The sequence below is a fragment of the Panicum virgatum genome, chromosome 3N (genome assembly GCF_016808335.1).
Source record: "Panicum virgatum strain AP13 chromosome 3N, P.virgatum_v5, whole genome shotgun sequence".
NCBI lineage: Eukaryota > Viridiplantae > Streptophyta > Magnoliopsida > Poales > Poaceae > Panicum > Panicum virgatum.
Genome location: NC_053147.1, coordinates 58,952,235 through 59,074,130, shown reverse-complemented (window position 1 = coordinate 59,074,130; position 121,896 = coordinate 58,952,235). Strand labels below are relative to the sequence as shown.

General features: G+C 47.6%; 11 protein-coding genes, 2 long non-coding RNA genes and 2 pseudogenes across 18 annotated transcripts; 8 read left to right on the top strand and 7 right to left on the bottom strand.

Annotated features, from left to right (window-relative positions):
* Positions 1-999: 999 nt before the first annotated feature.
* LOC120663551 lies at positions 1,000-1,994 on the bottom strand. The gene is made up of 2 exons (XR_005670534.1): positions 1,652-1,994; positions 1,000-1,571 (listed from the first exon to the last, which is right to left on the bottom strand). It is a non-coding gene; the product is annotated as an uncharacterized LOC120663551 (long non-coding RNA).
* Positions 1,995-3,367: 1,373 nt separating this feature from the next.
* On the bottom strand, positions 3,368-7,353 carry LOC120666379 (E3 ubiquitin-protein ligase MIEL1-like). The gene is made up of 12 exons (XM_039946216.1): positions 7,147-7,353; positions 6,822-6,909; positions 5,975-6,019; positions 5,855-5,887; positions 5,685-5,762; positions 5,558-5,601; positions 5,437-5,477; positions 4,919-5,001; positions 4,737-4,828; positions 4,556-4,625; positions 4,213-4,251; positions 3,368-3,868 (listed from the first exon to the last, which is right to left on the bottom strand). Exons 1-12 carry the CDS (start codon positions 7,245-7,247, stop codon positions 3,701-3,703), a joined length of 882 nt encoding a protein of 293 aa, XP_039802150.1. The 5' UTR covers positions 7,248-7,353; the 3' UTR covers positions 3,368-3,700.
* A 1,742-nt stretch (positions 7,354-9,095) lies between these two features.
* On the bottom strand, positions 9,096-13,626 carry LOC120666378 (conserved oligomeric Golgi complex subunit 8-like). Its single transcript, XM_039946215.1, has 12 exons — positions 13,416-13,626; positions 13,154-13,306; positions 12,185-12,333; positions 11,952-12,029; positions 11,781-11,874; positions 11,503-11,577; positions 10,941-11,237; positions 10,770-10,837; positions 10,626-10,680; positions 10,314-10,452; positions 9,996-10,180; positions 9,096-9,811 (listed from the first exon to the last, which is right to left on the bottom strand). The coding sequence occupies exons 1-12, from the start codon at positions 13,557-13,559 to the stop codon at positions 9,449-9,451; spliced, it is 1,800 nt and encodes a 599-aa protein (XP_039802149.1). The 5' UTR covers positions 13,560-13,626; the 3' UTR covers positions 9,096-9,448.
* A 187-nt stretch (positions 13,627-13,813) lies between these two features.
* Positions 13,814-15,901, top strand: LOC120666380 (rRNA-processing protein FYV7-like). The gene is made up of 3 exons (XM_039946217.1): positions 13,814-14,075; positions 15,033-15,139; positions 15,330-15,901. Exons 1-3 carry the CDS (start codon positions 13,865-13,867, stop codon positions 15,609-15,611), a joined length of 600 nt encoding a protein of 199 aa, XP_039802151.1. The 5' UTR covers positions 13,814-13,864; the 3' UTR covers positions 15,612-15,901.
* A 7,059-nt stretch (positions 15,902-22,960) lies between these two features.
* Positions 22,961-24,073, bottom strand: LOC120667947 (mucin-19-like). Its single transcript, XM_039947919.1, has 3 exons — positions 23,880-24,073; positions 23,546-23,797; positions 22,961-23,501 (listed from the first exon to the last, which is right to left on the bottom strand). The coding sequence occupies exons 1-3, from the start codon at positions 24,071-24,073 to the stop codon at positions 22,961-22,963; spliced, it is 987 nt and encodes a 328-aa protein (XP_039803853.1).
* Positions 24,074-26,112: 2,039 nt separating this feature from the next.
* On the top strand, positions 26,113-26,902 carry LOC120667946 (annotated as a pseudogene).
* Positions 26,903-29,633: 2,731 nt separating this feature from the next.
* On the top strand, positions 29,634-30,342 carry LOC120667945 (annotated as a pseudogene).
* Positions 30,343-31,282: 940 nt separating this feature from the next.
* On the bottom strand, positions 31,283-55,638 carry LOC120666377. 6 transcript variants are annotated; one of them, XM_039946210.1, is made up of 14 exons: positions 55,202-55,541; positions 54,063-54,140; positions 44,275-44,363; positions 43,280-43,366; positions 42,465-42,511; positions 42,322-42,379; positions 39,009-39,119; positions 38,722-38,838; positions 38,222-38,281; positions 32,358-32,575; positions 32,086-32,263; positions 31,758-31,833; positions 31,547-31,665; positions 31,283-31,457 (listed from the first exon to the last, which is right to left on the bottom strand). In XM_039946210.1, exons 3-12 carry the CDS (start codon positions 44,348-44,350, stop codon positions 31,769-31,771), a joined length of 1,017 nt encoding a protein of 338 aa, XP_039802144.1. In that variant the 5' UTR covers positions 44,351-44,363; positions 54,063-54,140; positions 55,202-55,541; the 3' UTR covers positions 31,283-31,457; positions 31,547-31,665; positions 31,758-31,768. The 6 variants fall into 6 exon arrangements, with proteins under 6 accessions (XP_039802144.1, XP_039802145.1, XP_039802143.1 ...); XM_039946211.1 differs by lacking the exon at positions 54,063-54,140 and having other exon boundaries at positions 31,547-31,686; positions 55,202-55,638; XM_039946209.1 differs by lacking the exon at positions 54,063-54,140 and having other exon boundaries at positions 55,202-55,638.
* LOC120667944 lies at positions 51,180-53,076 on the top strand. Its single transcript, XM_039947918.1, has 3 exons — positions 51,180-52,209; positions 52,309-52,427; positions 52,522-53,076. The coding sequence occupies exons 1-3, from the start codon at positions 51,180-51,182 to the stop codon at positions 53,074-53,076; spliced, it is 1,704 nt and encodes a 567-aa protein (XP_039803852.1).
* A 113-nt stretch (positions 55,639-55,751) lies between the features above and the next one.
* On the top strand, positions 55,752-58,397 carry LOC120666376 (probable 2,3-bisphosphoglycerate-independent phosphoglycerate mutase). The gene is made up of 5 exons (XM_039946208.1): positions 55,752-56,098; positions 56,592-56,737; positions 56,835-57,111; positions 57,305-57,577; positions 57,659-58,397. Exons 1-5 carry the CDS (start codon positions 55,781-55,783, stop codon positions 58,136-58,138), a joined length of 1,494 nt encoding a protein of 497 aa, XP_039802142.1. The 5' UTR covers positions 55,752-55,780; the 3' UTR covers positions 58,139-58,397.
* Positions 58,398-58,751: 354 nt separating this feature from the next.
* LOC120666375 (protein RTF1 homolog) lies at positions 58,752-61,370 on the bottom strand. The gene is made up of 2 exons (XM_039946207.1): positions 61,177-61,370; positions 58,752-61,014 (listed from the first exon to the last, which is right to left on the bottom strand). Exon 2 carries the CDS (start codon positions 60,983-60,985, stop codon positions 59,030-59,032), a length of 1,956 nt encoding a protein of 651 aa, XP_039802141.1. The 5' UTR covers positions 60,986-61,014; positions 61,177-61,370; the 3' UTR covers positions 58,752-59,029.
* Positions 61,371-62,489: 1,119 nt separating this feature from the next.
* Positions 62,490-69,018, top strand: LOC120663549. The gene is made up of 2 exons (XR_005670533.1): positions 62,490-62,800; positions 68,609-69,018. It is a non-coding gene; the product is annotated as an uncharacterized LOC120663549 (long non-coding RNA).
* Positions 69,019-70,828: 1,810 nt separating this feature from the next.
* On the top strand, positions 70,829-74,385 carry LOC120666374 (acyl carrier protein 1, chloroplastic-like). The gene is made up of 4 exons (XM_039946206.1): positions 70,829-71,058; positions 73,267-73,356; positions 73,745-73,867; positions 73,946-74,385. The coding sequence occupies exons 1-4, from the start codon at positions 71,002-71,004 to the stop codon at positions 74,072-74,074; spliced, it is 399 nt and encodes a 132-aa protein (XP_039802140.1). The 5' UTR covers positions 70,829-71,001; the 3' UTR covers positions 74,075-74,385.
* Positions 74,386-74,768: 383 nt separating this feature from the next.
* LOC120666373 lies at positions 74,769-76,067 on the top strand. Its single transcript, XM_039946205.1, has 2 exons — positions 74,769-75,069; positions 75,601-76,067. The coding sequence occupies exons 1-2, from the start codon at positions 74,812-74,814 to the stop codon at positions 75,889-75,891; spliced, it is 549 nt and encodes a 182-aa protein (XP_039802139.1). The 5' UTR covers positions 74,769-74,811; the 3' UTR covers positions 75,892-76,067.
* A 27,514-nt stretch (positions 76,068-103,581) lies between these two features.
* LOC120663546 lies at positions 103,582-104,650 on the bottom strand. The gene is made up of 2 exons (XM_039942402.1): positions 104,204-104,650; positions 103,582-104,110 (listed from the first exon to the last, which is right to left on the bottom strand). The coding sequence occupies exons 1-2, from the start codon at positions 104,393-104,395 to the stop codon at positions 103,925-103,927; spliced, it is 378 nt and encodes a 125-aa protein (XP_039798336.1). The 5' UTR covers positions 104,396-104,650; the 3' UTR covers positions 103,582-103,924.
* Between the last annotated feature and the right edge of the window lie 17,246 nt (positions 104,651-121,896).

Sequence of the window (121,896 nt, the reverse complement as noted above, 5' to 3'; positions counted from 1 at the left end):
CATCAAGTTGATGGACTGATCTCAGAAGATAAAATGGAACAAAAAAGAATCAGACAATCTGTTCTTACCATTTCCGGGAGCACCATTATACATGGTGTGCACTACGTTTTGTCACTGGCAAGCTGAATCGAGTGCATCAGTTACCTCTAAAATGTTTGTGATGATCAGTTCCTCCTAAAGTTCTGTGTTAGAATGAGTAGTAGTATACAACAAATGGTACTAATAGATAATTAAAGTTTCTATGAAATAGAAAAAATTATAATAATGGCCAAAATCTTCTGGGCCTATATCATTATATAGGCCATGTAGACACCTAAAATGTTACTCCTACCTTTTTGTAAAAATCGCCGCTATCTAATCTATCACCTAATTGTAAGGTAACCCACCTGATCTCGTTACATTTCGCATTTCATCTCATGATTCTCGAAAACATATGACTAATTTTAACTTTCGATAACATCTGATGCCTAGCAAAAAAGATGGAACGATAGCTCAAAATACCTTCCTCTTATCAGGATCACTCTCTGGTAACCACCAGGATTCTAACATAACTGGCCTCGGATTTTCGCTGAAGTTACTGCTGGGATTTGATCCCTAGGTTGTGATACCTCAGATATCTTCACATTTGACAAATGACATGTGAATTAAAGAGTGCTAGAGAACGTACAGCGGTAGTGCAGGCTGGATTGCGATGGCTGGAATCCTTAGCTGCAAGGGATAATGTACCGGCCGGACGTGACTGCATGTACAGATGCCCAATCTGCTGGCATTTGAACATAATTGGAATATCAAAATCTGCTGTGTACTGATTTTATTCTCTATATAAAACATGAAATCAATTTCACCAGGAAACTATACAAGGCAGAATTGTTCTCTTTATACATATCTCTGTTACGCAAGTGGGGCTGGCAAGCTACCATCAAGCTAATAAACAATAGTCAAGGCATGTTTGGAATATTAGGATTTTTAAGAATTTTCCGTGTTTAAAATGGGCTTACATTTGAAACTTTTTTATCTTTAGATTAATCAGCATATAGTATACAGATATATGGTTACACACAGCCTTGCGTACACTAGAATTCATATTGGTACAGTAAATTTGTATAGTGAAGTTCCTGCATTCTCCATCCGTCAAAGCATGCAGTGCCTACCTCAGCCTGAAAAATACCACAGATGCCATTGCTCCATGCACACCCATACAGTAATTGCGTCTGTCGTAGCAAGAATGGTGCCGACAACGACCGGCAATACCTGAATGGTACGGCCACTACTTTGTCATACGACACATGGAACCAATTCCAACTGGCTGATTGAACCGGTTTCGAACGAACCAGGGATCAATCCCCTCAGCCGGTTTCAGAATAGCATCCATAATAGCCAGCCGGCCCTCACCACCTCACTGACCAGCCTTATCTGTGGCACAGAATCCGGCCAACTTGCCCTTGGCTTTTCTCAGTAGATTGAGCTGCCGCTGCTTTGTAAACTAGCCTGACCTTATCAGATGTGCGGCGTTGCGATGCCACGATCCGACGCTGCGATCTTTGCTTTTCATATCCTTGCTGCATCCTTCCCTACAAAAACACTTCTGTGAGCTAAAGCTAGGATGGTTAGAGCAAAAGATGCTGTAGCCTGTAGCACAGTTGCTATCTACCTGTATGATGCTCCAGGCATCTGAAGAAAGTGAGATATATATTATCTGATCTTTTCTCTAGTTATTTCCCGACTTAGTTTTTGTACATGATGCAAACATCCAGCACAAGCATGGAAGATTGCATATTTAGATAGAGATATTCTTATCCCTTATATCTGCCCTGATAGTTCCCACCTGGAAAAGAAATGAAGATGAGAGAAAAAGCTAGTGTTCTGTAGAGCAATCTCCATTGCTCCAGAACCCTTTGATTCTTTTTGGTGTTTGCTTAGTTCTTGACTCTTCAACTTTACAAGAGGCATTCAGCAAGGATGTTAGCATTCGCGGCTCCTGCAACAAGGATGTTAGTTTACCTTTTGACAGATTTAGCACTATCTTGTGGGGGGGGGGGGGGGTCGTTTCTACACACTTAGCACAACTCACAAGAGCACCTACGCTCTTCTGAGCCCCGATATTGGTACTCGCCTCAATCAACTCCTCCTCTAGCAGAGACTTGGGAGCTTACCTCCCTCTCTCGCCTCACTTGTACCCCCTACTACAGGCACCCCCCGTGCAAGACAGTACAGTGCATTCGCGCACCCCTTTGCTGGACGTACGGCCCCGCGGCCAAAACCAGGATAAACACGTGCGTTACTGTGTCGCCTCTTGCATCAACATTTGAGACTAGAGACACGCAGCATCATCACTAGTTGGTACCAGGCCATCGGGTCAGGACACCGACAAAAGGCGTTGAGGCGTGGTGGCGCTGGATTCACGGAGTTGGAGGTGACCTCTTGGGTGATCTTAGCGGCGTTTCCGACGCAGCATGGAGGTCTCGTTCTTCCCAGCGCCCGGCCGCTTTAGCAGTTTCATGTGGTTCGCGATGGGTGGATTTGGGGGCCCCGGATGCAGATCTGACGTCGGCTTGGCCTCCAGTGGTGACTCCTCTCCGGCGGTTGCGCCTTCGGCTTTGGTGTTGGAAGGGCTAGCTCCGGACTTTGCAACTATTTCTGGTGATGACATCTTCAATTTCTCCTTTGTTTTTCATATAGACCAAGAGACATGAGTCACCTTGGCTTCATTCGCGGATTCTCTTACTCGAAGACGGATTTCATCTGCACTTTGTTCCGGTGGATTATGCACGGGTACCCAGTGGCTACTTTGCAGCATGGTATCTCAGGTTACGAGTTCAGATGGTCTACCGGACTTGGAGTTCGTGGCCGTTTGAAGTGGGTCAAGTCTAGTCTATATGGAAGCATTGGCCTGGTAAGAAGGGGGAAGCAACACGGTGTGACTTTGTTGTGGTGGTACTTGTTACTAATTCACCCGTTCCGAGAAGAAATTCTTAGGTCTGACCTTAATTGGTTGAACCTGACAGTGACCTTGTTGAAGGCATTGTTTGGATTAAGATGAATTACTCCCTCAGGTGAAAACTTTTGTTCTGGCCTTAATTGGTTGGGTCACTGCAATGTCGGCACGTGCACGTGTCATTTCCTCGTTGGAGGCGTTGTCTCGGGAGCCTACTCCATAATCCAAGAGCTGCTTTGGTTTGCGAAACGGATAAAGGTGAAGTCGCTTGTAGTTTGCTGCGGCATGATTCTTAGGTCATGACGTTCTCTTTTTTTGTTTCTTTTTCATAGGTTGTGTGCATCTTAATTATGTAGAGGTCGGGATGAATCTTATATAATTGTATCATCTTGATGTAATCATCTAAGATCAATAAAGCTTTCCTTTTCTATAAAAAAAAGTTCTTACTACCATAGGGTTACAGTCGGATATTGATAACATGCTGGGTTTCACTTCCACCCCAGAGTCTGATACAATGGCGGCGTTCAGGAGACGGACATGTTCATCTAGGTACAACAGGCACAAATGCGGTTGCTGGGAGTTCCGACAACAGATGTGGATTCAAGGAATGAATTGAATCTTGACAGAATGAGGGCAAAGGCGTCATGGAGACTTGACGATTCGAAGGCAGGGACGCCGCGCGCCATGAAACAATGTTCTTTCTTCTACTGCATGGTCCTGGCATTGCTTTCATCTGCCAGGTGTGGTCCAGGCGTGAAGAATTCACTACAGGTTGTTGTCGGACGAGTCTGTTGTCAGCGAGCTGCTTCCGGATGAATCTGCGGGCTGTGATGTCGATCGGGTGTTGTACGAGTTGCAGTGGCTGCACTTGTGACCAATCACATGGAAGTTCACCTCTGAGACCTTGTTGCAGTCGTTGCAGAGCACCCAAATCTGGCCAAGTTTTTAGCACAAGGAGAAAAGGCACTACTCAGATAAAAACGCATTTGCATGACAAATTGTTCAGTTCTCGTCGCTTCAAAAGATTCACCAAAACAAGAACAGAAAGAACATACAGGAGGAATGCTTAGCTAGCTGATTTGTCAGTAATGCAAGGCTGCATAAAATTATCCTAGGTAGGTACGAGTGCTATAAATGAAGGGTGCTCTGAATTATATAGCAATAATCAACTTATACGCTTATTATCCATGGGTGAATGCCGTAGCTAAGACAGCTATGATTTTATAAGCAGGTTAATAGTTGGAGTGCGTAGCTGAGTGAAAATAAATGAAGAATACCTTGTAACGATATACAGGAGGCATGATTGTTGCTTCAATCTACAAAAAATAACAAGGAACAGACCATCAGTCATTCAGCAAGTACAAAAGGACAAGCAGAATATAGCTTCCCAGAACATCAAACTTGCGCTGTGACTAAATTTTTTATCCAACCAACAAATACGAATACTATTTTACTGTATCATCTATCATCTCATATGAAAGGAATGTTTCATAAAAGAAGAGGGTTTTGTTTTTGTACAGCCCTGTGCCCAATGAACACACATCCTAGCTTCTGAAGTTACTACCAATATTTGTTTTGACTGCCAGTTTACAAGCTGTTTTCAGTAGGAAAAAGAAATACCTCTTGATCCAACATCTCCCAGTGACTTGTCATGTCAAGAGCTGTTTTCGAGCATATTGGACAAGTGTATCTGTAGCATTTAAAGGCCGACACAAATTACCATAAACACCACCGCCTCAGAGAAGTTCCAAAGAATCATAATGAAGCATGCCTCCAAATTAATACAGGTGTAGGGTTTTACTTGTTATGTTCCACCATATCCGAAAAGCATTCCATGTGCATCGTGTGTCCACAGTTAAGCACTCTTGTTCCTTGTAACGAATCAAATAGATACTGCAGAGGAAGTTTCAGTTATAAATTCTAGTTTGTTCCAAAAAAGTGCAAAGCTAGTTTATTCCAGAAACAGAAAATTATCGATCTTACCTCATAACAGATTGGGCAATTCTGTCTCATTGAGTTTTCCACACACTGATGATTATCACGCAGTGCAACAGAATAGCAAGACCCTGTTCGTTGTAGAAATGAGAAGAGTAAGAAATACAAATTTAAGCATTGACACAAAGATTACCCAAATGTAGGTTAATCAGTGAATTTATAACTTTAAAAGTTGTGCAGTTTCTTCGATGCCATTTTTTATAACCCTAGATGGCGGTCTCAACAATTTTATATTGGTATAATCTGCACACTTCACCATGGGTAATGGATCATTTTCATTAAAGAAAAGAAATAACAGAGTCCCCACTTGCATTTTTCTTCAGTATTTAGTTTATATCAAACAATGTACTGCTATCTAAACAAGGAAATAACTAGTCCGCTAAAAGTAATGGCACTCTATCATGCCAGTTACTCAAGGAGTGCATTATTTAGCATGGTACTGATTGCATATGGAAGAACATTCAACTAAAAAACTATATAATCAAATTGGTTCAAGCAAAGCATACCACACTTCACACAATGAAAGAAATTATCCTTGCCACCAACCCTAGTTGAATTGAGTAGACACAGGGTCAGAACTTTGCTTAATTATATGACTGATCGAAGGCTTTTTTTGTGCTTGCTCACCTGCAGATGCCACAATCGTTGCAATGGTACACCAATTTCTCTGTCTGTACCATAACAAGTGAAGAAAAATGCATTGGTTGGTAGGAACGATACAAGTACAACAACAGAAAACGAACTTAGAACTTACATCATCATCATAAAATTTGCATATATCACAGAAGTACTCTCCCATATTGACTCCACAGCTTACACACACTTGTGACGCCTGAACAATAAGCAAAGTTTCAGTACAAGCATAACAACATCTTCACGAGGTGCGAGTACTCCAAGATATTTTCGCAACAATTTAAGTCGTACCGGCTGTTCAGTATCACAGAGTAGACAAACTACCTGCAAGAATGAAGGAAATCAATCTTCCATAGTTTCTGATTCTACTAAAATTGTTTGTAGAAACTATAAAGGGCATGAGAGGTGTACTTTTTCAATATCTTGGCGACATATTGCATGTCGATCTCCTGAAGCCTACACAGAAGAATGTGCCATCAACAAGTTGGTCCAAGCAACATTCTCATTAGACGCTCTTTGCACAGTACCAAAACCAGGTAGTTAATTTTCTTCATAAAACCAATATGTGCCATTGTTCTCCAAATTAGTTTTAATTTAATCTATTAAGAATGGTAACATTTTTGGATTTATCGCAAGAACAGTTCTTGTTCTTTCATGTTATATAAATTCTATAGTCCAAGAAATAAGCGCCACTGAATTCTACACATTGACTTTTTTTTACGGGTTTCTACACATTGACTTATCTTGCTTAAGATTCAACCCAACAGGGAAATGAAGACATCAAGACATAAGACTGACCAGCATATAGCTAAACTACCAATCCAGTAATAGGCTTGTCACATTGTCACAGAAAACAGAGAACTATGCATAAATTTCCCCCCTTGGTTGAAACAGAAGGACATGGCAGTGCACTAGCAAATCGGTTAGCACGTCGAAGTCTAGACAAGTAGCCTGCTTTACTGTTAGACAGGGATGAACACAACTGAGATCTAAGACCAAACATAAGCGTACAGAAACTACCAATTCAATTTCAACCCATCAGGTTCTCACGAGCCACTAAGAAGTATGCCTAAATGTTCCACTTGGCGCCCGTACAAGTAGATGACGGGAGTGCACTAGCTACTCGATTTGAACAACCAAGGCGCCTGTGCAGATAAGTTCCCTGCTTTACTGCTCTGCATGAACGCCATAGCAGCACAACAGTGGTCCCCGGGGGGGGGGGGGGGGGGGGGGGGGTTAACAGAGAGCACGAGCTCACCGTGGCCTCGTTGTGACAGTGGCGGCAGGGGAACACCTGCTTGCAGCACGGCGCCACGATCTTACACCTCCGCCGGTAATGCTCGCACCTGCAGAAACAGCACAAATTTCCTCCCCGTGAGAACAAGCTCAGCGAAACGAACCAGACACGGATCGAAGAAGACCCAATCCACCGAGCAGAATCGGACAGGCCACGCAGAGCCGAGCGATTCGACCCCGAGAGTAGCAAATCTAGGTTCCGTCAGGGGCAAGGAAATGGAAGAGGGAGGAAGACGAAGGGCGAAGCTAATCGAGGCGCCCGCCCGCCCGCTCGCTCGCTCGCTCACCCGTGCTCCATCTTGCCCACGTCGCGGCGGTCGACCTCCCCGTCGCAGGCCGCGTCGACCTCGGCGGCGTCGTTGTCGCCAGGGAAGTGCGCTCCCCCCATCCCCGGCGGCGGCGGCGGCGGTGGTCGGTGGGGACGGGGAGGTGCCGGCCGTGCGGGTGGCAGATGTGTAAATAGCGAGGGCGAGCAGGGGGCTCCGTGTAAAACGGCGCGATAGGGGAGGTGTAGGAGCACGTACGGCGCCTGATTTTTCCTCGCGTTTTATTGGTCCGGACGACGGTAGAGGAAAGGGTCGTCTCGACCAGGGTTAAGGTATCCGACCGGTGACCGGTAACCGCCGGCCTCCGGTTCCGGTATACCGGTCCGGTTTGGCCGGTTACCGGTCGGAACCGGTGGAATTCAAATTTGAATTCAAACTTCCCCGTTCAACCGGTTCCTACCGGTATACCGGTCGGTTAGACCGGTATACCGGCCGGTTTGGCCGGTATACCGGTCGGTTTGGATGATAACCGGCCGGTTTGACTGGTAACCGGTCAAATTCAAATTTTTTTCTTTTTTTGTTTAAATTCAAATGCCCACAAAGTATACTAAATAAATGTTTGTACAACATATTTTAGTCTAAATGAACCCTCCAACTCTTTTTTATACTACTTTTACATTATATTTGTATACTTTCGTATGCACATTTTTTTTATTTAACTTATAAATTCCGCAAACCATACTAAATAAACGAATTTTTGAGAAAATTTGACACCATTAGATTCTTTGCACCTTGAAATATTTTTAGGAATTTTTTGGGAATTTTTTATTTTTTTGAATTTAAATTTAAATTTTGAATTTGGACCGGTTTCATACCGGACCGAACCGGAACCGGTCCGGACCGGTTTGACCGGTAACCGGTCAAACCGGACCGGTTACCGACGGTTCGGTTAACCCTGGTCTCGACTCGCGAGCTGGGCCCACCGCTTTTAATCACCAACTGTACCTTGGTCTACTACTCTCATATGTTCGCTGCTAACCTTGGTTTTAAAACATGTATGACACTGTTTATTTTTTTAAACACGGCCATTACCTAAAATCTAGTGCTTGGCTTTGTTAAATTTTAATGTAATTTTTCTTTTGACTTGTTACTTATTAATTATTGTTATTCTTTAATTAAATCAGATATAAGATGCAGTAGGGTGTATTTTCAAAAAAATAAGTAGCTCATTTGTTAAGTAAGAAAATTTGCCCATCATAGCTTTTATATTTTTATAACATATCAACCTTTTATATTTAATTGACCATTTGGAGATGATATGGCTAGATTTGTGTAAAACAATTGTGTGTTTACACTATTTTATAAAAAAAAACTAGTCCAGTATGTATATTATTTTATTTTAAAAATGTAAAGATGCCTGAAACCATTATTTTCTTCTTTCCTTCAATTTGTGTACGAGTCGGTGGAACAAGTAACCAGAAAACTATGATCGTCATACAACCACATTTTGCCATCAATACATGATCAAGACTGGATGTAGAACTTAGAATTATGAAGAAAACACAATTTTGTCAAAGTGTTGTCTTGTAGACCCTTTCTCCCAAAAAGAAAAAAGGTTTTGGCAGACCTCCCTTCCAATCCTCCATGCCTTTGATGAGAGGTACCATTGCATACACTGTTTGCCGTTAAATGTTGGTGCCGTGACATGAAGGGTACCCGATAGGATAAGGCGATGAGATGCGCAATGGCATGGGCCGCACGCAAATGCATGCCACCGCCCGTGGCGCGTCTTTTATCAATCCTTTCCTTCGTCATCCGCCTGCTGTTCTTTATTTCATTGACACTTTGCTTGCACTCGTCTCCAGCTTCTCTCACCTTTTTTTTCTCCCTGTTCAATCTACAGCTGGTTATTAGATAGAAAACAAAAGGTCAGCTCTATCTATCCATGCTCTCTCCAAGAATGGATTCCATATGACTGAGCTCTTCAATTTGAACAAAATGTGTAGTCAACAATGCAACCAACACAGTTTGTATTATCACATTATTGTCCAGGTTGGAACACTCTACCAGATCTAGGTATGGACTAACAAGTAACAGAGAACGGCTAAGGATTTGAGTGTGTTGTACAAATCAAGATACAAATATCTGCTGATGAGAAGCTTGTATACATTGTAGAACTGAGAGCAGAAAATACTGAGCGGAACTCCACGAATGTAACTTTGCGGCGGTATCCTCTCTGGTTGAAGATAACAAGGCCTTGATGAAGGGCTTCAACAGATTCCAAGAACAGAGATCCAAGCTACTTGCTTGACGGCGGACTGGTTCACGCATCATCCTGATCCGCAGAGGCTGGGGCTGCAGCATCACTGTTGACCTCAGGGCCCGGTCCATCAGCCGGGAGCCCATTATCGGTGACGGCTGACCCAGCGCTCTCAATGGACTGCTTTCGGTCGATGCCTCCCGACTGCCCTCGTTCAATGCTCCCCGACTGCTTCCTGCCAATGCCTCCCGACTGCTTCCTGTCTATGCCTCCTGACTGCCTTCTATCAATGCTGGAACTGTTTGATCTCGCAGGTACAATCAGTAGCTGGCTGACAGCGCTGAATGTGCTCTGGCACTCTGTGATCAGAGTTGCTGCGTTCGGGTAGCATCGGCCAAAACATGCAGCACAGTAAGGGTGTACGACCTGACATGAAAAATTAAGATGTGAACCTTTGATACGTCTAAAGAGAAATATTTACTGGGTACAGTTTAGACTTGATGGGTTTAAGACTTTTCAGCTGTTCAGTTTCATTTCATGTGTATTGTAACACGTCTTATTCTATTGCCAGATTCAAAACTGTTGCTCTATCATAGAAAACTTGACACACCTCGATAAATGCCTGACAGAGTGAAAGGAACAGAGCGGACTCATTCCCACGCAGCATTCGCATGGCGTTGTATCTAACTAGGGAGTCAGAGACTGCCTGTAATCCCTTCACCACCTCCTGAGCAAGGACATGTTTCAAGCTCAATGGCGCACATGGTCTCAGCTCATTCATTGCTGCTGAAACACCTGCACACAAGAATATTAAGAACATTAACATATCAACTTGTACTTGTACACACCAGTAACCAAAGATATGCTAGATTAGAGGCAACACATGGTGATGTAGAAACGAAAATTAAGTGTGATGTAGGAGAATTACCATTAACAAACACTGCAAGAGGTGGATGCTCCATTAAAACAGAAGGTGGAGTCACATCATCAGAAGTCTCATCCACAACTCCATTTGCTACGAAGCCAACAGATGGCATCGGAACCCAACGGTGTGAATCCAAAACCACCTAGCATGGTACAAGGTATTACAGTTGCAGTCAGATATTATACTAATAGATGCAGAGTCCAAAGAACTTCAAAGTTAGTTCAAAAGCAAAAACAGCATAGTGAATTCAGTTCAAATCTAGAACTGAACAGTATTTCATTTCAACATATATAAGGTTGCAGAAAAATGCTTTACCTGGAAATTTTCTACCGCCGTACTCATATTCTTTGAGAATAAATTTAGAACCACACTGCAAAAAACAGATAACACCATCAATAATAAAGCCCCTTTACAATCTTCACTCTTCATAAAAAAAATTCTGATGTAAATACCAATTACTTTTCAAAGATTGGTGGAAGTAAGCCACGGAAATCCAACCCAACTAAGCCAAGACCCATTGCACAATACTGCAACATGAAAGTGTTTCAAATTTATCAATGATACATATATCACTGCTAATCTTGTATAAAACAATAATCCAGAGAAAAGGGATCGGAAGCCAGTTCTTACCATGCATTGATCAAGAATGTTGGACAGAGACCCACCTTCAGTTATGTTTGGTAACATAACTTGAAGAGTTGTGAGGTGATTACTAACTTGTTGCATTACCCAGCTGAAAAGCAGCCCACCATCATAGTTCTCCTCATTTCCAGATTTATCATTGTTAAATATTGCTCGGTATTGATTAACAACATCAAACAAATGTACCCTGTGGCAAGTCACCATGCCTTTCAGGTAATCATAAACATTCCTCTGGTCCAGATCTTCAAGAATCCCAGACAGCAATGCTTCCCTGCACCTCAAGAACTAGAGATTATATCAGCATTAGAATATGAAGATGAACATGCTCAAATCATTTCCAGAAAATTGACCGCATAATATATGAAAGAAATCAGAGAAATAAATTTCTGCATTATTAAATTGTGAAACTCATGAATATTACTATAACATAAATATGTGTGGCCACGTGCTGACCCACACAATCCCATCGTTATGAATTGAGCAAGAAAGCAAAATGTCTCTTATAAAGCCTAATCATACAATGAAAATTATATGAAAATACTCAGAATACCTGTAATCGCAATTCTGATTCACTGAAAACTCCAATTCGACGCAAATGTGCTACAATACGAAGGCACTCAGGTAACTGTAGAAAATAAAATGAGTGTTAGATACATATGCGCTCTCAAGATGAATAAATCAAACAATTTGGGGTGAGAAGAAAGTATTGAAGATAACAAAGAAATACGATACATGCATAATATAATCTCTAGAATGATCAACTTCCCATATGATTTGTGTTCAATGCAACATAATCATTAATAATTTTTATTACACCAGCATCTTCACCTGAATATTTGACCGAAGTTTCTGGAGAAGCTGTGAAATTAGTGACTGTATTGTCTTCTTGACTTCAGCAGCTAATCCTTGGATAACAGGTAAACTTCAATTGGAACAGTGAATGGTTAATATAGCAGCAAATGTCAGTTGCTGCGGAAGGAGTTATGTTACAAAACTTACTCAGGGTGCAACTTTGAAATTTTGTTTACAAAAGCTTCTAGATCAAGTGCCTCATCATAGTTCCCATTCCGTATGCACCTACGAGCATTACCTTACAAATTTTCATGCATGATTCAGCAACAATAACAGCTGAAACTACGCATACTAGAAAATCAAATGATATTATTAACACCGACAACTCAAACATTCAGTAAACAACCAAGGTAAATGGTAAGAAAAAAGAAGTTACATACGTGTCCATCAGTTGTGGGATTTCAAGCAAGTCAAGCAAGGTACTATGGTTGGCTAGTAATGTTTGATTAAGCTTCCTCTCTTCCAAAATTTTCTGTGCTGACTTGACAAACTCAGTGCAGCCAGATGTTAAATTTGGTATCTCCTCTATCTACAATGGTGCACAAACAGCATGGTCAAACATTTCACATCATACTTTCAATGTAGCATGAATCAAACAATGATATAATGCTAGCATACCACATAGAAAGAGACAGAAGAAAATTTGGCATCTCCTTTATCTTCAATCAAGATGACTCACACAGTTACCAATGTTATTGAGAAACCTTGTTTCATCGTATAAACAGACTCTGAGGTTTTCACTGGCTAACAAATACTACACGTCTAACAAAAATTTCTGTCATGGATACAACCTATAAATCTGTATTTAATTTTTCCATGAAGTGCATTTGAACCTAATTTTGACAATACCATGTGTGCAGGTCATCTATTCAAACTGTTTAAAGGGTTCCTACCTGGTATACCAGTGATGTGTGCAAATTATGCAACGGTTCACCCAAGCCTCTCAAATACATTTGATCTTTATTTCTAGTCAGTGCTAATGCTGATTCATGTTTTGACATATGTACATTTGATCTTTATTTTTTAGTCAGTATCAATACATTGAAAGCAATTTTTTTGGTCCAAGTTCCAGTTAAGAATGACTGCACAGCAGAATTTCATTTCCGCTTGTGATACTACATCTACATGATCTCTTGGGCACAGCAATGACAAGATCAGGTGATCAGCTTGCTACCACCAAAAAGCAGCAGGGTTTAATCACTGCACCAGCATTAACTGAATTTTGCACTTGCTTGCTCAAGATCTACTTACTGATCATCATAGCACAACATCTTGCGATGCGAAGGGGCACGCAGTACAAGCAATGAAGCAAAGGGTGCTAGGAGCATGGAGGGAGCGGCCAGCATTACCAGGGCTTCGAGGTGGCTGTCGAACCCCTCGAGCTGCGCGCGGACGAAGGAGAGCGCCTCGGACGCCGCGATGAAGGCGGCGTAGTTCTCCACCGCCACCTCCTGCATCTGCCGCCGCACCCGCTCCGCGTCGACCCGCAGCAGCTCCGGCTCCTGCCCATCGCCCACCAAACCGACGAATACGTCACGGGGTCACCACCACCGCCCCCATCAGGGCGGCCGCGCGGAGGAGGGTCGGCGAGGCGAGGCGCCGCGGGCGTACCTTGTCGAGGCGCTCGATGGAGAAGGAGAGGAGCTCGGAGACGTAGGGCTGGTAGGCCGCGCCCGCGAGCGGGAGCGCGGAGGCCGCGGTGCCGTCCATGTCGGCGGCGGGGGCGTGGCGGTGGCCCGCGTCGAGGAGGTCCATGGCGGGTGAGATCTGGAGAGAGAGAAAAGGGGGGGAGCAGTGGGAGGGAGAACTGGAGAAGAAGGGGGCGGTGGTTTTAGCAGCCAAGCCCTTCGGGTTTTGTTTCCGTTACTCTTTGGTCCCTGATTTCCAGCCCAAAACGCACAGAGCCAAAAGGCCAAACGTTTGGCCCCAAAAGCCCAAGGACGACCCACTTCTCCAGCCCAAAAGGCCCAGTATCTGGCAAGAAACCAACCAGTGGGAAGCCCGACGGCCGAGGCCAACAGCTCGCCTAGGGTTTCTTCGAATCTTTGCGTTGCGCGAAGATGAAGCGGTCGCCGCCAGGGGAGACGTTGGCCGGCGAGGGAGGAAGCGGCGGGTTCGGGAAGGGGAAGGGGAAAGGGAGGTGGGGTGGCGGGAGCCGGAGGCGGAGACGGAACGAGCATCGGCTGGGCGTCGGCGGCGGCGGGGCGCTCTCCCTCGCGGCGTTCGCCAGCGCCAAGTCCCGGAACACCGGCTACAACCCGGCCCTCATCAGTGAGTACCGCCTCCGCCGCCGAATTGTAGCTCCCGAGGGTTCGAGGGCGTGGTTTGGGTGGGATTAGCACGTGGCGCCTTGCTCTGTCGGCACTACGGTGTCGCTTGGTTGACGCGCTGCTGTGGGCAGTTGCGGTAGGATTTTGTGGGGGAATTAAATTGTTTTAGTTGGCGTACTGTGTTTGTTACGCAGGAATCTTAGCTTTGTTCGCTTGGAGCACTTCGATCGGGGCCGGTTCTTTATTTGCTGATAGTTAATCATTTAATCTGCTCACACTTAGCATGAGGTTGATTGAATTCACGACGAGGAATTGGACTATTTCCCCTGAGGTTTGGATTGAACTGTGAATGATTCTAGGGGTCTAGCCGTCTACACAATCTTTCCCCTTGGAAGTATCATGATGTGGGATCTAGTTTCGTGTACTCAACTATCCCAATTAATCAAAATGGATGCTTCATTGTTTTTAAATTGTGAAACGAGTCGGGTCTCTGAGAATTCTCTTTAAAAATGCTGTATGCCTGGAACAATAATAGTGCACCTGAAGTCAGTACTCAGTATCTCATGCCCCTGTGTTCTTTGTTATGTTTTTCTTTACCAGTCTATTTCCTAGACCCACAATTGTCCCTTGGTGTACCACGGGCGTAAAATGCATGCTAGTCCTGCTATTGGGAATTTGAATTAACTTCATTCAGTGCTCATATACCTTCACATTGCGAAAATTGTGTGCATTACTTGTGAGGGGTCTAATGATGCAGAGCATGTAGCCTGCCTAAGCATGCTTCCTCGGTTTGATGGACAGTGGACTGGAGGTTAGGGGTAGAAATGTCATGTAATTAATTGATATACTTGTTTCCAAAAGCTCTATGTCAAATTATTTTGAATTATTTTGGATGTCTGCTGGTATTATTGTAATTTGATTCTAATTATATTGATGAAGTCATTGCTCTGATACGCAGAGAAGAAGAAAGAGTTCTACAATAATGCTAAGTTAATTAGCAAGTACAAAAGGACAAAGAAGCAACAAAGTCAGTCAAACAACCCTCCAGAATTTCCAATACGTGAGGTAATTTAACCCTCTTTGAAACTAAGTCTGCTTTCAGTGATAGAAATTAAACCAGTGGATAATATTTTGGGGCTGAAGTTATGATGTATTTTGTTATCCATTCACTTTCTTTTACTATGAAAATAAGCACAATTGTTCTGGTTGTTCGGAGTGCATAACTCAACTCATTTTATTTTATTTCAATTTTCAGGATAGGGGTGATAATGCACAAAATGTGCCAAAGCTGCATCATAAAGGGAATAAGCGCACTGCACAAAGCTTGAAGGAGGAATATGAGAAAAAGCGTGCAGAGGATGAGAAGGCTAAGAAGGAGCGGGATGCGATCATTCAGGCAAAGAGGGAACAACAGGAGAAGTCTGAGGTGAAGCGGAGAGAACTGAGGGAGAAGATGTTCAAGAAGACAAGATCTGGTCAACCTGTGATGAAATACCGGATTGAGCATCTCTTGGAGACTGCGCTACAAAGCAAGTGACACGATATTGGTTATCACCATCACTGCTGTCCGCCCAGGACCTAAGCATGCATTGCAGACAAATTTTGTAGTTCTGTTCAACTATCAGTTAAGATTAATCTACTTTTGTTGATTTGTTGTATATATCTTTTCTAGCAATCTTCGGATTTGATCACATCACTCTGTTTTTCCCATCTATGGTACTGTGCGCTTCAATTTTGCAAATGATGTAAGATGACCAGGGAAGACCTGACTGCTCAGAAACAATTGGATCCATAAGCCATGTGATTCCATTAGCTATTAATTTGATATTGTGTTGAGCAAATTTAGTACAGTATGTTTCTGGCTCTGCTAATGTCCCACAGCTTTCTTTGTTAGGGAAGTATAAATCCAACTACCATTTCTTCAGAATATGGCCTAACCACCATCCAGATCAAGGAGATCATCAGAAATTCAGAATTTAGCCATTGACATGTTTGCATAATGGATCATAGTGGTAGTAGTATAATCCTGCCTATTGTTGAGCAACTAGTGGATGGAGGTTGGGTGATCATGCTGAAGTGTATGTCCACAGAACTGTCCGGGCCAGCAGAGTCAGGATTCTGCACTCTGCACAGTTCCTGGCAAGCAATCCGATGCGCGTCCATCCATCTTTCCATCATGGGAGGCGGCAGCTCCGGCGAGGTGGGCGCGTCGGCAGCGATCAGCCTCGTGCTGCGCATCGCGACGGTGGGGCCGTCGCTGGCCTCGGCGATCATGACGGCCGCCTCGACGCGGTGTGTACCGGGACGACGGCAGTGCCGCCGGCACCGTCTCCTACGGCGGCGACTACTCCTTCAAGCAAGCGTCTCTCCCATCGGTGCGTGACGTCGCCGCGTCCGTGTCCATCACAGTGTGCAGAGAAGACGAGGGTGGTAGAAAGGAGAAGGAAGAAGAGGTAGAGAAATGTAAGGTTGAGTTGATCGTGACGGAGAAGGCGAAGGAGAAGGATGACAAGGAGGCAGAGAAGAATGAGAACGAAGTAGAGAAGGGCCGCATCTGCACACTGGTCAGTATGCCTCCGGTGATGCCGCCCATAGTGACCATTCACCAAGTTCCCAGGTGACGGGATCGAGGAACGGGGAACGGGAACGGCACAAAGCTCCTGGAATGGCGTTCCCGGAACCTTCCTATCCTGGTGACTATGATCAAGCGGCCGTGCCATGCCATGATGGAGATGTGCATATCCGATCCATTGAGCTTTGTGTGAAATGCATATATGTTTGGCGGCAAACCTTGTAAGAAATCAAGAGTACCTGCAGAGGTCTTTTTAAAACCGATCGATGTTCGTCAATCTTCAAGTTAATTATTTACTTTTGTGCTCTTATGCATGGGGCTAATTTTAAGTTTGCAATCCGAAGAAGTTACTGTTCAAAAAATTCTGAAGAAGTTTTATTAGTAGCACGTTGCAAGAAAATTGAGTGAGGAGAGCCTCCAAAGGTGAGGTTTAGCTTTTCCGATTTTAAAAGTTCACCACGACCTGTGAAACAGTATACGGACGCCAACTAAACTTAAGCCAAGCAAGACATGATATTTGTCAAAAAAAATTATTATTTCGTTCGTGCAAAATAGGATCCATCATAAGGCATGTAATAACATCCTGAATATCGCAATATATGCAAGATGTATACCGAAGTCACAAAAGTAAAACGGGGTCGGCCAGCAACAAACATACTTAATTAGCTTCCAACGAATAACAAATAACACAATCACCATAGCAAAAGGTAAAACATTGAACATAGTGGCTTCTAGCCTCGTCACCCATAAATAGCAGTAGTTAAGGATCTAAATAGCAGTAGTGAAGGATCTGAACGGGCGACAAGAGGGTTAATGGAAGCCTTTAAATAAAAAAAATTCAATGAGAGCAAAGCTCTATACCTCCGAATTCAGGCCCCGTTTGGCGCTCGGGAGGAGCTTCAGCTTCGTACTACAGTACCGCGGCACTGTGCGGCAGTGTAGCACGAAGCCGGAACGAGAGCCGCGCGTGCAAAATGAACTAGCACAGTAGTGAAGCCGGAGAAGTCAGGAAATCGAGGCTTCATCTGTTTCACTACAGTAGTGGTACAGTAGATCTACAGTACCTGTAGCCGAAGCCTCTGGAGCGGTGCCAAACGGGGCCTCAATCTGACACGCCTCTATTCTAACCGTCACGGTGACACAAGACAACTCATGATGAGCTCACCCTAGGAACGGTTAGGAAAATCTGGACGTAAAGCGGAAACGAAGATTAACCAAAATGCTAATAGTTTTGGCATAAAGTGGAAGCAACCGAGAAGCACAAACCTGAGCAAAAGCTACCACGAAAGCTTTAATTAACCAAGCAAGCATGAGATGGTTTAACAATGATTAGCACTTCTTAAAAACAAGTGGAAGGAAAGTTTATCCAAAAAACCAATCAAGAGACTCACCAAAAGATAAGAACAAATAGCTATAAAAGAGCCCTCTTAATTAAGCATGCAAAGACTAGCAATAATAACTAATTAACCTAAGTCAACTAAGTATGCAAGCGTTGATCAAAATTAGCAAGAACTAATTAACCTAAGTCAACTAAGTATGCCAGCGTTAATCAATAATAATTCACAAGAAGCACACAATTCAAATAACTTTTAGGGTAAAATCGTCTAAATAATTTTTTGGAGCATCGGACGGACCTGGCGCCTTCACGACTTCGCTTCGCCTCGATGCAAGCTTTGCGATGGTGCCACGTATCCTCCGACTCTAGTCGCCATCCGGTTCTGACTCCCAAACCGATAAACCCACTGACGCTCGATTTTAAGGTCCAAACATGCAAACATGCCCCCTCCGATGTTGACGCGCATCTGGCCTCTGCCAAGCTTTGACACATTCAAATATTTCGCGCTCCCGCCGCACAGGCAACCTACTCTAGCTTGCCATCGCATTCCTGCTTGACTTGACCGACGCCGTCTTCATCACCGTCTCGCCCTTTGTGTACTCTTGCTCTGATCGTGCACCATGTAGATCGCCCATTACTCCATCCGGACTTCTTGGGTCCCTCGGCACCAAGCCTCCACTTGTCCTTCACCACCACATGATGCATCGGCGTCAAGCCTCTTGCTTGCCCGTAATCATGTATGGTCTGTCGCACGCAAGCTGGAGCTCACTCTTCAGCACATGCCGTCGATCGTTACATCGCATCCTGCACTTGCACATCACGAGCTAAGAGATACATCAAATCCACGTAACGTTGTCAATTACTCATCTTGCAAAGGTGACCGCCATTGATTCTCAAGTACATAAAAACCTGCATATATGTGATGGGTGAAGATCGCCTTAGGCTTTTTAGGTTATTCCGAGATAGGAGGGATCAAAGGGGATTGAGAGGGATTAGATCATCAACTGACTTGTAGGGGATCTAGTCCCCCTTGATCCCTCTTAGCTAGGGATTAACTAAAATGGCATTAGGGCATCTCCAACCCGCAGACGGCGGCCGTATGCAAGTTTAGGAAATCTGGAATACAAAAAGTTAAATAGACAACTCCTCCAAACCACAGACAGTAGCTGTCTATTTAATTATTTAATGCTTTAGATGCAGCAAATGATCAATTGTGAACAACATCTCTATATACTTTGTGTTGCTACATGCTTCATCTCATACATCTTTGTATACTATACATACTAGTATATGATTAAAAATTCTAAAAAATAAATAAACAAAACACCCTCAACCTTATCTCTTCAGGCTTCCAATTACCACTCCGTCTCAAACCTCTTGCTGTCTCATCCCTCCGCTCTCTATCTCATGGCGCCGCTCTCTCTCTCTCTGCATCTCATGGAGGCCAACGCGGGGAGGCAGCACGCGGCCGGCGTTGGGGAGGCAGCTCGTCGGGCGCATGCGCTGCGGCCGGGGGGAGGCAGCTCGACGGGCGCGGGGACGGCCGAAGCAGAGAGGCAGCTCGGCGCGGGAGGCAGGCGGCCGGCGCGGGCAAGGTGACCCGTTGCGGGCGCGGCGGCGGCTCCGCGGCCGATGGCCAGATCCGCCCAGGCAAGGCTCGACGGTCACATGGAGGAATGCCGACGGATGAGCGGCACTCGCCATCGATCGTTTTCCTCCCGCGCTCTCCTGGAAACCGCAGGGTGGAGCACCGGACCGCTGCTGTCGCCGAGCCATCCTCCAACGGGGCTCAGAAGTCGTCTGCTCATGTGAGAGAACGTGCCCGTTCCGTCGCCTGGCGAGACGACGACGCAGCCGTCTACTCGGGCGACCGAGGGCTCATCTGCAAAATTGTCCTCAAACCAACAGCAAACCGACGAGCGTTGGAGCTGCCCTTAGGTGGCGGGCATTGCGTCGGTCATAAGAGATGGGTCAAATATAACTCATAAAAGGTTGATATTTAATTCCATGGTTGCTAAATTAAAAGGTTGCTAATTTCATCAGAGATGTACTCCTCTTCCGCTTCCATGATTGCTAATTTCTGCGTAGATGCTTAAGGTTGGTGACGAATACATTTTTTAACTGTTTGGCGGCCCACATCATCAATAATCTGGGAATCTCAATTGTTTGCCCTGTGCTGATTGGTTAACGTTGTGCCTACTACTCAACTAGCCAATTAGCAAATTATGAATTAATTAGGCTCATTAGATTCGTCTCGTGAATTAGCACTCAGCTGTCAAAAAACATTTATAAACAGATTTTATTTGATACTTCAAAATAGTAAAAAAAATTTTGATGTGATAGGGACTTAAAAAAAGTCTGTGGAAACAAATAAGGCCTAAAAGAAAATGTTGGCGTCGTTATACAGATGGAATCTTGAAAATGAACACATATTTTAGTACTGTTGGTGAGATAGATGCTTAAGGTTGGTACACGACAGTGGCGGACCCAGGAATTGAAATTAGGGTAGTCCTAGCGAAAAAATTTCAAAATGCAATCCGGTATGATAGCATAGCAGTTTGGCAACAATAAGATATATAACAATCAAACTTACAATAACATAAGTAAAAAGGTCCCTTAATACATTCAATTCAACAAATCAGTGGGGAAGGAGAAGCAATCTTCTTTGCTTTCGCTTCATGTTTATGATAAAGAAGAGCAATGCTTCCATTCTTCATGGCTCAAGTGCAATGTTTATGAAAAAATTGAGCAATATTTCCATTAAGTGAGATTGAGATGAAATTGTGAATTGATGAAATCAAATCGCTTCATGTTTCTGAAAAAATAAACTTACCAGTGAGTGAGGTTAGGGGAGGACCGGAGGAAGCCGCGCGGGACGGGCCGCCGGACCCGGACAGCGGGAGGCGACGGTGCGCCGGCCATGCCTTGCGCTGTTGCGCCCCTGCTGCGGCGCGAGGCGCACGGCCGTGTGCCCAGGCACGGTGCTGGCGGGATGCGGGACGAGGGAGGCGGCGGGCGCGTGCTCGCCGGGGCGCAGTGCCAGGCGGCCGGCGGCGGGAGGTCTAGCGCCGTCGCGCTGGGTAGCGTACGTCGCCGGGATGCGGGACCGGGCGGACGGTGGGCGGCGGCTGGAGGCGTCAGGCGCGGGTGGCGGCGGCGCTTTGCGTCGGGGTCGCGGGGAGGGGAAAGGGAGTGTGGGAGCCAAGGATTTGGGCTGAGGGAGGTGGACTGATGGAGAGGTGATGAGTTAATGGGCTGAGTGAGCTGTTGGACCAAATTTGGACTCTGTTTTGAAGATCTAAAAAGTTTTTGGGCCAAAATTTTGTGTAGTCCTGGGCCTACTCTGACTACCCATTGGGTCCGCCACTGGTACACAATTGTTTTTTTAGAGAAAATTTGGTACGCGATTGTTTGATCAAATGTCTTGGAATCTCTAGCTGCATGCCATTCTCACCATTCGATCCCGCCATCGATCTGGCGAGCCATGGGCGGCGACGGCCGCAGCTCCGGCGAGCGGGGGCGTGGGAGGCGCTCAGCCTCGTGTTCCGCATCGCGACGGTGGGGCTGTCGCTGGCATCGGCGATCATGGCCGCCGCCTCGTCGCAGTGCGTGTCCACCTGGGACGACGACGGCAGCGCTGCCGCCGGCACCGCCTCCTACGGCGACTACGGCTCCTTCAAGTAAGTTGGTTCGCCGCCGTCGTTTCTTCTCACGCGCACGACCGCCGAGGCACAGCGCTGAATCGCCGGCGGGTGGCGCGGCCGCGCAGGTACTCGGCGCTCGCGGAGCTCCTGTCGGCGGCGCTGCAGGGCGCGGCGATCTTCCTGGAGGTGGTGGGGAAGGAGAGGTGGGCCGGCGCCGTGGAGCTCATCGACAAGCTGGTGCTGGCGCTCACGTCCACGTCCGCGCCGCTGCTGCTCTTCGCCGACGACATCACCTCCTGCGGCGGACCGCGGCGCCGCGGCGGCGGGACTCGCCGGCGCCCCAGAGGTTTGGACGACATGCTCCGGCTGGCGGCGTATGTCAGCCTCGGACCGGTGGCGCTGACCGCCGCCAACGAAGTCGTGAAGAAACTCAGACGGCATAAGAAGGTCGAAGTCCCGCCGCCACCTCCGCCACCGCCACCGCCTCCGCCGCCGCCACCACCTCCTCCACCGCCGCCACCACCTCCACCACCGCCACCGCCTCCGCCGCCGCCGTGCTGGTGCTCGTGTTCCACGGTGACGATGCCGTGGTGCTGCGAGAACCACGACCCGTGCAGCTGAAAAGGAATTCGATTGCGCCAAAGTACATGCATGTGCCAAAGGAATTCTGATGAAAAACAGTACGGACTCCATGCTGCTCATGGAGGTCCTGCTGCAGAGCTTGAGTTGCCTGCTGTGCTGAATGTTTGACAACCACATGAATGTCCATCCTTTTTTTAAAAAAAAATCAGCGCATCGAGGAAAAGTATTGTTGATTGTTCAGTTTCTTTCTGGGATGGGCACACAGTTTTAACCTTGATTTTTGTTTGACCAACTGTAGCTATTATATGCTCCATTTTTTGTGGGTATTATTAGAACACCAGAATGCATCTGCAGATTATGTACCTTGTTTTGTTCTTTTATTTGGAAGAGATAAAACAGAAAGGCCTGATGACCAACTTGAGGTCATGTAAGAATGCGGGCGAACAGGCTGTAATTTTTTTCTTGGAAGTGATAGTAGGTGCTAATATGGAACTCACATGGTGTCAGTCAGTCTTCTGTTCTGGGCTTCTTGCATTCAACAAACCGCGTGCTACGTATGTTATTGCAGTGCTTCATAAACAGGTACTCGATCTGTCATCTGTGAAAGCCTCGGACAACTTGGCGATACAAAACCGTGCTATGCTATGCTCAAGAATGCTCTTGGTCGCTCCCTCGTCTCCATCAGTCCATCTTATCAGTTATCACCACTTGATGCATCGATAATAAGCAGCAAAGCACTGATGATCTTATTATTAAGCTCTGAATATATAGGAACTTAACGTGAAGACGAAAGGCGGCAAAACAACAGCATCACTACTAACATCACAATCACAACAAATGGTGTTGGCGTGCGATCGCACCCGCCGTCGCAGCCGCAACTGCATGGCCGTGGCGGATGAGGAGGTGGCGGCGGCGGCCGTGGAGTGGGACTGGGTGGAAGCGGCGGCAGCCAGGGACAGGGAGAAGCAGGTGGTGACGGCCGTGGAGTGGGTGGTGACGGCGGTGGCAGGCACTGGACAGGAGGTGCTGGTGGTGGCGGCGGCGGGGAAGAAGGCGCTGGCTGGACAGGAGGTGATGGTGGTGGCGGCGGGGAAGAAGGCGGCGGCGGCGGCCTTGGTGATGGCTGTGGAGCAGGAGGCGTTGGAGGCGAAGGTGTTGGTGGCCGGACTGGTGGGAGAGGAGGCTGCGGCGGCGGCGGCGGCGAGGGACGACGAGGCGTTGGTGGTGGCGGTGCCCGTCGAGGGGGTGGTGACGGCGACGGCGACGCCGGCGACCGCTTCAGTTTCTTCACGACTTCGTTGCCCGCGACCAAGACCACCGTGGAGAGGTTGGCGTACGACGCCAGCTCAAGCCTGTTTGCGCCGAAGCTCACGCGCTGTCGCCGGCGACTCCCGCCGCCGCCACGGGGCGGCCCGCAGGAGGCGATGTCGTCGGCGGCGAGCAGCAGCGGCGCGGCCGTCGACGTGAGCGCCAGCACGACCTTGTCGACGAGCTCCACGGCCTTGGCCCACCGCCCCTTCCCGACCACCTCCAGGAAGATCGCCACGCCCTGGAGCGCCGCCGACAGCAGGTTGGCCAGCGCCGCGTACCTGCACACATACACGATGAGCCCTTCGAGTTCGATCTGCCTCCAGTGGGAGCTCGCGCGGCGCGGCCATGGCCGGAGCTTACCGGAATGAGCCGAGGTCGCTGTACGAGACTGCGCCGGCAGCGAGGCCGCCGCCGCCGTCCGGCCGGGACGCGCACTGCTTCGAGGTGGCCGTCATGACGGCCGACGCCAGCGAGAGGCACACCTTGGCGATGCGGAACACGGTGCTGGCCGCCTCCCACGCACCCCGGTCGCCGGAGCTCGCGCCGCCGGCCATGGTGTGGAAGTGGAAGAACTGTGGATGATGAACGGGCACCAGAGGGCGGATCGGAGGTCAACTGGTCGAGCAGGTGAACCCCCATCAACGATTATAAGTGTGCAAATATATGTGTTCACCCACCTTAAGCATCTCAACTGTAAACATATGTGCTCTGACTAGTCTTCTACTTTTCTTGCTGTAGTTAAGCTTATCTTGTGAACAATGTAGTTGGGCACTTGTGATCTTTTGTATTTTACAAGCATAATAATCAAAGATACAACCCACAGGTCACACCACACCACAGCACAGGTCAGATGACAAGTTTCTGAATTCTGAACACTGCTTGACAAACTGGACAGGAGCTGTGTTGATAGCATGCAGCATGCCTGAAAAACAAAATGTGTTCCTACCTTGTTTTCGTTTTCTTGCGTAGTAGCAAAGGGGAGCCAACTATAATTGGTTGTGATAATCGAAAGGAACCGTTTCGTACGAAACCTTGTTGGTTTTCCCAACAAGATCTCTGCACAAATCTGATCGGAGTGGAAGAAGAGGAAATCGAGAGCAGAGCTGCAGGGCGGATAGCAAGGGGAAGAAGAGGAACAGGGACAGAGGTAGGAGAAGCATGTTGGGTTCTGTTCAATCGATCCCGGCTTTCTGACTCTGATATTGGCATGTTGCTCTCCAAACCTCTAGTGAGACCAACCTCTACCTCTAGGGAAAGAGGTAGGAGAAGCATGTTGATTTTACTTCAAAAAAAAAAAGCATGTTGATGACACTGACGAACCCAGTGAAGACTCAAATTATATCTTCGAAATATATGTAATTTGTTTTCTTTTTTCATTCCCAAATTTATATTCTGTCTCCAATACACATCAGAGTTATGTATCATTTCAATAGAGTAGAATAAATAAAGTTTTACAAGGCCGGAGTCTATCAAAACCTTACAACTTCCGAAAGATGAACATCATTGGGACTACAACTACAACACTTAATTATGGTTTCTTCCAACGACATTCTGATTGATGCAGCTTTCAAGTTGTTTCAGTATGAAAATATGAATCAAGTCATCAACCATACCGTCAAACGAAGTCGTTTTAGTTTTGTTGGAAGTTAAACTTGGCTAACTTGGGCTAAGTTTTTTTTTAAAAAAAATTGCATCAATATATACAACTTTAAGACTATAAATGCAGCACTAAATATGTCTTGTTAATGCGTTTATTTGGTATTATTATGTTAATCATTTTTCTAATCTATTTCAAACAAGGACTAAATCTAAGCACCAAACTCTCAAAAGAGAGTACTATATATATATATATATATATATATATATATATATATATATATATATATATATATATATATATATATATATATATATATATCCAAACGATCTGGTTAATGAGACAGCATAAATGTGGCATGTGCCATTAGCACTGGCCTGCTAGGCGGCTCGCCGGCCAGGCCGCACCGTCCAGCCCAAGGTAGCTTTCCCAGGTTCCAACCAAACAAGCCCCACAATGGTGAGCATACTAAACAGTTTTTTTTTAAAAAATAATTATAGTACTAAGACTATCTCCAAAAAAGAGACCCAAACCTAAAAATGGGTGCGGCACAGTGTTTTTGGGAGGCAAAACACCCTCCAACAGGCGACGCAAACGAGCAACCCATTTTGGGTCTGAGCCGACCCGCGACGCATGTTTGCGTCCTCCGTCCGTCCTTTTGCGTCTCCGCATAGCCGAGTCGGGCCCACTGGAAGGGGATAGCCGGAGCTGCGCGCGCGTTTTGCGTCGTGGCTATTGGAGACCGGAGATTTTGCGTTGCGTGACCTCTCTCCTGCCCGCGACACAAACACACGAATGGGTCTCGTATTTGGGTTGGCTTGTTGGAGACAGTCTAATAAACACAAAAAAGAGCTTCTGCAGTTGCAGTTGCAGCTCTTCCGGTTTCCATTTCAGGCTAACCGCCACCAACCAAAAGCTGCCACCAACCTCTCCCTCCCTCTCCTCCTCGCAGTGCGCAGGTCACGTGCGCGCTGCTCGCCTGACTGGCACCCATGGCCATGGCAACCCAGCGCAGCCGCCGCTAGCCTGCTGCTGCTTCTCTCTCGAGACAAAGGCCAAAGCTTTCTTCGCAAACCGAGGCCGACCGAGAGAGGAAGACCCGACCCTCCGATGGCGGCGGCGCCGGCAGGAGGACTCCCGCTGGAGCTGTCTCTGGACACCGTGGCCGCGCCCCCGGCGGCGACGGCGGCCGAGTCCGCGGTTGAGCGGCGGCGGCGGCGGGTCAGGGACGTCCAGCGCAGGCGCCGGGCTAGGGTGTCCGCGCTCTACGCCGAGCTGGACGCGATGCTCCCCAGCCTCCCCACCTCTCGGGTGAGTGAACAACTCGGTGCTCTCGGTTTCCCGGCGATGCCGGGGCGGCACGCCGCGCCCTATGGCGGCGGCTTTAATTTGTGATTTTTTTCCCCTGGCCATGGATGGCGGCGGTCGCGGCGCGCAGCGGGCGACCCAGGAGAAGATCGTGGACGCGGCGGTGGCGCGGGTGAAGGCGCTGGAGGACACGGCGGCCGCGCTGGAATCGTGCCGCGGCGCGCCCCGCTCCGGGCGCGAGGTGGCCCTGTCCCGCGGGACCGTGACCGTCTCGGCGCGGCTGCCGGCGCCGGAGCCCGCTGGCGCGCTGCGGCGCGTGGTCGAGGCGTTCGAGCGGCGCGGGGCGAGGGTCCTGGTGGCCACGATGGCGCGCCACGGCGGCGGAGAAGGCGGCGCCGTGGTCGTCACAGTCACCGCGGCCGCCGCGGCGCCGGAGGTCGTGGAGATGATCAGGGCTGACATCGCCAGCATCAACTGATGCCATCCTCGCACCGGTGAACTTCATGGGGCTGTCGGCAAATGCCCCCCTTTTTTTGTAAGAAGATAAAGATTCAAATTTTTGTAGATGAACGACGAACAGAGCAGAGCAGAAGAAACGTTGATCAAGCAGTTTGATTCACATCTTTTGCTACCAAAATGACTAGAAACCCTGCACGGCTTTTATGAACAGTGTGATATTCATTCATTTTACAACGTTATTTTTGTGTCGTTCATGTTGAAACTTAAGCGTGATTTGTTCTTTTGATGCGAAAAAGGAATTGGGAATTTAAGCCGGAGGAGTCTCCCTTGTGTTCTGTTCACTTGAAACTTCACAAAATCTAGCAATATTTCTCTTTTCATGAATCATCTTGGTTCTTTACCCTGTTCCAGCTTAGCATTTCTCTTGGGGCCCACTTCTTTTTCTTTTAGGAAGAAAACAATCTTTTGCAAAGACACCTCTGATTACGAAAAACATAGCTCTGCAAGGAGTCCCCTGATCTAGCATAACTTTCTATTGAAGATGGCCATCAGGTCAATCTTTTTGCAGCAAAGAGGAAAGAAAAATCTGCAGAAAGAGATTTACCAAAATGACATGTAACTACTTAGGAGTAGATCAAACGTTCCCAAAAAGATTCAGACAAAAAATACAGTACACAAGCAATAGTTAGAAATAAATGTAACTAGAACATACTTTGATCAACTACAGGTGGAGTACTACAGCAAGGTGCGAGTACTACGAGTATCTGAAACCAACCTGCAATCCGTGGCTGGAGCATTCCAGCGTGGTGGCAGTTACACGTGGGAGTTGGGAGCCAAGGTGGAGCAATATGGCTCACGGTAAATGCGGTCTTTGCCTTGCCCGTCGCTGCCGTCAGGGCTTCGCCATGGGCCACTCTTGCGCGAAGTAGTCGCCGTGTGCCAGGGAGACTTCGCTCTCAAAATCTGGTAGTGACCGGCATAATAATGAACACTAGATCGCAAACCCAAACCTAGACTTTGAAAGTTTATGGACCTAAATAAGACCTGGGAAAATATTGAGGCCAATGCATTTCATTCAATCATATTCATTTCTAAGGTCTCCTATATTTTGTATCATCTTGCTACAAATAAATTGGCTCCCTTTTTTTATGGCATTGGCTCCCTTTTCTCGGCAATGAACTAGATATGCAGAGTTTATTTTATTTGGGATCTACCCAAGTTACAAGGAAAGTATATAGAAGCACAGAGCATACAATTCCAATAAAACAAAAGACAAGGTGCAACAAGTCATTCTATATGAACTAACAAACAGCTCAAATCCATTCAAATCAGGCTCAGTAAGTAGTGATCAAATTCGGAGCATATAACAGCCTAGAATTTTGCAACCTCATGCATCACACATCACAAGTGACACGTCACATTCATATGCTGCTGTGCGTTTACCCCATTTTCACTTCCAAATTTATTTTCCTTTGGTGAGAGGACACAATCATGGGGCTAGTAAACTGAGTTGTCGTTATAGAAAATTTTCTGCAGAAACGAAGATAGGTTTTGATCCCTTTTTCTTCTTAATACAATCAAATATTGATCAATGTCAAGGAACTACACCGATAGTACAAGGATGATTTTTAGTATTTCAGTCCTTTGTACTCATTAATTATCACGTATATTATTATATATCCAAGCTCCCAGCCGTTTACAAGCAGCACAACCTATCAAAAAGGCAACAAAGGCACAGTGCAAAAGAAAGGCAAGATTCAAAAGCAGCTTCTCCTTTCTCTGTCAGCAGCAGCCAGCAGCAGAGCTCATCTGAACCTGACAAGCAAGCTCAGCTGATCACTCAGCAGAGGAGAATCTCATGCATGGATGCTCCTCCTCCACAAGAAACAAATTTCACAAACCGGGGCACAGCATTAAAGACGCCCAAACAAATTTCACAATGCAAGAAAGTAAGAAACATTTTGCCATACCCAGGGTTCCACATCAGGATTTAAAACATGATCTCCCAAACCGCATTGCACAGCTATGCTCTCCTCAACAGCCAAAAAAAAAAAACTCCCAAACACCATTATAGAGATGCCTCCTGCCTCTAGTGGTCAAACAGATTTCATGAGAAATTTTTTTTCAAAGAAATTGTTTTCATGCCCACAGTTCCACAGGATTTAAAACATGATCTCCCAAACCCCATTCTACTGCTATTTTCTCAACAGAAAAGTTGTGTGCATTCTGAACCAAGCAGCCTTTTTATTTTTTGAAAATACAGACTTTTTTTTATGAAACCTGAACCAAGCAGCTTTCCTCCTTGTCCCCTTGTGAAGGAAAACCCTGTGCTTGACCGCTTTCCCGAAGCAGGCCGTTCCTCCGGTCTCCCTCCTCTGCGGCCGCCTTCTACAGGCCGCCTGCAGCTTCCATTCCCGGCTACCCACCACCAACCCAAAGCTGCCGCAACACTTTGGTCGATCACATGGCCACTGCCCACTGCACCCCCCCCCCCCCCCCCGACACGCCGCCATGTCATGCCAAGGCCACCAGACAGCAGCAGCACCCCGCGTCTTCTTCCTCCTCCCCTCCTCAAGACAAGATCAAACGCGCCCGCCCGCCCTGCAGAAGCAGAAGCAGAAGCAGAAGCCCGTGGCGCTAGCACAGAGGGAGGGAGACGCACGCACTGCTCGTCGGCCATGGCTGGAGGAGGGTTGCTGCCGCTGGACCTGTCGCTGGCCACCGCGGGGGCGGGGGCGTCGGCGTCGGCGTCGGCGGGCGAGCGGCGGGCGGGGCCGCGCGGGCACCGGCGCACCGTGTCGGCGCTCTTCGGGGAGCTGGGCGCGATGCTCCCCAGCGACCTGCTCCCCAACCGGGTGAGTGCGAGCCCGCGCTCCTGCTCGGTTCTTGGCAACGCCGGCGCGCCGTCGTGGCGCAAGGCGAGTTTTTTTTTCCTTTCTTGTTTGACGTTCTTGGCGATCCATGGCGGCCGCGTGCGTGTGCAGCCGGCGAGCCGGGAGGAGATCGTGGACGCGGCGACGAAGCAGGTGAAGGTGCTGGAGGAGACGGCGGCCGTGCTGGAGACGTACCGCGCGGTGCGGGGCGCTGGCGCCGGCGCCGCGCCGCGACCCGAGGTGGCCGTGGCCGTCGGGACCGTGTGCTTCTGCGCGCGGCTGCCGGCGCCGAGGCCCCGTTCCCTGACGCGCGTGCTGGAGGCGTTCCACCGGCGCGGGGTGGAGGTGCTGGTGGCCACGGTGGCGCGCCACGGCCATGGTCAGGGCGGCGCTGCCGTGGTCACGGTCACCGCGGCCGCCGGAGGTGCTGGAGCTGATCAGGGCGGACATCGCCGGCATCAACTGATGATCACCGGGAGTTTCTTTTTGGCGTCTCTTGCTACTCCCTCTCCCTGTTGCTTGCAGCTTGCTACCTCATCGAATGGTCTCCTGGTGTTGTTTTTGGAGCACAAAATTAGGGCTTCTTAGCACCGATTAGCTAGATAGGAGAGGTGATCACTGATCAGTGCTGGAACTAACCGATTAGCTAGATAGGAGAGGTGATCACTGATCAGTGCTGGAACTAAGTAGCTTGATGAACATTGTCCTGCAACTCCCATTCGATCCGAGAAACAAGAGGATGCCTCTGTTGCCAGTCATCAGGGTTGTAGGAAACATGGACGGGTTTTTCCTTTTCATTTCCTTTGAAACATTTTATTTGCGTTTCAAACTTGACAAGACGCTTCCTGTCCAGTGTCGACACAACACTCGAAGAAGCCACGCTAAACATGAAGATCAGGATTATTAGGGGAGAAGAAACAGCAATCCATATCCACTACATTTCTTTTTGTCTTTTTTGCCGCATCACATTTTAAATTGTTGTTAATTTGGTGTTGGAGAATTATAGGGAATGAAGAAAATCCAGAGACTTCCTCCTGCTTTTTTAGCTCTGGCCGACAAATTTGAGAGGATGAGATACGTTGCTTAAGCAGGAATTAGAGTTTGGGGCCACGAAGAAATGCAAAACATCGCTCAATAAACTTGCACAGCAGGGACGCTGAAAAAGTAAAACCTAGCAACCGGTGATCTCTCGACAAACCCAGCAACCAGCATCGGACTAGACTAGCCATTGGCTCATTGCCCCGGGCAGGCAGTCCTTGCCGTAGAGAACCAGAAGCCGTAGTCACGTTGCTCTGGCCACCGACGACCATATCCCCGTCATAAATGATAGCAGAAAGAACGACACTGACACTGACACTGACAAGCAGGGGTGTTCAAAACCTGTTTGAGCCAAACTGGCGACATTGCTAGCAACGCGAGGATTCCATTGCCCACTAGCAAGCATCATCCGCCAGCAGCAGTAAGCAATCCATTCCCACTAATAAGGTTTTGGAATAATCTGAATTGAACTAAGTGTAGAGGAAGAATCAAACTCAAATTCGGTGAGGAAAGGGTTATATTGAAATGTTCATCAGGTTCACAATCTTCTGTAGCAAGGGCGGCACGGAGAAGAGAAGGCCTTTGAGGCCATATTTACAGGTAATTCCATCATCAGTGCTAGAACTAGAGTTAGTTAGCTTCTTGTACCAAGAACCGACGAACCTGAGTGGAACATGTAAAACAAGGTTAAAAAGGTAAATTTCGCATGATGGCATTATATTTTGTCATGAATTCCAGAGATCTTGACTCACCAAAATGATCCCGAATCCAGACCATCCAATCCAAAACAATCCTGATGATAACCAATTTCATTTGAAAAGGAACAAAGAGACTGTTCATTAGTGATACTACCACTAGACCAATAAATTACCTGCAAATCAATCAGCATAAGCTAATTATATTGAGTGAGGAATTGTGTTATAAGATTGAAATTGTAGGTGAGAAAATCCTACGGTGGAGTACCTATCAATGGGTTACTCTACTGAGGACTTGATCACATGAACACGTCCATTAGGTTGCTGCTGCGCCTTCTTGCTTCCTAGAGAACAAATTGCACAATTAGTAGTTAGATAATAATGCTATACATTACCTTTATGTCACAAGGTTTCAAGGCATCACATGAGATTATGGTGCAGGAGCCTTTTATAAAAGTGCAGTCTCAGTTACTACTTGCAATTCCTTTCGACAGGTATATATGACTAACACAACACACTTATCATTTAACAAATAACAAAAAGAATGAGAAGTCACTTGCTACATGAATGAAAAGACTAAAAGATCACGTTCCAACCTTTGTTTCTCGAATGGGGAACAGCAGCTTTGTTGCATCTAGATCGTGAACCTTCATTGCTAAATGCAGATGCTTGTGTATCTGCTCTCTCAGTTTTTGTTACTAGTGAGTGGTTAGGCCTGCTTGCTGATAATTGCTGAGGAATTCCTGAGCACAGTTCAGATGTGCTTGCAAGAAGCTGATAAGAAGAAACATAGTAGAAATGTAGAATGCATCATCAGTAAGAGAACATGTCAAAATATCCTGTTGATGCTTACAGGTTGGCATCAAACCTGTGTCTGAGGAACAAGGTTCTTCTGAGAACCAAGTAATGCTGACTTGCCACATGGTGGAAACTGTGACACCAATCCATTCTGCTGTGACAAGTTTGGAGTTGTGTGGCTGCTCAAATGCTCCACACATGATTCGCGATAAAGCTGACCAAGCTCCAATCGAAGACGGTAGTTGCCCTGTGAATGATACATTTTTGTTGCAAGAGGAACTGGTGCATCTGATATAAATTAAATGAGAAAATCAAAACACTATCTGATCAGAGGCTACTGCACAATGAAAATTGAACAAAATAATATTATTCTCAAGTCAATACGACAGTTGGGAAATTGGACAAACATCCAAATTTGAGTTCGGGCCATCTGGTTACTCCTACAGAGTTGTGCAACTGACTTTCAGCAAACCTTAACTTGGTAGGCAAAAAATGAAAATCTGGAAAAGCCCCCCATTTCTCTTGTTACTGACTTTACTGCTATCAACCTAACATGGAATGTACTAGAAGATAGAGCTATGCGGGTAATGTTTTCAATGTGAACATCTTTTCTTTCTCAGTTCTCAGAGCTGCATTTTATTTCACTAAGAAGAGAGAAAACAATACAGAGGAGGTCAGAAGGATTCCCCCCCAAACACACACGTACTTTCTTGAAGAGAAGCTACATAAACGCCCACACAAAAAGTTTTATACAACCAGATCACCTAACAAAAGGACACACAAAAAGTTTTATACAACCAGATCACCTAACAAAAGGACTAAATGGGCGAAGAACCACACAGGTCCAGCTAGGTACCATATGCTACTCTCAGTAGCCACTGTATGTAGGGTCACCAAAACATTTGGACTAGCAGCATCGAACACAATCATTCCGTTGCTTCCGAAGTACCCAGGCTTCTAGAATAAACAAGGAGTGTAAGACCCTGGTGCAACTTAGTAAGGATGAAGGGTTCTAGTTCTCTTCATTCCATGATCAGTTAATGATGGAGAGAATAATAGCTTGTATTCCTCCAAACTCTAGAAGGGTGGGATATATAGATCCTATACATGGGCCTCTGTACATGGGCTCACATATACACCAACACCCCCCCACAGTCTGAACTACCAGCACAGCGGTGTTAAGACTGGACAAAAAGAAAGCCAACCCCCCAAGTCTGAACAACCGGCGCAACGGTGTTCAAGACTGGACAAGAAGATAGTACAAAGGATAAATACCCCCGCGCAGCCACAACTAGCCACCTGCTACGTTGAGGCTGGAGCGAAACTCCGAGAAAGTCGAGGAGGGTAGTCCCTTGTGAAGATGTCGGCAAACTGGGAGGTGGTCGGGACATGAAGTACCCGAACATCGCCGATGGCGACCCTGTCGCGCACAAAGTGTACGATCTCCACATGCTTCGTTCGCTGATGCTGGACGGGGTTGGTGGAGAGATACACGGCGATGACGTTGTCGCAGTAGACGAGCGTGCTCTTGGCGAGCTCCTGCTCGCCAAGAGCTGTCGTAGCCAGGACGACTCCGCCACGCCGTTAGCGACAGCCCGGTACTCCGCCTCGGCACTGGAGCGGGAAACAACCGGCTGCCGCTTGGACAACCAGGAGACCAGGTTGCCGCCCAGAAAGACGACGTAGCAGGAAGTGGAGCGACGAGTGTCCGGACAGCTAGCCCAGTCAGCGTCGGTGTAGACCACCAGCTCAGCAGAGGACGAGCAGTGAAGCACCAGGCCGACTGGCCGAGGTCCACAGTGCCACGGACGTAGCGGAGGAGACGCTTCAGCGCAGCAAGGTGTGACTCCCAGGGATCATACATATGGAGACAGACCTGCTGAACAGCGTAGGTGAGGTCCGGCCTGGTGAAGGTGAGGTACTGCAAAACGCCGGCCAGACTCTGGTAGGCAGTAGGATCAGCCACCGGATCACCCAGATCAGCAGACAGCTTCGCCTGAGTGACGCCCAAGAAGTGGAGTTGACCCAGATCCTTCATAGCAAACTCCTGCTACAGAGAGGAGATGACACTCTGAAGCAACTGCTGACCGGAGGCTGTGAGCACAATATCATCGACATAGAGCAACAGATATGCAGCCTCACCCCCACGGCGGTAGATGAAGAGAGACGTGTCAAACTTCTCGGTGAACCCCAATGTCAGCAAGAACGTGACGAACCGGGAGTACCAAGCCCGAGGAGCCTGCTTCAGGCCATAGAGAGACTTGTTGAGCCGACAGACCATATCCAGACGACTCTGAGTCCACAAATTCCGCTGGCTGAGAGCAGTAGACAGTCTCTGACAGAGTGCCGTAAAGAAATGCATTCTTCATGTCCAGCTGGTGCACAGACCAAGAACACGAGAGCGCAAGCGAGAGGACCGTGCGCACAGTAGCATGCTTCACCACTGGACTGAAGGTCTCATCATAGTCCACACCAAGCCGCTGAGTGAACCCCCGGAGAACCCAGCGAGCCTTGTAGCGCTCCAGTGTGCCATCAGCCCGACGCTTATGCGTCCAGATCCACTTGCCAGTTACCACATTGCAACCAGACAGACGCGGCACGAGATCCCACGTCTGGTTGGCAAGAAGAGCCGCGTACTCCTCTTCCATCGCGCGACGGCAGTGAGGATCCGCCAAGGCGTTACGGACAGAGGAGGGTACCGGAGAGACCCGCGGCTCTCCCTCGGTGACGGAGAGAGTCACGGCCTGAGACGCCATCCGCCGAGTCACCATGGGATGAATATGCCGAGGATCCCGATGGATGAATGGCGGATGGTACACCGCCGGCTCGGCTCGAGAGGGAGCCGGAGGCGGCGCTGGTGTCGGCGCCGAACGACGCCAGTACACCTGCACCGGCTGAGCGTACCGCGGCGGCGCCGGCGGCGGCGCCGGTGGCGGCGCCGGACGACGCCGGTACACCTGCACCGGCTGAGCGTACCGCGCAAGTGCAGGGGAAGGCACCGGGGCCGCGCGTGGCGCAGCAGGAGACACCGGGTCCGCGCGCGGCACGACCGGGGGTCCGGGGGACACGCGTAAAGCGACCGCGGGCACCGGGGCCGCGCTCGGCGCAGCAGGGATCACCGGAAGCAGTGTCGGTGTACCGGTAAAACCTGCAGGGAAAGGACAGACAGGTAACGGTGGCTGAACCACCGGGTCAGTCGAAAACATGGACTTCAACTCGGGGTCAGAAGAAGGTGTCGGGAGATCAGAACGCGGCGAGAGGTGAGGTCAAAGCATCGGTACCCCTTGTGCTCAGGGGAGTACCCAAGGAACACACAATGAGTCGAGCGGGGCGCCAGCTTGTGAGAAGCGGTGGCGGAGGTGTTAGAGTAACACGCACACTCGAAGACCCGAAGGTGGTCGTAGCGAGGAGGTGTACCGAAAAGAACGTGGTGTGGAGTGGGAGCAGGAGAAGCAGTGGACGGAAGACGGTTAAACAAGTAGGTGGCGGTGTGGAGACTCCTCCCAGAAGCGTGGGGGCAGAGAGGACTGGATCAAAAGGGTGCGCACGACGTCGTTCGTCGTGCGAATCATCCGCTCAGCCTTGCCGTTCTGAGAAGAGGTGTACGGACAAGACATACGCAGCTAAACACCCCGAGAGAGGAAGAAGGAACGGGAGGTGGAGTTGTCGAACTCACGCCCGTTGTCGCACTGGACGGCCTTAACGGTGAGGCCGAACTGAGTGGACACCCAGGCAAAGAAGTGGAGGAGGGTGGGGAAGGTCTCAGACTTGGCGCGCAAAGGAAAAGTCCAAGAGTAGTGTGAGAAATCATCGACCACCACCAGATAGTATCTATAGCCAGAAAGGCTAAGAACAAGAGAAGTCCACAGGTCACAGTGAACAAGATCAAAGGCATGCGACGCATGCGAAGAAGAAAAAAGGAGTCGAACATGACGACTAAGCTGGCACGCATGGCAGAGGTGCTCAGCAGGAGCCCTAGTACCAGAAACATCGGTACTACGACTGAGCTGAGCCAGAACGTCGCGGCCAGGGTGACCAAGACGGCGGTGCCAAGTGGTGGACGACGGCGTCGCGGCAAAAGCGGCAGACGAAGAAGAAGGCTAAAGTGGTGCAGCGGAAGACGGAAGGCGAAGGGTGTAAAGGGGCCCGTGCTGTCACACCGGAGGAGCGTCCGCCGGGAGGCCGAATCCTTTACAGTGAGACCAGAAGAATCAAATTCGATGGAACAAGAATTGTCAGCAGTAAACTGACGACTGGAAAGAAGGTTATAAACCATCTGAGGAGCAACAAGGACATTGGGAAGACGAAAAAAACAAGGAGCAGAACTCACGGTGGTGACAGGAAGGCAAGACCCATCACCAACCATGATGGAAGAAGGACAAGAGGGGTGTGGGGGTCGGACAGAAGAGAGGATACCGGCATCAGGGGTGGTGTGGAAGGAGGCACCCGAGTCGGCGATCCACTCGGTGCTAACCGGCGGCGTCTGCCCTATGGCGCTGAAGGACTGCGCCAGTGCGGCCTGGTCCCACCCCCCAGGCCAGGTCGGCTGCTGGCTGGGCTGAGCGGGCGGGGTCCAGACCGGCGCGACTGCGGGGGGGGGGGGGGGGGGGCATACCGAACGTAGGCCACGCGGGCGTGGGCGCGGGCACGCGCGCCATGGCCAACGTGGCCATCGCGGGCGCAGGCAGGGGCGGCACAGCAGGCGCGGGCATCGCGGCCGCGAGGGAGCCCCGCGCGGCTTGGACGGCGAGCGCGACGGCGGCCTGCGCAGCGTACGCGGCGGCGAGGGAGGCGGCGGCCCGCGCGGCGTGCTTGGCGTGCGCCCGCGCGGCCTGGGCGAGCTTGGCCTCGATGAGCGTGGCCTCGAGGTCCCGCAGCATCTGCTGCGCGTGCTCGTAGGCCTTGAGGTGCGAGTCGGCGCCGCGCTGGTCGTCGACCGCGGCGGGGCGCACGGCGGCGGCGGCGCCAGGCACGCCCGCGCCCTGGGCTGCGGCAACAGCGGCGGCGGCCCGGGCGGCGGTGGCAGCAGGGGAGGTGCTAGTGCTGCGAGCGCCCAGGGCAGCAGCCAGCTGGGGAGGCGGCGCCCTGCTAGTGCTGCTGCGGCTCAGGGCAGCAGCCAGCAGGGGCGGCGGCGCCCTGCTGGTGCTGCTGCTACAGCTGGGAGACTGCCACGAGGGCAGAGGGCCCCAGGGCGGCGGATCTCGCGGCGGCAGCGGCGGCCCCGGCCTCGGATCCGCGCCCAACGGCCCCCAGGGCGGCGGATCTCGCGGCGGTGGCGGCAGCACCGGCTGGCGCAGCGCCAGCGGCCACGGCCCCCGCGCGCGCCAGCAGGGGCGGCGGTGGCCGGGGGCTGGGCGGGCCAAAGCAGGGGCCAGGAGGGCGGCGCGGAGGAAGAGGGAGGTTGGAGGAAGAGAGGGAAGGGAAGGAGGAGAGAGGGGGTGGCGCCGGCGGCCGGCGGCCAGCCATGGCGGCGGCGGCGGCGGCTGGGAAGAGGAGAGGAAGAAGAGACCTAAGCTAGTGATACCATGATGAAGAGAATAATAACTTGTATTCCTCCAAACCCTAAAAGAGTGGGATATATAGATCCTATACATGGGCCTCTAGATGGGCCTCTATACATGGGCTCACATATACACCAAGTTAACAAGAGGGATGACAATGGAAGATAACTTACCCGCAAAATTGTTTTTGCTTACAGCAAAACCCACCCACGCACCCAGCCCAAATCTAATTCCACATGATAATCATGCAGCTAAGAAGAGAAAGGAACTAAGTCTGTTGGATGGGCATCAATTCAGGAAAGAAGAATGTAAATCATTACTCCATAGCATGGCTACTTGTCTGTGCATGAAAAACAGAAGGAGAAGATAACATGCAGCCTGACAACCTCTAGGAGGAAGCAAAGCATACAGAGAACTGAGAAACAATAAATACCTTTGAGGTGACTTTTAGGCACATTGATAGCAGATGCATTATGAACCAATGTCTTCAGCCCTACAAAGCAAAAAAGCATGTAAAAAAACTCTATCAAAACAAACAAACCCAAAAGTAAGAAATACTGTTATCAACTGGAACACTCATTTTAGGCAAAGAAAAGGCCACACACTATTGTTTCAATCAAAACATATGCAAGAGTCAACGCATTGGTTTCATATGTAGTAGTCCTGGTCATATGACTGATCATTACATGCAAAAGAAAATGAACCGACAAACTTATATCCTTACTTCCTTGGACATCACAAGCTAATATCGACACACACAACTTCTTCATGGTTATAGTGGCTATAAGCCTATAACTAACAATGTCATTCAAACACTAGCCATAAATATCAAATGTCCCCAGAGAAAATTTGGCAAAAAGGAAAGCATAAGGATAAAAATGTCACCAAATTCATAGCAACATTCACTAAGAAAGTAGCACAAACTTTGATCACCTGTGGAACTTATAGGTTGTAGTTTACTGACATGCCCATTGTCCAACTCGAAAGTATTGGCACCGTTCTTGCTTTCAGGTTGAGATTTTGCTTTCACTTTTATGTGTACCTTTTGATCTTTCATATGTCAAGGCAGCAAAACTTTTGAAGATACACAACTTATAGACTCCAATTAATGAAGGAAGTTTATGGAGAGTACTCCACATGGAGAACACAAATAGCAGTATGTAAGCATTAACAGTAAACTAAACAAGAACAAGCAAGCTGCCTCATAAACAATAGGATACTTCCATTACTTATCACTTTTATTTTTCTGCCCTTCTTTGGGGGCTTTGTAGGACTGGCATGATCAATACCCATTGCGTCATTTGTATTTACCTTCCCTGAACTACATCGCTCTGCACAATGAAAACAAATGTCTCAATGAAAAGGCCAAAAATAATGAATACTTCTGATCACAAATTTACTGATACCATTTCAATGCAAGGTTGTATATTCATCCATCAAATTTTTCGAAGGTGGGCTACACATTTTATGATAGGATTCATCTTAAACAGTTGGTAGTAATAAAATAAGTAATGAAAAGGTTTATATTTAAAAAAACCAAATAAGGGATTTGAGTACAATTCATTTTGATCAAGATTACTGGCCAGTGCAGAAACTGATGGTTTAAATGGCAATGCCACTAGCTTTTTTAAGCAGGTGTATCAAAATTGTAAGCAAGATAAACTAGTCAATTATTAAGTCAAACGATGTAAATGTTTAAAAATTAGGACTTCTTTTCGCACATATAAATGGCAAAGTGTATAATTTATGTGTTGAAAAATCTTGATCAGCGGCCTCAGGTAGGCCTTAGTGAGAGTACCAAAATACAGTTCTGAGAAGATCTAGATAGCATGATTAGTACCGTGCCTACCAGTGAGAAACTCTTCATAGGAGATCTCAATGGCCATGTGGGTGCGACTAATGTAGGGTTCGAGTGAGTGCACGTGGGTTTTGGGTATGGTAGCAGGAGTCAAGAGGGGGAGGATGTGTTGAACTTCGCGTTAGCCTACGACTTGTTGATAGTGAATACCGTGTTTAAGAAGAGGGAATCCCATCTTGTGACGTTTCGTAGTGGACAACACTCGAGCCAGATCGACTTTATCCTTGCTATGAGGGAGGATAGACGTGATTGCTTAGATTGTAAGGTGATACCTGGGGAGTGTGTTGTCCCTCAACACAAGCTTGTGGTGGCGGACTTTCGTCTTCGGGTACGTGTCCACCGGGACAAACGTGCCAAAATTGCGAGAACAAAGTGGTGGAAGCTTAGAGGGGAAGCGGCACAAGCGCTTAAGGAAAGGATGCTAGGTGAGGGGCCTTGGGAAGAAGAAGACGCAGATGACATGTGGCTAAAGATGACAACATGTGTTCGGAAGGTGACCTCAGAGGTGTTTGGCGTGAGTAGGGGAGACAAACAGGAGGGGAAAGACACCTGGTGGTGGAATGACGAGGTGCAAAGGGCTATTAAGGAGAAGGAGTGTTTCAAGCGCCTCCACCTTGACAAGAGTGCAGCCAACATCGAGGGCTATAAATTAGCGAAGAGGGTTGCAAAGCGAGCTGTGAATGTAGCAAATGGTAAGGTGTATGATGACATGTATCAGCGGCTAGGCACGAAAGAAGGGGAGAAGGACATTTATAAGATGGCTAGGATCTGCGAGCGGAAGACAAGGGACATCAACCAAATCAAATGCATTAAGGATGTGACAGATCGACTGCTAGTGAAGAATGAGGAGATCATGGATAGATGGAGAGAGTACTTCGACAAGTTGTTTAATGGGGAGAGTGAGGGCCCTACCCTTGAGTTAGATGACTCTTTTGACGATACCAACAGACGTTTTGTGAGGAGAATTCAGAAGGTAGAGATCGGGGAGGCTTTGAAAAGGATGAAGGAAGGTAAAGCGATGAGCCCTGATGGTATCCCCATTGAGGTGTGGAGATGCCTAGGAGATAAAGCAATAGTATGGTTAACTAAGCTTTTTAATCTCATTTTTCGGTCAAACAAGATGCCAGAAGAATGGAGGAGAAGTATATTAGTACCTATCTTCAAAAACAAGTGCGATGTTCAAAGTTGTACTAACTACCGTGGGATTAAGCTGATGAGCCATACGATGAAGTTTTGGGAGAGGGTTATCGAGCATCGGCTAAGAAGAGTGACAAGTGTGACCCAAAATCAATTTGGGTTCATGCTTGGAAGGTCAACCATGGAGGCGATTTTCTTAATACGACAATTAATGGAGAGATATAGGGAACAGAAGAAGGATTTGCACATGGTCTTCATTGACCTTGAGAAGGCATATAACAAAGTACCGAGAAATGTCATGTGGTGAGCCTTGGAGAAGCACAAAATCCCAACTAAGTACATTACCCTCATTAAGGATATGTACAAGGATGCGACGACGTTTGTCCGGACATGTGATGGCAACACCACTGACTTTCCTATTAACATAGGCCTACACCAGGGGTCAGCTTGAGCCCTTATTTATTTGCTTTAGTGATGGATGAGGTCACGGATATACAAGGTGAGATCCCTTGGTGTATGCTCTTTGCTGATGATGTGGTGCTAGTTGACGAGAGTAGGGTAGGGGTTAATAGAAAGTTAGAGCTGTGGAGACGCACGTTAGAGTCGAAAGGGTTCAGACTTAGTAGGACCAAGACCGAGTACATGATGTGCGATTTCAGCGCGACTAGGCATGATGGGGGAGACGTTAGTCTAGATGCGCAAGTGGTGGTCCAGAAGGATACTTTTCGGTATTTAGGATTGGTGCTACAAAAGGATGGCGACATTGATGAAGATCTTAGGCATAGAATTTCAGCTGGCTGGTTAAAATGACGGCAAGCTTCTGGCATCTTTTGTGACAAGAGGGTGCCACAAAAGCTAAAAGACAAATTCTATAGGACAGCAATTCGTCCGGCGATGTTATACGGTGCTGAATGTTAGCCTACAAAAAGGCGACATGTCCAGCAACTGAGTGTAGCAAAGATGCGGATGTTGCGGTGGTTTTGCGGGCACACAAGGAGGGATAGAGTCCGGAACGAAGTTATTCGGGATAGAGTCGGGGTGGCACCAATTGAGGAGAAACTTATCCAGCATCGGCTGAGATGGTTTGGACATGTCCAACGAAAGCCTCCTGAGGCGCCGGTGCGTAATGTGGTTCTTGAGCGGGTCGATAATGTAAAGAAGGGTAGAGATAGACCTAAACTGACGTGAGATGAGTCGGTTAAGAGAGACCTTAAGGATTGGAATATCTCTAAAGAGATAGCTTTGGATAGGAGCGCTTGGAGACTAGCTATCAATGTGCCTGAACCTTGACTTATTTCTTTCGGGTTTCATCTCTAGCCTACCCCAACTTGCTTGGGAAAAAAAAGCTATGTTGTTGTTGTTGTTGCCATATTATGAGTTTGAATTAGTGGATTAAAAATTCACAGCCTGGTTGACAGAAGACAAGTGATGGGTTACACAAACTTGACAAGATTTGTTACACCTAAAATATGAGCAGACTAAACTTAAGTAGAAGTAGTTACCCCTACATAATGTTAAAGCAAAATTGTTAATAGCACCTGTATGAACTGCATATTGGCTAGCCTTGACTGGCTTCTTGCAAGTACTACAGCAGACCTTCAATAAAAGATAAAAGTTTTCGATCCAGTGGATCAACCATAGGCAAAAAGGGAAAGCATACAGGTAAATTCATCAAAGTTACCAGGTCCAAAGGATCAGCCATAGGTTTTGATCCAAATATATGCATATCTGCACAAATTTATTGGTTAGGTTAATAAACTAAGTTGTGGCATAAACATGTAAGTTTTACATGTGAGCTACAAATACCTCGTATACTAGAACCATTTGTCGTAAAACACAACAAAGTATATGTTGAGGGAATGGCCCAGCCCATGCAGCAATAGGGCTCATGTAAAGGCTGCCCAAGGATCTATTTATGAATATTGTACCCAATGCCCTCCTCTATATATAAGGGGGCTCACTTGAGCACTCCTCACCTGCTCTCTTCTTTTGTGTGCCCCCATCCCTCTCATTTTTACCCTTCATAGTTCACACCACCCTTCTCTCTTTTCTCTGTTTGCAGGAGTAAAATCCCCAGTAGTATATTGGGGGAATAGCCCAGCCCATGAGATTAATGGGCCTCATGTAGCGGCCCAGGGACCTATTTGTAAATATTGTACCCACCAGGGGGCCGGGGCTAAATTGCCGCCCCCCTCCCATCCTATATATAGCTGGCCCAAGGGGTCAAATGGGGACTCTCTCCCCCATGAGCATTTTTTCACTCTCACTTGCTCTGGTTTCCCTCTCTCTCTCTGCTGTTTGGTGGAGTCTTCTCCCCAACAGTATACATAGCAGGCAATATAAACGCATATGGTGGCCGCAAAATATCAAGCTAAAAAAACACATATGAGCCAGAAGCTGGAAGCACTAAAAAATCTACATGTGCCACCTGATAGAGGTAACCCTTAGTACTAGAGACTCGAGAAAATAACTGAAATATCAGCAAGGGGAGCTCACCGTTTTCATCCAGTAAATTTGGTTCGTGTGCATCAAACAGTTGCTTTTGCAGGACCTGTGCAGCATTCATCTCATGGATCACATCATCTGCCATAGTAACAGAACGGACTCTTTTCATTCTCAAATACACAACATACATGGATTGCTGCCAGTCCCTATGTTTAATACATTTATTCATTCAAGAGAGACAAAAAGAAATGCAAGGAACAGAAGATGGAATGGACAATAATCAAAAGATCAACCATAAACTAGCTGTGACTGTGAACACATACCAAAAACCACACCATTTTTGGTTTGCAAGTACATGAGATATCTGAATTGTTTTAGCTAGCATAAAACAAGACAATCCACAAACAAACATTCATACTGCACAATACAAAACATGATTTAAAAATTTTGCAAATCAAACCGATAATCCAAACTGAGTAAGAACTTATGGACCAATGCTATTTCTGCTCCAGAACATAAGACAAGCGTGCCTTACTGAAAAAAAATGTGCAGCCCAGCATTGAGCCATTGAGTTAAATATAATCAAGTTCAGTTACAATTTAAACTGTCCTTGGAATCCATAGAAGATTTTGTATATGAATAGTACTTCATTTTTTATGGTCTGTTCTATCATTTTTTTCCTCTAGAATTTGATGTTCTCCCTTCCTCTTTGCTACGAATCAGTCAAGTTGAAATTTTTTTAAATAAGGAGGAAAAACACAAGTTGCGCAAATTTCAAGTAAAATATAAGACATGGTGCACCATTATATCCGAACTAATCATGAATTATTTTATTAGTGGACCGCACAAACCAATAACATCAAGCAACTGCATGAGAACAGTACACTTCATAAATACTAATCCAATTTCCAACCAAACTATGCAATATAAGTTTCTCTTCATTTTATTCTGGACACAGGCCTCAGCCTTTCTATTGAAGTATTGTCGATGAAGTTGACAAGCTAATTAGAAAGCCAAAATAAGCTAAAATATTAGCAATACTTTACCTGGTGCTGTGTGATTTTCCATCATTACAAGCTTCAGCACAGAAGCCATTTTAAAATGCCCCGGCATGCAAACCATTTTGAAATGCAACCTACAATCCAGCCACATTTGTTACATGCCAGAACTGCCATATAATTCAAACAGGTACAGTAGTTGGATCTAAGTGACATAGGGGAGCACATTATCAAGCCTAACTGTTACCATATAACACAAACGAAAATTATATAGCCACCCAAGTACTTTCTGAACTTAAAATTCCTGGAAAGTAAACAAAAAAAATCTTTATCCATATAGCAATATTATTATAGCCAAAGTCAACTGCACCTCACTTTTTGGTTCTATATTGAGAGGATCCTCTCGTTTTGACTAATGACTACTGAGAGCAAATTTATCTAAAACCGAAATAAATAGGAGTATAGTACCTTATGTTCTGTGGAAAGAAAGATGGATCATGTAAAAGAATGATAGGCTAACAATGTTTTTGCCGCCCAAATTCAAGTGGCAAGCCACGGCAGGTCAAAAGGTAGAGCTACTACTACTATAATGAAAAAGAAAGGGAGCAAGCTAGAGCATGGTGATTATCTGACAAATCTTCCCCTAATCGCTTTGCTCTTGCTTGATTTCCTCAACTCCAATCTTGGTCCTCAACTCTGTGAGTCGAACGCGCCCAAGTGGCTTGGTGAGGATGTCACCGAGCTGTCGAGCAGTCTCGACATGCTCGATCTTGATCTGTCCACCATCGACGCAGTCACGGATGTAGTGGAACTTGGTGTCGATGTGCTTGCTCCGGTCGTGGTGGACGGGGTTCTTGGCAAGGGCAATGGCGGACTGGTTGTCCATCATCAGGAAGGGTGCCCGAGCGTCTTCTCCGGTGAGCTCTGCCAGCAGCCTTCCCAGCCAAACTCCCTGGCAACATGCCGTCGCCGCCGCAATGTACTCTGCCTCGCAAGTGCTTAGCGCGACGACCTTCTGCTTCGTCGATTGCCAGGAGATCGGGCACGCGCCAAGGAAGAAGAGCACGCCAGTCGTGCTCCGCCGTCCATCAACGTCGCCCGCCATGTCGCTGTCGCTGAAACCGATCAGCTCCACCTCTCCCCTGCTCCTCCTTGGGTAGATGAGCCCGTAGCCGCGCGTCCCCGCCACATAGCGGAGCAGATGCTTGACCGCGGCGAGGTGATCCTCCCGCGGTTCCGCCATGAACCGGCTCACGTACCCTACGGCGAACCCAATGTCCGGCCGCGTGTGTGTGAGGTAACGTAGCCCGCCGACGATGCTTCGGTAGCTCGTGGCGTCCACCAAGGGGGCAGTGCTGTCCTTTGACAGCTTGATCTTCTCCTCCATGGGCGTTTGGCACGCCCTGCACTCGCCCATCCCGCTCCGCTCCAGCAGCTTCTTGGCGTAGGAGCTCTGGCGGAGCGTGATGGCGTCCCTCCCCTGCTCCACCTCGATCCCAAGATAGTAGGTGAGCAGGCCGAGGTCAGACATGCGGAACATCGCCTTCATCTTCTTCTTGAACGCGTCGATGTCACGCTGCTCTGTGCCGGTGACGATGAGGTCGTCGACGTACACGCCGACGATTACCAGTCCGCCCTTCGACCGGTGCGTGTAGAGGGCGTGCTCGGTGGCGCACTTGGTGTAGCCGAGCGTGGTGAGGCTGGCGTCGAGCTTGATGTTCCATGCGCGCGGCGCCTGACGCAGCCCGTACAAGGCCTTGCGCAGGCGGAGCACCCTGTGCTCCTCGCCGGTGACGACAAATCCCGGCGGCTGCTGCACGTACACTTCCTCGGCGAGTTCCCCGTTGAGGAACGCCGATTTCACGTCCAGATGATGGACCTCCCAGCTCCTTGACGCCGCCAGCGCCAGTAGTAGGCGCACAGACTCCATGCGCGCCACCGGCGCAAAGACTTCTTCGAAGTCGATGCCCTCGCGCTGCACGAATCCTTTGGCCACGAGCCGCGCCTTGTGCCGCACCACCTCGCCGCGCTCGTTCTTCTTCACCTTGAACACCCACTTCAATCCGATCGGCCGGCATCCGATCGGCGGGTCCACAAGTTCCCACGTGTGGTTCTCCTCCACTGCTGCCATCTCCTCCAGCATCGCCACCCGCCAGCAAGCCTCCTGCTCTGCTGTGGCGAAGCTCGGTGGCTCCTCTGCGCTGCCCAGGTGCAGCTCGAGATCGTCCAGCACCCGGGCCGCCTGCCCTGGTGGACTGGAATCACCGACGAGATCATCCACCGCGCGGAACCGGAGCGGCTCGCCGGAGTACTCCGCATCGACGTTCGAGGAGGCGCTCGGAGGTGGCGTGACGTAGTGGATCGGCGATGCTGAGCCTGGTGATGGTGCCGCAGGTGTGGCCGGCGACCCCGCAGGCAAATGCGGAGCCGGTTCCGCTTCCCCTGTTTCCGAAACAGGGGAGGCTGGAGCAGGGGAGCCGCCGCCTGGGCTCGTTCCCGCCGCACCTGAAGCAGGGGAGCCAACTCCTGGGCTCGCCGCTGCTTCCCCGTCAGCGTCCTCCCCGTCCTGGACCTCCACGTGCTCGATGATGAAGTCCCTCCAAGCTCCGCGCACTGCTTCCCCATCACCTTGCTCCTCCTCCCAACTCCAACACGCCGCCTCATCAAAAACCACGTCGCGGGACACCACCACGCGCCGTGCCTGCGGATCGTAGAGCCGGTACGCCTTGCTACCGCGCTCGTAACCCAGGAACACCATCGGGCTGCTCCGATCCTCCAACTTGGGGAGGTTGGGCCTCGTCTTCTTCACATGCCCGATACAGCCGAATGTCCTGAGGAAGGACACATCCGGCTTCCTCCCGTGCCATGCCTCAAACGGCGTCATGCCGTCCAAGCTCTTGGTGGGCGCGCGGTTCAGAATGAACACCGCCGTGCTCACCGCCTCGCCCCAGAACGCCGCCGGCATCCTCTTGGCCTTGAGCATGCTCCTCGCCATGCCGACGACCGTCTGGTTCCTCCTTTCCACGACGCCGTTCTGCTGCGGCGAGTACGGCGCCGTGAGATGGCGTTCCACGCCTTGTCCGGCGCAGTAGAGCCCGAATTCGATCGAAGTGAACTCGCCGCCGCGATCCGTCCGCAGCACGCGCAGCTTCTTCCCCGATTTTGTCTCCACCCGCGCCTGGAACTCCTTGATCGCCGCCGGCGCCTCATCCTTGCTTGACAGGAGGTGCAGCCACATGTAGCGGCTGCAGTCGTCCACCAGAAGCAGGAAGTAGCGCCGCCCGCCGTGCGTTGCTGGCGTGATTGGCCCGCAGAGGTCGCCGTGGACGAGCTCGAGGATGTCGCCGGCGCGGTAGCTCGCCTTCTTGGGGAAAGGCAGCCTCCTCTGCTTCCCAGCGAGGCAGCTGTCGCAGAGCTCGCCCGCGTGCTCGATCAGCGGCAGCCCTCTCACCATGCCTCGCCTCGCCATCCTGGCCAGAGCGTCAAAGCTCAGGTGGCCGTAGCGCGCGTGCCAGCGCCATGCGTCGTCGTCGCAGCGTGCCGCCAAGCACACCGGGCGCGCAATGCGCAGCGCCAGGGTGTAGAGGCGGTTCTTGCTCCGCGCGACCTTGGCGAGTAGCTTCCGCTCGCGATCTCTGATCCGGAGCACGCCTCCGTCAATCAGCACCTGGCAGCCTCGCTCGTCGAGCTGGCCAATGCTGATGATGTTGCTCCGGAGCTTGGGGATGAAGTACACGTTCGTGAGCGCCTTGTGCTCGCCGTCCTTGCACTGGAACACGACCGTGCCGCGCCCCTGGATGCCAACGCCGGAGTTGTCCCCGAACTTCACGGTGCCGACGACTCCGGTGTCGAGCTCGGAGAAGGCCGCGCGGTTGCCGGTCATGTGGTTGCTTGCGCCAGTGTCGAGGTACCACTGCTCCTCCGCCTCCTCTTCCGCCCGCCCGAGGTTGACCCGCGCGCGCGGTTCGTCGAGCTCGACGTGCCCGCCGCAGTCCTCTGCCTCGGTGTTGATGGCGCAGACCTGCGCCATGAGCAGCGCAGGCTCTTCCTCGTCATCCTGGGCGAGATGCGCCCTCTCCTGGCGCCTTGGCTCCTTGCAATTTCGGGCCCAGTGCCCGATTTTGCCGCAATTGTGGCACCGATCCTTGTCGGCAGCGCGATTGCCGCCGTCCTTGTTGGTCCCCTCATCCTTCCGCCGCGGTTTGCCGCGCCGCCTACCGCGCGCACCGCTTCCGCCACCTCCGCGCGAAACAGAGGAGCCCTCCCCCTGCTTCCTCTCGCGCAGGCGCGCCGCCCACTGCTCCTCCGTGAGCAGTAGCTGGCCGCCGGCGGTCGTGCGGGCGGTTGCCTCCGCGCGATCTTCAACCGCCTTGAGCCGCCCGGTCACCTCCTCGATTGTGAGCGTGCTCATGTCGAGCAGCGTCTCAATCGAGAGCGCAATCTGCGCGAATCGCGGCGGCACGGCGCGGAGATACTTCGCCACCGCCTCCTCCTCGCCGATGGCGACGCCGACCTGCGCTAGCTGGCTCACCAGTGAGGTGAGCCGCAGCGCGAAGTCCTCGATGGCCTCTCCATCGCGGAACGCGATTGCCTCGTACTCCCGCCTGAGCTGCTGCGCCTTCGCCTTGCGCACGCGGTCGCCTCCCAGCCGCATCGTCTCCAAGCTCTCCCAGGCCTCCTTTGCGGAGTCCTTGGCGCCGAGCGGGACGACGTACTCTGTTGGCACCGACTTGAGGATGGCCTCCATGGCCGACTGGTCGTCTTCTTCGTCGGTGGTGCCCGCTGTCACCGCCGCCCACAGGCGCCTTGCCTTGAGCATCACCTTCATCAGCACCACCCACTCGGCGTAGTTCGTGCGGGTGAGCATGGGATACTGCGCGTTGCCGGCTTCCCGCACCGTCTTCTTCACGACGTACGTCGTCTGCCGACCACGCCGCTCCGGGGAACGCCCGCGCCCACGCTCACGATCCAGGGAAGCCATGGCCACCAAGCTCGAACACTCAAGCTCTGAATACCACTTGTTTTTGCCGCCCAAATTCAAGTGGCAAGCCACGGCAGGTCAAAAGGTAGAGCTACTACTACTATAATGAAAAAGAAAGGGAGCAAGCTAGAGCATGGTGATTATCTGACAAACAATACCGTACAAGGGGCCATGTTATCTAGTCGTCCGACTAATCGCGATTAGTCGGGCTTATCGGTCCGGGGACCTCGATAAGGGACTCCGAGTAGGTCTGGGCGACTAATTTCTAGTCGTCCGACTAGTCGTCGATTAGTCGCGATTAGTCGGACCGATTAGGTTGAAAAACGATCAGGCTTGGAGTTATTTTGTGGGCTGTTTGATTTATGGGCCTGGGCCGGTAGTGGGCTAGTTCGGTGGCCCATTAGGTTTACGGTATAAATGAGAGACAGCACCTCCCAGCCGTCCGCCCGCTCCAGAGTCCAGACCGACGCCGTTCGCTCGCTGAATCGGCGCCCCGCCCAAAATCGCGCCCCCCTGGGACCGCCGCCGCCTTCTGCACGTCCGCCCTCCGCCGGCGCAGCTGCGGCCTGCAGCTCCCAGCCGTCCACCCGCTCCAGACCGACGCCGTTCGCTCGCCGAATCGGCGCCCCGCCCAAAATCGCGCCCCCCTTGGACCGCCGCCGCCTTCTGCACGTCCGCCCTCCGCCGGCGCAGCTGCGGCCTGCTGCTGCTGCCGCGGAAGGACCCGGCGGCCGGCGACCCTGTTCCTGACTTCCTTCCGCCTCCTGCCTCCGCCTCCGCCTCCACCAGCCTTGGGCGCCGGCGTTCCGCAAGGCTACCACCAGCAGCAGCACCTGAAGATGAGCTCCTCTTCCTCCGACGGTAAGTGTCATGCTTCTTCTCTGTGCTCTCCCCTCCCCTGCTTTACTGATTGCTCATGCTCGAGCTCCGTTTCCCCTCTTGCTTGCTATTCTTCTAGCTTGTTTCTCTCCTCTGCTGAGTGGTATGTGTATGTGCAGAAGTGGAACGACGCCACAGAGCTGTGGAAGTGTTGCTGCCTGAGAATGAAGCAAGTGCCACAGGGACAGGGTCATCAGTTGCTGAAACTGCTTGTTCAGCCGCTCCAGATGGCCAATCCCTTGCAGCAAAGGCCATAGCTGCACTACCACCAGATCTTGCGGAGATGGCTCAAGATCCTAAGAGAAAGGCAAGATCTAGTGACCCTGGATGGAAGTATGGGTTCTGGCCAGATGTTCTGAAGAAGGAGATGATGCAATGCATATTTTGTAAGAAGGTTGTCCCTGCAGGAATCAAAAGGTTTAAGCAGCACCTTGCTGGGGGTTTTGGTGATGCAGTGAAATGTCCAAAAGCTCCAGAGTTGGTTAGGAAAGAGATGCATGCTTACTTGAAGAAGAACTCAAGGACTGTGCTTCAGAATTTGGATGAAGGTGAACAAGGTGAAGCTCAAGAGGGGCAAGAGGGTGGTGAAGCCCAAGAGCAAGCTGGTGAAGTTAAACAACAACCTGCAAGAGTTCCCAGTTCTGGGACAAAAATAAAGCAAGCAAAGATTAAAATTGCTCAAACTGCAATCAGTTCCTTCCTGGTTTCCGGTCCAGTAAAGCCACAGACACAGAAGTACTCCAAGTCCGTAAGTTCCATGCTTTGCGATACACCAGAAGAAATAGTAGCAAAAAGACATAAATCCAAGACCTCTCAGCCAACTCTTGAGGATTGCACAAAGAAAGATAAGGAGGCAAAACAAATTGTTGATGACCATGTTGCTGATTTCTTTTATGAGAATGGTATACCATTCAATGCCATCAACTCAAGAAGCTGGGAGATTATGCTTGAGTCCATTGGCCAATATGGTCATGGGTATCGCTCACCAACATACCATGACATTAGGGGTCCGTTGCTTGAAAGGGCTGTTGAAAGGACAGCAATACTAAGGAAGAAACATGAGGAGGCTTGAAAAGAATATGGTTGCACAATCATGTCGGATGGGTGGACAGATACAAGCCATCGCCATCTCATCAACTTTCTTGCCAATAGTCCAGCAGAGACCTTCCTAGGCTCAGTGAATGCTTCAAGTGAGGTAGCAGATGCAAATATGTTAGCAGATTTGTTGGAGAACCAAATTGACAAAGTTGGGAAAGAATATGTAGTGCAGCTAGTCACTGACAATGGAGCCAATTTCAAGGCAGCGGGAAGGATTTTAATGGAGAGGATCCCACATTTGTTTTGGACACCTTGTGCTACACATTGCTTGAATTTGATGTTGCAGGACATTGGAGAGATAAAAGATTTCAACACAGCAATCAATTGGGCAAAGAAACTGTCCAGATTTATCTACAAGCATGGAAGGCTTCTTGATCTTATGAGGGATAAGATAGGTGGAGATCTTGTAAGGCCAGCTGTGACTCGCTTTGCTACTTCATATCTCACATTGGCAAGTATGCATCAGCACAAGAATGGTCTGAAAACTTTATTTGTTAGTGATGAATGGCAGGCTAACACCTTGTCTAAAACTGCTGAAGGACTGCAATGTCAAAAAATTGCCCTTTCATTGCCATTTTGGAACAAAGTGGAAAATTGCCTAAGAGCTTCTCAGCCACTCCTTGTTGCTCTAAGAATAGCTGATGGAGATGAGACACCAGCAGCTCCTGAGATCATGGCAGCAATGGATATTGCAAAGAGCTCCATCAAGGAATCTCTGAAAGACAAACCTAGTTTACTTAATGAAGTAATGGGGTGCTATGAGAAGAGGTGGGAAAATCAAATGGAGCAAAAGTTGTATGGTGCAGCCCTATTCTTGAATCCAGGCAAGTTCTTTGCTATAAGGGAAAATGACAGGAGACAAGCTGCAAGGCTAAGGTCCATGTTCAATGATGTTTTCTGGAAGATGGTCTTGGATGATAATGAACAGACCAAGATTAGTAAGCAAGCTGATGATTACGAAAGGTCTGAAGGTGATTGCTTCTCAAAGCCATTAGCAATAAGAGATAGAGATAAAAAGAATCCTAGTAAGTAATTCTATAATTGTTTGTATTGCAGTTTCTGTTCTTTTACTTCTCCACTTTCTTTGGTATTGGTAATACACTGACATTGTATTTATATTGCAGTTCTTTGGTGGGGATCATATGGTGGCTTAGCATATGAGCTCCAAAGTTTAGCAAAAAGAATCATAAGTCTTTGCTGTTCAGCATCTGGATGTGAGCGTAATTGGAGCGCATTTGCTCATGTAAGTAACTTAGTAGTAAATACTGCTAATAATTGGAGTTTTGTAGCAATATTCCTCACAAACTATTCTGATTTTGTTTTATTTATTTGTGCAGGTCCATACCAAAAAGAGAAACCGATTAGAGCACAAAAGGCTGAACAAGTTGGTGTATGTTAGCTACAACCAGAAGATGGCAAATAGATTTCAAAAAATTAGAGAACTCGGTTCCAAAGGAAAGAGATCGAACCCCCTGCTACTTGAAGAGTTTCAATGGGAGAATGAATGGGTTGATGAAAATTGTGAACCAGTTCACACAGGAGCAGCAGCTGATGATGCTGGCAATACTTTGACTTGGGCTCAAGTGGATGTAGCTAGTGAGGCAACTGAAGCTCTACGGGGTCGTGGCTTGCCTAGGGCTGCTGCTGCTCGTGCTGCTGCTACTGTCAGCCATACTTATGCTAGGAAGAGGAAGCGTCCAAGGAAGCAGCGAGCTACAGATATTGCTGAAGAAGATGACAGTGATCATGAGATGATAGATGCGGCAAATGACCAGCTTGATGGATCTGATTCAGAAGCAATAATGGATCAAGATCAGGAGGATGCAGATTCTGGAGGATGTGCAATAGCTGCGGCCGGAGGCTTCCAATTGAATTCTGATTTGCTTAATTAGATGCATGGCTGATGGCTGTCTTATTTTGTTGTTGACTTGTTGAACTCTTGAATGGTGTTGTGTTGAGCTGACAGCTGAGCACTTCAGCTTTTGTTGTGTGAAGTGTGAACCAATTTATCAACTATGTAATATGTAGTTATATCCTGAGCCTATTTAGTTATCAAGTCATGTGCTTTTTTAAAAATATATATTTATTCTTTGCTCTTCTGTTGTACTACACTACTATTATGTTCTTACTATATGGCTTATTCTTTGCTACTTACTTCAGTTCTTTTCTTTGTAATTTCAGATTCAACAGCAAATCAGCGAGGATATGGACTATGGGGGGACAGGAATGCAGAGTTCTGGACAGTTCACAAATCATCTCTCACAAGTAAGTGAAAAATCGACCATCATTGTTGCCTTCGTGCTTGCTTTTTATTAAGTAATATGTAGTACATATATCATATCGGTCCTGGGACACATCGGACGACTAGGCAAACGACTAGGACCGACTAGGCTCGACTAATCGGCCTGGTCGACGACTAATCGCGACTAGTCGTCTTATCGGTCCCATGGCGACTAGGTCCGACTAGACGATTTGAAAACATTGACAAGGGGAAGGAAGCCACTAAAGAATAGCATGCACAAACATAATTATCTCTGTCCAGTGTCCACTAAGGTTTTAATGGTTATGGTTCCTGATGATACCCTGCTGAAGTTTCACTGTTTCAGGCAGGCCATATAGCAATATTGTTTTCTACCATTCCTCAGCAACAACCATCCACACAAACAAAAACTTCATGAAGCTGCAACTCTTGTTACATGTTAACCAAAGAATAAAGATGTTAAACTATACAAACAGTTAAAAGGATACAATATGTTAATGTTAGCTGATGGTTGGAGAAAGCAAAGAAATTCTATGGTGCAAATCATAATCACCTTTACAAGTTTCATAATTGCATATTGCCCTTCTGTATATAACAGTTACCTGCCCTAGGTCTTACCTTATCTATCCTATGGTATTTAGCTTTCTGTGTCCACAAGTCCTACTATGCTGCATGGGTCTCGCATTTTCTCTGAGTCTAAAGTACAGAAAAATGAATTGAACCAAGAAAGAGATTTTAACTAGAGGATTGAACTTTAAATGCAAGGAAATAAAAGACCATAAATCTGAAATAAAGACTGTTTATTTGGTAATTTCAGGATTCCGGTGATTTATCAGGATATAAAACCTCCCAGGTATAGAATAAGATCTTGCTAAAGTTAGTTTCATATGCTTCAATGTTAACCTCAAAACCTCAAAACTACAAACCAACTGGTATGCACACCAATTGGGATAAAAAATTAGATCTACAAACTGATAATTATGTGCATACAGATAGCAAAATAAATATACCCCACCCAATCACCCATCCAAAAAAAATCTAACCCCAAAACTTAGACAACAAGCTTAATGGCACACTTACGCTACAGTTCAACATCAAAGAACCCTGTGATTCCTCAACAACATCATAATGCAACCTGTCCCAGAAGAAAAAAAACAACTGCGTGCTGGGCCCACTTGTCAATCAGTGCTTGTAAATGTTTAATTTGCATGCATGCTACATATCCTGAGGCCCTCCATCTCTTCATGTCTATTGAACCTCAGTCCTCAGGCCTATAAAGTAAATAAAACGACCAAAATACCTAAACACCTGCTGAAACAATGGGCCGTTCTACCACCACCACATTCTACACTCCAGCACCTGATGTTACCGCAAATTAAACAGCACAAATCTACCAGGCATTGGTACTGCAAATTGTGATATTACCATTACAGTCAGTAGCATCCCCTAAGTTCAAATCAAACTACATTTCAAGTCTAAAGAAAAAAAAATGCAGCGCAAGTAACTAACTAGTATTCCACCGTCACAAACAAATGACGCCATTTAAAGGCAAAGATGCGTTATGTATACTACAACATGCACCCAACAGAGATCACATTCCTAACCAAAAAAAGTGTCCGGATCATTCAAAGATTCCAAAAATAAGGGGCTCGTCAGCAGATTCCCACTTGCCCAAAAATTTAGATCGAGTAATGGCAGATACCGACGAATTAATCAACTGAAAAAAAATCACGGAGAATTATATTTACAAGTCTCACCTGGAGCAACCGAATTCCTGAAGCACGCGCTTCCCTCGAAAAAAATCGGTAAGAATCAATCTCGAATTCCAATCAATCAACCCCGCGCCGCCGCCGCATCCGCATCCGCCCCCGCCGGCGGCGCCTCCTCGTCCTCGCCGCCCCGCGTCACATGCCAAATTCCGCGGCGAGAGGGACCCCCCGCGCGGGAGGGTACGAGGCCGCCGGGCGGGACGCGGGAGGAGGGGTGGACGCCGAGGTGGGGGCCGGAACCACCGGAGCGGCGCCGCGGCGGCTCCCTGGCGATCACCGGCGGCGAGGGGACGCGGCGATCGGGCGGGGGCGAGCGGAGGGCGATGCCGAGCGAGCGCCAAGCGTTGCAGATTTGGGGACCGGGCCTCGGGCTCGCCCGGTTCTTGTAGCCGCCGGACCGGCCGGTCCGACACGCGACCCCGAACCGCGGCTTACGATTCGACCGGACCGGACCCAGCCCGGCCCGGCCCGCCCGCTGCTGAACCAGCACGCGGCAGAGGCATCTCGCGAGCAGCAGCAGAGAGAGGGGAGAAGGGGAGGCGAGTGGCCTTTGCGGCGGCGGCGGCGATGACGGGGGCGGAGGGGAGGGGGCTGAGGCGGAGCCGGGTGGCGTTCGTGCTGGTGGACGGGATCGGGGACGTGACGATCCCGTCGCTGGGCGGGCGGACGCCGCTGGAGGCGGCGCGCGCGCCGCGGCTGGACGCGCTGGCGGCGGCCGGGGTGGCGGGGCTCATGGACCCCGTGGAGCCGGGGCTCGCGTGCGGCAGCGACACGGCGCACCTCTCCCTGCTCGGGTACGACCCGCGCGTGTACTACCGCGGGCGCGGCGCGTTCGAGTCCATGGGCACCGGGCTCGCCATGGCGCCCGGCGACATCGCCTTCAAGGTTGGCAGCCCTTTCTTGGGTACCTTGATAAGTTTAGGTTCATCCTATGAATTAGCTTTAGTTCAGATCAGTGTGTGTTCTTGCTGTTCTGTTGTTAAACCTGATTCCTTCTGTTGTCACCTGTATGGCCAGAAGTAATTAATGTTCAGACCATTGAATGTTTTGTTTTGCAGTGTTAATTGGAGCTCAGTGTCGTTAGAATGTTAGGCTGTAATCCTAGTTAGTTAGCAATGGTTCAGATGATTCAAGAGTGTGCATGCAGTAACTAAATCTGACCACATTTTTTTTGTTAGATCTTTGGCTCTAGCTCTGCTTAGCAGTGGCTTGGATCATTGAAATTGAGCCCCTATAGTGGGAAAGAAGCATATTTCAGCTATGTTTTATTTCTTCTTCTTTTTCCAGGACAGTATTCAATGTTTCCGTATAGCATGTGTATCAACTGCTGAATATATTAGTATCCCATCACTGAATTGTCTGCACAATTTGCATGCAGTCCAACTTTGCTACATTGGATGAGAACACGGGGGTTATTGTCAGCAGGAGGGCAGATCGGCATTTTGAGGAGGAAGGACCTATCCTCTGTGCTGCGTTGGATGGGATGAAGCTTCCATCATTTCCTGAGTATGAAGTCAGAGTCAGGTGCAGCACTTACTCCTCATTGGCGCTTTTCCTCATTGCCGCTTTGAGCATGTACGGTGTGTAGTTACTACTGTAATCCATCCCCATCTCTCTGCAGGTATGCTACTGAGCACAGATGTGGTGTGGTTGTCAAAGGGCCAAAGCTGAGTGGGAACATTTCTGGAACTGATCCCTTGAAGGACAACCGGTTGCATCTGAAAGCTGAACCATTGGATGATTCAGAAGAAGCTAAAAACACTGCAGCTGTTGTCAACGAGCTTTCTAAGGAGATTACACGCATACTGGTTTCTCACCCTATCAACACGAAGCGTGCAGCTGAAGGGAAGAACATTGCAAATGTTGTGCTGTTGCGTGGCTGCGGCATCCGGATTGAGGTTAGTGTATAAAATATCTAAATGGTACTGTAGTATCATGATAAAAGATTGGTATAGATAGCTTTCTCAGGCTTACATTATATGCATTCTGTGGATTTGGCATGCTTTTGCGCTAATTTGGCATGTTTTTACCCTGTTGGAACCTGATACATCTGAAACAACTTCATAATGAATTTTCATGTGGCTCTGTTAGGTACCTGCCTTTGAAACCAAGCATGGACTTGCACCATGCATGGTAGCTCCTACTAAGATCATAGCTGGCCTGGGGCTGTCACTGGGTATTGATATCCTTGAAGCACCTGGAGCAACCGGAGATTATCGCACTCTCTTAACTTCTAAAGCTAAAGCTATAGCAAAGGCACTCTCTGCCCCTATGAATACACCACCTCGTGTTTTTGTCCCTGGAGAGGATGAATATAAAGCTGGAAGAGAAAATGGGTATGACTTTGGGTTCTTGCACATAAAGGTAAAGTGCAAATTTTCAGGTCTTATTCATGCTAATATTGACTCCGTGATTCTGATAGGTCCTCGCCTAATGTTGCTGTAGGCCATTGATGATGCTGGCCATGATAAGGCTGTCAAGCTAAAGGTACGGGGTCTAGAAGCTGTTGATCGAGCTATTGGTCAGCTTGCAAGGCTTCTTTGGGAAGCTGAAAAGGCGGGACACTACCAGTACTTCCTTTGTGTCACAGGAGACCATTCTACTCCTGTTGAATACGGTGACCATAGCATCGAACCTGTCCCATTTGCATTATGCAGGCTGAGAGATTATGTGGGAGCCATTGGGGAGGATAATGTGGTGGACACACTCCTTGATGATTTCCCGCTCCCTTCAGTAAAATCTGGAGATGATTTGGTAGACAATATGGAGTCAACCGAGCACAAGCCTGATCAGCTTAAAGCTTTCAGTGGCGATTCTGTTTATGAATTCAATGAGATCGCCACTGCGAGGGGCTGCCTTGGACGATTCCCTGGAAGCGAGATGATGGGCATCATCAAGAAGTTTATCAAGGCGAAGAATGATTAACGCTGGTCCAAGTGCTAACCTTTGTGTAATCTATTGATGATGAGGCTTCCATGGCTCTGTAGTAACTAATAATGACAAACAAACAAACATCGAAAACCATCTGGATCTGAGATGAATAAGCGCTGCCATGGTTCCTTATCTTGCATGGAAAAACATACGCAGATCTGATCTACTCATGTACATTGTACCTAATGTTGGGTCGCTTTCAGAGCACGTGAATGGAAATTTTGATGGGAGTGGTGAGTGGTCTTGTGGACAAGCCTTGATGGGAGTGGTGAGTGGTCTTGTGGACAAGCCTAGCTCTCTTTTGTATTGTAGACTTTGTTCATCCCTTTTTGTCCATGCTTTTTTCTTGGAAGTCCGGTCTATGAAGCTTCTAGAGATGCTCCGTATCTTGCAGATATTTTACCACGTTTTATGCTAATTTTGCATTCTTCCTGCTTAAATGGTGAGTAATGCTACTGCTGTAAATCATGGTGATATGCCATACATTTTGTGAAATCACAGAAGTAAAACCTACATAAATTTTACAGATATGAGCTAATGAGCTCTGCTGCAAATGTTGCATACATTCACCTTGTGAAACGGGTAATAGGAAAAAGAAAGCTGCATGGAATCAAGCTGTTGCAAGTTGCAACTTGCATATTGTCAAACAACATCGATAAGATAGCAACAGAATCCACAGGTATAAACATGTTGTCAGCAACTTAATCAGTCATACAGCAGGTAGTATTTATGAAGAAACTGTATAGAATGCATGTTTCATGTATTACTTCTAAGAGAACAAGGGAAAATGCAGAAGATCTGGACAATTGTCAAAGCAATTTTGAGGCACTGAAGGCAGGCAGATAGTTGAATCCGCCAAGCAGCCTGCAGACGCACAGATTCCCTTCAGAGGAGACCCCGTCGCCTTTTGTAGTCGCTCACACTCAGGGTTAAAGCATGCCTCCTTCCATCATTGTCAGGCACTTTGTACCCCATTGTAGCTTCTATCTTCTGTTTCCTTGCCATGTAACCATCAAACAGGCCCTTGGCTCCACCAAATTCTTGCAGAGCAGACAATGATATAGGAAGCTCAAATGTGTGCAGCGCATTTGATTCTGTTCCCAGATCCACTGGTGCATTGGTATCAACCAGCTTCCCAGCATCAGCCGCTGCCACTTGAGCTGCCGCTGTGGCTGCTGTACCAGTTTGAGCTTTGTTCTTCACATCTTCATTGCCAGCCACTGCACTGCCATTGGACCCATTGGCCGCTTCTTCAGCATTATCTCCTCCTGGCTTTGCTGCATAATAGTTTCTTGATCTTGTCCACCTCCTTGAAAAAGGGTCATAACCAGCCTCTCCAGCCTTCAAACTTGTATTAACAGGTTTCATTTCCGAAGCGTTCTTGAAGTTCTCAGCACGGTTCTTCCTGTTCATAGCCTCCAACTTGGCAGCCTTCTCATTTTTTGACATTGGCTGTGACATGTTCTGCAGACTATTCAGCTTTGCGTGGATCCTCTCCGCTTCAGCTTCATTCCTCTGGCTCAAAGCCATCTCCAACTCATCCCTCAACCGATCCTTCTCAGCAGCAACATTGATAGGACGCCTCACAGCTGATTTCTGTAGCAGCATTTTCTTCACAGTCTGAGCATTATACACGAAGTTGTAGGCCTCCTGAATGGCATCTTTCTTCTCTAGCACTTCCTGACGAGTCAGTATACGGGCGCCATTCTTCTCGGCCTCTTGCAGCCATTCCTTGAACTCTTCTTCATTGGGTGGGGAGTCTGATACCTGAGTCATCTGCCACCGAGCAGCATTAGCCTCAGTATCCCACACAACATTGAGATACTTGCAGGTCGTGTAGCTTTCCAGTTTGTACTTCCGATCTGGATCACTTGCATCCACATTCCTCACTATACAAAGCCTGTATTTTGGGGTCCCATTCTTTGTCTTGCCAATGCCAAGCCGCACAAAGCACCCAGACATGAGATCCTCAAAGAATGGCTCCATGAACCACTTCACCAGCTTTGACCTCCTGAGGGTAATACTCTTCACATCATCAAACTTGAGTGGGTCAAGCCTACTGGGGGACTCATCAAACTCATCACCCCTGCCATCGTCAGCAATCCTCCCAGGGTCATTCAGTCTCCCCCTGTTATCCCCATCGTTGCTCCCATCACTTGGGGGGCTCCCAGCCCTGCGCCTAGTAGGTGAGCTGCTCTTTGAGAGCAGGTCTTTGTACCTGTTGCGGTACGCCTCTGGATCCTGCTGCCTCATCCGCTTGGCCCTCAGCTCATCCAGCGCGCTCTTGGTGGCAGACCCAGACTTATCAGTCCGGGTCGACGAACGCATCCGGCTGGGCGGCAGGGGCGGGCTGCTGTCCCTCCTGGAGCCTTTTCCTGCCTTGGACGAGGACGCGCGCGCCATTTGCTTGAGCTTGTAGTCGTCGATGCGGGTGCCCCGGTCAGCCAGGATCAACTCCCTTTGGAGCTCCGACATCTTCTCCAGCTTCTCCTTATCTTCCTCGTCCTTGTACAGGTCGCTCCCCACCGACGGCGCACTGTCCGAGTCCTCGCCGCCGCTGCGCCTCCCGTCGTCGTCGTCGTCATCGTTGTCGTCGCCCCGCCACCCGCCGCCGCCCCTCCGGACGCCCTTCTCCGGCTGGTGCCGCTTCTTGAGCGGCACCTGCGACGGCGGCTTCTTCCTCGAGTAGGTCGGCGCGGCGTCCGAGTCGTCATCGTCATCGAAGCCGTCGGAGCCGCTCCCCCCGGAGTTCCACCGCTGGTTGCTCGGCCGGGACTGGTTCTTCCCCGTCCGGCCGGCGGCCTGCAGGAGCAGATCAGTCAGCTCCTCCGACTTAGTCATGGCGAAGCCCGCCCCACCTCGAGAACCCCCTACAGGAACAGCCAAAACCAATCCATCACAAGAAAAAAAAATCATCTTTTCGCCGCGTAGCTACGAATCCATCGAGGAATCAAAAAACGCCGGTCCGTCCTAGATCTGGGAGAGGAACCACAGCCCGGAACGGCGCCGATGAGTAAGGAAATGAGACGCACCTGGAGACCACAGCCGCGAAGGTCGGCGCAGGCGAGGGATGACGGGCCGCCGCTGGCGGTGTTCAGGCGAAGGCGGCGCAGGCGACCGACCGACGGAGGAGGAGACGCCGGTGGAGGAGAAGAGAGGAAAAGGGTGCGCCGGCCCTAGCCGGGTCGATGTCGGGGAGAAGAAGACGATGACGAGATCGGGGTGGGCCGCGAGGGTACCCTGGTCGGCTATAGCTAGTGTTGGGCCCGCGGAAAGCCCGGTTGCATCCGGGCTAGACGCACCTAGACATGTCGCAGTGTACTCATGAGTCATGGGCGCCATGGCGGCGGCTGGGTCTTTTTTTTCTTTTCAGATAGAAAAAATTCAATTTACTCCTTCAAGTATAGCTAAATTTAAATTAAATTTTAAATTGGTTCAATTTACCCCTTAAACTATACAATTGTGTCCATTTACTTCATAATACAATTTGTCTATTTTGTTTCTCCATCAAGTTGAATACTAATTTAAATTTTGCATAGTAGTGGACACACAATGCATATTCAAAAAAATTGTTATAATTTTTTCATCATTATTTTTCATATAATTTTAAACTCCAATGATTAGTTTATTATTAAATATCCTAACCTTTTAAATAACGATAACTTTTCTAAGATGTGTCATGATATGTACTATCGTCTTGTAAATTTTCAGCTTAAAACTCCACCTATGCATGAAGAAATAAAAAAGATAAATTGTATTAGAGGGTAAAACCATGATTTGGGGGTAAATGAACCAACAATAGGTTAGGGGGTTTTCCGAACTTTGGGTGTAATTCAGGGGAGTAATTTAGACTTATTTTTTTCTTTCAGACATTGCATGGCACTCAGATGTCAGGTGGCATAGGAGGTTTTACAATGGGGATGTTTGTTTCCGCTTATAATCAGATTCTGGATGGAAATAATTCAAAATCCCACCCAAACGGTCTGCTTATTTTTAGATTACGTGGGTCGCCGCTTCTCCCGAAATCCAGAATACTACCTCCGTTTCAAATTATAAGTCATTATAAAATTTTTGGAGAATCAAACCATCTCAATGTTTGACCAAAATTATATAGAGAAACACAAAGATTTATGACATCAAATAGATATATTATAAAAATATAACTAACAAAAAATCTAATGATATTTAATTGGTATCATAAAAATTATTATTTTGTTGTATAAATTTGGTCAAACTTAAAAAAATTGACTCTTCAAAATTTTTGGAACTTATAATTTGAAATGGAGGGAGTACAACGTAAAAAGTGATTCTCCCCACCGCGTCGCACGAGCCGCGCACCCCAAAATCGAGAGGATTTTCCTCCCCATACCCCCGATACCCCTTCGTCCCCGAGCGCCCCGTCCCCTGTCGAGCGACCCCTGCCCCCGAGATCCGCCGCCGCCCTACCGCCGGCACCCCCTCCTGGCGCTGCTCCCCTTCTGCGCCGCCGGCCCCCGCCGCCGGGCCCTTCTACGCCGCCCTATCGCTGCCGACCATCGCAGCCTCCTAGCGGCGAGCCGGAGCCTCTGCACGGGAGGAGAAGCCCACGACGGCACCTCCTGGCGGCGAGCCGGAGCCTCCTTGCACGAGAGGAGAAGCCCACGACGGCACGTGAAGGTGAAAGGCCCTTGTTTGGTTTTGGTAATTGAATGACAACTTAGGTGGACTAATAAGTGTTTATGTTGAGATACACAGGAGATTAGTCTACACAAAGACACTAGTATGAGCAACATGTGCCATGGAGGAGAAATGGCTAAGGGTTGATGCTATGCTCATATAGTGTGATCGAGGAGCTCATTGCATATGAGACATGACATGGAGTTATGTGACCAAAGTGGAGAAGATCAAGACAAGGCTTGGCTTGATGGACCGGTTACAATGGAGAAGGGCAAGTCAAGGCTTTGAAGCGAGGGACCGCGAGCGGTGAAGCTTGGGCAAGATTTGGCGCCGATGGACCGAGGCAACGGTGAAGAGCGAGCAAGGTCAAGATCGATGGACCAAAGAGGTCATGTGATGATATGGAGTGGATCATATCTTTTAAGAAAGATCAAGCCAAGTGTTGACTCATGATGATGATCAAAAGGCTTGATGGAGTTTGGTGCTTGTGTGGCATCAACATTTGGGAAGATGAAATGGAATGCGCAAGGCAAAGGTATGACTTATAGGGCATTTCATTTCACCGGTCAAAGGTTGTGTAGAGAAGTGTATGACCGGATTTAGGATAGATGGCCGTACTATCAAGAGGGGCAAACTTATTTGCATATCGGTCATCTAGTGCTACTTGAGCGATCTAACATTGCGATGTTGCTAGGATCGAGTGGCGTGGTGAGATCAAGTGAAAATCCTTTGAAAATGATTGTGAAATGCTAACACACATGCACATGGTGTTGTTCACATAGTGGTGTTGGCACATTTGCAAAGGAGAAAGAGTTGGAGTTGATGTTTATCAACTTTGGTAAGCAAGAAAGGTTTTTCGGTTTTCTCCGGACATTAGGTGGTCTCTTGGAGTGGAATACTGCTTTGATCCATTGTGTTTTGGATCAAGTATTCAGTTGGGTTGTGTAGCCCTCTGAATTAGCTTTCCATAGAGTCCAAGATCACCTAATTTGGACATCGGAGCTAAGAGTTATGACCGTTTTACCGAGGTACATTTCTGCTGGAAATATACCTGCGGACGGTCCGCTCAAGGGGGCGGACGGTCCGCCGTTATCTCGGATGAGCTCGAACAGAACCGTTTTTGGCTCTGTTGGTGGTCCAAAATGAACTGCGGACCGTCCGGTCCATGGGGGCGGACGGTCCGCCTTTAAAAGCTGAAACGGGCGCAGAAACTTGGTAGTTCTGTCTTGGGTGTCCAAAATGAACTGCGGACCGTCCGGTCCTTGGGGGCGGACGGTCCGCCTCCTACTGAAAATTCTGGGACAGAAACACTGCGGTTTCTGTGTGTGCTCACGTTTTGAACGGTGGAAAGTCCGCCCCTGGGGAGCGGACAGTCCGCCGGTCACTTCCAGATTTAGTCAGAGACGTTTGCAAATCGGTTGGTTCGAAGTTTTGAACCGCGGACAGTCCGCCAAAGGGGTGCGGACAGTCCGCCCGGGGTTCTAACGGTCGACTCTGACACATAATCATTGCAGTTCGAGCCGTTGGTTTTGAATGGCTGACAGTCCGGTTTTTGTGAGGCGGACAGTCCGCGAAAACTCTGTTTTCACGGGATTTGAGTGTAACGGCTAGTTTGGGGCCTCCCTCTATAAATAGAGGGTGTGGCCGGCCATTTGAAGGTGCTGAGCACCTTGGGGACTTTGTGTCCATGTGTGAGAGTGCTTGAGAGCCATCTACTCACTCTAACTTGATAGTAATCATCCGATCGAGTGAGAGAGCGATTCTAGTGCGTTTGCTTTGAGTGATTGCATCGAGTGGCACTAGGTGATCGTGTTGCAAGCTGGTGTGCTTGTTACTCTTGGAGGTTGCCACCTCCTAGACGGCTTGGTGGCAAGAGGCTCCGTTGAAGCCCGCAAGAAGATTGTGCGGTGCTCCGGAGAAGAGATTGTGAGGGGTATTGTGCTCACCCCGCGGGAGCCGCGAAGAGCAACTCTAGTTGAGCGAGACGTAAAGAGCAACAAGTGGTTCGGCCGGATCATGTGCTAGAGCTCGGTGTGAGCACTCCACGTGGGAGAGTGTGACTTGAGAGTCACCACTAGCAAGAGGATCGGCGGCAACCTTGGAGCTTGTCTCAATGGGGATTAGCTTTGTGGCAACCAAGTGAACCTCGGGATAAAAATCACCGTGTGAATCTTGTATACTCTTCTCGGTGGTTTGCATTCTCCAAATCACAAACTTTGTATTTACATTCATCTATATCTTGTGCTTGTGTAGTTGCTCTCTAGTGATTAGTTAGTTTGTGTAGCTTGCTAATCATCTTCTTACTTGTGTAGCTAGAAGTAGAGATCCTAGTGTAACTAGTTAGCTTGTGTAGCTTAATTAGTTGCTCTTGCTTAGATTGTGTAGCTAAGCAAGTTGAGCTCTTGGATTTGGATTGTGTATCATTGTCCTTGAGCATCTAGTGAGTTTAGGTTTGGCTTTGTGCTTTTGTTCATTAGAATTGTGTAGGAGCTCCCCCGGTTTGTGAAGTATTAGTGCTTAGGCTTGTATGACTTGACATTAGAATTATTAGGAGAGCTCTTACTAGCTTGGCACTCCATTTGCTTTGTGTAGGATCTTTTTGGAGGTGCCTTAGAGTCATAGTTAGAGGGGTCAAATCTTGGCTTAGCGAATAGTTTCAATTCTGCATAAGTTTCGGTTAGCCGGCGCAATTAGTTTTAGAAAGGACTATTCACCCCCCTCTAGTCCGCCATCTCGACCCTACAAGTGGTATCAGAGCCGAGGTCTCTCATTTGTGGTCCTTACCGACCCGAGAGGACGGCGACTTATGGGCTAGATGTTGAGTGTCCATATATTTTTGATGGCACACACTTTGCACGGTGGAAAAATTGGATGATATGCAATTTTAAATTTATTTGTCCTCAAATGTGGTGGATGGTGGATGTAGGTTTTTCTCATGTGTTAGATGAAGGAAATCTAACTCCAACACAAGAGAAATGCCTAGATCTAGACATCCAAGCTACTAACATCTTGTTTAAATCATTGCATAATTGCATTCTTGGTGAGATCATGGACAAGGAAACCGTCCATGAGATTTGGAGTTATCTAAATGAGAAATATGGGGCGGCCTCCGATGATCATGATGATTATAAGACCAAGGAGAAAGTGCATGAGGATGATGAGCACATCCATGACATGGTGGTTGTGGAAGATTGCTCCACCTCATGGTCAAGTGATGACGATGATAATCAATCTACAACAAGTTCACTTGACATGATTGATGATGATTCAAGTGTTGCAAATTATGATTCTACTCCAAACATACTTAATGATCAAGTTGGCTCATGTACGGATGATATTGCTATGTCAAGCTCATCTCCATCTCCACATTGCTTCATGTCACAAGGTGACATAAATATATCAAATTGCAATGTGATTGATCTTAATTCATATGATGAGCTCTTGAGTAGATATGCTAGCTTGACCAAATTATTTGAGGAAGTGTTAGCCAAAACAATCAAATTTGAAAAAGAAAACTCTTTTCTCAAAGACACATGTGAACAACAAAAGCATCTACTTTATGTCATGAGTTGTTCACATGAGGAGCTAAAATTGACTCATGAGGAGCTTAGTGTTGCTCATGAGAATTTGGTACTAGACCATGCTTTACTCACTAACAAATTTTGTAATAAAGGAATTAAAACTAGTGAGAGCTCATCACATGGGTCAAAGAATCAATTGCAAAATGTTGCTAACCCTTGTCATGTAGGCAAGAAACATGTATCCACCTCATGTGATGATTTATTGTCTATGCCATGTACTTCACATATAGATGCTTGTTCTTCTTCTACTATGCAATATGAGACTAACCTTGTAGAAGAAAACAAAGAGCTCCAAAGTCAAGTGAAGTATTTGAGCAACAAGATAGAGAGATGGACAAAATCAAAAGTCACCCTTGAAAGCATAATAAAAAATCAAAGAAGCTTCGGTGACATGAGCGGCATTGGTTCCAACAAGAGCAAAGCTAAAGGCAAGAAATGGGGCAAGAATAAATATAATAGGAAGATGAAGAAGCAAGAAGAAATGAAGCTATCTCATTTCATGTGCTTTCAATGCCATGAGATGGGACACTTTGCAAATGGTTGCCCCAACAAAGAAAAGCTCAAGTTGAAGAAGGAAGAAGAGAAGCTTAAACATGTCAAATGCTTCAAGTGCCGCACTTGGGGTCACCTCACCTCAATGTGGCCAACCAAGCAATTGGTGAAGCAACAAGAACCTCAACAAAAGCCACAAGTTGAACAAGAGAAGGTACCCCAACCTGAAGTCAAGATCAACCATGATGATCAAGTTGATGACTTGAAGATGATGAAAAAGAGAACAAGAAGGGGTGGCAAGGCAAGAACAAGGCATCCAACTCACATTCAAGATGCCAAGATGTTGAGCAAGAACAAGATCCAAGAGAAGAATCCACATGCTCACATCAAGTGCTATAGTTGTGCAATATTGGGTCACCTAGCTTCGGGTTGCCCAAACAAGCTTGAGAAGAAGGCTCAAGCAAACAATGAGAAGCAAGGCAATAAGAAGCATCAAATGAGTAAGGAAGAAAAGGCTCAACAAAAGAGAAGATGCTACTTATGCCGGGAAAGGGGACACATGACTTATTCATGTCCCTTAGGTAACAATTCTAAGCCTATTTCAATTGATGCAAATATTATGCTTAGAAAGGATGGTAATGGTACCTCGTTTGTTACTATTGCAAAACATCCCGCTATTCATACTAAGGGATTGCCAAAGTATGTTGCTCCTAACTTGAGAGGACGCAACCTAGTTTGGGTACCATCAAAACGTGGATGAATGTGTGTAGGTACCAAAGGCATTGGAGGCTTGATTCAAATAAAATTCATATTTTTGATCTTATGATTGAATCAAGGAATTGAAGCTTTTTGCATATATACAACCCAATGCCATGACAAGCTTATGAAGTCCAAAGTGCTTTCAACATACAAGAGCAATTATCATGTTGTGGGTGATTCATTGAAAATATTTGATGGCTTGCAAATTTATTTGTGTTAAATCTTGCTTTTGGATGAAAAATATTTTTGCAAATTGAAAAATGAGCACTCCACGTGGGAGAGTGTGACTTGAGAGTCACCACTAGCAAGAGGATCGGCGGCAACCTTGGAGCTTGTCTCAACGGAGATTAGCTTGGTGGCAACCAAGTGAACCTCGAGATAAAAATCACCGTGTGAATCTTGTCTACTCTTCTCGGTGGTTTGCATTCTCCAAATCACAAGCCTTGTATTTACATTCATCTATATCTTGTGCTTGTGTAGTTGCTCTCTGGTGATTAGTTAGCTTGTGTAGCTTGCTAATCATCTTCTTGCTTGTGTAGCTAGAAGTAGAGATCCTAGTTTAACTAGTTAGCTTGTGTAGCTTAATTAGTTGCTCTTGCTTAGATTGTGTAGCTAAGCAAGTTGAGCTCTTGGATTTGGATTGTGTATCATTGTCCTTGAGCATATAGTGAGCTTAGATTTGGCTTTGTGCTTTTGCTCATTAGAATTGTGTAGGAGCTCCCCCGGTTTGTGAAGTACTAGTGCTTAGGCTTGTATGACTTGGCATTAGAATTGTTAGGAGAGCTCTTACTAGCTTGACACTCCATTTGCTTTGTGTAGGACCTTTTTGGAGGTGCCTTAGAGTCATAGTTAGAGGGGTCAAATCTTGGCTTAGTGAATAGTTTCAATTCCGCATAAAGTTTCGGTTAGCCGGCGCAATTAGTTTTAGAAAGCACTATTCAGCCCCCTCTAGTCCGCCATCTCGACCCTACACAAGGAGAAAGCCTCTGCTGCCTCTGCTGGAGAAGGAGCAAGCCTCTACTGCAGCTGGAGAAGGAGCACCGCCCGCCACCTCTGCTGCAGCTGGAGAAGGAGCACCACCCGTCGCCGCCTGATGACGCAAATCAATCAAGCTCTCAAATCCAAGCTCCATGCCAGGTCCGTGTCGATGCTGCTGCTAGGTGCTAGGACCTCGGAGAATTTCGTTCGTGTGTGTGCTGCGCTTGTACTGGTAGCTGGTAGCTTCTTCTCCGATGGCTCTCCTCTTAGTACTAGTCTGCTGTTGCAGCAGAGCAACTGAGGTGTTCAATCACACCTATCTCTGCTAGTTCTCAGCGGGTAATGAAAGAGGTGTTTAATCTAGTTGTATTCATTATTTATATATTCGAAGTTTAGAAATTAGTACTACTACATCTAGTGGTCTATTTGCGATATTAATCTATTTGATCTAATTATGTAGTCAAGATACTAAAAAATATAAGAATTATTGAATTCTATTCGTATTCAGTAAAAAAATGAGATATTATCAGCCTCAAGGGCATTTCAGACATTTTACCACTCAAATCAGAGAATCGAATCAAAATTATCAGGATTGCCAAACAGCTAGCTTATCCAGACAGTCGATTCTCCAGGCAGCCGGCTTATCTCAGAATCCTGATTCTAAAAAAAGCAAAATGCAGAAAAAGCGGAAACAAACAGGGCCAATAATCCGTGAGTTTGCTCTCCTCCACCATAGCAGTTATATGGAAATAGTTAAGAAAGATATTGGAAAGAAGATGAGAGAAGCACGAGGAGAAGAAAATTGAAGAAGATGACACATGGGATCAATGCTGCGTTAATAGTGTGTTGTGCATGTTTTATTTTGCTTATCTCTAGTTACAAATACACTCTCTCCATCTATATTCGCTGTGTTCGTTTGACTGTGGCTGGTGGCTGGTGCTGATTTGTTATGAGAGAACGGTACTGCTGACTGGCTGGTGGCTAATGCTGATTTAGTATAAGAGAACAATATTGGCTGGTTGGCTGACAAGGCAAATGAAGAGAGCGATTAACTGCACTTATAAAATTCAAAACTTTTCCCAAATTAAACGTCTCATATGAAGCCCAAGCTAAACTTTATGTGCCACTTAGTTATTAAAAAAGTTAAGCACCCAGGTGCGTCCAAAGGTCAAAACGCTATTCAAGTTTATTTTTCAAACTTTATACTCTGCAATCATTACTGTTATTTTCAGTCCATCCGTAACATTTGAATAGAGGTGAAATTGTTATTTTCTATCGACATTAATTTGCTCCCCCCGGGTCCTTAAAATGCAATTGTATTGGGGCAGAGGAAGTATCTTTTGGACTCTTGTGCCAACCGTATGTGATGCCTATCGTGATGGTTTTACTATATTTGCGCATTAGCATTTAGCGTCCGACCAACAAACCCTCTGTCAGCTGGCTTGTCAGCTAGTCAGTCAGCAGGGTTTTTTCTCATACCAAATCAACATCAACACCAGCTAACAGCCAACTAGCAATATTTTTTTCTGACAACAAATCAGCACCAGCTACCAGCCATAGTCAGCCGAACTGTCTCGTTTATAACCTCCTGTAGTGATACTACATATGCATTCATACGTGTCGGATGTGAGTACGGAATATTGGGATTTCATATAACAATAGAAACTTTCTATGTAGATCGAGTGATGCATTGTAATTTAGGGTGTATTTAGTTCGCGAAAAGTTTGTGAAAAAATTGGTGTAGCACGTTTCAGTTTTATTTGGCAACTATTGTCCAACCATGGAGTAATTAGTCTCAAAAGATTTGTCCCGTCATTTACAACCAAACTGTGCAATTAGTTATATTTTTTAACTATATTTAATACTCCATACATGTATAGTAAAATTCGATGTGATGTGCGTCAGTGAAAATTTTTGGAAACTTTTCGCGGAACTAAACACAGCTTTAGGTAAGGTAAGAGCAAAACTTGGGCGGGTACACAAACCCAAAGCTATCTTTTTCAGTGCGAGATACTCCACTTTATATTCTCCAATAATCTATCCATCTTCTACTTGTCCTCGTCTCAAAAGAAGAATCCTAAACGGCACGGCCTCCGAAACAGTTGAGACGTACATGTCATCATCGACTCATCGTGCAATCGTGCATATCCTCGCCGAGAATGGAGTACCGTCACCAGCGTCCAGGAGATCCGGGATCCTCGTTTTCCCATTCTGTGGCTGCCGCGAGCGTGCGCCGTCTAGGCATTTTCGGACGGACGCTTCCTTCATCCTGAGCCTATCAATCTGGAGTATTTTATCGGCTCGCCCGCCGCACCACGCTGCCACCGCTGCGCTGCTGCGTGGTAGCTTCTGCCTCACCTGACCTGACCTCACCTCCCCACCCCAGCGAGCATGGCGCACTCCCTCGCCGCCGCCGCATCCTTCTCGCCGGCCGCCGCCCGGCGCCAGGTGCGGCTCGCTTCTTGGCTTGGTAGCTTGGGCTGTGGGGTGGGGTTGTGGCTGTTTCTTGAATCCTGGTTGCGAAGAGCGTGCATCTTAGCTAGGTCGGTATCGGTTTCTGGGTCTTGGTTCGTGATTCGTTGGGTTCTTGGCTTGGTTGGTTTAGAACTTTCAGATAGATGGATGGATAGATGCCATAGTTGCTGAGGATGCATCCTCGGTTCCGATTCGGTTGCTTGTTGGGATTAGATTCGAGCTCACTGAGCACCACTAGAGTTTTTTTGCTGGGCATTTCTGCTCTACTGGATACAGGGGATCTTGTTCCCAACAAGTTCCCATGATCTTTGTTGGGAAGTTAGCCTATGATTAGTGCTCGTTGACTCTCACTTGCTCATGTAAAAAAGGCAAACCCCTAGTTACATAAAGATGGTACCAGTTAAATTTTCCTTCAATTGCCTTTGAAGTTCTGTAATAACTTAGAATCATAGTAGTACTTTATGAGGAAGATTGGATTCAGAGCTGACATTAGTATGGAAAGCTTGCGGATATCGGACATTCAAACTTATGAGCTGCCACTGAGACTTTGGTGTCACCAGCAAGGTTAACCAAACCGGTGGGAACCGGTCCGGTTTGACCGGTTACCGGTCAAACCGGTCCGGTCCGGTTCCGGTTCCGGCCGGTACCCAACCGGCCAAAATTCAAATTTTAAATTTGAATTCAAAAAATGAAAAATTCCCAAAAAATTCCTAAAAATACTTCAAGGTGTGATGAATCTAATGGTGTCAAATTTTCTCAAAAATTCATTCATTTAGTATAGTTTGTGGGAATTTAAAGTTAAATCAAAAAAGAAAAAGAAAAAAAATGGACCGGCCCATGAAGGCCCACCGATCAAACCGGTCAAACCGGCCGGTAAACCGGTCAAACCGGTCGGTAAACCGGTAAAACCGGCCGGTAAACCGGTTGCACGGGAGCTTTTGAATTTCAAACCGGTCAAACCGACCGGTAAACCGGTAAAACCGGCCGGTAAACCGGTCAAACCGGCCGGTAAACCGGTCGGAACCGGTTGCACGGGAAAATTTGAATTTATTTGAATTTGGATTTGAATTCAACCGGTTTCCACCGGTAACCGGTCAAACCGGTCCGGTAAACCGGAACCGGAGCCCGGCGGTTACCGGAAACCGGTTGGGAAATAAAACCCTGGTCACCAGTCGCGATGAAGTATGAACATATATGGTGTCAATTTTGTATATTTCAGTGCAAGCTGCAAAGATTCCAAAATTGTTGTAGCTAAAGAAACTGACACCGTGCCAGGCTGGTGGTTCATATTGTTTATTTTAAAACTAGCCTAGGTTCATATTGTTTATTTTAAAACTAGCCTATGTTAATGAAATGTAGTTGGATCCCAAAGAGAGCATAAGGGTCCAAGGGTGACCCAACCGCAGCAAATGACAGCACATGCCTCAGATCTTGCTCAAGTTAATTAAGGAGCATTTCTTTACCAGTACTTTACTTCTGCACATCGATGTCGATGCGATAGCCGAATAGAAAACACCAACTTTTATTGTTACAAGTGTATGCTGCCATGTGCTTCTTGCTTGAAGCGGAGTGTCCTGCATCATGGGATCCCAAGATATGTAGTTGGGTTCCACACAGTTATAATTTGATTTACACATGGTTTGAAAAGCTTGGTTACATCTTGATCCATTTGTATTAATGGACTGATTTCCTTGTTTAGTCATTTCAAATCCCTGGACCAGACCAATTCCTGAAAAAGCTCCTGGTGCTAGTTACTAACCACTAACCAGGAAGCAAGGGAAATGTTTTTTTGTAAGAATTTTTCCTCTATACAGCTTGTATGTATTTTTTTTAAAAAAATCTTGTACAGGTTGGTACAAATAAATGTAACAAATCTATACCTGAAACATCTACCAGCTGGCACTCATGTCCATAAATGCATCTAGGATTTAGAGTTTGTGTGAAGTTGTGAACATACTTCATTAGTATTCATTTTAGAAGGACGTTACATGCCAAATCTGTTTTTTGATTTTAATTTTATTGAACATCCTGTACGAGAGCTTTGGACTTTGTTAGAAAGGGTTATTTGCAGTATATGCACTATTTTAATCTTGTTTTAACGTCACTTTTCATCCTCTCATTGTTTTACTCTATGTTGTTATGTCAATCCACTTACGAGGAGAATTGTGCTATCAATTTCAGGTGACGAATGTTTCCTTCCAGAGCCACAGGATGACTTCTGTGTCCATTCGTTCAAGACCAAATTCTCTTCGGCTTAAGATTTGCTGTTTGGTATGCATCATTTCATTCTTTGTCGCTAACATTGGTCTTTCCAGTTCAAAAAGAGTTCTGTGGATAAAGAAACAACCTGTTGGTAGTAAGCTGTTCTGTATTTGTCAAGGCCGTCTTCATTCTCCAACATCATAGCAGACTCTATAAGTTAGTTAAATGCCCTGTCGTTAATAAAAAGAAAAGAAGGAATTATTTAAGTATTTCTCATAGAGAGTACAAACTACCAGGTTGCATGAAGCTTGCCACCTGATTCTTTGAAAGCTGCATTGCTTGTTTCCTTGGACTCTGATGTTGCTGAAATAATTCTTGCTGCGCTGATCTAAAGTAGTAACAATTTATTGAAGAGCAATCTGTAGTAACATCATCATTCATTGTTCTATTTGAACAGGCTAAAAAAGAGACAGTCGATAAGGTTTGTAGTATAGTGAAGGAGCAGCTAGCTCTCCCTGATGGGACTGCGCTCAGCGGCGAATCAAAATTCGCTGAACTTGGTGCTGATTCACTGGATACGGTAATACCTCTCCACTAAAATTGACTGTAGCTCCAGAAAGCACAGCAGCACTTCAACAATGCCAACTTTCTGCTGCAGGTTGAGATTGTGATGGGCCTCGAGGAGGCATTCAACATCACTGTCGACGAAACGAGCGCACAAGACATCGCAACTGTGCAGGATGCGGCGGACCTCATTGAGAAGCTTGTGCTCGAGAAGGCTGAATAAGCACCATAAGTGGACGATCCAACTGGACCCTTCGACCCTGTGATCAATGACTTTGCATTCGATCTCTGTTGTTCAAGTTACCCATTTGTTGTTTCTTGATCGTTCAAGATAAGATTTTGTATTGAATTATTGATGTTGCTGAGGCAAATTAGATGCACCAAAGACTACATGAAGCAAATGAAAATGATGTATTCCACTTTCCATTTGTATGTTGTTAAACTGGCGAAGAGTCACTGCAACTGTCTTCTAGATTTCTGAGAAGTCATACAGTGCTTTATAAAAAGTCTGAATACGACGATGTATCGTTGACCTTGGGATGCAGACTTACAGATACCAGTGTCTCAGGTGCTCCATGGTGTAACCATAAACCTGGATGCATTTTCAGCTGTGTGATTTCTCAATAACAGAATTGGGTTAGAAATCAGGGTTAGGGAAGGATTATGAAGTTCTTTAATGAGAAAAGGAAATAGGGCCATGTTTGGAAAACAAGTTTTTTTTTCCTCCAATCCATTTGGTTTTTATTTTTTGGAAATAACCCATTGGAAGTTTACTGTTACATATGGAACAGTCATGATATTCTTATGAAATTCCAATGCTCAAACCAGAAGAACTGTGGGCCTGTGGCCACTCAAAGAATCCAGCACCCAAGAAGGAAGGAAGCTGACAATATGATTTTTATTAATAAATGAATTAAAAAATACAGCTTCCACACCTCTGATACTCGAAACAGGAAAAAAATGTCATCTTCTACCTCCTTCGCTGCCCTTCTCCTCCATGGCCACCTCCACTCCCCTTCCCCTCCGTCAAAGGCGCGACCTTTCCTAGCACCCCCCAGCAACCCATCCCGACCCTCCGCCTCCGCCTCCGCTCGGCCATCCCCGGCACGGCCGCCTCTCCTCGCCGCCACCGCCGCAGCTTCCGGCGGGGAGCGGGACAACCGTGTGCAGGAGCTGAGGGTGCCCGATTCTTGGCTGACGCCTGAGGGAGCGGTGCAGGTTCGTTCCAAATTCCCATCCTTTCTCTGGTTTCCGCCACCGATTCCTGCAGCAGCCTCGTGGTGGTCTCTGTAGTTCTCTCCAGTTCTTCTGCTGTTCAGATTTCAGATACTGTGCGAGAGCAGTGGGTTTCTGCCTTCTGCTCGCGTTTGCTCCCCTGTTCGAGTCATGTTGCATCCCCGTGTTACTTGGAGCACGAATCTTGCATCCGCAGCATGCCAGCATGGTAGGGAGAAGCAGAAATCCTGTGGCCAGATTGTGTCAAAATTTACGGAGGAGCCAATGAATGAACTGACCCGACTGCTAGTTCATTCACTGTGCAGTAGGAAAACTAGAAATTAACCGAGTCCAAGCAGAAAAAAAAAATGTTTGGAGTGTGCAGACAGCACAGCTCGCATCTTTCCTGAAACCCACCCACTTGTTCTGATTTCTGAACCTTTTGCACATTGTTGTTTGCGAGCTGCCACGAATTCAGGTGCAAGTAAGTAACATAAAAAAGGAGATCACTTCCATTTTCGTGCTCGTGGCCAGGAATCGGAGTGGCTGAGGGAGACGCTGCACAAGTGGCTGGACGACGAGTACTGCCCGGAGCCGGCGAACGTGGACATCAGCCGCACCGCCGCGCGGTCGTACGGCGAGTCCCTGGCGGCGGGGCAGTCGGACCTCGGGGAGATCCTGCTGAAGATGGCCGGCGACCTCGAGGCGCTGTCGTACCGGGAGAGCTTCCACGGCGCCTTCTCCGCCGCCAACGCCGCGGTCCGCCTCATCACGCAGAGGATGGAGGAGGAGGAGGAGCTATCCGGCGATGACGATGGCCAGTGAACTGTGCTGATCCAATCCAATGCGCGCGAGATTGTTCATGGCTGGCTGGGCTGGCTGCTGATCAGTTCAGGCATGAATGCTGTGGTTCTGAAACCAGACAGTGTACCATTCAGTCAGCAAAGGGAAGTGGTTTCGCAAAAAAATAAATCAAATGGAAATAGTCGGGAGAAATTAAACGTGCACGTCTCAGCCCACCGGTTGCCTCGGTCCCACAGGTTGGACGATCGTGAACTGGTTCAACGTATCTCTAAAAAAGCATGCAGTGTTCTCACCCACCCGTAGCTTCCTTTGCCTCCCTGCCGCCCCCTGCGGCTTAAAAAAAAAGGTACGCCAGCGCTTGCCCTCATGCTCCGCTCTCGCCTCCCCCTCGCGCTCGCCGCCAACGCCTCTCTCACCTCCTCCTCGCGACGCTCTCGCCTCCCCCCAGCGCTCGCCTCTGGTGGCCGAGGCCCAACCCGCGGCGGCCTCTCTCTTTCCTGCTCACCATCGTTGCCCTCTCTTCCCCCTTGCTGCTGCCTTCACCCTCCTCCCGCCCACCGCCGCCGCCAACCGCGGTAGCTGGCACGCGCTCGTGACCTGCCTCCCACCCCGGACCGGCCTCGTCGTCGCCACTATTCATGCCCCAGATAGTGGCAGAGCCACCAATATGGCGAGCCATCGCCGCCGCCATACCTGGTGGCCGACGAACCCCCAAGCGCCAGGTCCTGCGAGGTTCAGCCACCATGGAAACAAATGTTTGATTGGCTAGAAACTGGAGGAAGAAGAAGATAAAACGTTTAGACTTTACACTTTTGGGCCGTTAGCCCATGATCAACCCATTTCCCTGAAACTGAAGCGTAAAAAATTAACGTACGAAGGCGCCGTCGCCAGTCGGTTCGTCGCCCTCGGCTGCCTCCGCTGTTCCTCGCCCTCCGCCGCTAGCGCTCCACGCCTCCGTCATAGGTAGATTTTAATCCTAGCTCCGGCACTGGCCCCGAATAACCCTGCAGAGGGCGCCAGGTTGGAGGCAGAGGGCACTAGGGCAGAGACGGCCAAGGGACCTCCCCCGCGCATCCGGGCGACGATGGCTGCCTCGGCTTATAACAGCAGCCAAAATCACGGGCACCATACCAGCGTCCGCGCTAGCCTCTGTGGCGCCCTTGCTCCCATCTCCCACCTCGCCAGCTCCAGGGCAAAGAGGATGAATGGAACAGATGATGGAGGCTGTGCAGGGAGAGGCCGCGGCAACAACAAGAACAACACCCAGAGGATGCTGTTGAGGAGGATGACGTGTTAATGCTGTTTTGGTTCTTTACCTGGGATGAATTCTCTGATGGTGATTTGGTTAGCTCTTGGAGACATCTTTGTCGGATTCATCTGTAATAGCCTCAGTGTTACGTAGTCCTTCAGTTGACTCAGTGGCGGAACCAGGATTGAGTTGAACCCCGGGCCGAGTTTTAAATATAGTTGTGACAAAAACCAGACGTCGACAAACTCATAGTTCAAAAGATACATGAGAACATAATGGAAGATCAAAAGATACACGAGAACATAATGAAAAGATAGAAAACATACAACAAGTGTCATCGCGAAGTAGTATATTTATTCTTCTTCAGTAATTTTTTGGGCTTCTTCAGCAATTTTTTGGGCCAAACCCCAGGCCATGGCACGGGTGGCCCGGGGTGTACATCCGCCACTGAGTTGACTTGAACCGTGAATCCGCAGTGATGCATTATTGAAGTTAGAAACTTTGATCCAAACCATGTTAATGGGAAGGAAACACGGGGAGACATTGGAAGCTATTGTTCATGTTGACGCAAATCTGGTCAACACACGAATGCACTAGCATGCGCGGATCGCAAACAATCCTCACCAGCGAAGTCCTGTGCAGGCCGGTCGGACCGGTTCTTCAGACCGGTCAGACCGGTTGAGGCAGAGACGCCGCGAAAACCTAAAACCACGAGCTCGGGAGGGACCCATCAGAGCTCGCAGATCTAGGGTTGTCCTGAAGTCGGCAGGCCACCCAGAACGTCCTCGAACGCCGTAGAGACGAGCGAAGAACAGCAAGGGGTTGGAAAAATTAGGGTTTGGAGATAAAAAGTAAAGGGTAAATGTGTTGATTCGATTGGGATTACCTCAATCGGCCGTGACCCTTTATATATATAGGGTGGGGAGGTCTGTACCCATTAGGAGTCGAAACCCTAACAAATTCCGTGTCAAAATACAACTCCTAACTCGGATTGGCTATTTCGAACCGGTCTGACCGGTCTTTGGACCAGTCTGGACCAGTCTGACCGGTCAGACCGGGGTGCAGGTCTTCCAGGAGGCATAACTTCATCATCCGGAGTTCAAATAAGACGTTCTATATATGCATTTCGATCGTCTCGACGAGATCTATGCAATGGTGAAGTCCAATTGGCATTTTGACAATATTACACAGACCGTTATGACTAGTTTATATGACCTGTCGGACCAGTTCGCCCAGATTGTCCAGCAAACTCGGTATTTGCCAATTTTGGGTGTCAACATATGCCCCTCTGTTTCTTGGTAAAGCTTGCATACCAAGAAACATCTCTCAAAGCCCAAAATTGCATTGAAACAATGACAAGCACTTGCGCCAATCATGTCTTGCTTTCAAGAGCGATATTGTATATCAGCCATATCATTTGATTCTGCTCAATATCTTTACTTCAGTCCTGCTCCATGCCATTAATGCATCTTGTGTGAGTGAACCAAGTCTGAGTATATATTACCTCGGCCGTGAACTCTTGAAACACCAATTAAAATCATTCTCACACTTGTAAGCTGTTGTGGATGCATAGAATGACCGAATTGCTATAAAGTCAATCGGTCGCCACAATATCTTGATTGGATGATGGCCAGATTACTGTTGAACCCTTCTGATTTGTTTTCACCTTGTCTTCCAGTATGTCTTGGATTATGCAAATGTCCAACAACGAGTTTTTTAACTACTAACCTCGGCCTCAATAATTTATGAAATCTAAATAGCCGAAGTAGCAGCCCAACCGGTCAAATTAGTGTCAATGGCATTTAGACCGGTTTGTTCATGATGTGCCCCCACGCATAACTAAACATCGGTCTTTAGCATGCAAATATATTTTGAACATGATGACCTGATGCTTATTGATTTAAAGTATCTCTACATTTTTCCTCACTGATAGTTTGCAAACTTTCTAGCTCAAATTGAAAAACTTCTAATTCGGCTTCATTTGCTAATATTAAATTTTTGAACCAGCTCAAGACTTCAAAACAAAGCATAATCAAAGCCTTGCGAACCCTTTGCAAACTGATCTATCGAATAGAAACTTCATGAGGTAAATTACCATTTACCGATTTTCTGTCCCCCGAGCATTAAAGTCTTGTTGAGCTCTACGTTGCTGCATTCTTGGCATAGCCTCATGATCCACTAGTTCCTTATCATCTTGTACCAAAGGCACTAGTGGTGTTCCTTCATTGCAAGGAGCGAAACGAGTGTCAGACCCGGGACAGCGGAACTGCTTATAGACATAGAATGTTCTAGAGTAAGGGATAGCTTATGGATGTACCTTACCTCTTTTGTAACTACCTGAATAGGCGTAGAACTAACCGCAGTACAAAAGAAACTACCCGATTGTGTTGTAGTAGGACTCCAACTGTACTCGGCTAGGACTTTTCATGTAACCCTGTCCCCCGGATATATAAGGGCTGGCAGGGACCCCCTCCAAACAATCATCAACACCTAAGGCAATACAAACCACACAGGACGTAGGGTATTACGCAAACTCGCGGCCCGAACATGTCTAAATCTTTGTGTTTCTTGTACCATCGAGTTCTAGAGCAGTCGATCCCTACCTACAAATCCTACTGCTAAGGGTATCCCTGAGCAGGCTTGGCGGTAAACACCGACAGCTGGCGCGCCAGGTAGGGGATTCGGCGAATTCACCAACGATTTCGATGGCCGGATCAAGCAACGCCAACAGCGTGCCAGAAGGCACGACCATTGTTTTCGGTTCCTGGGCTTGCACGGCTGACGGAACGGGAGGCTTTTCCAGCCACCCTGTCATGCCTAACTCGCCTAGATCGAAAACCCGCTCCTAACTCTCCGACATCCGCGAGTCCGCGGATCTCGATGAGAAAAGAGTTCCACCCGAACTCGACTCGGACAACCCGGGAAACGTGACAACTCAAAACCGAACTTTTGGTTTGGTCGAGTTCGACACAAATTCTGATTCTGAAAAGCCTCACTTTTCCAAAACTCTTGGAAAATACCTGGCTCATCTCAAGACGATCAAACACCCTAAGATCAAAAACTCAGAACTACTCACCGGAGTGGATCAAGTTTCACGATCGATAGAGGGCTGCATCAAACTTGGAGAAACCGCTCTCAGCCCATTTGCGCCACAGTAGAACCCTAAAGCACTAAACCCACCGCAGAAGAGGTCGGGCGATATGCTCTCAGGGACCGATCGGGTAAATTCGAAGCTTGCCGACTGCATTAAGGTGGCTGAAAGCACTCTGCAAAACAAAGAGCAGAAATCGGGAGGAGGAATCTACGGGGGAACTGGTGAGACAAACCCCCGGCTTGTTCGGATGGGACCGTCTATCTCCAGGATACCTCAGAGCCCTTCACCGAAACCTGCTCACACTCGGACTCCGAAACCAGTCGAGCCCAAGTTCGATCAAGATTTTGATCGCTTCATGAACGGTCTCGAAAACTTTGAACCGTTCGACGATCTCGAAGAGCGGTCAGACAACATCGAGCTGTTCACGGATGTTATGGCCAGTTCACCCAAACACGCCAACGCTCTTTGGGAACTGGCCAAGCTTAAAAAAAGGAAAAGCCAAGGCTCCAGAACAATCCAGCGACTCAATCTATGATAAACCCTGGATTAAGGAGCCTGATGGGCTAACTCCTACTCAATCATGACTACACTGGATGAACGAGAAAGCCCTCCGTGTAGAGATGGGCATACCGCTTCTCGCTCACCCAAAGCATACACACCCTAAAATCGGTGGGCTAACCAACTCCGAATTCGAGTACTCTTCCGATCTGGAGGATCAGCTGGATAACCTAATCCAGTATAGTAAACAAGTCTAGTCCAACTCGGCTAAGAATCTCAAGTCCGATCAGGACTCCCTCTCTAACCTGATTATATATGCAACGCCGCAAGGACGGACGGTGCATCTCAGGAAGGCACAAGATCCCAACGCCTCCGGCTCACAGCCAGCGGATCTGCCCTACCAACAGAGCACTCCTCTAGATCCGTCCTCAAGCAAACAAGACCAAGAAGTTCAAGACCTTTGCCGTAAAATCCTCATGGTTCGTATCGCCGAAGAACCCGAGGGTGATCCCATGGAGCGTCTCAATCTCAACGACTACAATTCTGATGATTTCGATGAGTATCTTTCCAACAACATGGAAACTACTCGTCCTACAATCACAGAAGCCCAAGCTACCACCAATGAGGATCCACCTCCACCTCCTCCAACGGTGACCGTCACCGTCGAACTGGACGAGCAGAATCCAGCAGAAGACCTCTATGAACATCGTCGCCAGCTCAACCAGAAGAGGGCGTGCAGGCGTCAGCGCCTCGCTAACACCCTACAAGAACAACAAGGCGACAACTACGACTACTCCAACTGCGACCTCCGCAGTTTGATCAATGTTGGGTGTGATGCGCGCAACATCATCATCTTAAGGAGAAAGGAACGGGAGGAAGTTGAGGCATACAACCCTTCTTCCAACTACCGCATCCCGCCAAAGGCTTCCGCATCCTTCAAGAAGCACAAGCCCGCAACCATCAGTACCCGCCCTCAGGGTAAACCACGCACCCAGCATCAAGGTGCAACGTCTCAGAGCGGAAATAGGATCAACAAAGTACTGCTACGCAAGTGCTTTATCCACCCAAAGAGCTCTCACACGATCTTCTAGTGTGACTCACTCCGCAAGGCCCTTGGGGCACCTCTCTTGAAGGAGACCCTACCAATAATCTAGTCGACCTCTGCATCGACTACTTCTACCTCGAATTTAGTCAACCATCATATCGACTAAGTTCTTTCTTCCAATAAGTTTCATTCAGTCATGTAAACCATTGCTCACGTTCAACGAGCAAAGGGTAGGTCTTAAGAGTCAGAGTCTGTCATTTTACAGTTATCGTAATTTCGACAAATCCAAATAAAGTTGATTCCTCATATATCGACTACTTGGCTCTCGCTCACACAACCAATACCCCATCTCGAAAGTCTTGCTCAGCTTTAGAGCAGCTATCGAGTAGTTGTTATGGTTCATACTCAAGTGCTTTTCGGGCATTTACGTCTTGGGCAACCCGACGGGGTTCGTACCTAACAGTTCTATCCTAAAAGACACTCTAGTCCTTGGTTAAAGGACACCCCACTCACTGGCTTGAGTAGGTCTGGGATACTCTTTCGGCACCTTCATCTTGGGCAACCCGACGGGGTTAGTACCTAACAGACTTGCCTTAAGAGTTACTCTAGTCCTTGTTTAAAAGGACACCTTACTCGCCTTGCTCAAGTAAATTTTGGATATTCCTTCGACATTTACATCTTGGGCAACTCGACGGAGTTCGTACCTAACAGTTTTGTCTTACGGATTACTCCAGTCCTTGGTTAAAAGGACACCTTACTCACCCTGCTCGAGTAGGTTTTGGATATCCCTTCGACATTTATGTCTTGGGCAACCCGACGGGGTTCGTACCTAACAGTTCTATCTTACGGATTACTCCAGTCCTTGGTTAAAAGGACACCTTACTCGCCCTGCTCGAGTAAGTTTTGGATATCCCTTCGACATTTACGTCTTAGGCAACCCGACGGGGTTCGTACCTAACAGTTCTGTCTTACGGATTACTCCAGTCCTTGGTTAAAGGACACCCTACTCGCTGACTCGAGTAGGTCTTGGATACTCTTTCGACACCTTCATCTTGGACAACCCGACGGGGTTAGTACCTAACAGACTTGCCTTAGAGTTACTCCAGTCCTCAATTAGGACACCTTACTCGCTCTACTCGAGTAAGTTTGGGATGTTTCTAGAATATTCACGTCTTGGTTAACTCGACGGAGTTCAATCCTAACAGTCCTATTCCAGAAATCAATCCAGTCCATTAATAGGACATACTACTCGATACGATCGTGTAGTTTGGGATGTTCTCGCAAACAGTTGCATACTATCTGGGTAACCAAACAAAGTCTATCCTAACTGGTCAACTACGTAAACCCTTCAAGGAGTACACATGAGTTCTTGATACCCTAAAATAAGTCGACACAAGTTTCCTGCTTGCTTAGTGTACTATGGGAATCTTCGATGCAGAATCTTTTTGCCTCGAGAACTTAACGGGTACTACTCGCTTGCTCGAGATGCAAAGAGAATTCCTATTTTTCCTTAGTACTCTGAGTAGTTGTCGAGAGCTGCCTGTCTTCTTATCTATCAAGAAACTTCTTATACCTCCTAAATACTCAATAAGAGTTCTTCCCCCATTTGGACAACAAAGTCCGCATTAGCTATGTGCTAATTGAAAATTTTCCTCCAAAAAAGGAAATCTACTTTAAGCTACGGCTTCTTTCACCTTCTAAGTGCTATTCCCACTTGGTTAATCCCGAGGGATTCAATCCTAACCGGTTAGCACCACGGATTCAGTCCAGAATCATAAAAACTCGACCCTAATCGAGAATGCATTGCCTATTAAGGCACCTAGGGATACTATTCCTTGTATCTACTTTTATGACTGAGTGGGCCCGATGCTGCCTACACTCAGGACCCTCGAGTACAAATACTCGACACATCAAAGGATTCCACAATCCAAATACTAAATGAGTACTTAACATTACAACAAATATCCAATATTTGTTTCACAGTACTACCGGCCCACATGCCATTTCAATTACAAGAAAAGATCAAGGAGACTTATCCTTGCTCAAGGACTCTACTATCTGATCAGCCACCCTGGAAGTTTCTGCCAAATACTGACGGAACTGATCCTCTATACAGTCAGCTTTGGCTCCTCGTCCAAGGGCGTCCAGACGAGTGGTTCGCCAATAACACTTCACCAGCCCAAGCACGTGACCTACGTAATGACGGGTAATGTGGGAGACAAACCTCTCGAAGGCTCCAGGCACCTTGCGAAGCCTCCCTGCCAGCGTGAGCGGCTCACCTCCATCCTTTTGTGGGATATCCATGGCCTCCGTCACCTCCAGGGCGGCATCTCTATCTTCTTTTAGGTCCACGAGCTCCTGCTGCATTGAGTCTCGAGACTCTGACAAAGTCTTGAGTTGTTGCAGCATCAACGCTGCCTCTCGATCAGAGTCCTCCTTGATCTTCTTAAGCTTCTCTATCTCATCTGTGTTTCGGTACATAAGAATCTTTAAATCCAGTACCAAGCTTTCCTGAATCTCTAAAGATTTAGCACAAGCTGTGTACTCGATTAAAAAGAAAATCTTATAAACACCAAGCAGACCTACTAGTCGAATGTATATCAAATGCTAAAGACTAACCTTTCTTAGACTGGGAGAGCTTCTTCAGCTTTCCCTCAAGAGCAGTCTTCTCAAACGAGAGCATCTTAACCCTCTCTTTCAGGGCATTCATCTCTGTCTCACCTTGGGACTAGCCACCCTTCCGTCCCAATGCTTCCTGCAAAAACAAAAAGATCAGTATACCACTCGACCTAATACAAAAAGTACTCGAGGTATTCGACTACTTACTTCCAGCAGCTTGAAAGCAAGCTTCACCTTCTCTGGTGGCAAGACACTTCCTGATATGACCTAGGAAGTACTCGCCAGCACCTCAGCTACGACCCTTTTGGGCACTTCTTCAATTCTTCCTACAGTATTCCCTGTGACTTGGGAATCTAAAGGAAGAACATGCTACTTAATCACACTAAGGGCAAATAAAAGGGTACCTTTCCTACAAGGCACCACAAGCTTACCTGTAGGGGTCTCCGTAGGCTGTTTATCATCGCCTTCCTCAGGAAGCTTCTCGCCTTCTCCTCTTTCTGGAAGCTTGCTGCTTCCACCATCCTCGGGGATCTCCTCATTAGCCCTTTCAGAATTGGACAAAGGAGAATCCCGAAGCATGGAACTGACCATAGCCTCCGCATCCTGAGCACTCATATCTGGAGTACTCGGGAGCTTCTCCACCCCGGATTGGGAAGCTGAGTTGCCTTCAGCCTCCACGCTCTCATCCATGATTGCATCACTGCAAAGACAAAGTAGTTAAAAAACTACTAGACACAAAAATAGATCCTATACATACAAGTTCTTAGGAACTTACGTAGGAGCTCTTATAAAAGTGAGCCCCTTGATGCCAAATTTGCGGGCAGGCTTTGCAATCACGGCCAGCTTACCCGCATCGATGGTCTTATCCACATCGAAACTACTTGCCGAAAGAGTAGTCCCAGTCCCACTTGACGGGTCTACTGTGGTGGAGGGGACAGTCTGTCCCACCGCAGTATCATCCCCAGATGATGTTATCCACGGCATTTTAGCCACAGGACTTGAAAAATAAAGCACAATCAGCAAATCGACAGCTAGAAAGTACTCGATTGCAAAATCACTAGCTACTTACCTATCGCTAGTAGTGTGAGGAGCTACTACGCTTCATCGCCACTGACCGAGTACTCCTTAGGCGCTCGGTCTAGGCATCAGCACTTGGAGTAGGGCTGTGCTCCCCATCACTTCTTTCCCCAGACGCTGCCTCATCTGCACAACCAAATCTGGACATCAGTCCTGTTTATATGAAACCTCATATGAGCATATTAAGATCTGACTCTCATCGACTGGTTTTTTATTCCACTTGGGCCATTGGATTGGAGAGCCGGGAGTAATGGATGGAAAACTTCTCGACTGGTTCTCGACATAGAACCAGTTGGGTTTCCATTCGATTACTTTATTACTAAGGTCATAAGGGATATACACTCTATCCTTTTTTTTACTAAGTTGGAGACCCGTGCCCCCTACTACATCTAAAACGAATCTATCGGGCTGCGGTTTCAAATGAAAAAGAAAGCGAAAGAGTTCGAAATGGGGCTCGATGCCCAGAAAAGCTTTGCATAAATACACAGAGATGGAAATATGAACAAAGGAATTTGGGGTCAGATGATGCAACTGGATCCTGTAATAGCGCAGGAGTTCAAAAAAGAAAGAAGAGCAAGGAAACCCCAATCCTCGTTCCAAGTATGAGGTAAAAGCAATGATTTCCCCCGTATTTTCATACAGATGATCTTCCCCAAGACAGGACGCCATTGGATAATAGATCTGGGAACCAAAAGACCCTGCGACACCAGAGAATCTAAGTCAGATTGAGAACACTTACTTATGTTCCAACCCTCATCACGGGTTGGCTCTGCAGTCACACCCTTCCCCTTGGTCGCTCTCTTAGGGGCCATCCGGAAATCTACGGATTGCTTCACGCGCATACACTGGCGGAAACCCTAGGGCGGAAGTGGGGAATAAAAGGAAACAAGAGCTTTGGATCTGGGAGCTTGAGAGCGAAGATAGATCTAAAACAAGTGGCGACCGGTGGGGTAAAACCTAAGTTACCATTTCATTTTATAATGGCGGTGGCAACATGGTAAAAACACCCAACAGGCCAACAGTTCGTTTCAAATTGCGGATAAAATAGGATTTTTTGAGACATTCCTTTCTCCCAAAGATTACATTCTGGAAAAAGAAAACACTCACATCCCTAGTCAACTACTCGACTTTCCTTTCCTTACCTGGGATTACATTCCAGAATAAGGAAAAGTACTCGACTCAATACAACTACTCGATATTACAACTCGAGTACTTCTTTCTACTTTTACAAATGACTCGGGCTTGCATGCATAACGCCTGGATCTCTTGGAGCTTCTAGTCTACGCCTACTGCAGCTAGATCGGCCCGAGGCCGTGACAAAGTACAAATTTGTTATTCCCATTTAGGGAATAATGATACTCGTATTCTGGGAGAAGAGTTTCAAAAGTATGGAGGCAGGTTGCAGTAATCACTCGCAAGTCCTCTTGTAGCATCTTCTGGAGAAACTTCTCCTTCTCCCAGAATACGTTGTGGCAAGATTAAGCTTCCCTGCCAGAGATGTCAGTTCTTGGGCACCCAGAAATAGGCAACCCCAAGGATGTGACACAACAAGACTCAATCCAGCAACCCCAAATCTGCCTCATTGGAAGATACAATGACATGATGTCCAGCATGGATCCAATGAGAACATTGGGGATGCAGGAGGAGGCAGCAGAGACTTCTCTTGTCACTCGCAAGTTCTCTTCTAGCATCTTTTGCTGGGAAGAACTACACAAATCTCAGGAGGGCGAGAGCAAGGACACCAAGGAAAAGCCATGGCTGCTACACTTCGGTGCTTCTGCTAAGGGCCTCTCCCCTGCCTTTTATAGCCACAAGGGGGCTTACTGAGGAGAACCCGTGAATTAATAGTGCATGTTTCACGGACGCATTCATGGCAGCATTCACGAACGCAGTCAAAGTTGCAATAATGCAGATTCTCCAAACAGTAACATCCCATGTTAGCACTGAATAAAGAGTCGTACATCCCGGGTTTTATTCCTGAAGTTATTTCGGGTGCAATCAGTGTGGCAGATCTAATTGTATCATTTTTCTGGGATTTTACCCGAAAAAGAGGTCTTTTCGAATTCCGGATCTGATGAATCCTGCAAATAATCTGAAGGATAAAATCTGATGCCACGAATTAAATCCTTAATTCCAAATCTAAAACTCGGGGGCTACTCGCAGCAAAAGGGATTTTGATTTATGACTCGGGGACTACTGGATATAGGCATCAGAGATTTATTTTTCAATTTTTTGGGAAAATAGACTGAAGCGACCCTCAGCCTGATTCTGCGATTCAACCTAAGGCTCGGGGGCTACTCCATATGGAGCGCGAGTACTTGGCGCACCATATATGATCAAGATTTCGGGGTTTGAGCACCTCACTGTCTCGAAGCAAACAGAAGTACTTGAAGGACTACTCGACGTATCTGAAAGAAGGACCAGAAACAACCAGAAGGATGTTCTGATTACTTGAAGTACTCGAAGACGCCCAGCCAAGTACTCGATGCCTGCAGGACTCGGCTTCGAAGAGCTCGGGGGCTTGTCAGACCCGGGACAGCGGGACTGCTTATAGACATAGAATGTTCTAGAGTAAGGGATAGCTTATGGATGTACCTTACCTCTTTTGTAACTACCCGAATAGGCATAGAACTAGCCGCAGTACAAAGAAAACTACCCGATTGTGTTGTAGTAGGACTCCAACTGTACTCGGCTAGGACTTTCCATGTAACCCTGCCCCCCGGATATATAAGGGCGGGCAGGGACCCCCTCCAAACAATCATCAACACCTAAGGCAATACAAACCACACAGGACATAGGGTATTACACAAACTCGTGGCCTGAACCTGTCTAAATCTTTGTGTTCCTTGTACCATCGAGTTCTAGAGCAGTCGATCTCTACCTACAAATCCTACTACTAAGGGTATCCCTGAGCAGGCTTGGCGGTAAACACCGACAACGGGCGTTTCTGATTTGGCTTTCTGCTCAACTACAGGCTGGACCGGTCTGACCGGTTGGTCAGGGCGGTCAGACCGGTCAGCTATATCGGTCAGACCGGTCGGTAAGGGCGGTCCGACTGGTCTTACTGGCTGGTCAGCTGACTTGACCCACCACACCTTGCTCTGAGGGATGATGGGCCTGCATTTGTCAAATTGCCCAGCCTTTAGCTTTTCGGCCTCCTGTCCCTTCTTCTCTCGACATCGTAGACGCTGCAGCTTTCTCTTTTGAGTACGAGTCAACCCTGACGGACACCACCTTAGTTGAAAGTACTTTGATGTTGTAGTGCTACTGCCGCTAGCCTCATGATCATCAACCCTGACCGGCCTTTGGACAGAAGTATCAACCGATTTACCAAAAACCATTGGTCTTGTGCTCTCCTCATTGACAGCCACCTTGATGTTGCCAATCTGCATAACAGCATCGGCTTTAATCTTTCCTGAATCAACAGTGGATTGTACCTCTTTTTTATTCTCCTTTACACGGTACACCTGTCTTGGAGAATGAAATTGACCTGATCCATGGTGGGACCGGTCTGATCGGTCGGTGGTAACCGGTCTAACCGGTGCTGGCTGTTTCCTCTGACCTAATCGGTGATATCCCGATTGGTCATGCACCGATCGTGCTAACCTGTCAAACACAGGTCTTCTGAAATTTCCTCCCCTTTGGTGAGATGGTGGATGCGGAGGAGGGAACAATGTGGTGACATCTCCTCTGCGCTTGCTGAATTCTCCTCTAGCATATGCAGGTTTGCCTTGATGCAGAGGTGACCTTGGTCTCTTTTTTAATGGCCGATCTTTTGGAACGGCCTTTGTGTACTTGTTTAGCAACTGATCAAAGGTGAGCTTCTGCTTCACAACTCCTTCTTGCACCTTTGATTCATTTGCCTTCCAAGTATCCACTTTCGAGCGCTTGGGCTTGAATGTTTTGGGTTGGTCCTAGGGATGACCGGTCTGACTAGTCGAAGAGGCCGGTCTGACCGGTCGCGCCTGGGTAGCAGGCCGACTCGAGTTCTACGAGGAACTTGCTTGCCCCCCCGGGTCTTGAAGCTTTCAAAGTAATTTTCAATGACTTCTTGCCATCTGGAGTCTTTTCTAGCACCGCTTCCCTGGCAAGAATCTTGCCATTGACATTCTTCGGCCTTTCTTCACCAATGATCACAATCTTTCCTTTAGCTCCTTCGGCTTGCTTCGGCCGAATGAGTACCTTAGTATTGTTCAGATCAATGATGTGAAGAGGGAACGATGTCTTGTCAACTTGTATCTCATGCAAAGCCAATCGTCCTTCATTAATTGCCGATTGTATCTGTCGACGAAAAATATTGCAATCATTGGTTGCATTAGAAAAAGAATTATGCCACTTGCAATATGCACGCCACTTTAACTCCTCAAGCGGTGGTATGGCATGAGACAACTTGATGTTTCCATCTCTAAGCAATTCATCAAATATGCGATCACACTTAGAAACATCAAAAGTAAAACAAGTTTCTTCTTGCCGATTCTTTTGAATTGGCTTAAGTGATGAACAGGAATACGGTTTAGCTTCAGATGGCCACACAAGCTTAGAAACATAAACTCCTTTTTTCTCATCGTCCGAATTATCGGATTCACAATCAACATATGTATTGGACAGATGAGTTTCACTAGTTTATTTGGCATAATTCCTACTTGTAGATACTTGTGCGTTAGAAGCTAGACGATGTGTGATGGGATCAGTTTGTGCTATCATCTGTACAGAACTAACGAGTGCACGCCTTAACGAATCATTATGCACATCATCCAAAATCGGCCTACGATGGACACCCGATCCTCGTGGAAAAATAGGCGGCACACTGCATGCTACAGTAGTATATGAGAAATCAAAATTTGCCAATTCATTCGTTTGGCTAGGGCCAGCCAAACAAGGAATTGATGCAAACGGTGTTGGTGTTGCTGGGCTGGCCACCGTCACACCGGTCTGACCAGTTGGTTGGACCAGTCTGACCGGTTTGGCCATGTTTGGCAGGGCCGAACGTGGTGGCGGTGACTGCCCAGCGAAATAGTTTAGCGGCATACTATACAACGGTTGTGATGTAAATGCAGATGCTGCCGATGAACTAGGGTTAAGGGTTTCAGTAGAATAACTATGATCCACACCTTTACCCTTAGACGAGGCTTGCGATTGATTATTAATTCTAATAGCAAAGTCTCGTGTAGACTTATCAATTATCTTCCCGAGAGCATCTAGAAACTGATTAATAAAATCGGCTGGATCAATGCTTACATTGCTCGTCGTGGAAGTAGATGGGTTCGGCGGCATGATGAATTCATGCTTCTGGACCACGCCTTGCCAAGTCCTCTCGTAGCATGCAAGCAATCTCCTTGTGGCCTCTTCTTGCTCCTTCTTGAGCTGGGCCTCAAATTGCTTGCGGCGCTCCTCAGGTATGTCGTCGTACTCAGCATCAATGATGTCCTCGGGGTCGATCTTAGATGCATCTACAATATCATCGGCCATGGCTGCCAACAAAGATTTCTTCTTCTCCAACAGAGTCGCCAAAATATGTTGATGCAAATCTGGTCAACACACGAATACGCTAGGACGCGCGGATTTCAAACGATCCTCACCAGCGAAGTCCTGCGCAGGCCGGTCAGACCGGTTCTTTAGACCGGTCAGACCGGTTGAGGCAGAGATGCCGCAAAAACCTAAAACCACATGGTCGGGAGGGACCCCGTCAGAGCTCACAGATCTAGGGTTGTCCTGGAGTCGGCAGGCCACCCAGAACATCCTCGAACGCTATAGAGACGAATGAAGAACAACAAGGGGTTGGAAAAGCTAGGGTTTGGAGATAAAAAGTAAAGGGTAAATGTGTTGATTCGATTGGGATTACCTCAATCGGACGTGGCCCTTCATATATATATATATATATATTTATAGGGTGGGGAGGTGTTGGCGCTCCTTAAGTACCCATTTTATCCCTTGTTTATCCTCGATAATGGCATGAATTTAATATCAAAATCACTAACCGTCCTAATCCCGGCCTAATTATTGGTCATTTTCATATTTGCACATATATTTTGGAGGAACATTGTTTTTGCAGGTTTTTGGCCTATTTTGGAGCATGAAATGACGAGGCCCATGATCGAGCGCTAACACGGAGAAAGACGAAGGCCAAAGCCCAAAGGAAGGACCAAAGCCCATGTTGATTCGAAGCCCATTCATGCACATCCATCCTCCAAGAGAACCTAAAGGACCAAGCCCACGAAGATGAGATCAGAATACTTCGGGATTAAGCAAAGCAAATGAAGATTTAAGGAAGGATTCTCTATCCTATCCTTTCCTCGAAGATATCTCCAAGATAACGACGTCCAAAGGGGTGCAATCGTGAAGGGCATAAACTCTAGAAGATGCGAGGAGTCTACACGTGAAAGATGAGACCGAGGCGGGCCTGAAAGAGGGTAGGCCGGCCGGCCTAGGCCCTTGAACCGGCCGGCCTAGCCCGTTTCCGAGGCGGTTCGGCCTCCCCTTCGACCTGTGGCTTCCTCGGCTTATAAATAGCTCGCACCTTATTCAACTCGGGGAATCAATCCACCCAGAACTCGACGAAAACCTAGTGCCAAGGCCGGAGGGAGACGACGGCCGCCGCAAGTCTTCGAAGGTACCTAAGAGATGGCTTAGGCCACCCCTAGCCGCCATGGCCTCCATGCGAGGTTGTGCCATGGTGGAGTTCGGGAGTCATCCCCAACATTCGTCGGGGTATGTACACACACGATGGTGATATCAATCTACTCTTTATTCTAGTTGTCTCGACTTTGGTCTACTTCAATGCATGCTTTCTTTCTCATATGTGATACATCCATATGTTCATAGTAAGATTAGATCTATTCGTGGTGATTAGTCTATATCTTGCGGATACGTTGAGGTAGCGTGTTTTAGCTAGTTGGTTGATTACCCCGGTGTGGTGACAGCATGGCGGAGGGAAAAATTCTAGCGACGACATGATGTGGAATAGGATCGATGGCGAGTACCATAGGAGTTGTTGTGCGGCCACCAAGAGGAGGAGCTTCGAGTAAGAGCACTTGGTGGGCGTTTGGGGTAAAGCTTTAGGAAACCTTAGGCGTCGACACACACCTCGCACCGGTGACCTTGGGAAAGTAGGCCACTTGCGATCCGCCTTTCTGAGAGATGATTTCGTGTATCTTTAGTTGAGATGCAATCTATGTTTTGATCACCTTTTTTACTAGAACTGTACCTAGAGACGATAGGCCCCAGCTCCTTGGTTGAGTTATCTCATCTACGGTTGTGGGTGTGATGAACACTTATGCTTCAATCATATCTATCAAGTGTTCAGTTTATATGCAATCTTCGCTTCATGTTTAGGATAGGTTCGATAGATTAGATGGTAAACCCTAGTCGGTTCGCTTCGGATCCATGGATTGATAAACCTTGGGGGAGTACTCTAAGGGAAAAGCTATCACGATCCGTGCGCTTGCGGTACGTAAATTGAGGCTCTAAGGAGTGTCAACAAGAGGTCTGTACCCATTAGGAGGCGAAACCCTAACAAATTCCATGTCAAAATACAACTCCTAACTTGGATTAGCTATTTCGAACCGGTCTGACCGGTCTTCGGACTAGTCTGACCGCCCTGGACCTGTCTGACCGGTCTAACCGGGGTGCAGGTCTTTCGGGAGGCATAACTTCATCATCCGGAGTCCAAATTGGACGTTCTATATATGTATTTTGATCATCTCAATGAGATCTACACAATGGTGCAGTCCAATTGGCATTTTGACAATATTACCCTGACCGGTCTGACCGGTTTATATGACCGGTCAGACCGGTTCGCCCAGATTGTCCAGCAAACTTGGTATTTGCCAATTTTGGGTGTCAATAGTTCAGTACCTGAAGAGTTATCTTGGAATCTTATATCTATATTGGCAATGTACAACTTGATGAATGCATAGTGCTGAGAAAGTCCAGGTTTCCGATTAAACACTTGCGTTCAGATATTGATTCTGTTGACGCGAAAGATCGACACACCAAGCCCGAGAGCACCGTTCGCCAAGCTCAGACTGCAACTGCTTCAAAATCAAGCATGCCAGTCAATTTGACCTGTAAATTGACAAGGAATCGGCAAACATTAAATTCGAGAGTGTATCGGCTGGATTTCCGAATATCTCTCACACAGCGTATCGGCAAACTCTGCCGATACAGAGAACAAAGCAATCGAGATAAACTGGTACTTAATGCGATCTAAAGGAATCGACAGATGCTGCCGATGCAGGAAGCGATGAATCGGTCTGATCTAACCGATACAAGCTTAAAGCAATGCACAAGACTACGAACGTGTAGATTTGAGTAGAGCTAAACTCAAAATAAATCTAATCGGCTTTTACCAGATTTTAGAGCCTGAACAGTAACTTTTACAGCCGATCGAATGTATTCTGAGCTAGATAGATTTGATAAAAGCTAAAATAATAGGAAAAACCTACAGATCTAGCAAATATTGGTAAATTGTGAATAAATCTGAATGAAACAACAACGATGCGCCAGTTGAACTAAAGCTCAGATTTAATCGGTAAAACCGAAAGCTTACCAGCAAACTTCGCTCGAATGTGAGACGTCCTTGATTGGCTTAAAAGAAGTCGCAGAAAAAGGGGTACGGTGGCGAAGTCGCCGAAATGAAAGCAAATTGTAAGGAAATTGTAAAGGTTTGTGTATTGGATGTGTATCAGTCTTTTTACAATGACCAGGGACATGTATTTATATCCCACACTAACCGAGTCCTAGCCGATCATGGCAAATACATAACTTGACGCAAAAGAAAAAGATTTCCTAAAAAAAACCAAATCAACACTGGACCCTTGGAATCTTGATCAAATATGGAATATTCTTCGACTTATCGGCAACTGCTTTATCGGCTGATTTTGCCTTCACGCACGCTGATTCTTTTCAAATCGGCAACCCTTCTTCATCCCTTCACCTATCCTATTATGTGTCAAAAAAATGGTGTCAACATATTCTAATAGATACAGCTCTGAAAAATTACAATTAAGCTGCACTGCAATTTACATGTAATGTTTCTCCCTTTCTCTTTTTGCAGGTTTCTTGTGAAGCAGATATCAAAGGTTGAACCTCCTTGTATGAACTGCGATGAACTTTACCATTTTAGTTTAACCATACTGTGCATTGATAATATTGCAGGTCTGTTAAATGGTTGGTGGGCAGTCCGTCACTGCAGCTGAAATAGAGTTTGTGATCCTCAAGATGAAGATCCCAGTATTCTGGCCACAACTCGTATAACTCTATTTTTTGTTTGATAGTTTCTCTATTATTATACCAATCACAATGTATCTTACTATTTGTCTCCTTTTCAATCCTTGATGTTAGCCCTTTACAAATTTAAAACTTCAGACAAGCTCAACAAATATTCAATTGATGATACTGAGCCCCTTCCTACTTGCAGCTCAAGAAATTTAAATTGTTTTTAGAGAAGCTCAAGTATATCTTGCATCAGAGCATCAGTTGATATAAATGAGAAAGCAGAGCTTATAGTACCAAAGCTACTGCAGAGCTATGTAAAGTATATCGTAGAGGACTCTGTTTGCTGACTGGACTTGCCATCAGCTAACACTGGACCAAGTTGCTGCAGTCCAAGATACTTCATCGTCGCACAACCAGTTTTAGCCGGTACCTGTTCTTATCCTGTCTGATACTAGCATTTCCAGAACTGAAATAAGTTGCCTTGCCTATGTGCAGAAAGTAACAAGAGTGGGATGTGGTGGAACCACCCAAAATAACTGGCCCAGATGCACTAATCATTGTTGCTAGGCTACGCTGATCGAAGACATTGCACTCACCGGTAGTTCCTCGAGTAAAGTCTCGATTAAAGCCACGCTTTCAGGATCGAACAGACAACATTCACACGAAGGTGAGCCCAGAGAGTACAACACAGAACATCTCATACAACACAGAATTTACAGCGTAATTTAATTATTACAAAACGGTACTGAAATAAGACAAGTACTACAGAGATTTTATCTACAATAGTTCATCAGAGTTGATTATTTCAGCTGAAAGATAAAAAATGATAACTAGTGATGACATGATGTCACGATAAAGCCCGTACGCAACATCAATCTGTAGAAACAGCATTGGCCGGGGAAACAACCCACTCCACAGACCAACCTGAAGGTAGAGCAGTTAAACCAGCAAACAACGCTTCAAAAGTATTATCTGAAAACAAAGTCACAAGCAAGACTGAGTATACTAATACTCAGCAAGGCTTACCCGTCAACGGATATAACTTAGTCCACTTAACTAGACATGCAAGACTTTTTTAGGCTAGAGGGGTTTGTTTTGCCGAAAAAGCGACTAAGAGTAGGTCCTTAATTTCAGATTTTAGCTTTTTCATATTCTAGTTCAATTAACCATTCTAAATAAGTAACTGTTTCTAAGCAAGTATGGTAGTGAAAACATTAATCATACAACAGTATTCATCATCATGTTTCACTTGTTACTCTATGTGACAGAAATTATTAAGCAATCTCAAACCGTGAGAGGCGGACGATTCGAATCGAGTTTGTTAACCTGGCCAGGCGAACCTAACACATACGTATGGAACCAAGTCACCCACACAACTTTTCCCCTTTCTTCTCGTGTTGCGGGACAGGCTCACCGCCCTCGACTACAGAGTACGCATACACATACTCTGCACCCACGCATTAGCTAGATGGAACCGAAGTAAAGACAGTGGGGAGGTATATCCCATGCCACGATCTGATCAGGTACTTAAGCTTACCGATTACCATATTTCTCGGTATGTGGCTAGTACTTTCAAAAGCTTAACGAAATATGCCACACACCGTGACCTTAACCAATTTCCACTACACCGACGGGGTATCACAACTACACCACCCCGCCCGTTGTCCTTATATTGTTGCAGAATGTAAATTCAAGCAACTCCTATAATCTCGCGAGTAGCAGGAAACTACTCGACTTTTACCGGTCCTAATTAGCAGAGCATCTAATCGAGTTAAACCGGGGTAACAGAACATAGGAACCTAAGAATCATGCATCTAGGGTTTTAAGCAACTCCTGGAAACTTAAATGCGCAAATAAATTATTACAACAATATATTGAATAAATAGGAGAAAATAATAGGATTAAATGCACCGGAGCTTGCCTTCCTGAGCAAAGTTAGCCTTGGGCTCTTCCGAACATTGGTCCGGGTCTTGATTCAATTCAATTACATTCAAGTCAGTTAAATTCAGCTGAGACTCCGCGGGCTCGTTCTCGTTCGTAGGCACCAACTCATAAGTATCGCCGGATAGATGAACAGAATCTATATGAATGCAAAAGTGTTCTTTGTTACAACATGATACAATTTACGTTTATTTCCTTCACGATAAAGTTGCAATAAAAAAAGTAAAGACTTGTTAGTGAGAAATGAATTTACTGAATTTCTTGGGCAGTAATTTATAGAGTAGTTCTTAAATTCACTTTACTTCATAAAATGAACTCGGTGGCGGTTTTTATTTTCTACTCAATATGCAAAAGGATATTTGACAAATTCATTTCATAAGTTAAGAACTGGTTCAGGTGCTGTAAATTTTACAGAAGGTAGTAATTCTAGTCAGAAACTCACAGTAAAAATTTCAGACAAAAACAATAAAGCATTTATACATGAAAAATGTTCAAAACAGAAAGTGCTTAAATAAAGATGGAATTACACAGAACAAACAACAACAGTCCTGAAGCTCAAAATATTACAGAGTAGTCTACACATGATTGTAAACATACTGTAACGTTTCCAGAATTTTTCTAGGCATAAAACAGAAGAAATAAATTCGACAATCTTAAACCACATATATCAAAATTAAAATGTACAGAGAGTTCTAGAGTGTTTATGGGTCTCAAATTTTTACAAGAGCCTTATTTATGAGTGGGTATACTTCAGTAAAAATTCCTAACTTTTCTTGCATTTACTTATTTTAGCATATGCATATTTAGTTGAGCTAGTTCTGTTTAAGTAAATAATTCCTAACTTTTCTTGTAGCATCTACATGCTGATAACATGATTGTTTGCAAGTTTCATGAGTAAATAAACAACACAGCCACCAGGAGAAAATACACAAATTAAACCTAGTGATTTCATGAGCAGTTAATATCTCTGGTTCTACTCAATATTTGACCCTCAAACTTGGCATGCAGGTTCATCTACTCAAAATTAAGTAATTATATAAATTTCAGATTTTTCTAAGCATAAAACTATTTATCATGAAATAGCACCATTACACATGGATTAAATCAAGATCATATCTAGAGAGCTGTGATGGCTTTCAAACTTTTACTACACTGTTATTTTAGTATCTTAAGTACACAAAAATATTTTCATCAAAATTTATTGAGTAGAACACTAAGAACAAAAATGTGAATCTTAACCCTAGATTTAAACAAGACTCCATGTTTCATCTAGTTAAAGTGGTGTTCTGGTGCTCAAACTTTTATGTGAGACTCTACTTAGTGATGTAAGGCTACCATCTAAAAATCCCTAGCAGTTCATGTGTATAACTCCTAGAACAAATAAGTCTCATTTTATCTAATCTTTTTCCTAGATTAAAATGTAGACAGAATATGAAGATCTGCATGTAATGAAACTTGTAGGGTTTGTCACAAGGATTCCAGAACAGCTAGATTTTCATTTTTATGATTTTTCCTATGAATTGTTATGTATTTTCAAAGTTCACTATTTTGAATTTATGCATAGTTTACAAACTAGTCCCTAGAACGTTTTTGATTCGTGCCATCGGGTCCTTGGCCGGCATGGGGAAATAGGGGAGGCTGCGCTGACCATTCCCGCCGAGCAGGCTCGTCGGTGGCGAGTTTAGGGGGTGGATGAGCTAGAGGACCTCTAGGCGCACCTTTTGGCGGTCTTGGGGCTCGCGGGGGTGGTCGGAGGCGGGCTGCCCACGAAAGCCAGCGGCCGGTGGCGGCGCTGAACAACGACGGCGGCACTCCGTCGAGCTCTGGGTAGGGGTTTCTGGCTGGGTAGGTTCTGTGCTAGTAGAGGAGGCTTGTGGACTACTTGGACTGGGGAAAGGGGGCGCGGGGCAGTGGCTCCACGCGCGGCGACGCTCCGCCGGAGTGGAGGAAGGATTTGGTGGTGGAGTGGCGCGAGCAGGGGGTTCGCGACCCCTTATATAGTTGCCGGCAGAGGAAGGAGGGTGGCTTGGGCAGGGGTGCGTGGCGCCATGGCAATGTGCAGGCGGGAGGGCTCAACGGCACGGCGGCGGTGCCGAGCGACGGCGTCGGCGGCGTGGCGGGCAGGTGACTGGCAGGGCCGCATGCAGCGGCCGGGCAGTAGCCAACCGGCCATGGCGTCGTGGCAAGCAGTATGGCTGATGGGGGCGCGTGGCAACGCCGTGATGTGCCAGGGAGGAGCGGTTCCGGGGAACCCCAAGGGCGCGACGCTGGTTTCGGCCTGGGCGCGGCCAAGTAGCCCGCCAGGTGGCCGGCGCCGGCGTACGGCCTCAGCCGTAGGCATGGTGCAGCGAAGGAGGGAGGAGGGAGAAGGAGTTGAGGGCTTTTCTGAAATTTTGTGAAAGCTGAAGGACTCCTCTGAATTTTGAAGTTATCTCCTTGTTCCCGATGTCAAACGAAAAACTTTTGAATACCAAACTTGTTCAATTTTTTTAGATCTTCAACTTTCGTTTTAGGGACTTTTTCATTTGAGCAAGGGTTTGAGAGTTATTTTAAAACTCTGAGATGGCTTAATGATTAAGGAACTTGTCATTTTATGTGAATTTTGTCACTTTCACTCTTCGAGTTCAACTAGACTTTTGTTACTCTTGTCATGGTGAATATGCCTATAAAATTTCATGGACAGATTTGACTTGGTTTGAAAGTTATGAATTTTAGTTGTAAATGTGCACATTCATATGTAAATACATATATACATATGTGCAATGTTTGCAAAAGTGAACTTTTAATTAGTTGTGTTACATTTTTCTCGGTGTTTTGTTCATGATTTCATGTTGTTGATCTTTAACTAGCAGTTAGCATAGTGAGGAATGAAAAATACTTTTGTAAATTTTTGGGGCTGACTATGATTTTTCTCTAAATGTGAAGTTTAGCTAACTTTTGTACTAACTACCAAACTGCTGCCTGTGCGTTTGTGCGGACCGTTTTAAATATAATCATAGTCATATATAACTGTAACTTTTGATTATATATATAATTCAGTTTCAGGTTACTGGCTTAATTTCTTACAAGCAACTGAACTTAACTGCAGCTGTTATTGAACTTTCTCAACGCATCTGCTGTTTCGGTGTGAACGGCGAGCTGAATTGGACGTAATGGAGCATTCATTTCTGAATAGGCTCTATATCCATGAGCTTGCTTGTATTGTTTACAGATTTTACATACAGAGTGAGGGACTGCTAGCTCGTGTCTGAATTCAGTGACAAATGTTTTGGGCCTCCACTTATATTTTACTTGAACATCCAAAGGAAAGTATACCATAGCTCTTGAACAAGTTATTGCCTCCAGTGAATTCAAGGCCTGCTGACTCGTTGTTTGCTCCAAAAGATTCTGAAAAAACTTATTTTGCCTTGTACTGCCTCCGTTCCAAATTGTAGGTCGTTTTAGCAAATTTGGAACGGAGGGAGTAGGCATCTCTACCAAAATCTTGTACATGTGTTAATTTTGCATGCCATTTATTTGGATGAAACTATTATATCATGTAATTTTTTTGTCCATTGCAACGCAAGGACATTAACTATAGCATTTTAAAGGATCTAACACCAAGTACAAAACACATTTTTTGATAATATAATATATTGATTTTTCTTTAGACATTGTCCGACTTAGATCAGTTTGGGCGGAGCTCGCCGGCGTGCCGAAACGGCGTCCTGGTGCTCGGCTTCGAGCACAGAGACATCGAATAGGGAGAGAGGGCGACGGGGAAGAAGATGGAGGGGCTCTGGTGGCGCTGTGGTGGCCGGAGAGGAGCTCTCGGCGATGACGGGCGGCGAGGCAACTCCGGCGAGCAATTGCCGCGACAGGTGCACGATAGGGAGGGGGAAAGGTGGGCCGGGGGCATCACTACCTCAACCGGAGCTCCGGCGGTGGCTGGGAGTCGAGGAGAGGCAGCGGCGAGGGAGATAGTCGGCGCGGCCGAGCTCTTGAAGGCGGCGGCGGCGCTGCGCAGCGGAGAGAGGGTGCGAGCGAGCGAGGGAACGGGGGAAAGAGATGAAGGCGGGGCTCGTGGCGCCTTTTAAAGGGCAAGGGAGGAAGAGGAGAGGCCGGGAGAGAGAGGGACGGAGCTCGCGGCAGCCGGCCATTAATGGCCTTCAAGATGGCGGCCGTTTCAGAAGAAGAAAGAGGGGGGAGGCGAGGGGGTGAGGCAGCAGTGATGGCGAGCAATCAAGGTGGGCGCGAGGTGGAGAGGGAGTTGAGCGGCCGAGGAAAGGGGAGCGGTGCGGGAGGCAGAGCGGCCGGCGAGCGCGTGTGTGGAGGGAGGGAGGCCGGCGGGAGGTAGAAGGAGACCTGACGGGCGAGGCCCGCCTGGCGGTGGGAGCAGAGAGGAGGGAGGCGCGAATGGACCGGGATGGCATGTTGGGCCAGCGACTGGGCCGAGCGGGAGAGAAAAGAAAGAAGTGAGAGAAGAAAAAAGAAAAGAAGGTGGGCTGGGCTGGAAGAAGAGAAGAAAGATTTTTTTTCTTTTTTTTACACAAACCTCATTTGAATAATTTTTTTTAGAATTCAAACAAATTTAAATTTGGGTGTTACACTCACTCCGGGCTTTTCTTTCTTCCTCCAAGACAAGGACGAACATAGGAGGAAGGAAAGAGATAACAACGGGCAAATGCGCACCGTAGGACCTAGCGACACAGAATCCTGTACTATTGAGAGCCGCTGAGTCCAGCGATAATTTCTCTATTTCCTCATCTCTCTTCTGTGAATCCCGTAGCGACACTTCTTAGGCCCTGTTTGGTTGCCATAAGTCACCTGACTTATAAGTCAGGTGACTTAAAACCAGTGACTTATAAGTCAGGGCTGTTTGGTTCTAGATGACTTATAAGCTCATTAATGACTCCACTTTTCCACCTCCCCTCTTTTCCTTTCTGGTTAGCTTCCTGCGCCCTCTTTTGCTTCCTGGTTCATTTCCCGCCAATTACAAACAGCAGCCCAGCAGCCCGTACAACTCATATTGTTGATTAGAAATCCATTACAAATATGCATACAAATGTCCATACGAAAATCCATACAAGTTCTTACACAGGAATACAAATGACATGGTTCGACATTGAAACAAATGCCAAATTACCTCCTTCTATGCAATCCATCGGCTATCCAATCACAGAAAACATTCATGTCATGATCATCACTTGTGTTTGGTCAGGGACCTGGCGCACCCAACACTTCCTCCACCGCGTCCAGTCCCTGACCTCGCCGGACGAGGAGGAACACCGGCGCTGGCCATCGATCCACGGCCACCTGCCCCTCGGCCCGCAGATTTGCCGCGACCCTGCATTGTCACGACATGCTTGCCGCTGCGTTGACGGGCAGGGGGATCGTCGGGCTGCAGAACGCGCTGATACTCCTCGAGGCCGGGAAAGGCCGCCGCCTGGGCGTTGAGGTCGAGGCCGTCCACTGCCGGCGCGGCCGGATCCTTGAAGGGAGGAGCGGGCGCGGTGACGAATCCAGCCTGGCGCGGAGGGAGGACTCGCGCCGCCGCCAGAGGGACGACTCCAGGGGCCGCCGGCGCGAAGAACCCACCCGCGCCCGGACGAACTTCACCCGCGGGAGGAGGGATGAATCCAATCGGCGGGGAGTAGGTGGCGACTTGTGATCCGTCACCGAAGAACTCGTCTTCCTCTCCTCCGGCCTGGGAATGGTGTAATAGGTTGAGCAAGTTCCTCGACGTGACGGCCATGGTGGCGGGGGGCGGCGGCGGCGGAGGCGCCGAGATCTGGCGGTGCGGGCGAGGTGCGGCCGCGCTCCGCGCCCGCGGCAACGGTGGAGTCTGCGCGGCAGGGGGCGGGCGGATCGGCAGGCGGCGGCGGCGTCTGCTTCGGCACGAGACGGGGCGCGGGGGGGGGGGGGGGTTGCGGGGTCGGAGGGGGGCGCGGGATAGGGTTGTCGTGGGCCCCACACGGGGAAAAGGTCTGGGCCCCACACGAAAAGTGGTGACTTATAAGTTTTAAGTTGGGATGGAGCTGCTTATTGTTTATAAGTTGGGTGACTTATAAGCTAGGGATGTTTGGCAAAATAAATCACTTTTTGCACTTTTTAACTTATAAATTGGTGACTTATTTGGAACCAAACAGGACTTTAGTGACTCGTTGCGGACTTTCGGGTGCCCTAGCTTAGAGAGCTAGTACAGACCAGCGTAAGAGCCAATTGGTCCAGCAGTCTAACTTTTAGTAGTATCTACTATAGGATCCACGCACATCAATCATTTATCCTTCTTCCCCAAGTGAGCACATCCAACAATCTCACTCGTGTCATCGATTCCTGCCAGAGCCCCACTTGTCACTTGGGTTGCGCCGTTGCGCGCCATCAGCTAGCAGCACAATACTCGCTAGCTAGCGAGATTCTTTTTCTTCCTCTCTCTCCCCTCCGTGTCAGCTAAAAGCTGACTCAGCTGCTGATATCGCCTCGGCAAGTGAGTAGCATAGATGTGGAGTTGTTTAGTAGTCACTACTACATAAATAATTTCTACGTGCGAATAAAATTATATTTGTAGAGGCGGATATCCGCTCCTAATTCTCGCTGTTAAAAATATTATTTCCAAGAACGGGTAACACATCCGCTCCTAGAAATCAATTTGTAGAGGCGGGTCATTCCGTCATCCGTCACTAGTAATTAATTTAAAAACAAAAAAATAGGGCCGCGCCGCTGCGAGCTTGACGCATGGTTAACCTTACCGGTGGGAACCGGTCCGGTTTGACCGGTAACCGGTCAAACCGGTCCGGACCGGTTCCGGTTCCGACCGGTTCCCAACCGGTCCAAATTCAAATTTTGAATTTGAATTCAAAAAAATGAAAAATTCTCAAAAAATTCCTAAAAATATTTCAAGGTGTGATGAATCTAATGGTGTCAAATTTTCTCAAAAATTCGTTCATTTAGTATGGTTTGCGGAATTTATAAGTTAAATAAAAAAAACGTGCATACGAAAGTATACAAATACAATGTAAAAGTAGTATAAAAAAGAGTTGGAGGGTTCATTTAGACTAAAATATGTTGTACAAACATTTATTTAGTATACTTTGTGGGCATTTGAATTTAAAAAAAAAAGAAAAAAATTTGAATTTGACCTGTACCAGTCAAACCGGCCGGTTACCATCCAAACCGGCCGGTATACCGGCCAAACCGGCCGGTATACCGGTCTAACCGACCGGCATACCGATCGGAACCGGTTGAACGGGGAAGTTTGAATTCAAATTTGAATTCCACCGGTTCCGACCGGTAACCGGCCAAACCGGACCGGTATACCGGAACCGGAGGCCGGCGGTTACCGGTCACCGGTCGGATACGACGACGAGCCGGCCAGCCCGCGCTCGTAGTGCCGCACGCCGTCGCTGGTGCTGAGGCAGGCCATCTGCGCGGCACGAGCCACCTCCGCCAGCGCATCTCGCAGCAGCAGCCGCCTAGATCTTGGCACTTTGGCAGCCAGGGACAAGCACACCACGGACAGCAGCTGCATCATTGAGACCTTGTCAGGACTCAGGAACGCACCAAGGCATGGACAAGCACGCCACCGAGCACAGGTCAGGACTCAGGACGAACGCACCTTCCAAAGGAGATCCAAGCTACCAGCGCGTAGCATCTCGACGGAGTGCTCCCGAGGCATGTGCGCGTGCGCGGTGCGCCGCCTCCGCCTCCACGAAACCTGGCAACGCGCTCCTCGGAAGGGACAGGGAACACCACGCTGGGCTCCCCGTCGCGCGCACCGCACAGCATAGATCCACGCCGCAGCTGCCATGTCGACACCTCCATCGCTCGACCCGCGGCCGTCGCCACCGGATCTGGCCGCGGGGAGGGTTGAGGAAGATGTCCGCCGTTCGGATCTGAGCTGGAGAGGATCGGAGTGCCGTCACTACTATCACCGGTGGGCCCGCCAGCTAGGGTTTCGGGCTGGGAGGGGGAGCAGCACGGGTTGCACCACGCTTCGCCCCGCCGTGTCGCCCTGTGCTCCGCCCGTCGCCAGGGCCGAGTCGCCGGATCCCGTCGTGCCTAGTTGCTGCTGGAAGGGGAGAGGAGGAAGAGATAAGGGCCTTGTTTGGTTTTGCAATAAAACTAGTGTGCACATTTCCCGAGAAGAGAATCTCACGTATATAACGTACTAAATGAAGTCTATTTGCAAAACCTTTTTAGGGATGGAGGGATGGGTGTAGCTTTTCGCGACGAAACTAATGACAGTAATTAATCGATAATTAGCTACATTAATGCTACACTAACCATCCTCTAATCGCGCGGTCAAATGCCTCATTAGATTCTTCAGGGTCACTAGCGTGGGGGTTCTGAAGTTGGTTTTGTAAACTGACTTTGTTTGACACCGTAATTAGTTGTCAAAGTTGTTACTATTTCTAGCGCGCTACAATTGTAGCGCGAACCAAACAAGGCCAAGTTGCAAGAAAAAGATAAGAACGGAGGATAGAGGTGGAAGGGAAAAGATATAGCTCGGGGATTGGGAAAGCATTTTTCGGGCAGGCTGCACCGTCACCCGCCTCTGCAAATGGAACTCATTTGTAGGGGCGGGTGATGCTATCATCCGCCTCTAAAAATAGATTTTTGGAGGCGGGTTAATGCTATAGTGATCTCGCTGCATTTCTAGCAATAGGATAGTTTTTGATCCACCCCTAAAAAAATAGTGTGTTGCTACAAATTGTTTCTGTAGTTGTGAGTGAAGGTCCCACGTTTTCTTGGACAACAACCCATGCAGCATAATCTTCTTATGTGGCTGCACGCCAATTAGGATCGGCGATGGTGCTGTGATAGGGATGGTAATAATGGATCATGATTCATAATTCTAGTGGTCTCCCTCCCAATCCAAATTGATATTTATATATGTTTAGCTTAAAATTATACTAGATTAGAGCTCGTTTTTTTAGAGTCCTGCCCTTAGATTATTAGGGCCCTTACTATCCCTGGCTGTGATATACGGTGGCACTGTGTAGAATCTGGAAGGCTGACTTTGCAAGGAGTTGCCTTCGGAACTCATCTTTAACTATTCATACCAAACTATGAGAAGCAATCAACCAACTCAGGCGCGGCGAACAAGCCGGTGGGACAAATAGCTCATGATAAAAATGCAAATTTATTTTGATCCACAAGTCCAACACTTTTATTTTGTCGCTGGCAACACAGATAAGCTACCGGCGGCAGGTAGCACGTAACACTAATAGCATACTTACTATAAATAACATGAGGGACCGGAAGGGATCAACGACTTTTTTTTTAAGGAAAGCTGGGCAGGGATCAGTGTACGTATCACGGCTGGATCATGGGAGCGCTTGCAGCAGCGGCGACAATCTGATCAGAGGGGCATTTGGTATAGCACCAGCATCGAAGGAGGTAACATGACCCGTCTGTGTTTTCCGTGCTCTCGTCTGTGCATACGAGGGAGCAGCTGAGGTTGTAAGCGCAGATCCCTTTATAATTGCCGCTCAGGTGCCTGCACGTTTGTCCCGCAACGGCCACCGGCTCTGCAAGAATGCGGGCATGAATGCATGTAAGGATGCAAGCAGATCGGATATGTATGAAACATACTCCCTCCGTTCTAAATTATATATAAGTCCTTCTAAAAATCTTGGAGGATCAAAACATCTCAAAGTTTGACCAAAATTATAGAGAGAAACACAAAAATTTATGACATTAAATAGATATATTATGAAAGTATAGCTAACAAAGAATCTGAAGATACTTAATTGGTATCATAAATGTTATTATTTTGTCATATAAATTTGGTCAAACCTGAAAAACTTTGACTCTCCAAGATTCTTGAAATCTTACTATTACTAATTGGAGGCTCCTTTGGAGCCTCCACATGAAGCCACCTAGGATCCTAGGTGGACACTCTAAAAAAAAGAGAAATTTTATAAATTCTAATAAAAATTAGAAACATCCAGCCATCAATCCAACAACTCTAATTATAATAACTATCGGATCCGCTATCTTTTCTAATAAATTACCAACATCTGCCATTATAAAAATATACTAAAATAACCCCCTAAACATGTATCTAAATTACCCACATTTGCCATTATAAAAAATCTAAAGTAACCTCCTAATCTTTATGTAAATTACGCACCTATGACATTATAAAAATAATACAAATAGCCCCCTAATTTTGCACATAAATTATCCAATTATGTCATTATTGTTACCAGTTAAATTACTCCTAAATATGTATATAAATTATATAATTATTGGTGCACCAATATAAAAATTCTAAAATTACTATTTTTATCATTATTAATTTATTATTTATATTATTATTTATATAATAAATACTACCCACGATATATGTCATCATATATTCATGTATGATGGAAGAGATAAGAATACCAATTCACAAACAAATAGTTTAACTAAATATATATTGAATACATATGGAGGTGTGATGCAAAATAAAATCTATTGTAATTAGATAATGATAAATATATATTTTAGAGTATGTGTTAGAATATTTAATAGATGAAAAAAAGTGTGAGATAGATAACTATAATTATTAACCTCATTTTTATATTAATTCTAATTAGCTCGTGCGTGAGCACGAGTTGATAGACTAGCGACCTATAATTTGAAACGGAGGGAGTATTCATAAACATCCGTTAATAATTTGTCAAAAAATTAATCAAAAGTATGTACCACTGGTGGCCAGGAGGATGACGACTATTAGGAGGATGATGGTGGCGGCGGCAGAGAGATTATTTGGTGAAGCAGGCGCCATTGTTTGTTTCCTGCTGGTGGAAGTTGGCACCCTGAAGAAGAATGAGCGAGCAGGGTTCGGAGAAGTCTGCGGATAATCATATATATACTTCACAAAATAAAAAAAAATATTACTACCAGACTGGCGGAGTCCTGCATTTCAAAAATATGGGAGAGCAACAATAAGTACGGGATCCTCCGTCAGGACCGGGGATTCTCCTATTCTATGAATCTTTGATCCTCCATCAGCAGGGCTGTCACTGTGATTTTGAGTGAACCAGATAGGCAGACACTATGGGCCCCCTTAGCTACTTTTTTTTTTCATTTCCTACATGATAGGATTACTAACAGAGATATTTTAATTGTTGAAAAAAATGCTAGCTGATAGTGTAAATCCTATCATGTAGGAAATGAAAAAAAAAGTAAATAATGCATAGGTTACGTTGGCCATGATTAATCGTTGCCAACGATGGTAGGAAATGAAAAAAAAGTAAACAATGCTAATAACGATTAAACAGCTAGCATTGTTGGCAACACATAATACTAGCTAGTTAGTATATATGCCCCTCTTTTCTGAGCATCCGATGGCTGCTTCTTTGATAACATCATCCATGACCTAAATATTTTACATGGTGACGAAAAATCTAGAATTGTAAAACTAGCACACTAGCGATCGGATTAATGAATGAAACAAATCAATAAGAAAACAGCTCACCGCTTGTTTGCTTCAAGAATTCAAGACTTTAAAGAGGCAAGAGGGGCAGAGGGCATTATTCTACTTTGCCCCTTGCGTCGGTGATGCCGCCGTGCCTGCCTTGTATACTGGTGTGGTGCGGAGCACCGACGCAGCGAGCCGGCTACCTGTGCGTGGATCCAGTTAATCCTGGCCAGTATAAAAAAATAGGTCTGGAACAAACCAGGGTCCTAACTAGTCCGAGGCAAGTGAGCGGCAGGGACATGTGGGGTTGCGTAGTAGTGAAGGTTTCACATTTTCTTGGACAACAACACAATATATACTCATCTTCTTTGCATGGCTGCACGCCAATTAGGATCCACGATTATGCTGCGATACACTAGTAAAGAAATGGTCTTTGATCTTTGATATTTGTTTCGGCTGTTGTTGGGCCTAATACTAATGAAGGTTTTATTCTCGGGTCCAATAGCTAGCTAGGTGGCCGAGAGGACAGAGACATGTTTTGGTTGGAGCCACTATCCGCAACCGGGACTAAATGCCCTTAATTTGTCCAAGTTGGTGGCGGACTAAAGACTCACGGATCGATTGGTCCCGATTAGAGTCACCAACTAAGACTATATTAGTTTCGAGTGGAGGCAAGCACCACTAGAGAGCGTTTTTTTCGTGGACACACCTCGATCCCGAGTCCCGTCTACTTATCTCTTTCATCTCGATCTCTCCCCGTCTGACCATCCTCTCCTATTCTCCCCCTTATGCTCTTCCCTTTTCCTCTCTTTTCTTCCTCTAGAGGCAGGAGCTACGGAGCATGGAGAGGCATGGAGAGCGGCGGCGGTGCGGGCCGCGTCGCGCGTCAAAGCATATGGAGGGGCATGGCTAGCGACGGTGGTGCGAGACGCGACACGCGGCTAGCGGTGGTGGCGCGGGCCAGCAGAGAGCGGCGACGGCGCGGGGCCGCAGTGCTCGGTGACGGTCAGGGCCACTTTACGTGGCGGCGGCATGGGCCTGTGGGCGAGCATGGTGGCCATCGGCAAGCTCGGTGGCCGTACGCAAGCAGATGAACAGGGCATACACCTTTTTTTTAGTTCTTTTTGCAGCATTTAGTCTCGCTTGTAGCCACACACTAGGATACTAAGGTCTTTTTTAGTCCCTGTTGGTATAATCGAGACTAAAGGTCGGAGCCACTAGTCCCGTATTGGCGTTTCCGATTGGAAAACTGTGACTATTGTGGTTTCCCAACCGAGACAATTCAAGGATTGTGATATGTTTTTGAGAGACAGCGGCACTTATAGAATTTGGAAGGCTGACTTTGCAAGGAGTTTCTGTCGGAACTTATCTTTAATTTTTGGTATCAAACTATGAGAAGCAATTAACCACTCAGGAGCGGCGAACGGGAGGTCATCAAGAACAAGCTGGTGGGCCAAATAGTATATATGTGCTCAAGATATAATACAAATTTATTTTGATCCACAAGTCCAACACTTCTATTTTGTCGCTCGCAACACAGATAAGCTACCGGCAGGTAGCACGTATCGAGCAAACATTAGTAGCATCCTTTTTTTTCAGAAAAACTACACAGGGATCATCATGGGAGCGCTAGCAGCAACGACATTCTCAGAGGGGCATTTGGTATAGCACCAGCATCGAAAGGTGTCACATGCCCCGTCTATTGTTTCCCGTGCTCTCGGATATGCATAACAAGTAGCAGCTTGGGTTGAAAACGCATATCCCTGTATAACTGCCGCTCAGGCTTTCTCCAACCATTCCCCCATCCAACTCCCCCCAAACGTACTATTTACTATATTTTACTACCTCCCTCCAAAAAATTCCTCCCCCTATAACTCCTTCTCTCCAACCATTCCCCTCATATCCATTCCCCCTATACACTATACCTCACTCTTTAACTATTTATTTATCATTTTTAAATTTTGAAAAAAAGAGTACTGTATTTGTACTACTATAATACATATTGTTATCAAGTTACGAAATTCAAATAAATTTTTTATCATAAACAAATGACGTGATTAAAGTATAGAGGGAGTTGTAATCTCCCCCTATACGTGGGGGGAGATTCAACTCCACCCCTACGTAGGGGGAGCTTTAGGGGGTGCCGTTGGAGGCACCCTCCCCTCTAAAGCTCGGATGGAGATTCAGTGCAGTACTGCACGTGCAGTTACTGCCGCTGACGTGTGGGCCCACGTGTCAGCGGCAGTAACTGCACGTGCAGTACTGCACCGAATCCGTGTCCCTAAAGCTCCCCCCACACAGGGGGAGGGTGTTTTGGGGGGAGGCGTTGGAGAACGCCTCAGGTGCCTGCACGTTTGTCCCGCAACGGCCACCGGCTCTCCTAGAATGCGGGTATGAAAGATCGAAGCGAATCAGATTCGTATGAAAAGACGCTAGTCTAATCACAGAGGCGCTCGGTACTCGCAACGGCAAGTCGCAATGAACTGGAGCGAGGAGTTAGGGTTTACCGAATAGGAGTCGCAGGAGCCGACGACGAGCTCGCTCGAATTCGCGGTCCGGATCTGATTCCAGAGCCGTGGGGAGATTGGGAGAAGCAATCGCGCGCCGCCGCACGCGGAGACGAGAGGGTTCCAGAAGAAGAGCCCCGTCAGCGACCGCTCAGTCCCGGCGGCCACGAACCCCCCGCCGGCGGCCCCTCCGGCCCCGGCGTCCACCCCCCCTCTCCTCCACCTCCCGCAGCCTGCTCCTCCCGCCCTGGGATGGGTAGTCCGCCCCCTTCGCCGCCTCCTCCCCCACCTCCGGGCGGTCGCTGCTCCGAATCTGGATCTGCCCCCAACCCTCGCCGGCAGCTCAATCCGGAGGCCTCCCCCTTCTCAGCCACCCCTGGAGCCGGTCCTTCGCACCCGGTCGAAGGCTCGCCGGAGGGGATTTGCTTCAGCATCCCCTCTGATTCGGATGAGGATGGTGACGAAGACGACGACCTCCACTGGATCCCTCCATGCACCTCCCCCAAAGGGAAGAGCGCTGCGGTCGCGGGGCGGCGCAGATCTACTTCCCCTGCACGTGCTCCGGATGGATTCATGGCGGATGCACGTCGCTCGGGTCATGCCCCATCGAGGTCATTCTCTCCTCCCCTGGTCGATGAAGAAGGTTTTCGTCGGGTCGTCAGTCGGCGCCGCTTGAGAGAGATTGCTCGCCGTGCGCCCCCACCCATCCGTGTCCGCCGGCCGGTCCCCGCGGACCTGGTGGGGCGATGCTTCAACTGCTTGGCCTTCGACCATGTGGCCTCACAATGCATCCATCCCTCGCGATGCCTGCGGTGTGAGAAGGTTGGACATGTCGCCAAGAACTGCAAGCGTCCTCGCTTCCCAAGCTTTCCGCAGCGGGGCCGTGGTCGTCCTGTGCGACGTGCAGACCTTGCGGCAGATGCGGCGGTGGCCCCCAACCGCCGCGGTGTTGGTCGCTCCGCTGCTTCGGCGTCCACAGCTTCCTCGGGGTCGGCCTCTACCGGTCGCGATTACTCTGGCCCACCGTCGGTTTGTGCGGCATCGCCGATGGACCGTTCGTCCTCGCCTGATGGTCGCCGTCGATCGCCAGCAGATCGCTCGGAGGGGTTCCCTCCTCCGCCGGAGCTTCCACTGGGCCACCCATCTCGGCGCATCGCCTCTGTGACCCGCACAATTCTGCGGACGTCGGAGCTCCAGCAAGAAGAAGATGCACTCGTGGATACTGCTCTGGTCGTTCTGGTCCTTGGAACAAGGCCGTCCCTCGCTCCGTATCAGGTGCGCCGTTTCCTCTAGGACAACTATGGGATGACGGGCTCTGACTTCACCTTGCAGTCTTGCACCGCTACTGGCCGGAAGACTTCTTGGTGATCTTCCGCAACCCTGCGAATTTACGGCGTATTCTGGAAGCTCCCCCCTGTCGCAGGTGGACATGGTTCTTCGCTTTCGCCGGTGGAGCCGACTGGCCACTGCAGATGGCGAGGTCATGCGCTACCGTGTTCTGCTTGAAATTAGAGGCCTACCTTCTCATGCTTGGTCGCCGGCCGCTGCTCAAATTATTTTGGGTGATGCTTGTGCTGTTCCCACTCCCACCCCATCTACTACTTCTCGGGCTGATTTGCGCCGCTTTCAGACTGCCGTGTGGTGCACTAATCATGATCTTATTCCTAATGAAGCTTTCATTCGTATCCCAGAAAGAGTTGCTGACCTGGGCACAAATAATTTATGTCTTCGGCCAGAGGAAATCATTCATCATGAACAGCATTTGCTTCGATATAGAGTTGAAATTGAAATCCTGGAAGTCCATGACTGGAATGACTCTGGGTCGTCGGATGATGCCGGCTCTCTACCTGACCGTATTCTTAGTGATTCTGACTCCGATGAGGACTACCCTGGGTTCACCCAGCACATGCGGTCGCGCCCCCTTCCACGACGAACTGTCTTTCGGACTCCCGGCTTTGGGGGGTGGGGGTCGGTGGTTCTGATGGTGCGGCTAGGCAGGGCTCGGGCACTGCCGGTGATTAGGGTTGAAAACGGTCGGGATATATCCCGTTCTGTTCCGCTCCGATTTCTACATTTTACCGGCTCGTTTTCGTATTTTCGAACAAATTCGGAATCAGTACGAAATACGGGACGTCAAATTCGAAAACGGGTCGAAAACGGTTTGCCCTGTATCCCGATCGTTTCCGTATTTCCCGTATTTGATCGGGATATCCCGTTTTCATAAATTCGAACTATCTCGTTTTTTTACAGCCCAAATCCACATCCTTGACGGCCCAGCCCAAATCGATCTAGGGTAACTCACACGGTCAGTCGGTCACACGCACTGACGCACCACGCCCCCGCCTCCCTCCAGTCCACCCGGCTCCCAGCCTCCTCTCGGGCGCCGCCAGGCCGCCGGCCCCTCCTCTCGACCCCCGCCTCCCTCCAGTCGACCCGGCTCCCTGCCTCCTCTCGGGCGCCGCCAGGCCGCTGGCCCCTCCTCTCGACCCCCGCCTCCCTCCAGTCGACCCGGCTCCCTGCCTCCTCTCGTGCGCCGCCAGGCCGCCGGCCCCTTGCCCCCTCCTCTCGGTCGCGACTTGCGAGCCGCCTCCCTGCCTCCTCTCGGGCGCCTCCAGGCCGGCCGGCGATCCTCCCTGAGACGGCCCCTCCTCTCCTCCCTGCGACGGCCCGCACCAAGCCTTGTGCTGCGCCGAGCGGAGGCTTGCCGTGGGCGCCGTGGGAGCCTCCTCCGGTCCTCCCCCACACGGCCGGCGAGGTCTCATCGCCAATCCCTCCTCCGGTCCTCCCCAGACGGCCGCGAGGCCTCACTGCTGCAACCACGATGGATCCGCCGCCTCGTCCGGGAAGGGGCAGGGTAAAGACCAAGAGCGTCCGCCGTATTCTCGATCCGTCGCCGCCCCAGCCACAGCCAACGTCTAACTCAGGTACTGTCCTCGGTTGTGAATTAGAAGTGATCTCCTAGTATGCTGTGCTTGTGCTGTGCTGTGCTGTGCTTGTGCTTGTGCCTGTGATCCGTCGCCGTATGCTGCCTGTGATGTGAATTAGAAGTGATCTGTCGCCGTATGCTGCCTGTGATGTGAATTAGAAGTGATCTCCTAGTATGTGCTTGTGCTGTGCTTGGTAGTGGTACTGATTTTGCTTTTTTTTTTTGTTGCTCTTGGTAGGATCCAAGTCTGAAAGGGCTGCAACTGAAAGTGTCGCAGCTAGTTCAACTCCAGCATCATCATCAGTAAATGTCGAAACAAGCGGCAGTGGGGTTGGCAGTGGCACACAAGCTATGGATGTGCAGATAGATGAACATAATGTTGCACCTGCTACTCGAGCTCCAGAAGTAGTTGTTGTGGATGACCAAGAGGATGAGGAAGACAAAGATCAAGTCCACCTTACCGGTAAAAGGAAGAAGAAGTGCACATCTGATGTCTGGAACTATTTTACCAAAAAAATTGAGATTGTAGAGGTGGATGGAAAGCAGTACGAGCAGTTGTGGGGGTACTGTGATTTCCCAAAATGCAAGCAGAGGTACAGAGCTGAGGGAAACCATGGGACGACTGGATTCAAGAACCATTTGAGGTCTGCGCATGGTATTGTGAAAGGACAGCAGCAGCTCAATGTTGGTAAGGATGTTGGTACTGAAATTACTCATATTCAACCTTACAAATATGACCAAGAAGCTAGCTTAAAGAAATTAAATTTGGCAATAATCATGCATGAATATCCTTTCAATATTGTTGAGCATGAGTATCTTGTTGATTTCATAAAATCTCTCCGTACTAGCTTCCCGATAAAGTCTCGTGTCACAATTAGGAAAGAAATAATGGAGAATTTTTTGAAAGAAAAGGATAGATTGTATGCATACTTGAAATCTATGCAATGCCGCTTTAGTGCAACCATGGATATGTGGACCTCATGCCAAAACAAAGGGTACATGTGTGTCACCATTCATTGGATAGATGATGATTGGCGTATGAAAAGAGAATTGTCGGTTTCTTCAATGTAAAAGGAAGGCATACCGGTGCTAAGTTGTCGGAGTCATTCACTGAAGTTATGGTCAAATGGTACATTGAGAATAGGCTATTTGCTTTGACTTTAGACAATGCTAGTTCAAATGAAGTGGCAGTCCAAGATATAATTTCAGATCTGAAAGAGAATGGTAATGGCTTCGTAGTTTGTGATGGAATTTTTTTCCATGTTAGATGTGCTTGTCATATACTCAATTTGGTTGCTAGGGATGGGCTGAAAGTAATTTCAGCAACAATTGGGAAGGTCAAATCACTTGTGCTAGCTGTGAAAGGATCTCCATTGCAATGGGAGGAACTTATGAAGTGTGCCACTGAATCTGGATTGGATACAAAGAGGGGTATCTCGCTGGATATAACAACTAGGTGGAATTCTACCTATCTAATGCTAAGAGATGCTTTGTACTACAAAGATGCTTTTATGAGGCTTAAGTCTTCAAATCGCCGTAGGTATGCAAAGATTTCTCCATCTAATGCTGAATGGGACAAAGCTCTTACCATTTTTCAGTGCTTGAAGAAGTTTTATGATCTTACTGAAATTCTCTCTGGTACTTCGCATCCTACTGCAAATTTGTTTTATAAAGGTTTCTGTGATATAAAGCTATTGCTTGATGATTGGTCCTTTAGTAATGATGCCACAATTAGTGCAATGGCTATTTCCATGAGTGAAAAATTTGAGAAATATTGGCAGCAGTCCAACATTGCTCTTGCTGTAGCATGTTTTCTTGATCCTAGATACAAGAAAAAGCTTATAGAATACTATATGAGGAAGTTCTATGGTGATCAGTACCAAGTTGAGCTTGATGAGTTTGTTAGTGTGGTAAAGAAATTATATCAATTTTATGCTAGTTCTGCTCCTGCACCAACAATAGAAAAGAGTAAAGCAGCTGGTCCTAGTAGTACAGCAGATGTGTTAATGGAAAATGTAGACAATGACCTTGAAGCCTTCTTATATAGTCAAAATCAACCTGGTATGATTGAGTCAAATGAGTTGGAGAAGTACATAGCAGAACCACTTCTACAAATTGTTGGTCAGTTTGACATCTTAGCATGGTGGAAGAACAAGAGAGAAGAGTATCCTATCCTTACACAAATTGTTCGTGATGTTATGGCCATACAAGTATCAACTGTTGCATCTGAGTCCGCCTTTAGTGCTGCTGGTCGTGTTGTTGATCCCTACCGAAATCGTCTTGATCCAGAAATTATAGAGGCATTGATTTGCACTAAGGATTGGATAGCTGCTGCAAGAAAAGGTAAAGATCATATATTTGGTTTAGCTGCAAACTCTAATGTAGCAAATAAATGCATATCTGATTTTTCTATGTTTCATTTTGTCTTCAGATTCTAGAATTGTTGGCTCAATTGTGAATGATCTCGACGTTGAAACTTTATCTATTTCCATGGCTAACAAATTGAAGGTTGAGGTATGTGTGAATCAATTCAATAAAATTGTGTTTCTACCATTATTTTTGTCAAGTCTGGAGGATCTTCTTGCTGTCTTGCTCATACTACAAGAACAAGAGTCAAAGAGTCTTATGTAATTTAGCTGAGACTACAAGAAAAAAGATTCATACTGCTCAGAGTTGTATGTATCCATCTGGCACAATGCAGTTTCGCAAGCACAGAATATCACACATGGAAGAGCAGGGGTTAAGTCACCATGTAAATAAAGCTACGACCACCTAAATGAGTCCTGCAGATTTAAATTTACATACTAGGCTAGTAGCAAGGCCTCAGGGTCAGGAGAGACAGCGGTGCTCAGATAGCACATGCTAGGCTCCTGCTAATCTAGAGAGCAAACCATCGAGCTAGGATAAGCCAAAAACTCCCCAGCTAGAAAATGATTCTAAGCCGAAGAACTACAAAACTAGATATTTTGGACATAATCAGAATATGGATTGTGTTTCTACCATTATTTTTGTATGTTTGAATCAATTTAATAAAATTGTGTTTCTACCATTATTTTTGTCAAGTCTGGAGGATCTTCTTGTTGTCTTGCTCTAGATGCTAGATCTGACTATTTAATTTTGTAGGACAAAAACAAGGAGGGGGATGAGAAACAGAATGAAGATGGAGATATGGAAAGTGATCCGGATATCATGAATGATGAAGATGAGCTGTAGCCTATTGTACCTTTTAATCAAGATGCTTGTGTTCGTTTGAGACTTTTGTTTTATTCTATATGTGGAACAAATTAAACTATTTGTTTCTGAGATTCTCTCCTTTGCACTACTATGTGTGAAGTGTGGTCGTGTCGTGACTGTGAACAAATTAAACTACTTGTGCTATTAATATTTGTCTAGTGTTTTCGTGTATGCATGTCAAGTTTGTCGGATGATTGGGTACGATACTGGGTTGGTGTTTCCGTTTTGCCTTTCCGTAGACCGTTCGCTTTCGACACATTTCCGTTCGAATTGGTTCGTTTTCGAAATACCGTGAGTCCGTATTCGTATTCGTGTTCGACTTGTTCGTTTTCGATATCGTTTTCGTATTAAAATGTAAAAGTGAAAACGGTAAAGGGCTTATCCCGACCGATCCCGACCGTTTTCAACCCTACCGGTGATAGTGGCGCCAATGCAGCCTTGTGCACTTTTCCCTTGCGCTTCGGCTCTTTTCAGACACCAGCTGCTCCTGTACTGCCTGTTTCTTCCCCAATTCTTCATCCTGTGCGAGATGAATCCACTGTGCAGCTGGCTCTAAACTGTGGGGTCCTTGCTCACTCTACATTCCATGATCCAATGCTCATCGAGGTGGCGGTCTCTGGTTGTGGGCGTCATCAAGCGAATGAGGAGGCCTGGTTCAGGGAGCTTCCGCCGGATCACTCTGTCGATGCCTCCCATGTTGACCATATGCTTCTAGAGCTCTACTCTCAGCCCACTCTTGTTTGTGCTGAGCTGCCAGAGATGATTGTGCATTCTCCTAATGATGGTCGTACCTCTGCGCCGGTGGCTTCTACTGTGCCTCACCCGGCTATGGCTGAACTGGAAATGGTACGCTTCGAGGTTCAGGGCTCTCCACGAGTGCTTCACACTCCTCCTGGCCTACGAAATATAACGGTCGCTCGAGGGACCCGTGAAACACTCCCTCTTCACCTGTTTACTGATAATGTGATCCCCGCCGATGACCAGGTCGTTGACTTTGCGCATGCTGTGTGCAGGAACGCTCCTCCACCAGCACTGAATGCGTCCCCGCCTCGGCGCCGTTCTCGCCCGCAGCAGCAAGAATTCACCATCAGACGCAGCGAGCAGTTAGCAAAGAAGTCGCGGCACCGTGCCACAAAGTCCGCCGTCCAAGCACAGAACGTCATGATGAAGAAACTGGGCATCACATCGGACGACCGGCCGCCGGATGCCTCGTCCTTCCAGCAGTTTGCGGCTACTTTCTCGTCCACCCTAACACCCTCGCACTGTGAAGCGTTGGATATGCTTTTACCATCTGGTATGGGCTCTTTAGCGTCGGAGGTCGCGCCACCGTTGTCGGTGTCCTGAGCCATTGTTTGGCTGGATGTTGATCGCAAAACTAGTTCATCATGTTAGGTGAAAACTGCTTGTCTTGGAATGTGCGGGGCTTAAACTCTAGAGCCCGGCGGAATGTGGTGCGTGAACTTGTGGGTCAAGAAAATATTTCCCTCCTGTCCTTGCAAGAAACCAAACTAGATGATTGCTCGGACGTGTTGATCAGGGAAACATGTGGTGCTGATTTTGATTTTCTTTTTAAACCGGCTGACAACACTCGTGGAGGAATCCTTCTCGCCTGGAGAAGGAATGCCTGGTCGGTGACTTGTCCACTTATCCGGTCGTATAGCTTAACAGCTAAAATTACAATGTTGCAAGATGATAAAACCTGGTGGATTACTTGTGTATATGGTCCACAAACGGATCAGGAAAAAGTACTTTTCTTGAATGAGCTCAAGCAGGTGCGTGATGCTTGCCCGGGGCTCTGGTTGATTTGGGGTGATTTCAACCTGATATACCAAGCACAGGACAAAAATAACCAGAGGTTGAACCGTCGCATGATGCATTATTTTCGGCAAAGCATTGACGAGCTGGAACTACAGGAGTTGCATCTTAAGGGACGCCGTTATACGTGGTCGAATGAACGTGACCAACCGACCCTGGCGAGACTTGATCGTGTGCTTGTGTCTGATGACTGGGTCGCAGACTTGGGGATCATGAACTTACCGCCTTGGCGTCCGAATGTTCTGACCACACGTCGCTTTTGCTTCGAACTGACTGTGCTTTGCCACATCTTAAGCGCTTTCGCTTTGAGAATTACTGGCCGCGATGTAACGGTTACTTACAGGTGGTCGAGGAGGCATGGAACGCCCCATTGCCCTGGTCTGTTTCAGAGATTGATGCATTCAGGATTTTAGATTTCAAATTACGTCGTACCACAAAAGCTCTAAAGAGTTGGAGTGCCAAACATGTGGGGTCTGTTCGACTGCAGCTGGCAATTGCCAAGGAAATTGTCTATCGGCTTGATTCAGCCCAGGACTCCAGGATCCTAGCACCTTGTGAATTGAATTTACGTCGTAAGGCTAAGCTCTGCTCTTTGGGTGTTGCATCCATGCAGAGAACCCTGCTGCGCCAGCGTGCTCGTACCACTTACCTGGCTGAGGGTGATGCATCCACCAAATTTTTCCATCTACAGGCGTGCCATAGGAGCCGGAAGAACCATATTAATAAGCTTCGCACTGATGATGCAATGCTTTTCAGCACTGAAGAGATGGCCGATGCAGTGTTTGAGCATTTTGATGCCATTTTTGGCTCTGGTGGAGAACAACTTAACCTGTTGAACTTTGAGTCGCTGGGCTTACGTCCCCTACAGGAGGCACACATTGATTTTTGCTTCAGTGAAGAGGAGATTTGGCAAGCAATCAAGGACATGCCTCCGGACAAGGCTCCAGGCCCAGACGGGTTCACGGGACTCTTCTACAAAACAGCTTGGCCGATCATCAAGACTGACATTCTCAGAGCGTTCCATGCTATTTGGTCTCTTGATGGCCGAAGTTTTTATCTGGTAAATCAGGCGTACATGGTGCTTTTACGCAAGAAGCAGGATCCGGCCACAATTGGTGACTACCGGCCGATAAGCTTGATACATAGCTTCGCTAAACTACTGACCAAAGTTCTAGCACGCCGGCTAGCTCCACACATGAATGGCCTGGTTAAATTCAATCAAAGTGCTTTCATTCAGACCAGACTCATCCACGAGAATTATAGGGCTGTGCAAGCGACGACCAAATTGTTGCAGCGGACCAAGATTCCGAGTGCTCTGATCAAACTTGATATAGCTAAGGCTTTTGATACTGTGAATTGGCGTTTCCTGCTCAGTTTGCTGCAACACCTTGGGTTTTCTAGGCGCTGGATCAACTGGATCTCTCTCATTCTTTCCTCAGCAAGCACTAAGGTTATCCTGAATGGGTCGCTAGGCAGAAGGATTTGTCATGCGAGGGGCTTGTCATGGAAGGACTCAATGCTATATTGAAGATGGTTGATGACAGAGGCTTACTGAAACCGCTGCACCACAAAATTAAGGAAAGAACATTCCTATATGCTGATGATGTAGTCGTTTTCCTGTCACCTGTGCAGCAAGATCTCACGGTCATGAAAGTGATTTTGGAGATTTTCGCTGGTGCATCGGGACTCAGGACAAACCTTTCTAAGTGCATGATCTCCCCAATTCAATGTGATTTGGAGGCCACAGTGACACTTCTTAGCAACTTCCCAGGGACAATCCAACCTTTTCCTATCTGCTATCTTGGCATCCCGCTTGGAGTGAGAAAACTAACCAGGAATGATCTTCAACCTTTGATTGATAAAGTTGCCAATAGACTGCCAGCCTGGAAGGCCAATTTCCTAAATAAAGCTGGCAGAACGGTGTTGATCAAGAGTACACTCTCTACAATCCCAACACATACTGCGCTGGCTGTCAACCTCTCCCCTTGGGTCATCAAAGGAATTGACAATATTAGGAGAGGCTTTCTTTGGAAGGGATCCAAATCGGCGAAGGGGGGACACTGCTTACTGGCTTGGTCGGGTGTTTGCAGGCCGCCTGAGCTTGGGGGTCTTGGTATTCCTGACTTACAGCGTTTTGGCTTTGCCCTACGCTTAAGATGGCTTTGGTTGTAGCGTACTGAGGAAGAGAGGCAGTGGCATGAGCTCCCCATTGAACGGGAGCGGGTGGTCGATGCAATGTTTCAGTCCTCCATTTATATTGAGCTTGGGAATGGGCACAAGGCGTTATTTTGGTCTGATCGATGGCTCGAGGGTCACTCTCTACTTGAGTTGGCGCCCTGCCTATGCAATGCTGTGGGGGTCCAGGCTAAAAAGAAGAGAACGGTTGCCGAAGCGCTACAAGGCAACCAGTGGATCCAGGACATCTCGGGGGCACTCACGGTGCAGGTACTACTTGAGTACCTTCAAACTTGGGACCGAGTACATAATACCACACTTCTGGAGAATCAAGAAGATAGGATTTGCTTGAAGTGGACGCCGGACAGGAATTTCTCTACCGCCTCGGCATATTTGGCCTTTTTCAATGGTCAGCATCTGATTGAGGGGGCTAATGTACTCCGCAAAACGAGAGCACCGGGAAAGTGCAAATTCTTCATTTGGCTTGTGATTCATGACAGATGCTGGACCGTGGCTCGACGCAAGCGGCATGGCCTGCAGGACGATGATACCTGTGTGATCTGTGCTCAATCCTCAGAAACCATTGACCATCTCCTAACAACATGTCCTTTCTCTCGGGAAATTTGGTACAACATACTACGTAAGCTTGGCTGGGAGAGAATGACACCAGACATGCACACACTCAACTTCCCTTCATGGTGGTTGGACGCTCGGAAGCAGGTGCCCAAGGCGGGAAGAAGAGGTTTCGATTCTCTAGTGATTTTGGTGAGCTGGATCGTTTGGAAAGAACGCAATGACAGAACTTTCGATCGCTGCGTCCGCACGATTGATGAGGTCGTTCGGCGTGCTCTAGACGAGATCTTAGCTTGGTCTCTCGCGGGGTTTAGGCAGCTTGAGCTGGCTCTTTCGGTTTTAGGACTTCCAGCTGGTCGCGATTTATTTGGCCATGTAATTGAGTGACTGTGTCGGGCTCTGGATTGGTTTCACCTTCCGGAACCAATTCGTTTTGTACTACTGCTTCTACCCTCTTAATGAAAAACATGCCCAGGCCAAATATTACCATTAATAATTAGCAAAAAAAATTAATCAAAAGTACGTGCCGCCGGTGGCCAGGATGGCGAGTAGGACGACGGCGGCAGAGAGATTCTTTGGTGAAGCAGGCGCCATTGTTTGTTTCTTGGTGGAAGTTGGCACGGACCCTGAAGAAGAATGAGAGCAGATCAAGTTCGGAGGAGTCC

Bases quoted from the DNA above. Each gene is read 5' to 3' on its own strand.
- LOC120666377 (XM_039946211.1), bottom strand. From the start codon at position 44,350: ATGGTTTGCATGCCGGGGCATTTTAAAATGGCTTCTGTGCTGAAGCTT. The intron at 43,367-44,274 runs GTAAAGTATTGC...TTACTATGGCAG, and splicing joins GGAAAATCACACAGCACCAG to ATGATGTGATCCATGAGATG. The intron at 42,380-42,464 runs GTAACTTTGATG...CTTTTATTGAAG, and splicing joins TGGCTGATCCTTTGGACCTG to GTCTGCTGTAGTACTTGCAA.
- LOC120666375 (XM_039946207.1), bottom strand. From the start codon at position 60,985: ATGACTAAGTCGGAGGAGCTGACTGATCTGCTCCTGCAGGCCGCCGGC.
- LOC120666379 (XM_039946216.1), bottom strand. From the start codon at position 7,247: ATGGGGGGAGCGCACTTCCCTGGCGACAACGACGCCGCCGAGGTCGAC. The intron at 6,020-6,821 runs GTGAGCTCGTGC...TCTTCTGTGTAG, and splicing joins ACTGTCACAACGAGGCCACG to GCTTCAGGAGATCGACATGC. The intron at 5,602-5,684 runs GTAAGTTCTAAG...GTTATGGTACAG, and splicing joins GCAAATTTTATGATGATGAT to ACAGAGAAATTGGTGTACCA.
- LOC120666373 (XM_039946205.1), top strand. From the start codon at position 74,812: ATGTCATCTTCTACCTCCTTCGCTGCCCTTCTCCTCCATGGCCACCTC. The intron at 75,070-75,600 runs GTTCGTTCCAAA...GCTCGTGGCCAG, and splicing joins CGCCTGAGGGAGCGGTGCAG to GAATCGGAGTGGCTGAGGGA.
- LOC120666378 (XM_039946215.1), bottom strand. From the start codon at position 13,559: ATGGACCTCCTCGACGCGGGCCACCGCCACGCCCCCGCCGCCGACATG. The intron at 11,578-11,780 runs GTGAAGATGCTG...TATTTTCTACAG, and splicing joins AACTTCGGTCAAATATTCAG to TTACCTGAGTGCCTTCGTAT. The intron at 10,838-10,940 runs GTAAGAACTGGC...TTCATGTTGCAG, and splicing joins ACATTCTTGATCAATGCATG to TATTGTGCAATGGGTCTTGG.
- LOC120667947 (XM_039947919.1), bottom strand. From the start codon at position 24,073: ATGGCCGGCGGCGCGAGCTCCGGCGACCGGGGTGCGTGGGAGGCGGCC. The intron at 23,798-23,879 runs GTAAGCTCCGGC...GTATGTGTGCAG, and splicing joins AGCGACCTCGGCTCATTCCG to GTACGCGGCGCTGGCCAACC. The intron at 23,502-23,545 runs GTACGCCAACCT...CGGGCAACGAAG, and splicing joins AACAGGCTTGAGCTGGCGTC to TCGTGAAGAAACTGAAGCGG.
- LOC120666374 (XM_039946206.1), top strand. From the start codon at position 71,002: ATGGCGCACTCCCTCGCCGCCGCCGCATCCTTCTCGCCGGCCGCCGCC. The intron at 73,357-73,744 runs GTATGCATCATT...CTATTTGAACAG, and splicing joins GGCTTAAGATTTGCTGTTTG to GCTAAAAAAGAGACAGTCGA. The intron at 73,868-73,945 runs GTAATACCTCTC...TTTCTGCTGCAG, and splicing joins GTGCTGATTCACTGGATACG to GTTGAGATTGTGATGGGCCT.
- LOC120663546 (XM_039942402.1), bottom strand. From the start codon at position 104,395: ATGGCAGCTGCGGCGTGGATCTATGCTGTGCGGTGCGCGCGACGGGGA. The intron at 104,111-104,203 runs GTGCGTTCGTCC...TCAATGATGCAG, and splicing joins GCTTGGATCTCCTTTGGAAG to CTGCTGTCCGTGGTGTGCTT.
- LOC120666376 (XM_039946208.1), top strand. From the start codon at position 55,781: ATGACGGGGGCGGAGGGGAGGGGGCTGAGGCGGAGCCGGGTGGCGTTC. The intron at 57,112-57,304 runs GTTAGTGTATAA...TGGCTCTGTTAG, and splicing joins GCTGCGGCATCCGGATTGAG to GTACCTGCCTTTGAAACCAA. The intron at 57,578-57,658 runs GTAAAGTGCAAA...ATGTTGCTGTAG, and splicing joins TTGGGTTCTTGCACATAAAG to GCCATTGATGATGCTGGCCA.
- LOC120667944 (XM_039947918.1), top strand. From the start codon at position 51,180: ATGTCGGATGGGTGGACAGATACAAGCCATCGCCATCTCATCAACTTT. The intron at 52,210-52,308 runs GTAAGTAATTCT...TTTATATTGCAG, and splicing joins TAGAGATAAAAAGAATCCTA to TTCTTTGGTGGGGATCATAT. The intron at 52,428-52,521 runs GTAAGTAACTTA...TTATTTGTGCAG, and splicing joins ATTGGAGCGCATTTGCTCAT to GTCCATACCAAAAAGAGAAA.
- LOC120666380 (XM_039946217.1), top strand. From the start codon at position 13,865: ATGAAGCGGTCGCCGCCAGGGGAGACGTTGGCCGGCGAGGGAGGAAGC. The intron at 14,076-15,032 runs GTGAGTACCGCC...TCTGATACGCAG, and splicing joins CTACAACCCGGCCCTCATCA to AGAAGAAGAAAGAGTTCTAC. The intron at 15,140-15,329 runs GTAATTTAACCC...TTCAATTTTCAG, and splicing joins CAGAATTTCCAATACGTGAG to GATAGGGGTGATAATGCACA.